Source organism: Syngnathus typhle, linkage group LG4 (assembly GCF_033458585.1).
Source record: "Syngnathus typhle isolate RoL2023-S1 ecotype Sweden linkage group LG4, RoL_Styp_1.0, whole genome shotgun sequence".
NCBI lineage: Eukaryota > Metazoa > Chordata > Actinopteri > Syngnathiformes > Syngnathidae > Syngnathus > Syngnathus typhle.
The window spans coordinates 5,747,612-5,891,790 of record NC_083741.1 but is presented as its reverse complement, the minus strand read 5'-3'; the positions used below and the strand labels follow the sequence as shown (position 1 = coordinate 5,891,790).

The 144,179-nt window shown below is 45.7% G+C and overlaps 3 protein-coding genes, 1 non-coding gene and 1 pseudogene across 7 annotated transcripts; 1 reads left to right on the top strand and 4 right to left on the bottom strand.

Annotated features, from left to right (window-relative positions):
* Positions 1–20,713: 20,713 nt before the first annotated feature.
* trnah-gug (transfer RNA histidin (anticodon GUG)) lies at positions 20,714–20,785 on the bottom strand. The gene has a single exon. It is a non-coding gene; the product is annotated as a tRNA-His (tRNA).
* Positions 20,786–41,519: 20,734 nt separating this feature from the next.
* On the bottom strand, positions 41,520–41,660 carry LOC133153337 (U1 spliceosomal RNA; annotated as a pseudogene).
* Positions 41,661–61,380: 19,720 nt separating this feature from the next.
* Positions 61,381–89,026, bottom strand: mrpl27 (mitochondrial ribosomal protein L27). Its single transcript, XM_061276308.1, has 4 exons — positions 88,934–89,026; positions 79,067–79,195; positions 63,187–63,254; positions 61,381–63,092 (listed from the first exon to the last, which is right to left on the bottom strand). The coding sequence occupies exons 1-4, from the start codon at positions 88,971–88,973 to the stop codon at positions 62,886–62,888; spliced, it is 444 nt and encodes a 147-aa protein (XP_061132292.1). The 5' UTR covers positions 88,974–89,026; the 3' UTR covers positions 61,381–62,885.
* A 23,445-nt stretch (positions 89,027–112,471) lies between these two features.
* On the bottom strand, positions 112,472–119,484 carry LOC133153034 (uncharacterized). Its single transcript, XM_061277056.1, has 2 exons — positions 119,423–119,484; positions 112,472–117,051 (listed from the first exon to the last, which is right to left on the bottom strand). Exon 2 carries the CDS (start codon positions 116,167–116,169, stop codon positions 114,859–114,861), a length of 1,311 nt encoding a protein of 436 aa, XP_061133040.1. The 5' UTR covers positions 116,170–117,051; positions 119,423–119,484; the 3' UTR covers positions 112,472–114,858.
* On the top strand, positions 117,831–128,268 carry LOC133153033 (uncharacterized). Of its 4 annotated transcripts, none has more exons than XR_009714239.1 (3): positions 117,831–117,983; positions 118,095–124,409; positions 125,429–128,268. XR_009714239.1 is itself a non-coding variant. In XM_061277054.1 (2 exons), exon 2 carries the CDS (start codon positions 118,280–118,282, stop codon positions 124,133–124,135), a length of 5,856 nt encoding a protein of 1,951 aa, XP_061133038.1. In that variant the 5' UTR covers positions 117,831–117,983; positions 118,095–118,279; the 3' UTR covers positions 124,136–124,821. The 4 variants fall into 4 exon arrangements, 2 of the variants coding, with proteins under 2 accessions (XP_061133038.1, XP_061133039.1); XR_009714238.1 differs by lacking the exon at positions 125,429–128,268 and adding an exon at positions 124,521–124,821; XM_061277054.1 differs by lacking the exon at positions 125,429–128,268 and having other exon boundaries at positions 118,095–124,821.
* Positions 128,269–144,179: the final 15,911 nt, after the last annotated feature.

Below are 144,179 nucleotides of genomic sequence, written 5' to 3'. Positions count from 1 at the left end.
GAACACGGTGCCGTGTTCCAAATTATTATGCGGGCTGGTGCTTGGGGCTGGCGTCCGCCTATAGTGGTTTAATTTCGGGAGGAAGATTCATTTTCGTCCCAAGCCCGCCGCTGGAGAAAATCTTAGGTACCAGGAGTGGATTTTTTTTGTCCACTCAGGAGGGGGACGTTGACTGGTTCGGTGTCCGGGGGAAAGTGCTCTTTTCTCGGCCAGGAGAAAGATGAGACTCCGAGCCCGCCGCTGGAGAAAATTTTAGGTACCAGGAGCGGATTTTTTTTTCTCCAGGGGCGTTCCGCCTAACATTTTACGCCCGATTACGCTTCCAGGGACGCGGCTAAGCATTTTTAACACGTTATGGAGCTTTTTGAGGACCTCCACACGGAGCTCCAGGGCCGGTCCGCCTCACTTTTTACGCCCGATTACGCTTCCAGGGACGCGGCTAAGCATTTTTGACCAATCATGGAGCTTTTTTGGGACTTCCAGCCGGTGCTTTGGGGGCCTTCCCCCTCACTTTCTACGCCCGATTGGGCTTCCAGGGACGCGGCTAAGCATTTTTAACAGAAATGGAGCTTTTTGCGGAGCTCCAGCCGGTGCCACCGGCAGGCCGTGCACGCGGACGAGATGACCGAAAGAAGCTCCAGGAGAGCGGATGGACGCTTTTTAAGCACCGAGGCGGAGATCGCGGAGCTTTAATAGACTTCCAGCGGGCCCAAAGCGGCCAGGCAGACGGCGCAGCGCGACCTGGTACCTCGCACGGGACGCATCGCCCCCCCCGCGCACAGTTCCAGGGGGCCGGGATGACGTTTCAAAGCTGCCGCTGCAGCTGCGGCGGGGAGTGGCCTCCCTCCGGTGGACACGACGAGTAAATGACACCGGCCGCTGACGCAAACCCACGCCCGGCAGGAGAGCTCGGAAGGCGGCTAAGATTTCAAGGAAGACCCCTCCTGCGCAGACCTCCACTAGGCCAGGATGACTTTTCAAAGCTGCCTCTGCAGCTGCGGGGGGAGTTGCCTCCCTCCGGTGGACACGACGAGTAAATACACCAGCACTTGCTCTTAGATTTGTTTCTTTTTTCTTTCTTTTAGCTTCCATAATGTTACCGGGCGCTGACGCAAACCCACGCCGGGCAGGAGAGCTCGGAAGGCGGCTAAGATTTCAAGGAAGACCCCCCCTGCGCAGACCTCCACTAGGCCGGGATGACTGTTCAGCTGTGGCGGGGAGTGGCCTCCCTCCGGTCGGCACGACGAGTAAATGACACCGGCCGCTGACGCAAACCCACGCCCGGCAGGAGAGCTCGGAAGGCGGCTAAGATTTCAAGGAAGACCCCCCCTGCGCAGACCTCCACTAGGCCGGGATGACTGTTCAGCTGTGGCGGGGAGTGGCCTCCCTCCGGTCGGCACGACGAGTAAATGACACCGGCCGCTGACGCAAACCCACGCCCGGCAGGAGAGCTCGGAAGGCGGCTAAGATTTCAAGGAAGACCCCCCCTGCGCAGACCTCCACTAGGCCGGGATGACTGTTCAGCTGTAGCGGGGAGTGGCCTCCCTCCGGTCGGCACGACGAGTAAATGACACCGGCCGCTGACGCAAACCCACGCCGGACAGGAGAGCTCAAAAGCCGGGTAACATTTCAAGGAAGACCCCCCCTGCGCAGACCTCCACTAGGCCGGGATGACTGTTCAGCTGTAGCGGGGAGTGGCCTCCCTCCGGTCGGCACGACGAGTAAATGACACCGGCCGCTGACGCAAACCCACGCCCGGCAGGAGAGCTCGGAAGGCGGCTAAGATTTCAAGGAAGACCCCCCCTGCGCAGACCTCCACTAGGCCGGGATGACTGTTCAGCTGTAGCGGGGAGTGGCCTCCCTCCGGTCGGCACGACGAGTAAATGACACCGGCCGCTGACGCAAACCCACGCCCGGCAGGAGAGCTCGGAAGGCGGCTAAGATTTCAAGGAAGACCCCCCCTGCGCAGACCTCCACTAGGCCGGGATGACTGTTCAGCTGTAGCGGGGAGTGGCCTCCCTCCGGTCGGCACGACGAGTAAATGACACCGGCCGCTGACGCAAACCCACGCCGGACAGGAGAGCTCAAAAGCCGGGTAACATTTCAAGGAAGACCCCCCCTGCGCAGACCTCCACTAGGCCGGGATGACTGTTCAGCTGTGGCGGGGAGTGGCCTCCCTCCGGTCGGCACGACGAGTAAATGACACCGGCCGCTGACGCAAACCCACGCCGGACAGGAGAGCTCAAAAGCCGGGTAACATTTCAAGGAAGACCCCCCCTGCGCAGACCTCCACTAGGCCGGGATGACTGTTCAGCTGTGGCGGGGAGTGGCCTCCCTCCGGTCGGCACGACGAGTAAATGACACCGGCCGCTGACGCAAACCCACGCCGGACAGGAGAGCTCAAAAGCCGGGTAACATTTCAAGGAAGACCCCCCCTGCGCAGACCTCCACTAGGCCGGGATGACTGTTCAGCTGTGGCGGGGAGTGGCCTCCCTCCGGTCGGCACGACGAGTAAATGACACCGGCCGCTGACGCAAACCCACGCCGGACAGGAGAGCTCAAAAGCCGGGTAACATTTCAAGGAAGACCCCCCCTGCGCAGACCTCCACTAGGCCGGGATGACTGTTCAGCTGTGGCGGGGAGTGGCCTCCCTCCGGTCGGCACGACGAGTAAATGACACCGGCCGCTGACGCAAACCCACGCCGGACAGGAGAGCTCAAAAGCCGGGTAACATTTCAAGGAAGACCCCCCCTGCGCAGACCTCCACTAGGCCGGGATGACTGTTCAGCTGTGGCGGGGAGTGGCCTCCCTCCGGTCGGCACGACGAGTAAATGACACCGGCCGCTGACGCAAACCCACGCCGGACAGGAGAGCTCAAAAGCCGGGTAACATTTCAAGGAAGACCCCCCCTGCGCAGACCTCCACTAGGCCGGGATGACTGTTCAGCTGTGGCGGGGAGTGGCCTCCCTCCGGTCGGCACGACGAGTAAATGACACCGGCCGCTGACGCAAACCCACGCCGGACAGGAGAGCTCAAAAGCCGGGTAACATTTCAAGGAAGACCCCCCCTGCGCAGACCTCCACTAGGCCGGGATGACTGTTCAGCTGTGGCGGGGAGTGGCCTCCCTCCGGTCGGCACGACGAGTAAATGACACCGGCCGCTGACGCAAACCCACGCCGGACAGGAGAGCTCAAAAGCCGGGTAACATTTCAAGGAAGACCCCCCCTGCGCAGACCTCCACTAGGCCGGGATGACTGTTCAGCTGTGGCGGGGAGTGGCCTCCCTCCGGTCGGCACGACGAGTAAATGACACCGGCCGCTGACGCAAACCCACGCCGGACAGGAGAGCTCAAAAGCCGGGTAACATTTCAAGGAAGACCCCCCCTGCGCAGACCTCCACTAGGCCGGGATGACTGTTCAGCTGTGGCGGGGAGTGGCCTCCCTCCGGTCGGCACGACGAGTAAATGACACCGGCCGCTGACGCAAACCCACGCCGGACAGGAGAGCTCAAAAGCCGGGTAACATTTCAAGGAAGACCCCCCCTGCGCAGACCTCCACTAGGCCGGGATGACTGTTCAGCTGTGGCGGGGAGTGGCCTCCCTCCGGTCGGCACGACGAGTAAATGACACCGGCCGCTGACGCAAACCCACGCCGGACAGGAGAGCTCAAAAGCCGGGTAACATTTCAAGGAACGAACCACCGCGGAGCCAAAGAGGGGGCGCGGACGCGAAACTCACGCCGGGCAGGAGAGCTTGAAAGCCGGGTAACATTTCAAGGAACCACCGCTGACTATTTTGGGAAAATCTGAGATAAATATCACTTGCATAATAATTTGGAACACGGTCCCGTGTTCCAAATTATTATGCAAAATGTATTTAGACACCAGCAATCGCACTTAGATTTGTTTCTTTTTTCTTTCTTTTAGCTTCCATAATGTTACCGGGCGCTGACGCAAACCCACGCCGGGCAGGAGAGCTCAAAAGCCGGGTAACATTTCAAGGAAGCTATTTAGGAAAATCTGAGATAAATATCCTTTGCATAATAATTTGGAACACGGTCCCGTGTTCCAAATTATTATGCAAAATGTATTTAAGTGTCATAAAGATTACATTTTTTGTTTTTCAAGTACTGAAATCACCCTCAGTCATGGTACAGTCCATGGTAGTCTGCCAGGTGAGCGCAATTGTAGTAATTAACAAGTCTATTTAAGTTCCGCGTTTTTAAGCGTTCGGCCATTTCGTTCAACCATGGGGAGGAAAAAGGATCTCTCTGCTGTCGAGAAGCGTGAAATCGTTCGATGCCTTGGACAAGGTATGCAGACATTCGATATTGCACGAAAGCTTAAGCGCGACCATCGAACTTTGAAGAAATTCGTCGCTGATTCGGAGCAAACGCGCGTTCGTGCAGACAAAGGCACGACAAGGAAGGTTTCTGCAAGACAAACAAATCGAATCAAGAGGGCGGCTGCAAGCATGCCACTAAAGACGAGCAAACAAATATTCGACGCTGCTGGTGCCAGTGAAGTCCCACGAACGACGAGGTGCAGGATCCTCCAGAGGCTTGCAGTTGTGCGGAAACCCTCCATTCGGCCACCCCTGAACAACGCGAACAAGCAGAAACGGCTGCAGTGGGCCCAGACTTACATGAAGACAAATTTTCAGACAGTCCTGTTCACCGACGAGTGCCGTGCAACCTTGGATGGGCCAGGTAGGGTTTTTTAAGTTTTTCCTTGCACTTTTGAGAGCTCAGGGGATGCTTTGAGAATAATTGTCAATTTCTGTCTATGTGAAGCCCTTTGAGACTGCTTGTGATTTAGGGCTATACAAATAAACTTGATTTGACTTGACTTTACAGATGGATGGAGTCGTGGATGGTTGGTGGACGGCCACGATAGCCCAACAAGGCTGCGGCGTCAGCAGGGAGGTGGCGGAGTGATGTTTTGGGCCGGAATCATGGGGAGAGAGCTGCTTGGCCCCTTTAGGGTCCCTGAAGGCGTCAAAATTACGTCTGTTAAATACGTGGAATTTCTGACTCAACACTTCTGTCCATGGTACAACAGGAAGAACCGTGCTTTCCGTCAAAAGATCATCTTCATGCATGACAATGCACCATCTCATGCTGCAAGAAATACGTCAACGTCTTTGGCATCTATGGGAATAAAGGGAGAGAAACTGATGGTGTGGCCCCCATGCTCCCCTGACCTCAATCCTATTGAAAACTTGTGGAGCATCGTCAAGCAGAAAATCTACGAAGGTGGGAGGCAGTTCAATTCCAAAGAGCAGCTCTGGCAGGCTATTCTTAGATCCTGCCAAGAAATTCAACCAGAAACTGTACAAAAACTCACAAGTTCAGTGGATGGAAGAATCGTGAAGCTGCTGTTGAACAAAGGGTCCTATGTTAAAATGTAACTTTGTTTTTTATTGAAATAAAGGGTCCTATGTTAAAATGTAACTTGTTTGTCTTTTCTTTGAAATAGCTTTTGATTTCAGTAAATATGACCTCCTAATGCTGTAAATTCTTAAGATGGGCATTTCAGTTCATAAAAACCTATAAAATGTTATAAAACTCTGTTGTGCGTAATAATGTGGAACAGTGCATTTTAAGTTTTTTATTTTTTAAAAATTCTGTGATCATTCGGAGGTTTGTTCAATAAAATTAGAATTCATCAAAATAATGGTTGATGACTTGAAAATTATGCTGACTCATTTTGCATCGACTATTTAGGAAAATCTGAGATAAATGTCACTTGCATAATAATTTGGAACACGGTGTAGGTTGCAGTGCAGTCATGCGTCAGGAGGGTGAAGAGCAGCGGACTGAGCACGCAGCCTTGGGGGGGCCCCGTGCTCAGCGTGATGCTGGTGGACATTTTGTCGCCAACACGTACTACCTGTGGCCTCTGACAGAGGAAGTCCAGTAGCCAGTTGCAGAGGTAGGTACTGAGGCCCAGCGCGTCAAGTTTGCTGATGAGGCGTTGTGGCACAATGGTGTTGAAGGCAGAACTGAAGTCCACAAACAACAATCTCACATACGAGTCCCTTCTCTGCAGGTGGGTGAGGGCCGAGTGGAGGGCAGAGCAGATGGCATCCTCAGAGAACCGTTTGGCTCGGTACGCAAACTGGAAGAGGTCAATGGTGGGGGGGAGAACGGATCGGATGTGCTCCATGACAAGCCGCTCAAAGCACTTCATGATGATGGGCGTAAGTGCCACGGGGAGGTAGTCATTGAAGCAGGACGGAGCGGGTTTCTTCGGCACAGGTACGATGGTGGCAGCTTTGAAACACGACGGGACGATGGCCTGCTGCATGGAAGTGTTAAAGATGTCTGTGAAGACATCCGTCAGCTCACCAGCGCAGTCCTTCAGCGCTCGACCCGGGATGTTGTCAGGGCCCGCCGCCTTACGGATGTTGATAGCGGCAAGCGCCCTCCTCACGCTGTCGGCGGAGAGGCACAGGGGCAGCTCGTGTGAAGGGGGAGTGGCCTTCAGCGGGCAAGTGCTGTTCTGAGGGTCGAAGCGAGCAAAGAAGCGGTTGAGGTCATTGAGCAGACGGACGTCGCCTTCACAGCTCTGCGGCGCGGGCTTGTAATCCGTGATGGTCTGAATGCCCTGCCAAAGGCTCCGTGCGTCCCTGCTGTCCTTGAAGTGGGCGGTAATTTTGCACGAGAACGCCCTCTTTGCATCTTTGATGCCCCGGGACAGGTCAGCCCTCGCAGTCCTCAAGCCAGCCTCATCCCCCGCTCTAAAGGCTTTGTCCCTGGCCCTCAGCAGCCTGAAGACAGCACCTGTCAGCCATGGCTTCCAGTTAGCCCGAGTGACGATGGATTTTGATAGAGTCACATCATCAATGCACTTCCTGATGTAGGAGGAAACAGAGTCAGTATACTCCTCAATGTCTGTCCGATCGTCGCAAGTGGCAGCCCTCCTAAAAATGTCCCAGTCAGTAGAGCCAAAGCAGTCACGCAGTGCATCAGAGGCACCCTCAGGCCACACCCGTACCTGCTTGCGAACTGGCCTGGACGCTCTCACCATTTGTCTGTATGCGGGCAAAAGCATACAGTGATGCAGTGATATGGTCAGAAAGTCCAAGATGGGGGAGGGGGGCAGCTTCTAAAGCTCCTTTATGCAAAGAGTAGACCAGGTCCAGGAAGCTGTCACCACGCGTAGGAATATTAACATGCTGGTGAAGCCTCGGAAAAACAGACTTCAGGTTAGCATGATTAAAATCCCCAGTGAAGATGGTGAAACCGTCAGGGTGCGCTGTCTCTTGTTCACTGACAGCCTGGTACAGTTCACTAAGAGCCGCGATCCTGTCGCCTTCGATGTTGGAAGACGGGATGTAAACCGCGACTAGCAGAATCGCGGTAAATTCCCTTGGCAGGTAAAAAGGACGGCACTTAACGATCACGAACTCCGCCAGTGGCGAGCAGTACTTGCATACCACTACAGAGTCCCGGCACCATTCGTCACGGATGTAGACGCATATTCCACCTCCACGAGATTTCCCCCCATGTACAATGGCCCGGTCCGCCCGATAGCACGCTAGCCGCTCCAGATGTACGGCAGAGTCCGGAATGTTGACAGTCAACCAAGTCTCAGTGAACACGAGCACACAGCAGTCCCGCACTGTCCGGTTTGTAGATCGCAGCAAGCGAATGTAATCCATTTTGTTGTCCAGCGATCGAACATTCGCCAGAAGAATGGAAGGCACGGCCGGGCGAGCAGGGTTGGCCGCCAGCCTGGCCTGGACGCCCCCGCGTTGCCCCTCTTCAGCCTCCTCGCACACCGCTTTCGACGCTTCCCAACCGGGGGAGGAATAGCAGACGAGCCCGGCGACGCTTCAGGACGTAGCAGTCCGAGCTCCTTTAATGTTCCCGCATCAAAGTCCAGAACTCGACTGTTGGAATAATTTAAGTAAAGCCTTGTCATTTATGAGTTTATGGCTTTCCTTTTCATCTAGGTTCTTTCTCTTTAGTGACAGGGATTCCTTTTGATCCCTGTGGATTGTATCCTTCCTGTCCTTATGTTATCTGTGTGTTTTTGTTCCTGTAAGAGGCCTTCAGTAACAATGAGCAGAGCTTATTTACATAGGCGAAATGTTCTTATTTGGTTGAAAGAAACTTCATTCCTTTTAGTTAATTGTAGGTTTGGTTCATAGATGGTTACAAGTTATCCCATATTTACTCAATGTTTGTTCAAGTGTTAATAAGTAAGTCACTCATTCTTATTGCGTGTTAATTTACTAAGTAGATAAAGTCTAGCAAAGGTCTAGTTGCATTGTTCCACAGGAAAGCGGCAACTGAAGTTATCTGATCTCATTCTCGGACAACCGAGCCAACAACTGGAGAAAAACAGATGGACAAACCCTGCGGGGGTCACGGGCCGACAAAGAAGTGCTAATTCACACCACACTACATTCTTTTGCTAATCAGCGTTGCTACAGACACAAGCTCCCCTCCCTTTAGTGTAGCAACGCCTCTGTAACCAGGGCAACCAAAACATTAAATAGAGGAGCACGTGGAGGGAGAACTCAGAATTGATGGAGATTGTAACCGAGTTTCCTCTCTCTATCGTTCTCCTCGCGAGTAAACCTGTTCTGGTTCTTTTCTCCTCTTCCTTCCAGCGTGTGGTTAAATGTCTGATGGTATTTAGACCTGACATTTATTTGGTCCTTCGAGCCGGATGCCAAAACACCTGAGGACTCCAGCGGGCAGCAGCGGAGATCCAGAAAGACTGCGCGTGGCAGGACCTCCCTAGGTGGGGTCCTAGAATCCTTTTCAAGGGCTGTCTGTCTGCTCCGCCAGCTGGAGTCCAAAGGTTGAAGGCAATCCGAGGTGCAGAGGTGAGGAGAACCAGAGGGTGAGTTTGTTTTGTTTTTTAAAAGAATGAGCGGCCGAGGGCTCGTCGTGCCCTATAAAAGTCCTAGGACAGAACAGAGAGGTCCGTTCTAAAGGTACCAAAACGGAAAGGTCCGTTTAAATAAAAGTTACTCAACGGAGAAGTAACTAAACGGAGAGGTCCGTTTAAATAAAAGGACAAAGGTGTCCGGCGGAGAAGTCCGTTTAAAAGGGTTAGCGTAGTCCGCGGGAAACAGGAAGTTAAACCGAAAGTCACGCAATACTGTATGATTGAGAGTGTGAATGGGAATACGTATCACTAGATATAGTATTCCATATTAAAGCAGTGGGGAACACATAACGTGGTTCTGTGGACGCAATAGGCAAGGATTCTCCACCAGAACGCTGGTAGAAGTGAGAATCACCACAGGATCTTTTCGTTATCCCACTGGAAACACCCGACTTTAGAAACCCCTATGGTTTTACAGTTGGGACCAAATTGATTAAAATGGGGAACGGGAAGAGTAAAACTAATATCCGAGATACTCTAAAATGTAACGATTGGAAAATAATTGAAAGGCAGGATCTCGACCAACTTAGAAATTTCGATAAATGGGTTAAAAAATATAAATTTGAGGGACAACTAAAAACAACTGAATTATTAGGACTTAGAGGTGCCATAAACGAAACAACAAAAAGAAATCTTAAAGAAATTAAAGAAGGCATCTGATGATGTAGGAGAGAGAGAGAGAGAGAGAGAGAGAGAGAGAGAGAGAGAGAGAGAGAGAGAGAGAGAGAGAGAGAGAGAGAGAGAGAGAGAGAGAGAGAGAGCTCAGAAAGCACTGTATTGCAGGTAGGAAGATGATGAGACTGGGCCTAACAGTAGGCAGGCAAGAGAAAACCAAAATTTACAGAGAGTTAGAGAAGAAGGGGGAGGTCTAGAGAAAGTAGAGAAGCATGTAGAGAAAACACATGCTACAAATTCAAAACTAAAGATCATAGCGGGAGGTATACATAAATCACACCCTCCATGCGGAAAGAGTAGTAATAGACAAACAAAAACGAAAACAAATGAAAGCTTCAAAAGACACTTTTCCGGTAGACCAATAGAATGCTGGAGTTGCGGGGAAAACGGTCACATGGCACGCGACTGCACAAATGAAGAAAGACAGTTATGACTAGGCCAAAATCAAATCAAATCAGATTTCCATGTAATGAAGTGGGAACCTGGCTGCCAAAATTAAAGAGAAATTAGCTTAAATATACAGGAGATATTTGTGTTAAAAGGATAAAGTAATATAAAGTAACCCTTAAGTTAAAATTTGCAAAATAAATGGAAAGGAATTACAAATAGTTTCTAAAAGTAAAATAGAGAATAAAGTAATACGAGCAAAAAGGTGTTCTTAGTGCGTTCTATGTGTGGTCTTATATGTTGTGCGTCATGCTTTTGTGCTGGTGTGTGTGTGCGTGTGCGCGCAGAGGATCCTCATGAATGGGTGTGCGTATGAGTGTGAGTGAGATGTGTGTTCTATGGAAGAAATCAGTCATGGAGAATGTTCTGGAGGCTGTTGAGCAATAATAGGGAAATTGAGAAGTGGATGATGGTGTGTTTAAGGTGGTTGGAGAAACTAAGATGAGCAGTGTGTGGAAGTAGAGAAAATAAGACATGTTTGGCAGAAAGTGACTAGAATGGTGGATTGATAGGACGAGAATAAAAGACAGCAAATGTTGTGTAGAAGACTGAAAGATGTTGAAGGTGAACATGATGAAGGGGGCAACAGCAAAGTTGGCCTGCCCTTTGAGAAGGTGAGACTGATAAGCGTGCCTGCGCTTGCGCGTAGCCGCGGGGCGGGGCTGTCCGCATGGGCCTGTGCTATGCTCGTGTGGGCGGTGGGCCGGCATCATGATTGTTGCAGGAAATGGCCAGCCTGTGACCAATCAACATTGATGCTGCGCCCCCCCTCGCACGAGGGGTGCTATGGCTGCGGACGAAGCAGAGAAAGTGTGCGTTTCTCAGAGAATGTTTAACTATTTGGAGCAGGGTGATGCTTAGGACAATGTTTGCATTAAGGATGAAAGGCACTGATGAAAAAAAAAAAAAAAAAGAGTATAACCAAAACGTCAGAGGAGGATGACGTTTGCGCAGCGTTGTTTGTTGGTATTGTTTGTGAGTTGTGTCTCTACTGTTTTTGTGTTGCCTGTGTGCTGTAGGTGTTATGTGTTAAAAGGGGGAAATTGGCTAATATAGGTGCAAAAAAGAATTTCCTACACTGTAGTCTATCTGACTTGCACCGCAAAACAAAAACGATTTTGTAAAAATAGGAAGTAAAAAAAAGCAAGCAATTAGTTTATGGGCAGAAACTATATTAATAAAACTTAACTAAAAACTAGCATTAAGGCTAGGAATTAATGCCTAGCCTTGATGAAACAAATTTTGAGAGATGGAAAGAACTTGCTTTCTGGAATTGGATGAAGAAAAATTATAAAATAATGACATTTCGAAGCTAAATTTAAAGGGAATAGTCAATTGGTTGTGTCAAGACTTTTAAGTTTTTACATTTGAGAATAAGAGAGCGATCGAGTTGAAGTTAAGAAACAACAACAATTAACTATTATACTAATTTACTGACGGTTATTTTGTTGATTTTTATTTTTTCCAATTAGTGGATTGGTTTGACACCTTGAGGAAGGAAAGATTAGGATGTGGAACACGGGTTGAGACAACCAGTTACACACGCAAAACATGTGTGCACTGGGACACTGAGAAGCATTATGAAAGGTGTGTCAAATTGAATGGCGATGAAATCATATGTAGTAATACAACACTTTACTACATATGGATTCCCTAAATTGTACTATTGAGTTACATAAAACATACATTTTGATTTTTATTCAAATTGCTAAGATTCTTGTGATAAACGATGAGAAAATGATTGAAAAGAAACTACAACTAAGCTAGTAGCAGTCCAATTGCCATGAAAAATAGCTACCGTTTTTTTCCGTGTATAGTGCGCCCCCATGTATAGTACGCACCCCTAAAAATGGCATGCTGATGCTGGAAAAAAGCTTGTACCCATGTATAATACGCACCGAATTTTTATGATTTTTTTTTAAAAAAAATTTTAATTTTTTTTTTTTTTTTTTTTTTTAAGTCCCAATGATCGTCACACACGCAGGGAGGCAATGGGTCCCATTTTTATAGTCTTTGGTATAGTCTTAACTAGGCTGGATGTAATTTTTTTTGTTGGCGTTGATTTTTCCGACTGCCCGTAAACGCACCACCGCGCTCCGTGCGCATGGAGCGTGTTTGAAGTGAACAGCAGAGAAGAAAGGAACAAGGCAAAGTGTTGTGAAATAAAATATTACCTGTAATACGGATTTAGGTAGAGAACTGAACTCTCGCTCTTTATATAGCTGACGTGTCTTGCTCATCCGTTCTGCGCATCTGTAATGGCGGCCTCCGTATGATATCCGGTTTGCGTGTGTGCGAGAGCGAGAGAGAGCGAGAGAGAGAGCGTGCGAGAGAACGCTCAACCGTAGCGCGCCGCCGACCGCCCAACTGCACCGGGCTGGCCGATTATTGTGACAGAGCCGTCGCTGAAATTTAGAAGATATTTTTAAAGTCCTGATGTACTTTCTAAAATTTAAGTGGACCTCAGTGCGCACTGCGCAGGGAGCTTAATTTGGTGCGGTCGCGCAACCGCAGCGCGCCGGACGCTCACTGTCGCATTGCTTAAAGAGCGCCTTTGTGTTTTAGGATGAACAGCAGAGACCAAAGGAACAAGGCAAAGTGTTGTGAAATAAAATATTACCTGTAATACGCATTTTGTTATTTGCTGATTGAAACTGCTAATTAAACTGTGAATTGAAACTAATAGGAAGAAAACAACTCTCGCTCTTTATATAGCTGACGTGTCTTGCGCATCCGTTCTGTGCATTTTATTTCACAACACTTTGCCTTTCTTCTCTGCTGTTCACTTCAAACACGCTCCATGCGACCGCAATGCTCTCGTATCAGACGCTTGCTCGATCACCTGCTCGTTTGCTGTCCCGTGCGCGCACGAAGCGCGGTGGTGCGTTTACGGGCAGTCGGAGAAATCAACGCCAACAAAAAAAATTACATCCAGCCTAGTTAAGACCATACCAAAGACTATAAAAATGGGACCCATTGCCTCCCTGCGTGTGTGACGATCATTGGGACTTAAAAAAAAAAAAAAAAAAAAAAATTAAAAAATAAAAAAGATTTTTTTTTTTTTTTTTTGTACCCATGTATAATGCGCACCCCGGATTTTAGGACAATAAATTAGTAAAATTTTGCGCACTATACACGGAAAAAAACGGTATATGCACGTGTGCAGGGCACACACGAGACTGATAAGGTGCCAAGACGTGACAAGCTTGCAGACGGAACTGCATAGCTGTAGTGCAAAAGACGCTTCAAATTTTACACACAGAAGAAGCAGATTAAATTACTGAAATATTTTTAAAGATGTGCAGCGACAAAATCCATCGACTGAAATTCAATTATGGACGAAAAGAGGAGCAAGAGTGGAGAATGGTATCTATAAATGACCAGAAGACTGACCTATCCTCCAAAAAACCTATACAAGCGGGCAGCAATATTGAGCCATGGTTGTGTGTCGCATGGCTCAAGAGGAGGGATAATGGGGCAGTTCAGTCAGCTTTATACATCATATGAATTTGATTCATATTCAAAACAGTTATAAAAATTTTTTTTGTAGAGCTTGTTTAACATGTGCTTAACACAATCCACAGGGTTATAATGCCTGGTCATAATAGATGCATTCTCAAAATTGATTGAATTGGCTTCAAAATAAACACTGAATGCCTTAACAGTGGCAAAAACGTTATGTAAAGAAATAATAGTTTGTCAACAACTGCTGTAGATGTTAAAGAATGGAATCAATAGCTCGAAAATGAATGTGGATAGTTTGTTTACTGATTGTGAAATGTGCGACAGAGTGTTCTATATAATATTCGTTGAATGGAAGAAAAAGAAAAGAAACCATTGCTTTTAGAGATTGTAGTCAACCAAAATTATATATGTACCGACATGCCAAGATCTGGGAAAAAGCTGGAAAAAAAAAAAACATAACGTCTTTAAATTTGAGAGGCGACGATAATCTGACTGAAATTGATGCAATTAGAGTCCCCAGAGGAGTTCCTGATTAATAAGAATTAATTGACCAAATTGAAGCGGGATGGGAGTCCTCCATTTGCTGCTGGTGTACGATGAACAAGAACGTTGACAGGATAAATTACATCCATTGCAACATGCAGAAATTGGGCAAACGGACACAAGCGGGACTTGAGGCAGTGCACGAACAGCTAGCCATGCCTTCCCTAATGTCAATCCAGAACCGCAATGCTCTTGTTATGTTGTTGTCTGGGAAAGGAAGGGTCTGCGCAATGTTCAGGGAACAATGCTGCACCTTCATCCAGAATGACACCGCCCCTGATGGGAGCCTGACGAAGGTGATTGCAATCTTGCAATCCCTCAACACGAAGATGAAAGAGCACAACAAGTGGATGACTGCTTTTGGGAAGTATAAAGCCCTTGTGTCCTCAATTACTGCTATACTCACCTTGTGTGGATGTTGTTGTATTCCATGTCTCCGTGCTCTGTTTAATCGTCTTATCACTACAGCAATCTCGCCCATGGACGACGAGATGGCCCGGGTATGCCTAATGTCTGAACGCCAGCATGTTGATGATAACGATGATGATGATGCATTTTTTGCACTTGAGTTTACAGACTTCTTCCCAGATCTGGGTGTTTCCGAATGATAATATGCAACATTTATCCTTCTTTGGTGTAAACTTATTTGTGCTCATACTAGTGATCCGACAGCCGAAAATCGAGAGAAGTGGTTGTTTTTGGTGATGTAAATATTGAGCAAATATGTGATAAACAGGAGGGAAATGTTGGAACAATTTAAGTAAAGCCTTGTCATTTATGAGTTTATGGCTTTCCTTTTCATCTAGGTTCTTTCTCTTTAGTGACAGGGATTCCTTTTGATCCCTGTGGATTGTATCCTTCCTGTCCTTATGTTATCTGTGTGTTTTTGTTCCTGTAAGAGGCCTTCAGTAACAATGAGCAGAGCTTATTTACATAGGCGAAATGTTCTTATTTGGTTGAAAGAAACTTCATTCCTTTTAGTTAACTGTAGGTTTGGTTCATAGATGGTTACAAGTTATCCCATATTTACTCAATGTTTGTTCAAGTGTTTAGGATAAGTCACTCATTCTTATTGCGTGTTAATTTACTAAGTAGATAAAGTTTAGCAAAGGTCTAGTTGCATTGTTCCACAGGAAAGCGGCAACTGAAGTTATCTGATCTCATTCTCGGACGACTCAGCCAACAACTGGAGAAGAACAGATGGACAAACCCTGCGGGGGTCACGGGCCGACAATGAAGTGCTAATTCACACCACACTACATTCTTTTGCTAATCAGCGTTGCTACAGACACAAGCTCCCCTCCCTTTAGTGTAGCAACGCCTCTGTAACCAGGGCAACCAAAACATCAAATAGAGGAGCACGTGGAGGGAGAACTCAAAATTGATGGAGATTGTAACCGAGTTTCCTCTCTCTATCGTTCTCCTCGCGAGTAAACCTGTTCTGGTTCTTTTCTCCTCTTCCTTCCAGCGTGTGGTTAAATGTCTGATGGTATTTAGACCTGACAAAACTCGCTTTGGCCGATGTCAAGCAGAACCTGCCTGCCGTACTTGTAGCACGACTCAGTACGACGAGACGAACAGAAAAACTGCCAGCCAAACACTCATTAGACGGACAAAACACCGTTTGGGCGGGACAGAGAGAGGTCGCTGCGTATGCACGCGCCGCCATCTTGAGATGTTTTCAAACTATGCGACTGTTTTAAAACCATGCACCCACGGTAAGAGGGGTTCACGTGGTTCAACGGTGACAGCACGAGAGCCTCACGCATTGATTATGTACTCACACGACTAAAACCTGTTTTCTTTTCGGATCACTTAATACTGTCTTGCACTCTGTCACTTCCCTCTGGCGTGACTATTTGCAGAGGGTCGTGGAAACTAAAGGTTCGTGCTCCCTGCTTGATGATGAGGCTTTGGTTGCTCACTACAGGGCGCTCTATAAGGACTGGCAGACCCTTCAGGACTTGTACAAATCCCGGGCACAGTGATGGGAAAAGATAAAGGTAAGAACTCAGATTTTCTTTAAAAGAGCAGGAAATGAAACGCATGTTAGGAAGGAAAAATTGACTACAGAGGTATTTTAACTTGCCACAAAAGGGAATAAACTTCAATGACAAAATCAAACACGGGAAAAATGAGCTGAGAAGCTTGGTGGTTATAAAAAGTAAAGGCATAATAATAAGAAGCAGGGAAAGAGAAATAAAAGGAGAAAATGCACCAGGTACTTATTTAAAAAAAAATTATGAACAAAGGAGTTTGAATGTCCAAATTGCAAAAATCGTTCGAATTCCGAATATATCCTGTAGTTAAGTAACAAAAAAGAAGGAATTAATTATAAATGTTAATTTATTAACAGTTATTAAACAAACTCTGTCAAACTGCTGGTGTTTCACCATTCAAACAAATATCAAACAAATATCAAACATCACAAACATAAAAAAACATTGACTCTAGTGTAGGAGAGCTTTCACAAGAAAGTACTGCTTCTACAAATGCGGCTTACAATCAATCAATCGATCGATCGATCGATCGATCGATCAATCAATCAATCAATCAATCAATCAATCAATCACACCAGAGATTAGCTTCGTGGGCAGAAACCTGGCAGAAACAGTTCTATTTTCTGATTGGCTGCTGCACAAGACCATGGGGCCCCTTTAGATTCAAGATTTTTTATTAGCCATGTTTGAGCATGCCAAACAAGGAATTTGACTTTGGTACATCTCAGCCTCTGTTCAACATTTAGGTAACTAACAACAGGACATGTGCGAAAATTGACAAATATTCTCAAACATCCCCTGATCTTAAACTCCCAGGAGGGCAAGGAAAAACTCAAAACTCCTACTAGGGGAAATGAGAAACCTTGAGAAGAGACCACAGATGGGAGGATCCCTCTTCTAGGATGACCATGCTGCAATGGATGCAAAGTGGACACAGTACACATAATACAGACAATTCAAAATAAAGCGTCGAGAGGAAGATGTTATTGCACAGCAATGTCTCTGAGACTCTAAGAGTGGTGTGAGTTCATTAGAGCGACAGCCAGGGGAACTAACCTGTCTCTGTGTCTGCTGGTTTTGACATACAGAGCTCTGTGACGCCGTCCGGAGGGGAGTAGTTCGAACAGGCTGCAACCTGGGTGAGAAGGGTCTGTAGAGATGTTCGTGGCACGTTTCCTGGTCCTGGACAGGTATAAGTCTTGGATAGATGGGAGGTTGATTCCAATGATCTTTTCTGCAGTCCTGATTGTCCGTTGCAGTCTGTGCTTGTCTTGTTTGGAGGCCGATCTAAACCAGACAGTGATGGAGGTGCAGAGGACAGACTGGATGATGGCAGTGTAGAAGGTCTTCAGAAGCTCTCGCAGCAGGTTGAACTTCTTGAGCTGTCTCAGGAAGTACAGCCTCTGCTGGGCCTTCTTCCGGACAGAGTCTATGTGGCCGGTCCATTTCAGGTCCCGAGAGATCGTGGTTCCCAGGAACTTGAAGGTGTCTGTGGAGAGAATAGTATCACTGCGGATAGTGAGGGGTAAAAGTGGTGAAGGGTCTCGCCTGAAATCCACTGTCATCTCCACGGTCTTGAGCGGGTTCAGCTCCAGATGGTTTTGGCTGCACCAGTGGACCAGCCGCTCCACCTCCTGTCTGTACGCAGTCTCATCACTGTCCTGGATCAGTCATGGTGTTGAACGCCGAGCTGAAGTCCACGAACAGGATCCTGGCGTACGTTCCTGGGGTGTCCAGGTGGTGCAGGATGTAGTGCAGTCCCATGTTGACCGCATCATCCACTGACCTGTTTGCCCGGTAGGCAAATTGGAGGGGGTCAAGCAGGGGGCCCATGACCTCCTTCAGGTGGTTCAGCACTAACCTCTCGAACGATTTCATGACCACAGATGTCAGTGCGACGGGTCTATAGTCATTCAAACCTGTGATGGCGGGCTTCTTGGCCACTGGAACGATGGTGGAGCTCTTGAAACACGAGGGCACCTCACACAGGTCCAGAGAACGGTTGAAGATCCGTGCAAAGGTGGGTGCCAGCTGCTCAGCGCAGACTTTCAAGCAGGAAGGTGACACGCCGTCTGGGCCCGATGCCTTCCTGGTCTTTTGTCTCCGTACCATCTGGCGCACTTCCTCCTCGCGGATCTGGAGTGCGGGCGCGGCCTCTGCAAGAGAGAGAGTGGGTGACAACGATGATAGAGGTGTGGACAGAGCAGTTGTGGGGAGAGGTGAGTATGTAGATTGTGCTGCAGGAAGTCCCGCTGTGTGGGAGGACCGATCAAACCTGCAGTAGAACTTTGACATGAAAGCAAATCCTTTTGTATCATAAAAGGACTTTTGACTTGTGATCTGGTGCCTGCGTGGGTTTTCAACCCACATCACAAAAACATGCTTGGTCAGCCGATTGAGTATTCCCAATTGCCCATAGGTGTGAGTGCAAGTGCGAATGATTGTTTGTCTCTGTGTGCCCCGCAATTGGCTGGCAACCAGTTACAACGTGTCACCCGCCTACTGCCCAATGAGTGCTGGGATAGGCTCCAGCACGCCCACGAACCCCCCCACCCCCCTCGGTACACGTAATGGATGTAATTCAATGGAGATCAGTTTAGGGCCTGAAGAGCAGCAATGTGTGCATACTCTTATTAGTTTATACAAAGTGATATACTTCATCATATCAATCAATGTGTAAATAATGTATCCAAACATAGTTGCTCAATCAGAGCACAGACACAGCACACAGAGCTTTTTTACTTTCACTTACACATAGGCAGAGAGCACAGACACGGCACACAGAGCTCAGTTAAGTTCCATGACACATAGTCACAAAACATTCAGTGGATAACAGGATATTCAAGTGATAACAGAGCAGATGTCTACCCTATAAGGACATGTTTTCCTGAGTTCATGAGTTCCTGCTTTTGGTCAGTATAAAGCCTTCTGATCTGGAGTGTGACATTGTTGTTACATTTGCTGAAGTGCCTTGTGCACTAACCGCCAGTAAACAACCCAAAATCTTGCAATTAAAGAACCACCTGTTACTCCACATCTTTGTTTTCCTTGCGCAACGACGGACATCTTTAACAAAATGCAACAGGCTGTTTTAGCTAAACCTCGGCCGAGGTTCAATTCCCCGACGCTGTGTCTATTTCTTTGTGTTAAAAAGAGTCAGCGGTAGTAAGCAGCAAAGATAATTTTTGCTGCATATGTTGGTTGCAGTTCTGGGTGACTGTAAGCTTAGGGCTGGGTGTTCTTGAGACACTAGGATTTTGCTGCTGATCTGACACAAAAAAAGGAACACTTCCCTTTCCGGTTGGTTATATTGCCCAGTTTTCAAAGCCACAGACATGTCAGGTTATTGTCAGACCACTCCATTACTCCGTTTTTCTCCTCTTATTTACTGGGTTATTTGTTTATTAACAAAAAGGGAGGGCGTATGGGTGGGGGGGGAGAGACAATAGGATATAGTTAATAACAGGACATCGGTCAGGAGTGCGAAGGAGATGGATGGAGGAGCAGGAGGGGCGGGAGCGGAGGTTGTTGAAGTTGGCAGTACGGGCCTTTCTACGGGAGGTGGGGGTGACGGGGGGTTGGTAGTCCAAAAAGAGGAGACGGGTGAGCCATCGGGGAAGTGCCGGTCCGGATGTAGCGACGACGGCGAAGGATCCCAGCCTCGTGTGGAGGCAGCAGTGGACCAGGTGGTGATGCCCGTCGACCTCGACTCCACCCGCTTGAACGGCAGGCCCCAACGCACCACGGCGGCACACAGCAGAGCCACGGTTGGCGAGCCCGCAGGGAGTGGAGCCCGTCGCTCGAGACTGCCGGACGGAAGGCCAGAGAGCCAGGCCAGAGCTGCCGTCGAGTCCACAGCAGGCGGCCACAGGCTCAGACTCGGGAGGCAGGAGGGTCCGGTGGTGGTTTTGGCCAGTTGGCTGTTGGCTAGCTGGCTAACGTAGCTGGTTGTCCGAGGGAGAGGAAACAGATAGGTGAGAGCGGAGCTGCAGGAATGCGAAGTGGACTGAAGACAACACGAGAAAAGTAAAAGAAGAGACGGGTGCACTGAAAACGGGAAAACGAAAAACAAGTAACAGACACGGTCCGGGACAGAAGCGGCAGTCAACAAATCTGACGCCAGCGTGCTCTATCCCGGAAGACAACAGACGGTGGGGGGAGCTAATTGATCAGACAGCAATAAGCTGCAGTCTTTTTAAACTGTGCATTTAAACTCCTGTATGCCAGCCTCCTTCCCCTCGAAGCTCCACCATCCTCCTCCGATACCAGCCCCAGGTGTCGAGCCTAAGTAAACACCTATAACCAGTGATGGTGTAGTATGTTTTTATTCTGGTCTTATTCCATGTATATTTCATTTGTAAGTCTAGGTTGTGACCAAGTTCAGGCACTGGTCGAGTTCATGCGGGATATTGGGGTCTGGCTTCAGATATGTAGATTTACTGGCAAGACTGTGTAGGGTCTGCTGGGCAGACTAGCGGTCTATATGTCAACCAGAAACCACAGTTATAAATTACAGGCAACATTATCTGAATCTGCCTTGGTGCACTATCCATTGACCCATTCACCCTCCAAGTTATGCCTATCGACTGTAGACAAGTGTGTGGAAAATTGTAATTGTCCAACGGAAGACAGTTCAACAACAGTGAACAACAGAGAAGTTCAGCAAGGTAATTTGGTATTGCCATGACCCGGATTCGAACCGGGGTTGCTGCGGCCACAACGCAGAGTACTAACCACTATACGATCATGGCCTACATGCAATAGCTTTAAATATGTTGGAAACGTTTAGGATCTTCAGCAAGTGCACATACGCAGACCATGAAAGAATATTGAAATGTTTGTGGAACTATCCGATGACTGTGCAGATCTGATGATCCCAAAGACCTGAGGTGAGACAACATTGACAAAATGTTTTTCTTTATTGACAGTGTCACTTCTTTTGTGGCTTACTTCTTTTTCGGTTCCCAGCTTGGCACAACGTCCATACTGTATCGTATCAACATAAAACATCAACGCACAGGTGAGGTGGCCGAGAGGTGAAGGTGATGCATTGCTAATCCGTTGTCCTTTTCACGCATGGGTCCACATCCCATCCTTGTTGAAGGGTGCCGTCAGATTGTTGAATCTAAAAACTCTTATTTGTTGCTGAAGCTTGCCTTCCGGACTACTTCCTCAACCGGCGCTCAATTCACTGACGGGCAGTTTATTACTTTGTGCGAAATAGCATTTAAGCAGGTTTTCGACCCAAGTGCGTTAACCTGTGTTTGCAGCAGCGTAATTGTATAGATGCATTCGTTGTGCATGCGTCTAAACCAGGGATGGGCAAACTTTTGACTTGCGTGCCGAATTGGGATCTAAATTTGGACCGGGAGGCCGAATCAGGAGCAGATGGATGTAGTTTTTGAGTGAAGATTCAAGATTCAAGAGTTTTTATTCGCCATGTTTGAGCTTGCCAAACAAGGAATTTGACTTCGGTAAAGTGAAGTAATATAAATGATATAAATATAAATGTAAATGATATAAATATAAATTTAAAGGTCATTGCATAAAAGGTTTTGGCATTTAGTAGGTAGTAATGCATGGATATTCGAAAAAAAAGCTTTTTGAAAACAAATGCATTTATTAATTAACAGCATTAAAAAGAATGTCATCAAAAAACTACTATCAGTGACTCTTATTAAACACGACACTGTTATTTTGAATAACCGTTTCCATCACTTCAGCAGCTGTAGGTCAGATTTTTGAAAGATGTTTATTTAGGCAAAATCACATAAAACGGCAAACATTCTGACCAAATACATCATCTTGAAGAATCAGTGAAAGAATACATCTAAATAAAGTACCGTATTTTTCAGACAATAAGTCACGTTTTTTTTCATGGTTTGGGTGGGGGGGGGTTACTTATACTCAGGAGTGACTTGTTTGTGAAATTATTCACAAATTTTCAAAATTCCAAAATCCGCGATGTAGTGAAACCGCGATGTAGCAAGGGATTATTGTAATTTGAACTGCAATTGACATCAGCGGCGCGGCGCACACGGCATTGTTTACATAAAGGACAAGGGATTCGATCACGGGATTTAATGACTTGGAGTGACAGAGATTGTTTGATAAAATTGTTGTTTATAATTATATGGGCCTGTGAAATAATTTTAACTGCAATTTATGACGAGTCCGACGTCAGCGGCGCAGCGCTCACGCGGCGTTGTTTACATAAAGGACGAAAATTTTGATCGATGAATTTAATGATTTGGAGTGACACAGATGTATACTTTATACTGTGTGCCGGAAATGGAGAGTAATTGGTCACACTTTTGAAGAGTGTAGTAATGGCAGAAAGTGCAATCTCTGTGGAGAAAGTGATCATCTCTACAGAAAGTGTCCAGTCTTTTGCCAACAAACTGAAGGCCGGGAGAAAAATGACACAGGTGAAGGAAAATGATGGTAAAGGGAAGGGGGAGGGGCATATGGTAAGCACACAAATGGAAAGTGACATTTCACAAGAAATAGCCACAGATGAGTTGAGTGCAGACACTTAGATTTTTGTGTGCAAAAAGCTAAAAGACTCGCATCTGAACGGTCCTCTGAATCGCTGTCGACGTCAGAGGAGAGAGGAAAGCCTGGGAGCCCAGATAGTGAGCTGGATGAGTCCAGAGTATTCCCTTCCGACTCACCAAATGAAATCTCCTTTTTAAATATATGCCTACAATCGACACCCAAAAGCCGCAATACCATGAATTTAAGGTTGAGGGAGAGAACGTCACCAGACGCAACCAGGAAAGGTCGCCGGCGGCCAAGTTCTGCCTGTGGTACCGCAATAAAGGCGTTACTGTCAAAAGAAATAACTTAACAAATATGAGACCCACTTCACTGGTTCTTTTATCTCAAACAAAAGAACCAGTGAAGTGATTAACAAGTAAAAACAAAATGAACTTAGTACAAAAAATATGAGACCCTCTATAGGAGTATTATACTAATGACACGAACCCTATTAACCATCAATGTTAGAAGTGTATAATCCAAGATTAGAGCACTCAGTGTCTTATCCTCCTTAAAAACCCTCAAGGCCCATATGATTTTAATTCAAGAATGCGGCATACCCTTTTTATTTAATATTATTTTATTATTAGTAATTAGAAATTACAGACAGTGGGAGGAGATGTTGCCCTATCCATCATTATGGAGTGGGTCAAATGAAAACCGCAATGATGGACTGACCATTTTAATAAATAACCCCCGGATTCTTTTAAACAGGAGCATAGTGTACTTTGAGCATTGATTATGTACTCACACGACTAAAACCTGTTTTCTTTTCGGATCACTTAATACTGTCTTGCACTCTGTCACTTCCCTCTGGCGTGACTACGTATTTGGAGGTTCGTGGAAACTAAAGGTTTGTGCTCCCTGCTTGATGATGAGGCTTTGGTTGCTCACTACAGGGCGCTCTATAAGAACTGGCAGACCCTTCAGGACTTGTACAAATCCCGGGCACAGTGATGGGAAAAGATAAAGGTAAGAATTCAGATTTTCTTTAAAAGAGCAGGAAATGAAACGCATGTTAGGAAGGAAAAATTGACTACAGAGGTATTTTAACTTGCCACAAAAGGGAATAAACTTCGATGACGAAATCAAACACGTGAAAAATGAGCTGAGAAGCTTGGTGGTTATAAAAAGTAAAGGCATAATAATAAGAAGCAGGGAAAGAGAATTAAAAGGAGAAAATGCACCAGGTACTTATTTTAAAAAAAAATCATGAACAAAGGAGTTGGAATGTCCAAATTGCAAAAAGAGAATGTAAAAATTACAGAGCAAAGTAGTGAAATACAGTGGAGCCTCGGTTTTCAACCACAATCCGTTCCAGAAGGCTGTTCGAGAAGTGAATCGTTTGAATTCCGAATCATGTTTTCCGATTACAAATTATGGAAAAAAATGTAATCCGTTCCACGCAAAAAAAAACGCCATTTTAAGTCATTTTTTCATTTGCGCATTTTTGTCCGAACGTGCAACCGTAGCGCGTCGCCGACCACGCAACTACACCGCGCTGCCCGCATTATTGTGACAGAGTCGTCGCTGAAATTTAGAAAATATTTTTAATGTCCTGATGTACTTTCCAAAATTTAAGTGGACCTCAGTTCGCAGGGAGCTTAATTTGGTCCAATCACGCAACCGCAGCGCTCCGGGCGCTCACTGTCACATTGCTTTACGAGCGTCTTTGTGTTTTAGGATGGCTCTACTGCTCCCACTTGCTTCCTTTGGAGGCATGATTAGAGTTGATGCAATCCTCAGAGTAACGAGAATGTAATAACAAACGGAGTCAGTTGGCATGCGGGTCCTCTCGGCTCATCTCGCGAGGTTCGACAACCGAAATTTCGTCCGACATCCGAAACAAAAAAATCTCGAATTTTTTGTTCGACTACCATTTTATTCGAGAACCGGGACGTTCGAAAACCGAGGCTCCACTGTAAATGAAACAGTAGAAAACTACTTTCAGAGATTGTATGATAGGGGAGACATACGCTGAGACAATGTCAGATGTATTCGATTTTATTGTAAAAACAGTTAAAGATAAAGAGCTACTAACAAAATATTTTACCCAAAAGGATATAAACAAATGTGTAAAACAATTTAAGAAAGCAAAAGCCCCAGGGGTGGATGGAATATGTTTGGAGTTTTACCTAACGTTTTGGGACATTTTACTTACTGTTTTTAATGAAATGGATCAAACAGAGCACCTACCAGACAGCTGGAGAGCAGGGATTGTGACATTATTACACAAAAAAGTAGATAAAACGGATCTTAGTAACTGGCGACCTATTGCGCTTTTAAATGTCGATTGCATCCATCCATCCATCCATCCATCCTCTTCCACTTATCCAGGGTCGTGTTGCGGGGGCAGCAGCTTTAGGAGGGACTCCCAGACTTCCCCCTCCTCAGCCACTTCATCCAGCTCATCCCGGGGGATCCCAAGGAGTTCCCAGGCCAGCCGAGAGACAATCTCTCCAGCGCATCCTGGGTCGTCCACGGGGTCTCCTACCAGTGGGACATGCCCAAAACACCTCCCCGTATCCTGTCTTAACAAAGTAGTAGAACAAAGTGCTAAGATTCTTTGAACTGATTGACCAGCTGCAGAGGAAGCAATCAAAGTTGTTCTGTTTACACATCGTAAAACGCCCCGCTATGATTTGACCAGAGCCCAGGGGTTCACCCCCATCCTGTGCATTCTCCCCCCCACTCTGTTTCTCTCAATAAATATGCTCTTGCAAGAGGCCCAAGTCAGACTTCGTTCGAGCATCGCTGTATGCACAGTGACGCATGACTTCTCCACTTGCAAGTGCTTAAAGGGCATACTCTCCCGTGTGGTTCTTGCAAACACTGACATTTTGGTGCCGTGACCTGGATTCCAACATACCCACTGCTGACCGACGGACGACGATGCACTGTACACCGTCGACGGGCCAGCGTCCATTAGCCAGACCTGGTAAAGAAAGACCTGGGAAGGAAATTTTTCACTGGGCCAGCATCTTAGGTCTGCCTTCGTCTGACAGCGGCGGATTGACGGGATCCGGCAGTGCAATGAACCAGGGGACAAGTAAGTTAAAGCCCTAAAGTTGTGTGATTGTGCTGTTGTGAAATGCGTAAAAGGTAGAAGTGCACAAGATACGACTTTGGTTTGTCCGAGCTATGAGATACGGCTTTGGTTTGTCCGGGCTATGAGATACGGCTTTGGGTTTTCCAAGCCAAGAAACAGCTGGGGTTCTAGTCCCAGTGGAAGGAAGAGGGCTAAGAAAAAACAGAGCTTCTTTTTCTTAATTGAAGGAGGACGTAGATTCTTTTTTTGTCCATTTTTCCAAGCTGTTTGCCTGAAGGTTGTGTGATTGAAAGTGTCAAAGTGGTAGGATAAATTGACTAAAAAAACAGTTCTAGCATTAATCCACGGAAATAACATAGGTTAGGAATTTGTTTGAGGTCAATTTAAACCTGCATTGAGAATCTTCAAAATAAAAAAATTGGAAAAGAAATATAAAAACCTAAAATACCAAATTAAGATGGGAAATAAAAACGGTAAATCTCTAGCTCTTGAAGGAGATGAGAAGTTCATGGCGAGTAGATTTCTTAATTGTATGCGATACATGCCGAAGTGGAAGACAAAGTATGGAGTAGAAGGGAAGTTGAAATGTGGAAGATAGTAGTTGAAGTTTAGGAGGAGAGTGTGGCTAGGATAACAAAGGGACAGAGAAAGGAAAGAAAAGAGAGAGAATTGAATTGCGCTAGAGTGTGGTTGAAAGCTTCACATGAGAGAAGAGAACAAATTCAAAAGACAAAAGATAGAAAGGTGAAAAGTGATGAGGCAGGTATGTTTGTCAGGCCGGAAAACAATGAGGCCATAGTGCGCAGGCGCGCTGTCCCTGCCATAGCTCAAGCCGCAGCTCAAGGCGCAGCTCAAGGCGCAGCTCAAGCAGAGGAGCAAGAGAAGTCGTCCGCTCCTATCCAAATTTAACAGACCTGCACCCTCCCCCATATAATAGCAAAAATGGTCAGGGTCATATTATTAGAACTCCTGTACAAACAAGAAGAAGATTTTCCCAAAATGTAGGCAATGTTGATGTGTGCCCAATGATACAGGTGCCAAACCCTATTGCAGGGGAAGGCTACCCTCCACATACGTATGTTTTTTGGCCCCGGACTTTGGAAGAGGCAAGAAAAGCAGTTGAAGGGGTTACCCCTGTTGCAGAAGACCCAGATAAATGGCCAGAAGACATGGCTGGAATCATACATTCCTACAGACTAAATGGGCATAAGGCAGGAGAAGCTGCAATGTCTTCTTTGGGAAAAGACTGGGCAAAGGTTAGAGGGAATTATACAGGTAGAAATAATCAAGGGCCTTTCCCCTATCCCGTTGAGGGAAATCAATTGATAGGGGAGTATGCAGCACAATGGAATGATCTTGTGCAAAGAGTGAGAACTATATTTCGAAGACGAGACGAATTATGGTCATTTGGCAGGAATTAAACAGAAGCCTGGAGAAGATACTGATGATTTTCACTTAAGATTTGAAAAATAATTCAGGGTGCATAGTGGCATCCCATTCAATGATGAAGCTGAGAGTGCTTATCAGCAACAGCTTAAAAATGCGCTCCTTACTAATTTCCGCCCTGAAATCGGCAACTGGGTATGGAAACATTTGGTGGAAGTAGATGTTGCCAGTGTTACAACAACTATGCAATGGGGCAGACATGCTGAAAAGGTGATCAAAAGAGGCAAAAGTTCTGATGTATTTCATGTAGACAACGATGATGATGATGACCTAGATGAAGATACAACAGTCTTCTTCCATGGGTCCCAGCGGGCCAGAGGAAGAGGTAGAGGCCAACAAGGTCGCCGGCCGCCATATAATTCAAAACCCCCATCAGATTCTGACAACTGTTGGAACTGTGGGAGACGAGGACACTTGGCAAGAGCGTGTCGTTTTGCAAAACAATACCAATCAAAGGGTGGAGGAGGAGGCAGAGGAAAAGCCAAATTTTCAGGTGTGTGCTGAGTGCGTGATAGCAAGTGAGATTACGGCTGGATGATGGAAGAATGAATGAGGACAGGCAGGGAATGCGTGTACGACATGGGATGTGCACGGCTGTAACTGAGGTCCGGTGGACTTCAATGTCTGCCTGCTCACGGCCATCATGAAGTTAAATGTTGTGGGACAGGGGTTGAGATGTGATGGTGAATGAATGGGTGCCTTTGTGTCTGTTAGTTTGTACATGTGTGCGCGCATATGAATGGCCTAGGTAGGTTGATGTGGAGGCGACGTGATCACAATTGAAGATAAGATCCCTCTCGCCTGTAAGTGTAGTACAAATTGAGATGAATAGGATTTGATGATTACTCAGGGGCACCATTGACGTCAAATGGTTCAATGGAGAAGGCCCGTTTCCTGTGGCTGGACAAGACAGGACCATCTAGTCCAGTCGCTCCCCAACGACGCTATTGACACAATACGTGAATGTGTCAAAACGGTGGGGGAGTAGAATGATTTAATCTACTGTAAGATTCAATGTTTTGTCAAATGTAATTGTTTTTGGAGTCTTAACAGGACACGTAAGAATTCAACACACAGTGATGAGGGGAGCAGAAGAAACATCTCGAATGAGCCCATCTCACGTGCCGTCCAACTGGCCGGCAAAGGAGATACGTGGTATCATCTGTCCCAGTGCGCCCCAGTGAAGGGTCTGCAACCTTTGCATTAGTCATTTGAGATGTTTCTTCTGCTCCTCTCATCACTGTTCTGGTTGCCCTGGTTACAGAGGCGTTGCTACACCAAAGGGAAGGAAGATTGTGTCTGTAGCAACGCTGATTAGCTAAGGAATGTAGTGTGGTGTGAATTAGCACTTCATTGTCGGCCCGTGACCCCTGCAGAATCTGTCCTCCTTCCTCAACCAGCTGTTCGTCTCTCATGGTTGGCTGACTCGTCCTCGAGTGTTATCAGATAACTTGAATTGCCGCTTTCCTGTGGAACAATGTAACTAAACCTTGGCTAGACTTTATCTACTTAGTAGATTAACACAAATTAACAATAAATAACTTCTCCTGAACACTAAAACAAATGTTAAGTAAATGTAAGGGAACTGGTATGCAGTTCTTCAAACAAACATTGAGGAAATAAAGGATAACTTGTACGTAACTACTTCAAACTGTGTTTAACACTTAACAAATAAAAACAGTTCTGATCAACAACAATCTATGAACCAAACCTACAGTTAACTAAAATGAATGAAGTTTCTTTCAACCAAATAAGAACATTTTGCCTATGCAAATAAGCTCTGCTCATTGTTAGTGAAGGCCTCTTACAGGAACAAAAACACACAGATAACATAAGGACAGGAAGGATACATATGGCTGACAGGGATCAAAAGACATCCCTGTCACTAAAGAGGAAGAACGTAGATAAAAGGAAAGCCCTAAACTCGTAAAGACAAGGCCTAAAGGTCTGGCAGGCCAACGCTTCACTTAAATTATTCCAACATTTCCCCCCTGTTTATCACACATATGCTCAATTTTTACATTACCAAAAACAACCACTTCTCTTGATTTTCAGTTGACGGATGACAAGTATGAGCACAAATATTTCCACCAAAAAGGATAAATGTTGCGACATCATCATCATCTTTATCATCAACATGCTGACGTTCAGACATTAGGCATACCCGGGCCATCTCGTCGTCCATGGGCGAGATTGCTGTAGTGACAGAGCACGGAGACATGGAATACAACAACATCCACACAAGGTGAGTATAGCAGTAAATGAGGACACAAGGGCTTTATACTTCCCAAAAGCAGTCATCCACTTGTTGTGCTCTTTCATCCTCGTGTTCAGGGATTGCAAGCTTGCAATCACCTTCGTCAGGCTCCCATCAGGGGCGGTGTCGTTCTGGCTGAAGGTGCAGCATGTTCCCTGAACATTGCGCAGACCCTCCCTTTCCCAGACAACAACATAACAAGAGCATTGCGGTTCTGGATTGACACTAGGGAAGGCGTGGCTAGCTGTTCGTGCACTGCCTCAAGTCCCGCTTGTGTCCGTTTGCCCAATTTCTGCATGTTGCAATGGATGTAATTTATCCTGTCAACGTTCTTGTTCATCGTACACCAGCAGCAAATGGAGGACTCCCATCCCGCTGCAATTTGGTCAATTATATCTTATTAATCAGGAACTCCTCTGGGGACTCTAATTGCGTCAATTTCAGTCAGATCATCGTCGCCTCTCAAATTTAAAGACATTATGATTTTGTTTTTTCCAGCTTTTTCCCAGATCTTGGCATGTCGGTACATATATCAAATTCATATGTTGTATATTAAAGCTGACTGAACTGCCCTTTCATCCCCCCTGTTGAGCCAGGTGCCAACACCACGTGACAACACCATGGCTCAATACAGCTGCCCATTTCTATCGTTTTTTGTTGTCCGATCACAATGTGAAAACCCAATCCACCAATCAAAAAAAAAAATCAACAAAATAACTGCCGGTAAAGTAATATAATAGTTATTGTTGTAGTTTCTTAACTTTAACTAACTCAATCGCTCTCTTATTCTCAAATTCTAAATTTAGCTTTGAAATGTCGTTATTTCATAATTGTTCATCATCCAATTCCAGAAAGCAAGTTCTTTCCATCTCTCAAGTTTTGTTTCATCAAGGCTAGGCATTAACGGAGCGTGGACCAGTTTCTGCCCGTAAACAAATTGCTCGCCTTTTTATTTTTTTATTTTTTTTCCTATCTTTACAAATTCGTTTTCGTTTAGCGGTGCAAATCAGACTAATAAATACTTTAGTGCACCTATATTAGCCAATTTCATCCTTTTAACACATATCACTTACAACACACAGACAACACAAAAACAGCAGAGACACAGCTCACAGACAATACTAACAAACAACGCTGCGCAAACGTCATCCTCTATTTTGACGTTTTGGTTATACTTTCTTTTTCTTTTTTTTTCTTTCCTCAGTGCCTTTTATCCTTCGTGCAACTATTGTCACATCTTCCCTAAGCATCACCCTGCTTCAATATCACTTGCTACCACGCCCTCAGCCCACCCCTGGAGTGGGTACAACCCCACTCCACGCGCAGCCACAGCAAGTGAAGCAAGAGGGGGGGGGGGGCGGCATTTCCATACTGATTTATCCCAGCCTGGCCAGTACTGGGACAATCAATGCCGTCATCCCCCACCCGCGCCAACCCAGCAAATAGCTACCCACAGAGTCCAGAGCCCCACACCTACATCAGTCTCCCCCACAATCAAATTACAATATCAATCACCACAGGAGCCGGCTCCTACACCCTTTTCATCGCCCATGCCTCACACCTTGACAAACCTGTTTGGGAGAATGTGTTCTTTACAACATATGATTCCATCATTTAATTTGACTTTCTTTCCAAAACTCTTCTCAATTTCCCAGTTCACACATCTTCTGCATGTGTTACTGGTTCTACAGTTTTTTCTCTAGTTAATTATTAATCCAAAAGCAACCTTTATTTTTCTTTTGTTTATTTATTTATTTTTTCTTTCTTAGCATTTAACTTACTCAAAATCACTCTTCCTTCAAAGTCGCTCAACTAATTTTCCATAGTAGTCTCCAACAACTTCAACCACTCAACCTGTATTTTCCTTTCAGTCAGGCATTCAGTCATCAATGCTCATTTGCATCTCACACACAGCCTCCAAAAAGGAGTCTTTCTATCACATTGGTCATCCAAGCTCTCCACACAACATTCATTTACCATTTTCAACTCAAGGTTCCTGATAGAACAATCCACCAATCCAAAAAAAAACTCAACACACAAAAAAAACTGCTGGCAAATTAATCAAATTAGCAAATAATTTAGTTTTTTCTTTGTTTTCAAATTTAAAGAACTCAATCTCTCAGATTTAGCTTTCATATAGAAGATCGTATAATCTTTCAACACAACCAATCAATAATTTCTATTAAATGTAGCATACAATGTCTCTGTATTAGCATGAGCGGTCAAAAAGGGGGGGGGGAGCTTGACATGTTGAAAATTTGGCTTTTCCTCTGTCTCTTCCTCCACCCTTTGATTGGTATTGTTTTACACGACGACACTCTTTTGACCAGTGTCCACGTTTCCCACAGTTCCAACAGTTGTCAGAACCTGATGGGGGTTTTGAATTATATGGCAGCTTGTGACCATGTTGGTCTCTAACTCTTCCTCTGGAGCTTTGGAAGAAGATCGTTGCATCTTCATTTAGATCATTATCATCATCTAGATGAAATACATCAGAACATTTGCTTTTCTCAATCGCCGCAACACAAGCAGTGTCTGGTTCCACCAAGTGTCTTCTCACCCAGTTGCCTAAGTCGGGGGGAACAGTGAGGAGCGCATTTGTAAGATGTTGCTAATAAGCACTCTTAGCTGCATCATCGAATGGGATGCCTTTGTGCACCCAGAATTCTTTTCCAAATCTTAATTGAATGGTGGTCTCATCACTTTTTATCTTTCCATTTTTTGTCTCTTGAATTTGTTCTCTTCTCTCTTGTGAAGCTTTCAACCACATTCTAGCACAATTCAACTCTCTCTCTTTCCTTTTCTTTTTCAGTCCCTTTGTCATCATATCTACACTCTCCTCCAAAACACCAACCACTATCTTCCACACTTCAACTTTCAACTTCCCTTCTACTCCATACTTTTTCTTCCACTTCGGCATGTATTGCATACAATTAAGACATTTACTCGCCATGAACTTCTCATCTCCTCCAAGAGCTAGGGATTTACCGGTTTTATTTCCCATCTTAATTTGGTATTTTAGGTTTATACAAGTTTTTATTTCTTTTTTCTTTTCTTTGAGGATCCTCAATGCAGGTTTAAATTGACCTTCCACCAAATTCTCTTTGCAGTCAATTTATCCTACCAGTCGCACACTCAACCACACAACTTTCATGCAAACAGCTTGGAAAAACTGACACCAAAAAAAAAGAATCTATGCCCTTCGTCAATTAGGAAAAATAAACTCCGTTTTTTCTTAGCCCGTTCCTTCCACTGGGACTAGAATCCCAGCTGTTTCATAGCTTGGAAAAACCAAAGCCGTATCTCATAGCCCGGACAAACCAAAGCCGTATCTCATAGCTCGGACAAACCAAAGCTGTATCTCATAGCTCGGACAAACCAAAGCCGTATCTCATAGCTCGGACAAACCAAAGCCGTATCTCATAGCTCGGACAAACCAAAGCCGTATCTCATAGCTAGGACAAACCAAAGCTGTATCTCATAGTTTGGACAAACCAAAGCCGTATCTCATAGCTAGGACAAACCAAAGCTGTATCTCATAGCTTGGACAAACCAAAGCTGTATCAGCGCTTTTTTCTATGACTTACTCGTCCCCTGGTCCGTTGCACTGCCGGATCCCGTCAATCCACCTCTGTCAGACGAAGGCAGACCTAAGATGCTGGCCCAGCAAAGAAATTCTCTTCCCAGGACTTTCTTTTCCAGGTCCTCCTAAAGGACGCTGGCTTGTCGACAATGCAGCACGTCCTCCTCCGTCAGCCAGATGGCGGGTATGAGGGATCCCGGGTTTCGGCACCAAAATGTTAGGGTGTTGCTCACTCTAACTTATTTTGCAAGAACCACACAGGAGACAGGCAAGTGATTTTAAACACCTGCAAGTGGAGAGTCCATTCATAGCTGTGCTTACAGCGATGGTCGAATGGAGGTCTGACTCTCGCTTCCCACAAGAGCATCTTTAGTAAGAGAAAAAGGGTGGTGGTGAAAGTGGACTGAATAAACAAGTTAAAGCTCTTGACCTCTAGATTAGCAGAGCAGGGGATGTTTTACGACATTGTATAGGATGGGACAAGCTAAGTTATTTATTACCGGTTACATACCAACATAAGCATAAAACTAATCTACCTAGGTTATTTATTACCGGTTACATACATTCCAACATAATCATAGATCAAGATAGTTTGGAAAACCCTGACATAGATGATGATGATAACCGAGATGAAGATCTTCTTCCAAGGGTCCCAGCGGGGCAGAGGAAGAGGTAGAGGCCAACAAGGTCGCAGGCCGCCATTCAATTCAAAATCCCCATCAGTTTTGGACAACTGTTGGAACTGTGGGAAACGAGGACACTTTGCAAGAGTGTGTTGTCAGGCAAAACAAGACCAATCAAGGGGTGGAGGAAGAGGCAGAGGAAAAGCCACATTTTCAGCATGACTGTCATGGAGCAGATTGAGCAGGGCGACCAAATGCAGCTTGGACCAGGGTTTATTCAGCAAAACAAACTAACAGATTCGGCAAACTGCCATGACTTAACAAAACAACAAACTGAGAGGGACACGAAACAAAAGACGTGAAGACATTACCACAACAGAAACCAAAAAGACATGAAGACAACAACAACACGTGCGATGATCCGGCAAGGCGTGAGGGGCAGACAGGACATATATACACGACAGGTAACAAGAGGCAGGTGAGAATAATCAAACTAATCATGGGCACACAGGAGGGGAGGGGCGAGCACACAGACAGAAACCAAGACAACAGACACATAGTGGAAAGGGTGTGGACAAGACGTGACAGTACCCCCCCACAAGGGACACCTCCCGACGTCCCGAAAACCGAAACCCCCACGTGGCGAACGGGGGGGGGCGTTGGCCGGTGGGGGGGAAGCGCACCAGTCCAAATGACCTCACCGGCCATGGCAAAGTCCTAACCCCGGCCGGCGGCAATTCTGGGGACATGAACCGCAATCGGCGGGAAAACTGGGGACACGAACCGCAATCGGCGGGAAAACTAGGGACATGAACCGCAATCGGGGGCAACTCTACGGACACGAACCGCAATCGGCGGCAATTCTAGGGACACGAACTGCAATCGGCGGCAACTCTTGGGACACGAACCGCAATCGGCGGCAACTCTAGGGACACGAACCGCAATTGGCGGGAACTCTAGGGACACAAACCGCAATCGGCGGGAACTCTAGGGACACGAACCGCAATCGGCGGCAACTCTGGAACACGAAGCGCAATTGGCGGCAACTCTGGAACACGAACCGCAATCGGCTGCAACTCTGGATCACGAACCGCATTCGGCGGTCACTCTGGAACACAAACCTCAATCGGCGGCAACTCTGGAACATGAACCGCAATCGGCGGCAACTCTGGAACACGAACCGCAATCGGTGGCAACTCTAGGGACACGAACCGCAATCGGCGGGATACGAAAAGTCAGAGCCGCAATGGGCGGCGTTTGGAAGTCCGGACCGGGAGGCCATTGAGATCCGCAAGCGGGGGCCCAGGACCATCAACAGGGACGAGGGAGCCTACATGCTCTCTACAACCTGGAACAGCATTCTGGGGAGGTGAACGGACAGCAGAGGGCGTGACTCGCCTGTCAAATCTGACAGGCGAGCCACGCCTTCATCCATCAGCTGATAAAGACGCGTCACAACCACATCAGTGACACTCTGATGAAGGCGGAAGTACACACCAAAACATGTCAGGTAATGCACCTAAAATAATTTGTTTGATATAAAATAATCAGTGAAGTGATTAAAAAGGGAAAACAAAATTAACTTAGTACAACTACACTTCTAAACACTTTGAAACCTAACCAGAACTTTTTCACAGTAATTGATTTAGCAATGCAGTTTTCTCAGTGCCAATTCACCCAGACTCAAAGTTTTGGTTTGCATTCACCTTTAAAGGACAAAGTTATACGTACACCAGATTGCCACAGGGATTTGCTGATAGTCCAACTATTTTCATTCAAGCTATTATGGCTTTTTTGGCTGATTTTCAGATGTCAAACAAAAGCCAACTTCTAGTTTATGTAGACGATCTCCTGATAGCCTCTGAAACTGAAGCTGCTTGCAAGGAAGACTACTTACCATTGTTACACTATCTCTGCAAAACAGGGAATAAAGTAAGCAAAAACAAACTGCAATGGGTCAGACAGGAAGTGGACTATTTAGGTCACACGTCAGCTGCTGGAAGACAGATACAGCAAACCAGAAAACAAATCATTGCAGATGCACCGAAACCTGAGACAAAAAAACAAATGATGTCATTTTTGGGGCTCTGCAATTACTGCAGAGCATGGATCCCACATTATGCAGAAAAGACGCAACCGCTGCTGAATATTGTGCATGGAGTCCCCCATGGCAGAATCATGGCAGTAAACTAAGACCAATTGCATTTTATTCAAAAAAATTGGATCCAGTGGCTCAATCCTTACCGGACTGTGTCCAAGCGGTATGCGCAGCAGCGCTTGCAGTGATCAAAATCTGCAGATGTGGTCCTCTTCCACAAAATGGAACTGCTAGTTCCACATGCTGTAGATGTGTTGCTACTGCAAAGCATGATTAACTTTTTGTCACCCGCCAGACACCTATCCTACACTGCTACACTTCTGTCACAACCGCATATTGTGATAAAGAGGAGCACAGCCACAACCCAGCAACATTGATCCCGTTGCCAGGGGATAGAACCCCACAGAACTGTTTCGATGCTGCAGAACATCTACAGCTGCCCAGACAAGATTTAAGCGACACACCACTTGATAAGGGGGAAAGGTGGTTTGTGTATGAGTCCTGTTCAAAGGATCCTAAAGGAAACAATCAAAGTGGCTATGCAATTGTGAAATTGCCAAACCAGATTGCTGAAGCAGAAAAGCTTCCATACAACAGGTTAGCGCAGGCTGCTGAGCTAATTGCAGTAACAAGAGCTTGTCAATTAGCAGAAAATAAAGAAGTCACTGTATACACAGACAGTCAGTATGCATTTTCTACTCTGTTCTATTTTGCAAAACAATGGGAGCGCAGAGGGATGACAACATCAACCGGTAAACCGGTTACCCATGCCTCCTTGTTGAAAGACTTGTTGCAGGCCATCCATTTACCTGCTAAGCTGTGTGTAAATGTGCTGCTCACACCACAGGCACAGATGAAGTCTCAAATAGAAACAGATTAGCAGACAGAATTGCTAAAGAAGCAGCAGCAGGGAAACATGGCCATGAATTTTTTTAATAGATTCAGACGACACACAACTCATTGATGAAACTATACTGACAGACATGCAAAACAATGCTCCAATGGTGGAAAAAGGAATGTGGACAACAAAAGGTGCAATAATGGATACAGATAATATCCATCGCATCAATGACAAACCTGTTTTACCAAAGTCACTTTTTAAGGCAGCAGCAATTGCGACATATGGGCATTGCCATGTGTCGACAGGAGGGATGAGGTCCATCATACAGCAGCAATTCACTACCTTTGGTTTAGATGCTTACTTAATAACATTTTGTGAAGCATGTCCTGTTTGTGTGAAACATAATCCACAAGGGAACATGAGACCTAAGAGAGGCTCATTTCCAAAACCGTCTTACCCATTTCAAATCATGCACATGGATTTTACAAAGTGGACCTCACAAATACTGCCTAGTGATGATTGATGCATTTTCCAAATAGGTGGAAATAGTTCCATCTAAACGGGCAGATGCCTTACCAGTGGCAAAAGCCATTTGCAAAACCATCATACCGGCTCATGGCATCCCCCAAATCATTTACAGTGACAATGGTACACACTTTGTGAACCAAGTTGTACAGAACATGGCTGTACACCTTGGGATAACGTTAAAAAACCACTGCGCTTGGCACGGTCAAAGTGCTGGCTTGGTTGAACGCCACTATCAAAAGCAGGTTGAAAAAAATGCATGGGAACAACAGGCAGATCTTGGCCAGAGTGTCTAGACCAGGGGTGTCCAAACTACGGCCGCGGACCAGTTTTTATTGGCCCGCAGCAAATTTTGAAAACATAATTGAATATGGCCTGCACAAGAAGCTTGAGCTCAACTCTGTTGCACTTCTCAGTTTCAACACTAGATGGAGCCCGCCACACAAATGAAATCAAGCGAAGAAAAACTTTTACTGCGAGTCCCCAGAAATGGCTGCACCGAAGAAACGCAAAATAGCAAGTGAGTGTCGAATATTTCAAATACGTTGGGAAAATGAGTATTTCTTCAAAGAAATCAACAGAAAGTGTGTCTGTTTGATTTGTAATGAAGATGTTGCTGTGATGAAAGAGTATAATGTCCGCGCATTTACTCCCGGGAGCCGTGTCAGAAAGCTCGGTGCACACTCACAAGTGTGTGTGCGTACTCAGTAGTAAGTAGTAATTTCATCTATCAGTGCCGAATTTCGAGTGTCGGCTGTGACGTCAATATTCTCGTAATTCGTGCGCTGAGTTTTCAGATACAGTTTTACGCTAATGCCACCCACAAACCTTCCCCTGGAATCCTTCCATTAAAATGAGTGGCCCGAAGAAAAGAAAGGTGCACACTGAGTGCCGAATGTTAAAAAAGAGTGGACAATTTGGCTCGACCTACGTGTGTGAGAAGACGTTCAGCCACATGAACGTCAACAAAGCCCGTCACAGATCTAGGTTAACGGACCGACACCTCGGCTCTATCCTAAGAATTACCACAAATTTTACTCCAGACTATGAGGCACTAGCAAAAAAGGGAAACCAACAATACTATTGATTTCTTTATTACTTTATTTAGATGTATTCTTTCACTGATTCTTCAAGATGATGAATTTGGTCAGAATGTTTGCCGTTGGATGTGATTTCGCCTCATTAGATAAACATATTTCATAAATCTGACCTGTAGGGGCTGAAGTGATGGAAAATGTTATTCATCATAACAGTGTCATATTTAATGAGAATCACTGATAGTAGTTTTTTGTTGAAATATTTTTTTAATGCTGTTAATAAATGCATTTGTTTTCAAAAAGCTTTTTTTAATATCCATGCTTTAGTATCTACTAAAAGTAAAAACTTTTTATGCAATGACCTTTACATGTCATTTATATTACTTCACACAAACACTACATCTATCTGCTCCTGGATCGGCCCCCCGGTCAAAATTTAGAACCCAAGTCAAAATGTTTGGCCACCCCGTCTTAACATAAAGAAAACCAATTTTATGATTTTTGGGAAACAACAAACCCCAGAAGACATAACTATTGAAGTATTGTGTGATAACACCAGATTAGAAAGAGTTTATGAAAACTCCTTTCTGGGAGTAATAATTGACTACAGTCTCCGGTGGAAACCGCAAGTCAAACGCATCTGTTCAATATTGGCAAAGACCGTGGGTATACTTGTAAAGTCAGATGGTTACTGAACCAGAAAACAATGTACACTTTATACTGCTTGCTTTTTCTTCCTTACATGTCCTACGGTGTTGAGGTGTGGGGTAATACCTACAAAACCACCCTAAGACGGTATGCACAATGCAGAAAAAGGCAATTAGAATTATCAACAATGATGGCTATTGTAAACACACAAATATTGTATTTATTAATTTACAAACATTAAAATTTATGGAATTGGTAGATTTCAAGATCACACAAACTATTTATAAAACTAAAAAAAAGTACTCCCTTATAATATACAAAAATGGCTCAAAGAAAGAGAAAGTGGTTACAATTTAAGAAGGCGAGGGAATCTTTTACAATCTAAGGTGCGCACCACCCTCAAAAGCATGTGCATATCTGTCAATGGGGTAAAGCTATGGAATAATTTAACTGTAACGATCAAAGAAAGTAAACACATTGTCCAATTCAAAGAACACTTTAAAAATGTTACACTAGAAAACTATAGTAATTGAAATCTTTTGCTTGTCTGTTTTCAGCTATATAGTCCATATCTTTATTTTTCTTTCCAGACTATCCATCCATCCATTTTCTGAACCGCTTAGTCCTCACGGGGGTCACGGGCGTGCTGGAACCTATCCCAGCCGTCATCGGGCAGTAGGCGGGGGACACCCTGAACTGGTTGCCAGCCAATCGCAGGGCACACAAAGACAAACAACCATTTTCACACACACTCATACCTAGGGACAATTTGGAGTCTTCAATCGGCCTACCAAGCATGTTTCTGGGATGTGGGAGGAAACCGGAGTGCCCGGAGAAAACCCACGCGGGCCCGGGGAGAACATGCAAACTCCACACGGGGAGGGCCGGAGGTGGAATCGAACCCGCACCCTCCTAACTGTGAGGCGGACGTGCTACCCAAGTGCGCCACCGAGCCGCCTTCTTTCCAGACTATTATTGTATAAACTGTTTTTCATTTCCAAAATTATCTTCCTCCGATAAATCAAGAGTTTCTCTACATCGAAAAAACTAATCAAGCAACCATGTTAAGAATTATGATGTATAAAATGGGAAGGAAAAAAACAAGGAATAGCTTCTTCCTTCTCCTTTTTTGAACATGTTGATTTATTTGTCTTCTTGGCATAACATGAAATAATTTGAAAAAATGATTTTGTGTTTGGTTGATCTCATGTTCAAAAATAAACTTCAACTACAACAGGCAATGCCGAAACGAAAATGCACGTTCACAGGGGAGTTAAATAAAAAAAAAAATCCTGTGCTTTCACTGCGGTCAAGCCAGCCGTCTATCGTTTTCTCGTAGTCAAGCTAGCCGCTCTTTAAAAACAAGTGTGCCCTTATTTCAGGCGTTGCGGTAAAAGAGTGTGATACGCCGTAAAAGACAGCAAATGGAAAGCATAGCAGTGCGATAGCATGTGACGACATCCGGTTATCAAAATAAAGGCTTTAAATTCCTACTATAAAAAGTCAAAGTCAAAGTTTGCTTTATTGTCAATCCCTTCATATGTCAAGACACACAAAGAAACCGAAATTCCGTTTCCTCTGTCCCACGGTGACGAGACATAGTACACGATAGACATACAAGTAGACAACACAAAATAAAAACAAGGCACAAACAATAAATATTAAATAAATAATATGAGTGATGAATAAACAATAAACAAATAACCCAATAAATAAGAGGAGCAAAACTGAGCCAGTGTGCATACAGCAGACAGTAAGCATAGCGCAAAGTACAGGACGCTACGCAGACAGGGGGAGCGAGTTCAGGATTCTAACAGCCTGGAGTATGAAGCTGTTGGTGAGTCTGGTGGTACGGGAGCGCAGGCTCCTGTACCTCTTCCCAGAGGGCAGAAGATCAAACAAAGAGTGAGCGGGGTGACTCACATCACTCACAATCGTGGTCGCCTTGCGGGTGAGATGGGTGGGGTAAATGTCTTTCAAGGAGGGGAGTGAAGCACCAATAATCTTACCAGCCGTGTTCACTATGCGCTGCAGGGCCTTCAAGTTGTAGTCAGTGCAGCTGCCTCCCCAAACAGCAATACAGCTGGAGAGGACGCTCTCAATGGTGCCGCGTTAAAATGCAGTCACGACGGCCGGAGGAGCGCTCGCTCGCCTGAGTTTCCGCAGGAAGTACAGGCGGCGCTAGGCCTTCTTCGCCAGTGATGCGGTGTTGGTGGACCAGGAGAGATCCTCACTGATGTGCACCCCCAGGAACCTGGCGCTGCTCACTCTCTCCACCACAGCACCGTCGATGGTCAGCGGCAGGTGTTGGGTGTGACCCTTCCGGAAGTCAACAACAATCTCCTTGGTCTTGTCGACGTTCAGCAGGAGGTTGTTGTCCCTGCACCACGTGGTCAGAAGGTCAACCTCCAGCCTGTATTGAGTCTCGTCTCCCTTGGGGATGAGACCCACCAGAGTCGTGTCATCAGCAAACTTCACCATGCGGTTGTCGCTGCAGGTTGCAGTGCAGTCATGCGTCAGGAGGGTGAAGAGCAGCGGACTGAGCACGCAGCCTTGGGGGGCCCCTGTGCTCAGCGTGATGCTGGCGGAGATTTTGTCGCCAACACGTACCACCTGTGGCCTCTGACAGAGGAAGTCCAGTAGCCAGTTGCAGAGGTAGGTACTGAGGCCCAGCTTGTCAAGTTTGCTGATGATATACCTCACCACGAGCGAACAAAAAGAAGAGCAGTGCGGTACGCCGTAAAAGAGAGCAAATGGAAGCATAGCAGTGCGATAGCATGTAAAGACATCCAGTTATCAAAATAAAGACTTTAAATTCCTAATATACCTCACCAGTTTGTAGTTTTCACAAATTACGCAGTCAAAGTTCCCGCATTTGGAGAATTCCCAGGGGTCAATGTGACCAACAGTGCAATGGGGACACTTCACCCTGGGTGAACCACCTTCGTGATCACGGTGTCATCCCTGCCAGGTAAGTATGACTTCTTATTCCTGGACACGCAACCACTTATTTTACATCCTCTCTGTTAGATGACGGGGCCATTTGTGAACTGGCGAATGGCGTGATGATACGACTCGGTTAAAATTGACTCACTGGCAATGTTCCCTCTAATTTTTCAAGTGTCTGTGCAAACACACAAGCTCCCTGTGCACACCGTGGACCTCTTTGTGCAACACGAGATTGATTGATAAGTACCGTTTTTTTCCGTGTATAGTGCGCAAAATTTAACTAATTTATTGTCCTAAAATCTGGGGTGCGTATTATACATGGGTACAAAAAAAAAATGTTAATTTTTTTTTTTAATTTTTTTTTTTTTAAAGAAAGTCATGGTACAACAAAACCAACAACAGGACTGACCGACAAAGTCGTAGAACAAAAAGACAGGGTGACATTACCAAAGACAGGAACAGAATGACAGTAACACATGCAATGATCCAACGGTGAGCGAGGGGCAGACAGGACTTAAATACAAAACACGTTACATCGATTGAGGTGACACAGGAAGAGAGGGGCGACGCGAACAGAAACTATGGCAACCTAGACACATAGCAAAACTGGGGACGAGACATGACAAATCTCCCCCGAAATAAAACTCACCTTTCTTCTTGTTTGTTGTCAATCGCGCATCGCATTCAGCCATCCTGCCCAACACACTTAGTCAAAAAAATCCATAATTGACGACACATCGTTTGATGCGATGGTGCAATCCTTGATGGTGTGTTATTGTCAAATATTGTTTGTTTTTAATCTCCATCGCGGACCGGACGTCATACGGAGGCCGCCATTACAGATGCGCAGAACGTATGCGCAAGACACGTCAGCTATATTAAGAGCGAGAAATGTTTTCTTCCTATTAGTTTCAATTCACAGTTTAATTAGCAGTTTCAATCAGCAAATAACAAAATGCGTATTACAGGTAATATTTTATTTCACAACACTTTGCCTTGTTCCTTTTGTCTCTGCTGTTCACTTCAAACACGCTCCATACGACTGCAATGCTCTTGTATCAGACGCTCGCTCGATCACCTGCTAGTTTGCTGTCTGTCACAATGTACCCTACACAAATCCGAAACATTTGTTGCGGCTCCGAGTCACGACGAGGGGCAAGTTTTGGTTTCCAAGGGTGTTTTTATTCCTCTTCAACGTCTCTCCCATACAGAGCCGCCTCTTTCCCGTGCGCGCACGGAGCGCGGTGGTGCGTTTACGGGCAGTCGGAGAAATCAACGCCAACAAAAAAAATTACATCCAGCCTAGTTAAGACCATACCAAAGACTATAAAAATGGGACCCATTGCCTCCCTGCGTGTGTGACGATCATTGGGACTTAAAAAAAAAAAGAAAAAAAATTAAAAAAAAATTTTAAAAAATTTCATAAAAATTGGGTGCGTATTATACATGGGTACAAGCTTTTTTCCAGCATCAGCATGCCATTCTTAGGGTGCGTACTATACATGGGGGCGCACTATACACGGAAAAAAACGGTAAGTAAGTAAGTAAATAAGTAAATAAGTAAATCCATCAATCAATCAATCAATCAAATATTGTCAATGAGAACTTTAACTTGCTCGGGGTCGGATTTTGTTTTGTGTGACAGCTCGTTCTTTTTCTGTCGGTCTTTTGCGCTCTCTCGCAATAATGTACCGATCCCCTGTGTCAGGTTTAATTTGCTGACTGAATAACTATTAAGAGAAGAGCAACAGCAAAGAAACCATAAATGAGACGGAATATTAATTATTTTCTCGCGAGGAGTGCAGTACAGATCGCTTAGAACAATCTCACTACACTAACTATCTGTATGCACTCCTGCTCTTTTTATTTGGATTTGCCCTACCCACAAAATGAGACAAGGCCCCTAAAGGGGAGGGGGAAAGCACGTGGGCTTTGTGTTGTAAGCAGAAAAATCACAAGGTGTTACATACTGATATGGAACAGTGTGATGAGGAGTATGAGTGATCAGCAACCATTCTTTGTGTCTGTGAAGATAACACGAACCATGAGTGATCAGTTGTAGGTTCATTGGGGGGTGCGAGATAGCGAGGAGGCATGTTGTTGATCAGATCAAAAGGGTCTTTGTTAAAAAGGAACTGTCTTGGTAGATGTCTTCATTTTGCTGAGTTGTCAGCTGCGACCTGTCTGACCCAGCAGTAACCTCTCTCTTCTGTGGTACATCATGAAAACAGCAAGATTCAAGAGTTTTTATTCGCTATGTTTGAGCGTGCCAAACAAGGAATTTGACTTCGGTAAATCACACCCTCTGTTCAACATTTAGGTGATTAACATCAAACACCCCTTGATCTTAAACTCCCAAACGGGCAAGGAAAAACTCAAAACTCCAGCTAGGGGAAATGAGAAACCTTGAGAAGAGACCACAGATGGGAAGGTCCCTCTTCCAGGATGACCAGGCTGCAATGGATGCAGAGAGGACACATAGTACAAACAGTGTAGACAAATTCAAAAAAGGTGTGGAGAGCAGGATGTTATTGCACAGTAATGACTCTGAGACTCTAAGAGTGGTGTGAGTTCATCAGAGCAACAGCTTGTGGGAAGAAGCTGTCTTTGTGTCTGCTGGTTTTGGCGTACCAAGCTCTATAACGCCGTCCGGAGGGGAGTAGTTCAAACAGACTGCAACCTGGGTGAGAAGGGTCTGTAGAGATGGTCCTTGCACGTTTCCTGGTCCTGGACAGGTACAAGTCTTGGATAGATGGGAGGTTGATTCCAATGATCTTTTCTGCAGTCCTGATTGTCCGTTGCAGTCTGTGCTTGTCTTGTTTGGAGGCCGATCTAAACCATACAGTGATGGAGGTGCAGAGGACAGACTGGATGATGGCAGTGTAGAAGGTCTTCAGAAGCTCTCGCAGCAGGTTGAACTTCTTGAGCTGTCTCAGGAAGTACAGCCTCTGCTGGGCCTTCTTCCGGACAGAGTCTATGTGGCCGGTCCATTTCAGGTCCCGAGAGATTGTGGTTCCCAGGAACTTGAAGGTGTCTGTGGAGAGAATAGTATTACTGCGGATAGTGAGGGGTAAAAGTGGTGAAGGGTCTCGCCTGAAATCCACTGTCATCTCCACGGTCTTGAGCGGGTTCAGCTCCAGATGGTTTTGGCTGCACGAGTGGACCAGGCGCTCCACCTCCTGTCTGTACGCAGTCTCCACACCGTCCTGGATCAGTCCGATGAGAGTGGTGTCGTCTGCATACTTCAGGAGCTTCACAGGAGAGTCACCTGAGGAGAAATCATTGGTGTAGAGAGAGAAGAGCAGTGGGGAGAGGACGCACCCCTGAGGGGCTCCAGTATCGGTGGTCTGGATGTCAGATGTGATGCCCCCCAGCCTCACACGCTGTCTCCTGTTGGTTAGGAAGTTGGTGATCCACTGACAGGTGGAGGCAGGCACCGCAAGCTGGATGAGCCTCTGTTGGAGGATGTCAGGAGTGATGGTGTTGAACGCCGAGCTGAAGTCCACGAACAGGATCCTGGCGTACGTTCCTGGGGTGTCCAGGTGGTGCAGGATGTAGTGCAGTCCCATGTTGACCGCATCATCCACTGACCTGTTTGCCCGGTAGGCAAACTGGAGGGGGTCAAGCAGGGGGCCCGTGACCTCCTTCAGGTGGTTCAGCACTAACCTCTCGAAAGATTTCATGACCACAGATGTCAGTGCGACGGGTCTATAGTCATTCAAACCTGTGATGGCGGGCTTCTTGGCCACTGGAACGATGGTGGAGCTCTTGAAGCACGAGGGCACCTCACACAGCTCCAGAGAACGGTTGAAGATCCGTGCAAAGGTGGGCGCCAGCTGCTCAGCGCAGACTTTCAAGCAGGAAGGTGACACGCCTTCTGGGCCCGGTGCCTTCCTGGTCTTTTGTCTCCGTAACATCTGGCGCACTTCCTCCTCGCGGACCTGGAATGCCGGCGCGGCCTCTACAAGAGAGAGAGTGGGTGACAGCGATGATAGAGGTGTGGACAGCGCAGTTGTGGGGAGAGGTGAGTATGTAGATTGTACTGCAGGAAGTCCCGTTGTGTGGGAGGACCGATCAAACCTGCAGTAGAACTTGTTTAGCTGGTTCGGGGGGTTCGTTTCTTGTAGCCCGTGATGCTCTGCAGACCTTTCCACACTGTTGAGGGATCAGGATTGGCAGAGAGGTGTCTCTTCAGGTTCTCCCCGTAACACCTCCTGGCTTTCCTGACCTCTCGGTTCAGTGTGTTTCTGGTCTGCCTGAACAGGTTGCGGTCGCCGCTCCTGTAGGCCTCCTCCTTGACTTTGCGCAGCCTCCTGAGGTTCGGTGTAAACCAAGGTTTGGCGTTGTTGTACCTGCAGAAGTTCTTAGTCTGCACACACAGATCCTCACAAAAACTGATGTATGATGTGACAGTGTCAGTGAGTTCATGCAAGTCTGAAGTTGCAGCTTCGAAAGCTCCCCAATCGGTGCAGTCAAAGAAGGCTTGGAGGTCCTGCCTTGACTCCACTGTCCACTTCCTCACAGTCCTCATCACAGGCTTAGAAGTTTTTAGTTTCTGCCTGTAGGCCGGGATCAGATGAACTAGACAGTGGTCCGAGAGTCCTAAAGCTGCACGAGCCGCAGAGTGGTATGCATCCTTGATCACGGTGTAGCAGTGGTCCAGAGTCTGTGCCCCTCTGATGGGACACGTTCGGGGAGTTCGGAAGAGGAAGCAAGCAACAATGAACTGGATTTCAAAATAAAGTCGCGTCTAATGTCCGAGGTCAAACACGGCGATATAAATCGATGTTTACCTTTAGCATCGATGCCAATAAATCGTAGAGCATAATATCGATTAATCGATGTGTATTGATGTATCGTTACACCCCTAATATATATACATTTTTCTAACAATTCCCTCCTGTTTATCATAAGTTCTCAGAGACCATCTTATCACCTAAAAGCGGCCACTTCAAAAAGATTTTCAGCAGTAGGATCACAAGTATGAGCACAAATAAGTTTACACCAAGAAAGGATAAACGTTGCGATATTATCATTCGGAAACACCCAGATCTGGGAAGAAGTCTGTAAACCCAAGTGCAAAAATTCCATCATCATCATCGTTATCATCAACATGCTGGCGTTCAGACATTAGGCATACCCCGGCCATCTTGTCTGCCATGGGCGATATTGCTGTAGTGATGAGATGATTAAACAGAGCACGGAGACATGGAATACAACAACAACCACACAAGGTGAGTATAGCAGTAATTGAGGACACAAGGGCTTTATATACTTCCCAAAAGCAGTCATCCACTTGTTGTGCTCTTTCATCCTCGTTTTGAGGGATTGCAAGCTTGCAATCGCCTTCGTCAGGCTCCCATCAGGGGCGGTGTCATTCTGGATGAAGGTGCAGCATTGTTCCCTGAACATTGCGCAGACCCTTCCTTTCTCAGACAACAACATGACAAGAGCATTGCGGTTCTGGATTGACATTAGGGAAGGCGTGGCTAGCTGTTCGTGCACTGCCTCAGTCCTGCTTGTGTCCGTTTGCCCAATTTCTGCATGTTGCAATGGTTGTAATTTATCATGTCGACGTTCTTGTTCATCGTACACCACCAGCAAATGGAAGACTCCCATCCTGCTACAATTTGGTCAATTAATTCTTATTACCGTTTTTTTCCATGTATAATGCGCCCCCATGTATAATACGCACCCTAAAAATGGCATGTTGATGCTGGAAAATAGCCTGTACCCATGTATAATACGCACCCAAATTTTGACTCCTACTTAAGTCGATTAACGTAAAATTATTTCAGAAAAAATATCTTTGGGAACAACCGGATGTTATTCTGCCGGTCAGTATCACTGCGCATGCGCTAGCAAACTCGATAGCGAAGAAATGTTTCGGATTTGTGTAGGGCACATTGTGACAACAAACAAGCAGATGATCGACCAAGCGTCTGATACGAGAGCATTGTGTTCGTATGGAGCGTGTTTGAACAGCAGAGAAGAAAGCACATCTGTAATGGCGGCCTCTGTATCATATCTGGATTAAAAAAAAAAAAAAAAAAAGGAAAAAAACGGTAATCAGGAACTCCAACAATTTCAGTCAGATCATCGTCGCCTCTCAAGTTTAAAGACATTTTGTTTGTTTTTCCAGCTTTTTCCCAGATCTTGGCATGTTGAAGAGGTACAGGAGCCTGCGCTCCAGCACCACCAGACTCACCAACAGCTTCATACTCCAGGCTGTTAGGATCCTGAACTCTCTCCCCCTTTCTGAGTAGCGTCCTGTACTTTGCGCTATCCTTACTGTCTGCTGTATGCACACTGGCTCAGTTTTGCTCCTCTTATTTATTGTGTTATTTGTTTATTATTTATTCATCACTCATATTATTTATTTATTATTTATTTATTGTTTGTGCCTTGTTTTTATTTTGTGTCGTCTACTTGTATGTCTATTGTGTACCATGTCTCGTCACCGTGGGATAGAGGAAACGGAATTTCGGTTTCTTTGTGTGTCTTGACATATGAAGAGATTGACAGTAAAGCAGACTTTGACTTTGACTTTTGATACATATACAATTTAGCTTGACTATATTCTCTGAAAGCAATGGCTTCTTTTTTCTTTTTTCAATGGATATTACTGTATAGAATGCTCTGTCACACATTTGACAATCAGTAGACAGATTTTACACAATCTTTGGTCAATCCGACACAGCAGATCATCCTGCAAAGGTCAAATATTCAAACATTCTCTGAGAAACTCACACTTTCCCTGCTTCGCCCGCAGCCATACCACCCCTCGTGTGAGGGGGGGGGGGGGCGGAGCATCAATGTTGATTGGTCACAGGCTGGCCATTTCCTGCAACAATCATGATGCCGGCCCACCGCCCACACGAGCATAGCACAGGCCCAAGCGCACAGCCCCGCCCCGCAACTACGCGCGAGCGCAGGCACGCTTATCAGTCTCGCCCTCTCAAAGGGCAGGCCAACTTTGCTGTTGCCCCAGTCATCATGTTCACATTCAACATCTTTCACTGTCTTCTACACAACATTTGCTGTCTCTTATTCTCGTCCTATCAAGCCACCGTTCTAGTCACTTTCTGCCACACACGTCTCATTTTCTCTACTGCCACACACTGCTCATTTTAGTTTCTCCAACCAACTCAAACACATCATTGTCCACTCCTTAATTTCCCTATTATCGCTCAAAAGCCTCCTGAACATTCTCCATTACTGATGTATTCCATAGGCAGGGCTCGAAGCTTATTTTTTGCCCAAGTTGCCCTCGGGCAAGTTCGAGAAAATTTTACTTGCCCGAAACAAAATTTTACTTGCCCGGATTTTTTTGGAGTGGATTTTTACTTGCCCGACACATTTTTGCAATAAAAAAGACAACACTATAAGTTTTGCCTTCATATGTTTTTATTCTATCATATTTTGCCTGCAGCCTGTTTTAATACAGTGTATTAGTATTTTTGCGCCAACCGGAAACAAGCTCTGCTGGTGCGCAGGCGCAGAAGAGCCAGGGACGGGACGGGTGAGGGAGCATGCATTTAATTACGAAGCGCTTTGCCGTTATCAATGTATTGCAGACTTACACGAGAAACTAACCGCTCCCTAGAAAACAAAATGTCGGACCAGAAGCGGCAGAAGTTGCGAGAAATTATGCACAAAATCGTCTTTTTACAGCTTGAAAACATGGTATTATGGCAGGGCAAGTTCGGGCAAGTGAGGAAAAATTCTACTTGCCCGTCTGCCATCGCTACTTGCCTCGGGCAATCGTTAGTTTCGAGCCCTGATAGGACACACATCTCAATCGCGCACACATGTACACACCCACTCATGAGGAACCTCTGCGCGCACACGCACACACACACACACACACACACACACACCAACACAAAAGGATGACGCACAACATACGTATAAGACCACATAGATCCCACTAAGAACACCTTTTTGCTCGTCTTACTTGTCAGATTTATTCTTTATTTTACTTTTAGAAGCTATTTGTAATTCTTTTCCATTTATTTAGCCAATTTTAACTTCAGTGTTTCTTTATCTTACTTTATCCTTTTAACACAAATATCTCCTGTATATTTAACCTAATTTCTCTTTAATTTTTGCAGCCAGGTTCCCACTTCATTACATGGAAACCTGATTTGATTTTGGCCTAGTCATAACTGTCTTTGTTAATTTGTGCAGTCACGTGACATGTGACCGTTTTCTCCGCAATTCCAACATTCTCGTTCACTATAAGGTACAAATCCTCTCCCGTGGCCCTTGGAGCCTCCTCTATTTGATCACCCTCGTTCTCTTTTGCTTTTCAACCCTCTGCCTGTATTTTGGTAAAAAGTGTTGCTATCCTGGTCTACCAAAAAAGTGTCTTTTGATTTCTTTCATTTGTTTTCGTTTTTGTTTGTCTATTACTACTTTTTCCGCATGGAGGGCATGATTTATGTATTCCGCCAAAGTTCCGGTGTTCATGCCTATATAACGTTTGATCACCCAGCCTTGTATTGCTGGTCTGGACCCTGCGTGGATGGCATTTTTTAATTGCTGTTGATAAGCACCTTGAGGCGCATTATCTTCCACCAGTCCACTGTGTGTTTTAAACACTTTTGTCATGCGCACTCGATACTCATCAAATGTTTCATTATCATTTTGCTTTGTTCTCCCTATTTCTGTATAATTTGCTCTGATTTCCTTTGACCAATCCATTTCTAGCGGGCTTTTCTGCCTAGTGGCTCTGTCCATCAACCCATAAGGAAATTCCTCAATTTTGTGTGTCTCATGTATTTGCGGATACAACTTCACTATGATCTTTAGTTTTGAATTCGTAGCATGTGTTTTCACTTCCCGCTCTTGTACTTCTTCTAGTTCTCCCTCAAATTTATATTTTTTAACCCATTTATCGAAAAAAATGTTTAAGTCGGTCGGGATCCTGCCTTTCAATTATTTTCCAATCTTTGCATTTTAGTTCATGTCGGGGTAGGGACTTTCTCTTACTATCTAAGTTTCCCATGGTTTATTTTTCTAAATGTTGGAGTTGGTAGTTTGAATGGCACCTACAGTGTCCTAAAACCAATTTTATTCACATGACAGTGGTTAAAAATTCGATGTGTGGTAAGTCTCCTTTCACCTCCCCGAAGGGAGCGGAGAGTTCTTGCCTCTGCACCCACACAAAGCCACTGTTTACAATCCTGTGTGTTTATATAGAGGAGCGCTCAACTGAGATCACTCAGTCAAACCGTACACAAGCACACCATACGCGTTTTTTAGGAATAACAGAGGAGTCCGCACTCCTGCTGCGGAATTTAACTAACCTGGAAGTTAGGGGGCTCCACACCGCCCCTGCGGAATCTAACTGTTTCTAATTGCACTTGATAGGGTCTAGAATTCTCAAGGTCTTTAAGTGACCTCTTGTCACTGCTCGTTTTAAGTGACCTCGTCACCGCTCATTCATTTTTTAAGTGACCTCTTGTCACTGCTCGTATTAAGTGACCTCTTGTCACAGCTCATTCATTCCTTTTTAGTATAATTAATATTCCTACTCACGGTCTGCTGATTCTCCTCCTCGGAAGATCTCGTCAACCCTCCCGGTGTCCAGCCGGACTGATCGAGACAGTCCCGTCAAAGGGCTTTTGTTTACCTCGGCCGAGGATTTTCACCTGCGTCGAAGAGTCCGCTGGACCCGTCAGGTGTGTAGAGATCCCGGACGAGCCCCCAATTTCTGTCAGGTTTAATTCGGTGACTGAATAACTATTAAGAGAAGGGCAACAGCAAAGAAACCACAAGTGAGACGGAATATTAATTCTTTTCTCGTGAGGAGTGCAGTACAGATCGCTTACAACAATCTCACTACACTAACTATCTGTATGCACTCCTGCTCTTTTTATTTGGATTTGCCCTACCCACAAAATGAGACAAGGCCCCTAAAGGGGAGGGGGAAAGCACGTGGGCTTTGTGTCGTAAGCAGAAAAATCACAAGGTGTTACATACTGATTTGGAACAGTGTGATGAGGAGTATGAGTGATCAGCAACTATTCTTTGTGTCTGTGATGAAATCAGGAAACATGAGTGATCAGTTGTAGGTTCATTGGGGGGTGCGAGATAGCGATGAGGCATGTTGTTGATCAGATCAAAAGGGTCTTTGTTAAAAAGGAACTGTCTTGGTAGATGTCTTCATTTTGCTGAGTTGTCAGCTGCGACCTGTCTGACCCAGCAGTAACCTCGCTCTTCTGTGGTACATCATAAAAACAGCAAGGCCAAACAGCAAGCATATATTGCAGTAATATTGCAGTAAAGCATTGATTAGAGAACGCATGATAACATATATATAGATACATTTTTCTAACACCCTGTCCCATCTTGAGTCTTTGTACAATTCCTACAGCTTTTAAATGACATTTCTGCTGAATGTGACGCTTGAGGTAGCCAAACTTCCATTCAGTCCATATTTTTCCCTCCGTAACCTCGCCTGCCACTTTGGCTTCACTGCATGTTTTAGACCTTTCTCTCTCGAAAAAGAGAAAGTCACACCGAGTTCCACCTTTTGTTCTTTTATTTGCACACACTCCGACAGCTATTCCATCTTAAAAGAACCGCCACACCTCTTATTTACTTTGGCTTGTCAATGAGAACTTTAACTTGCTCGGGGTCGGATTTCGTTTTGTGTGACAGCTCGTTCCTTTTCTGTCGGTCTTTTGCGCTCTCGCGCAATAATGTACCGATCCCCTGTCCCATCTTGAGTCTTTGTACAATTCCAACAGCTTTCAAATGACATTTCTGCTGAATGTGACGCTTGAGGTAGCCAAACTTCCATTCAGTCCATATTTTTCCCTCCGTAACCTCGCCTGCCACTTTGGCTTCACTGCATGTTTTGCATAGTAGACCTTTCTCACTCGAAAAAGAGATAGTCACACAGAGTTCCACCCTTTGTGGTTTTATTTGCACACACTCCGACAGCCATTCCATCTTAAAAGAACCGCCACACCTCTTATTTACTTTGGCTTGGCGAGTGGATGTATCGCTGCTCGTTCGTTTCGCCATGATAAGGGTTTAGCTCACTTAGCATTTGCATCTCTTGACTCCGCCGCACTGTTTTTAGCTAGCTAACCTGCACGGCACGAATTGGAAGAACACATTTTCAGGCACTGTCGATGCTATGATTGGTTATGTAGCTTAAGTGAACCAATGATATGCATTGGCTGGACATCACATCACTCACAATCATGGTCGCCTCGCGGGTGAGACGGGAGGTGTAAATGTCCGTCAGGGAGGGGAGTGAAGCACCGATAATCTTACCAGCCGTGTTCACTATGCACTGCAGGGCCTTCATGATGTATTCAGTGCAGCTACCACCCCAAACAGCGATACAACTGGTGAGAACGCTCTCAATGGTGCCACTGTAGAATGTAGTCATGACCGCCGGAGGAGCAGTTGCTCGCCTGAGTTTCCGCAGGAAGTACAGGCGGCGCTGAGCTTTCTTCGCCAGTGATGCGGTGTTGGTGGACCAGGAGAGATCCTCACTGATGTGCACCACCAGGAATCTGGTGCTGCTCACTCTCTCCACCACAGCACCGTCGATGGTCAGTGGCAGGTGTTGGGTGTGACCTTCCGGAACTCAACAACAATCTCCTTGGTCTTGTTGACGTTCAGCAGGAGGTTGTTGTCCCTGCATCACGTGGCCAGAAGGTCGACCTCCGGCCTGTACTGGGTCTCGTCGCCCCCGGTGATGAGACCCACCAGAGTCGTGTCGTCGGCATATTTCAGCATGCGGTTGCTACCGTAAGTTACAGTGCAGTCATGCATCAGCAGGGTGAAGAGCAGCAAACTGAGCACGCAGCCTTGGGGGGCCCCCGTGCTCAGCGTGATGCTGGCGGAGATTTTGTCACCAGCACGTACCACCTGAGGCCTCTGACCGAGGAAGTCCAGTCTGCAAGTCAAAGTCAAAGTCAGCTTTATTGTCAATCTCTCCACATGTCACAACACACAAAGAGACCGAAATTACGTTTTTCTCTATTCCACGGTGACGAGACACATAACACGATAGACATACATGTACGCGACACAATATAAAAACAAGAAGGCAAAAATTCAAACAATCAATAGTAAGAGTGATGAATAAATAATAAATAAACAGATAACACAATAAATAACGGAGCCAGCAAGCATAGCGCAAAAGTAAAAAACATCATAAACAAAAAGGCACAAACAATAAATAAGAGTAATAACAAATAATAAATAATAAGAGCCAGTGTGCATTCAGACAGTTCAGACAGTAAAAGTACAGGACGCTACGCAGAACGGGGGAGCGAGTTCAGGATCCTAAAAGCCTGGAGTATGAAGCTGTTTGAGAGTCTGGAGGTGCGGGAGCGCAGGCTTCTGTACCTCTTCCCAGAGGGCAGAAGCTCGAACAAAGAGTGAGCGGGGTGACTCGCATCACTCACAATCGTGGTCGCCTTGCGGGTGAGATGGGAGGTGTAAATGTCCTTCAAGGAGGGGAGCGAAGCACCAGCAATCTTACCAGCAGTGTTCACTATGCGCTGCAGGGCCTTCAAGTTGTAGTCAGTGCAGCCGCCACCCCAAACAGCAATACAGCTGGAGAGGACGCTCTCAATGGTGCCGCGGTAAAATGCAGTCATGACGGCCGGAGGAGCGCTCGCTCGCCTGAGTTTCCGCAGGAAGTACAGGCTTTCTTTGCCAGTGACGCGGTGTTGGTGGACCAGGAGAGATCCTCACTGATGTGCACCCCCAGGAACTTGGCGCTGCTCACTCGCTCCACCACAGCACCGTCGATGGTCAGCGGCGGGTGGTGGTTGTGACCCTTCCGGAAGTCCACAACAATCTCCTTGGTCTTGTCGACGTTCAGCAGGAGGTTGTTGTCCCTGCACCACGTGGTCAGAAGGTCAACCTCCAGCCTGTATTGAGTCTCGTCTCCCTTGGTGATGAGACCCACCAGAGTCGTGTCGTCAGCAAACTTCACGATACGGTTGTCGCTGTAGGTTGCAGTGCAGTCATGCGTCAGGAGGGTGAAGAGCAGCGGACTGAGCACGCAGCCTTGGGGGGCCCCCGTGCTCAGCGTGATGCTGGCGGAGATTTTGTCGCCAACACGTACTACCTGTGGCCTCTGACAGAGGAAGTCCAGTAGCCAGTTGCAGAGGTAGGTACTGAGGCCCAGCGCGTCGAGTTTGCAGATGAGTCGCTGTGGTACAATGGTGTTGAATGCAGAACTGAAGTCCACAAACAGCAATCTCACGAGTCCCTTCTCTCCAGGTGGGTGAGGGCTGAGTGGAGGGGAGAGCAGATGGCATCCTCAGAGGACCGTTTGGCTCGGTACGCAAACTGGAAGGGGTCTATGGTGGGGGGGACAATGGATCTGATGTGCTCCGTGACAAGCCGCTCAAAGCACTTCATGATGATGGGTGTCAGTGCCACGGGGCGGTAGTCATTGAAGCAGGACGGAGCAGGTTTCTTCGGCACAGGTACAACGGTGGCAGCCTTGAAACACCAAGGGACGATGGCCTGTAGCTCGCCCGGCCGTGCCTTCCTTTCTTCTGGCGAACGTTCGATCGCTGGGCATCAACATGCCTGCTGAGATCTACGAACCGGACAGTGCGTAACTGCTGTGCATCTGGAGCGGCTAGCGTGCTATCGGGCGGACCGGGCCATTGTACGAGGGCAAACATCGCGAGGAGGTGGAATGCGCGTCTACATCCGTGACGAATGGTGCCGGTACTCTGTGGTGGGATGCAAGCACTGCTCGCCTCTGGCGAAGTTTTTGATCTCCAGGCTTTTGGGGTCTTGAACTCTCTCCCCCGTTGTTTACTTGTATTTTACTCGTGTACTGTGTCTCGTCATCGTGGGATGGAGGAAACGTAATTTTGATTTCTTTGTGTCTTGGCATGAAGGAATTGACAATAAAGCTGACTCTGACTCTCTGCTGCATGGAAATGTTAAAGATGTCCGTGAAGACACCCATCACCTCCCCAGCGCAGTCCTTCAGCGCTTGACCTGTGATGTTGTCAGGGCCCGCCGCCTTACGGGTGTTGATAGCGCCAAGCGTCCTCCTCACACTATTGTCAGAGAGGCACAGGGGCTGCTCGTGTGGAGGGGGAGGGGTCTTCAGCAGGCAAGTGCTGTTCTGAGCGTCGAAGCGAGCAAAGAAGCAGTTCAGATCGTTGAGCCGACGGATGTTGCCCTCACAGCTCTGCGGCGCGGGCTTGTAGTCCATGATGGTCTGAATGCCCTGCCATAGGCTCCGTGCGTCCCTGCTGTCCTTGAAGTGGGCGGTAATCTTGCAAGAGAATGCCTTCTTTAATTAATTAATTTACTATTTTAGGTCAATCTGACTTTGGCACCATCTTCTGGTGAAATTTGAAACGGGAATGGAGGTTGACTGGTTCAACCAACAAACTCCCCTTTACCAGTTTAACAATACTTAATTTTGAAGAACTAACTTTTAAGTAACCCTTACTCAGGCCCCCTCCTTCAGGTCTACCATGTCAAGCTTTGTCACCATCTAGAGCAGGGATGGGCAAACCTTTTGACTCGCGGGCCGAACTGGGTTCTAAATTTGGACCGGAGGGCCGAACCAGGAGCAGATGGACGTAGTGTTTGTGTGAAGTAATATAAGCGACCTGTAAAGGTCATTGCATAAAAGATTTTGGCCTTTAGTAGGTAGTAAAGCATGGATATTCCAAACAAGTTTTTTGAAAACAAATGCATTTACTAACAGCATTAAAACAAATTTAAAAAAATCACTAAAAAACTGCTATCAGTGATTCTCATAAAATACGACACTGTTATTATGAATTACAGTCTCCATCACTTCAGTGCCTGCAGGTCAGATTAACGAAAGATGTTTATCTTATGAGATCACATCAAACGGCAAACATTCTGACCAAATATATCATCTTGAAGAATCGGTGAAAGCATACATCCAAATAAAGTAATCAAAACGGCAACACGGTGAGGGGTATCTGAAAATCAGAGCAGAGTTTTAACTCACAAACACCTGGTAACAGAGGTGAGGAAACGGCAAACACTTCCTTAAAGTAAGCCTTAAGAACTTTACAGGTTAAGATTAGTCGCAAACAGGTGGTGCATGAATGTCCTTGAGCATCCTGCATTGTTTGAAGATGAGAATAGTCGCTAGTTTCAATCCCTGCTATGTGTACAAATCATATTCAAAATGCATTTTTTTACAACAAACGAGAGCCTCCCCTTCATTTTCAGTGGGAACAGTGTTGTTGGTCTCCTTTTTTTGCTAGTGCGTCATAGTCTGGAGTAAAATTTGTTGTGGCAATTCTTAGGAGAGATCCGAGGTGTTGGTCCGTTTACCTCGATCTGTGACGGGTTGATGTTGATGTGGCTGAACGTCACGTCGCGTACGTCGAGCCAAATTGGCCACTCTTTTTTAACATTCGGCACTCACTTTTTTTCTTCGGCCCACTCATTTTAATGGAAGGATTCCAGGGGAAAGTTTGTGGCTTACAATTACAAGAATGCTGTCGTCACAGCCCATGCTCTAAATTCGGGACTGATACAAATAGAGCGCGAGTCCCCCATGTCCGTACTACTGAGTACGTACACGCATTTGTGAGTGTGCACCGAGCTTTCTGACACGGCTTCCGGTAGTAAATGCGCAGGCGAGCGGTTCCCCATCTACTGGGGAAACGCAGTCATTGCAGGCAATATGACCAAAAGAAAATTTTAATAATACAATTTATTCAGGGTTGGCGGGCCGGATTAAACGGTCCCGTGGGCCGGATGTGGCCCGCGGGCCGTAGTTTGCCCACCCCTGATCTGGAGGAATAATTCGATGAATTTGTGGACGGGGACTTGTAAATATCCACATTATTGTTTGAACAACGTTGTTATTGTGCATACTTTATATTTTCTATGATATGTCATATTAGTTGACTGGTTCTTTAATCATTGTATCTTTTATTTATTGTCTGTGATAAAAGATATAAGTGAAGACAAAATGAACTTAGTACAATTATGTCATATTGTACAGAAAGTTTGCTGTATATAAAGTTTGACTGAATACATCATTGACTGGTTTGACATTCCCTTTAGCACAGCTCTATCTAGTGGATGCATAACGGAACCCTAGTCAACCCCAGTTAATGCAGTAGCTTCTTTTCTATGCGCCTTTTAATCAGGTGCGCCCTATTTATGAAAATACAGTGCCTTGCGAAAGTACAGTGCCTTGCGAAAGTATTCGGCCCCCTTGAACCTTTCAACATTTCGCCACATTTCAGGCTTCATACATAAAGATATAAAATTGGAATTTTTTGTCAAGAATCAACAAGTGGGACACAATTGTGAAGTGGAACGAAATTGATTGGATAATTTAAACTTTTTTAACAAATAAAAAACTGAAAAGTGGGGCGTGCAATATTATTCGGACCCTTTACTTTCAGTGCAGCAAACTCACTCCAGAAGTTCAGTGAGGATCTTTGAATGATCCAATGTTGTCCTAAATGACTGATGATGATAAATAGAATGCACCTGTGTGTAATCAAGTCTCCGTATAAATGCACCTGCTCTTTGATAGTCTCAGGGTTCTGTTTAAAGCGCTGAGAGAACCATGAAAACAAAGGAACACACCAGGCAGGTCCAAGATACTGTTGTGGAGAAGTTTAAAGCCGGATTTGGATACAAAAAGATTTCCCAAGCTTTAAACATCTCAAGGAGCACTGTGCAAGCAATTATATTGAAATGGAAGGAGTATGAGACCACTGCAAATCTACCAAGACCCGGCCGTCCCTCCAAACTTTCATCTCAAACAAAGAGAAGACTGATCAGAGATACAGCCAAGAGGCCCATGATCACTCTGGATGAACTGCAGATAACTACAGCTGAGGTGGGAGAGTTTGTCCATAGGACAACAATCAGTCGTGCACTGCACAAATCTGGCCTTTGTGGAAGAGTGGCAAGAAGAAAGCCATTTCTCAAAGATATCCATAAAAAGTCTCGTTTAAAGTTTGCCACAAGCTACCTGGGAGACACCAAACATGTGGAAGAAGGTGCTCTGGTCAGATGAAACCAAAATCGAACTTTTTGGCCACAATGCAAAACGATATGTTTGGCGTAAAAGCAATACAGCTCATCACCCTGAACACACCATCCCCACTGTCAAACATGGTGGTGGCAGCATCATGGTTTGGGCTTGCTTTTCTTCAGCAGGGCCAGAGAAGATGGCTAAAATTGATGGAAAGATGGATGGAGCCAAATACAGGACCATTATGGAAGAAAACCTGTTGGAGTCTGCAAAAGACCTGAGACTGGGACGGAGATTTATCTTCCAACAGGACAATGATCCAAAACATAAAGCCAAATCTACAAAGGAATGGTTCACAAATAGACGTATCCAGGTGTTAGAATGGCCAAGTCAAAGTCCAGACCTGAATCCAATCGAGAATCTGTGGAAAGAGCTGAAGGGGCAAGAATTCCAGTCTCTCGGTGTGCAAAACTCATAGAGACATACCCCAAGCGACTTGCAGCTGTAATTGCAGCAAAAGGTGGCGCTACAAAGTATTAGCGCAAGGGGGCCGAATATTGCACGCCCCACTTTTCAGTTTTTTATTTGTTAAAAAGGCTTAAATTATCCAATTAATTACGATTGTGTCGCACTTGTTGATTCTTGACAAAAATATATATATATATATCTTTATGTTTGAAGCCTAAAATGTGGCGAAATGTTGAAAGGTTCAAGGGGGCCGAATACAAGGCACTCATCATCATCATCCGCTTTCCAGGCGCCGCTGGGTTGGACTGGGTTCTCGATATGGCCTTCTTCCACCGGGAACGGTCCATGGCCATCTCGTGGTTGAAGCACTGTATTTCTAAAATAAGATATTGAATGAGTGCACCTCATAGGGCCGAAAATACTGTACATGTTTTATGCTGTTACAATTATTTATTGCTTTGGGTCATCTCTTGAACAGGTGGGTAATTCCATAGCATAGAATAGAATACAATAACTTTATTTTCATTGTACAACAGCGATACACAAAATTGGGAGAAATCCCACAGAAAGCCTTTGTTGCTTTAAACTTAGTCGAGGACCATCATTTTTAAACTTGTATTGATAAACGTGAAGAAATTAGAAATTAAATTAGGTTCCTTCTGAAAGAACACATGCTTTCGTTTGGAGTCAAATAGGGCTCTTCCACACTTTTATCTGATTTTTTTCATCTTACTTTTTCATACTATAAATGCTACTTCTTCCAGTCTTTAAATATTGGACTCTACCATGCTTTATTGAGGTTGATTACAAACTGAAGAACCAGGACGCATCATTGTAACTTGGAGTCTTGGGTGGGACAGCTTTCCCTCGAAACGAGGAGGCAGTGTCATTGGTAGACTTTTATTAACACTCTTGGGTGGGACAGCCTTCCCTCGAAACGAGGAGGCAGTGTCATTGGTAGATTTTCATTAACAAACCCGTTCTTGGATTACTACCCTTTTACATTTGTACATTACTTTCACAGAGAAGCATGGCCTTTTATGACCTGAGATCCAGTGATGAGCTGTTGATCATTGTTCCTTTTTCATCCATCCATCTTTTCCTTTTCCATCCATCCATCCCTTTTCCATCCATCCATCCATCCATCCATCCATCCATCCATCCATCCCTTTTCCATCCACCCATCCATTCCTTTTCCATCCATCCATCCATCCATCCATCCATCCATCCATCCATCCATCCATCCATTCCTTTTCCATCCATCCATCCATCCATCCATTCCTTTTCCATCCATCCATTCCTTTTCCATCCATCCATTCCTTTTCCATCCATCCATTCCTTTTCCATCCATCCATCCATCCGTCCATCCGTCCATCCATCCATCCATCCATCCATCTTCTTTCTCTCCCTCCACCGGAGTCAGGTTGTGGCTACACAAGCTTCAATAAAAAAGCCGAGAATTCCCTCTCCGCAGCCAGTTCGACCAGCTCATCCCAAATAAAACCAAGGCGTTCCCTGGCCAGCCGGGCGACATAGTCTCTCCAACGTGTCAGGGTCATCCCCAGCGTCTTCTTCCGGTGGGACATGTCTGGAACACTTAACAAGGGAAGCGTCCAGGAGGAATCATAATCAAATGCCCGAGCCACCTCATGTGGCTCCTCTCTCCCGGACGACTGAGCTTCTCACCCTATCGCTAAGTGAGAATCCAGACACTCTGCGAAGACAATTCATTTCAGCCGCTTGTATCTGGGATTGTGTTCTTTTGGTAATGAGCTATGGGTAGTGACCGCAAGAACAAGGTGAGGGTAGGAACATAGAACGACGGGTAAAATCGACTGGTATATCGAGAGCTTTGCCTTTCGGCTCTGCTCTTTCTTCACCATGACTGATTGCTACAGACCAGTCAGTTGTGCAATGTCTGTTGTGATGCGAACTGCCGACGCTGCACCAATCCGCCAATCTCCCACTCCATCCCAACCCTCACTCGTGAACAAGATACTTGAAGTCCACTTGGGGCAGGATCTCATCCCCGACCTGAAAGCATTCAAATATTTTCCGATGGAGGACCATGGTTTCAGATTTGGAGGTGCTGATTTTCATTCCAGCCGCTTCACACTCGGCTGCGAATGACTCAAGTGAGAGATGGAGATCACGGCTTGAAGAAGCCACCAGCACCACATCATTATTATTATCAATTACCGTTTATTTCCTTGTATAATGCGCAAAATTTAACTAATTTATTGTCCTAAAATCTGGGGTGCGCATTATACATGGGTACAAAAATTAAAATTTAAATTTTTTTTATTAATTATTATTATTATTTTTTTTAAGAAAGTCATGGTACAACAAAACCAACAACAGGACTGACCGACAAAGACGTGGAACAAAAAGACTGGGTGACATTACCAAAGACAGGAACAGAAACCAAACAGACATCATGACAGTAACACATCCAATGATCCGACGGTGAGCGAGGCGCAGACAGGACTTAAATACAAAACACGTTACATTGATTGAGGTGACACAGAAAGAGAGGGACGACGCCAACAGAAACTATGGCAACCTAGACACATAGCAAAACTGGGGAAGAGACATGACAAATCTCCCTCGAAATAAAACTTGAAATCACCTTTCTTCTTGTTTGTTGTCAATCGCGCATCGCATTCAGCCATCCTGCCCAACACACTTACTCAGTAAAATTCATAATTGACGACACATCGTTTGATGCGATGGTGCAATCCTTGATGGTGTGTTATTGTCAAATTTTGTTTGTTTTTAAATCTCCATCGCGGACCGGACGTCATACGGAGGCAGTATGACTGCGCATGCGCACTATGGATCCCATGCGCAGAACGGATGCGCAAGACACGTCAGCTATATAAAGAGCGAGAGTTGCTTTCTTCCTATTAGTTTCAATTCACAGATTAATTAGCAGTAGCAATCAGCAAATAACAAAGTGCGTATTACAGGTAATATTTTATTTCACAACACTTTGCCTTGTTCCTTTCGTCTCTGCTGTTCACTTCAAACACGCTCCATACGACCGCAATGCTCTCGTATCAGACGCTTGCTCGATCACCTGCTCGTTTGCTGTCACAATGTACCCTACACAAATCCGAAACATTTGTTGCGGCTCCGAGTCACGATGAGGGGCAAGTTTTGGTTTCCAAGGGCGTTTTTATTCCTCTTCAACATCTCTCCCATACAGAGCCGCCTTTTTCACATGTCCGCGCGCCACTTTCCTCTCTTTTCATCTGATCGCGGTGGTGCCTTTACGGGCAGTCGGAGAAATCAACGCCAACAAAAAAAATTACATCCAGCCTAGTTAGGACCATACCAAAGACTATAAAAATGGGACCCATTGCCTCCCTGCGTGTGTGACGATCATTGGGACTTCAAAAAAAAAAAAAAAAAAAAAAATTAACATTTTGTTTTTTAATTTTTTTTTTAAAAATTGGGTGCGTATTATACATGGGTATAGGCTTTTTTCCAGCATCAACATGTCCTTTTTAGGGTGCGTATTATACATGGGGGTGCATTATACACGGAAAAAAACGGTATTATTATTATCATTGCTATTATTACTATTATTATGGATATTATTATTAACTGGATGCAAAACATCAATCCAAGTTAAATGCTCAGTGAGCTGGAGTGTGACGTCTTTTCTGAAAATTTGGTTCATCTTTAACAGTACATGTTTTTGGAGGCAATGTAAAATGTGAATTCAGTTTTGAGGCATTTAATCAGAAGCTATTGTTTTTTGTCCTCACATGAGGGTTTAGAGTTTAGACCATGCTAACCAGTTTGAAGGTGGGTTCTTGCTTGACTGGAATAATGTTGATGAATGTTTTGTAAAGCAAAGATCCATTGGCAAGCTTGGTGATTATCTGGCTCGTCTCCATACTGCGAGGGTGGGGGATGTAGACCTCCTTGGTGAATTTGATGCAACCATCTTCAAGCGCATATAGAGTGTTATTGGTTCCCATCCCAACCTTCAAATCAGAATGACATATGCAGTGACTGTTAGTGTAATTACCAGTTAAACATCAAACTACAATGACAGGAAAACAATAAAAGTGCACTTACATGCGCTCCTGGGTGGTACCTCAGTAGCCTTTGTGTTGCCAGGATGTTGCCAGCATGGACAAAGTTTCCTTGCAATAACAAAAAATATAAGATGACAATTTCATAAAATTACAGTGACACCTGAGAATTTCTTGAAACACTAGATGCAATATCACCATAATCTGAGATCAAAATAGGTTTCATGGATTAAAAGCAGGCGACACATTTAGGCATTGGTTTGCACATTACGCCTGATAGTTCAGATGTGCAGGTCGTGATTTTTGCTCCAGCTTTTCTGTGTGGAGTTTGCATGTTCTCGCCGTGCCTGAGTGGGTTGGATAGATTTTCGTTTAGTGACGGTGTGCATGTGGATGGTTGTTTGTTTCTATACGTGCCCCGTGACTGGCTGGCGACCAGTTCAGGGTGTACCATTTTTTTCCGTGTATAGTGCGCAAAATTTAACTAATTTATTGTCCTAAAATCTGGGGTGCGCATTATACATGGGTACAAAAAAATTGTAAATTTTTTTTTTTTTTTTTTTTTTAAAAGAAAGTCATGGTACAACAAAACCAACAACAGGACTGACCGACAAAGTCATGGAACAAAAAGACAGGGTGACATTACCAAAGACAGGAACAGAAACCACATCATGACAGTAACACATGCAATGATCCGACGGTGAGCGAGGGGCAGACAGGACCTAAATACAAAACACGTTACATCGATTGAGGTGACACAGGAAGAGAGGTTCTCCAACAAGGTTAAGAACCACTGTTCTATACAATGCCTTTGTGTCTTATGTGTTAACCCACACTTCCCACACAGTAGTTGCTATATGGCAATACCAGTAATACAATATACACATTGCCTTGTAATCTAACACATATTTTACCTCATTTAATATAAAAATACTTTTAGACATTTTTTCCGTACATGAGCAATATGAGATTTCAATTCAGAGCATCATCTAGTACAGGGGTGGGCAAACTTTTCGACTCGCGGGCCGAACTGGGTTCTAAATTTGGACCGGAGGGCCGAACCAGGAGCAGATGGACGTAGTGTTTGTGTGAAGTAATATAAGCGACCTGTAAAGGTCATTGCATAAAAGATTTTGGCCTTTAGTAGGTAGTAAAGCATGGATATTCCAAACAAGTTTTTTGAAAACAAATGCATTTTATTAACAGCATTAAAAAAAAAAAAATCACTAAAAAACTGCTATCAGTGATTCTCATAAAATACGACACTGTTATTATAATAACAGTCTCCATCACTTCAGTGCCTGCAGGTCAGATTAATGAAAGATGTTTATTAGCTTATGAGATCACATCAAACGGCAAACATTCTGACCAAATATATCATCTTGAAGAATCGGTGAAAGCATACGTACATTCAAATAAAGTAATCAAAACGGCAACACGGTGAGGGGTATCTGAACATCAGAGCAGAGTTTTAACTCAAACACCTGGTAACAGAGGTGAGGAAACGGGAAATACTTCCTTAAAGTAAGCCTTAAGAACTTTACAGTCAAAATCAAAGTCAAGGTCAAAGTCAGCTTTATTGTCAATCTCTCCACATGTCACAACACACAAAGAGACCGAAATTACGTTTTTCTCTATCCCACGGTGACGAGACACATAACACGATAGACATACATGTACGCGACACAATATAAAAACAAGAAGGCAAAAATTCAAACAATCAATAGTAAGAGTGATGAATAAATAATAAATAAACAGATAACACAATAAATAACGGAGCCAGCAAGCATAGCGCAAAAGTAAAAAACATCATAAACAAAAAGGCACAAACAATAAATAAGAGTAATAACAAATAATAAATAAGAGCCAGTGTGCATTCAGACAGTTCAGACAGTGAAAGTACAGGACGCTACGCAGAACGGGGGAGCGAGTTCAGGATCCTAACAGCCTGGAGTATGAAGCTGTTTGAGAGTCTGGAGGTGCGGGAGCGCAGGCTTCTGTACCTCTTCCCAGAGGGCAGAAGCTCGAACAAAGAGTGAGCGGGGTGACTCGCATCACTCACAATCGTGGTCGCCTTGCGGGTGAGATGGGAGGTGTAAATGTCCTTCAAGGAGGGGAGCGAAGCACCAGCAATCTTACCAGCAGTGTTCACTATGCGCTGCAGGGCCTTCAAGTTGTAGTCAGTGCAGCCGCCACCCCAAACAGCAATACAGCTGGAGAGGACGCTCTCAATGGTGCCGCGGTAAAATGCAGTCATGACGGCCGGAGGAGCGCTCGCTCGCCTAAGTTTCCGCAGGAAGTACAGGCGGCGCTGGGCTTTCTTTGCCAGTGATGCGGTGTTGGTGGACCAGGAGAGATCCTCACTGATGTGCACCCCCAGGAACTTGGCGCTGCTCACTCGCTCCACCACAGCACCGTCGATGGTCAGCGGCAGGTGTTGGGTGTGACCCTTCCGGAAGTCCACAACAATCTCCTTGGTCTTGTCGACGTTCAGCAGGAGGTTGTTGTCCCTGCACCACGTGGTCAGAAGGTCAACCTCCAGCCTGTATTGAGTCTCGTCTCCCTTGGTGATGAGACCCACCAGAGTCGTGTCGTCAGCAAACTTCACGATACGGTTGTCGCTGTAGGTTGCAGTGCAGTCATGCGTCAGGAGGGTGAAGAGCAGCGGACTGAGCACGCAGCCTTGGGGGGCTCCCGTGCTCAGCGTGATGCTGGCGGAGATTTTGTCGCCAACACGTACTACCTGTGGCCTCTGACAGAGGAAGTCCAGTAGCCAGTTGCAGAGGTAGGTACTGAGGCCCAGCGCGTCAAGTTTGCTGATGAGGCGTTGTGGCACAATGGTGTTGAAGGCAGAACTGAAGTCCACAAACAGCAATCTCACATACGAGTCCCTCCTCTCCAGGTGGGTGAGGGCCGAGTGGAGGGCAGAGCAGATGGCATCCTCAGAAGACCGCTTGGCTCGGTACGCAAACTGGAAGGGGTCAGCGGTGGGGGGGAGAACGGATCGGATGTGCTCCATGACAAGCCGCTCAAAGCACTTCATGATGATGGGCGTAAGTGCCACGGGGCGGTAGTCATTGAAGCAGGACGGAGCGGGTTTCTTCGGCACAGGTACGATGGTGGCAGGTTGAGATTACCGTTTTTTTTCCATGTATAATGCGCAAAATTTAACTAATTTATTGTCCTAAAATCTGGGGTGCGGATTATACATGGGTACAATTTTTTTTTTTTTTTTAAGAAAATCTTGTCACGGATGGAGTGTGGAAAGGAGCAGGGCGACCAAGTGGAGCTTGGACCAGGGTTCATTGGAAGAACTCAAAACACAGACTTGGTAAACTAACATAACTCTCTAACAAAACCAACAACAGGACTGACCGACAAAGACGTGGAACAAAAAGACAGGGTGACATTACCAAAGACAGGAAACCTGTGTTATTGTCAAATATTGTTTGTTTTTTAATCTCCATCGCGGACTGGACGTCATACAGAGGCAGTATCACTGCGCATGCGCACTATGGATCCGATGCGAATGGTCCTCTTCTCTTCTTGACTGACAATGAATGTGATAGTTTAATACAATCCGCAAATAACAAAATGCGTATTACAGGTAATATTTTATTTCACAACACTTTGCCTTGTTCCTTTCGTCTCTGCTGTTCACTTCAAACACGCTCCATACGAACGCAATGCTCTCGTATCAGACGCTTGCTCAATCACCTGCTCGTTTGCTGTCACAATGTACCCTACACAAATCCGAAACATTTGTTGCGCCTCCGAGTCACGACGAGGGGCAAGTTTTGGTTTCCAAGGGTGTTTTTATTCCTCTTCAACTTCTCTCCCATACAGAGCCGCCTTTTTCACATGTCCGCACACCTTTTTCACATGTCCGCACTTTTCATTTCATAACCTAACTGATCGGAGAAATCAACGGCAACAAAAAAAATACATCCAGCCTAGTTAAGACCATACCAAAGACTATAAAAATGGGACCCATTGCCTCCCTGCTTGGCACTCAGTATTAAGGGTTGGAATTGGGGGGTTAGATCACCAAATGATTCCCGAGCGCGGCGCCGCTGCTGCTCACTGCTGCTCACTGCTGCTCACTGCTCCCCTCTCCCCCAGGGAATGGATCAAAATCACACGGAGATGGGTCAAATGCAGAAGACAAATTTCAAGACACCCAGATGCGTGTGTGACGATCATTGGGACTTAAAAAAAAATAATAATAATAACAATTGGGTGCGTATTATACATGGGTACAGGCTTTTTTCCAGCATTGACATGCCATTTTTAGGGTGCGTATTATACATGGGGCGCATTATACATGGAAAAAAACAGTCGCAAACAGGTGGTGCATCAATGTCCTTGAGCATCCTGCATTGTTTGAAGATGAGGTGGTCGCTAGTTTCAATCCCTGCTATGTGTACAAATCACATTCAAAATGCATTTTTTTACAACAAACCTGAGAGCCTCCCCTTCATTTTCAGTGGGAACAGTGTTGTTGGTCTCCCTTTTTTGCTAGTGCGTCATAGTCTGGAGTAAAATTTGTTGTGGCAATTCTTAGGAGAGATCCGAGGTGTTGGTCCGTTTAACTCAATCTGTGACGGATTGATGTTGATGTGGCTGAACGTCACGTCGCGTACGTCGAGCCAAATTGGCCACTCTTTTTTTAAACACTCGGCACTGTGTCCACCTTGCTTTTCCTTGGGTGACTCATTTTAATAGAAGGATTCCAGCGGAAGGTTTGTGGGTGGCTTTAGCGTAAAACTGTATCTGAAAGCTCAGCGCGCGAATTACAAGAATGCTGTCGTCACAGCCCACGCTCTAAATTCGGGACTGATACAAATAGAGCGCGAGTGCGCCATGTCCGTTCTACTGAGTACGTACACGCACTTGTGAGTGTGCACCGAGCTTTCTGACGCGGCTTCCGGTAGTAAATGCGCAGGCGAGCGGTTCCCCATCTACTGGGGAAACGCAGTCATTGCATGCAAAATGACCCAAAAAATGTTTCATAATATAATTTATTCAGGGTTGGCGGGCCGGATTAAACGGTCCCGCGGGCCGTAGTTTGCCCACCCCTGATCTAGTATCACTCCTAAAGATCTAGGTTCAGACAATCTTATTCGTATTTCGTTTAAAAATCCTCCGATAGATACGAACGCTGATCTACCGATTAGACTCAAACTCGGTTTTATGAATATTAGGTCACTTCATTCGAAAGCAGTACTTGTTAATGACCTCATCACAGAACATAATGTTAACATTTTTGGTCTCTGCGAGACCTGGTTAAAACCTAATGAACTACTACCGCTTAATGAAGCTTCGCCTCCAAATTTTGTGAGCTCACATGTGGCGCGTCCTGGAAAAAAGGGTAGGGGTGTCGCCCTCATCTCTAATTCCGATCTTAGATTTAGGCCTCGTTCGATTTACATATATAAAACATTTTAAGTTCTCACTGTCCGATCCACAGCTTTAACGTAATTTTATCTTGCTGTTATTTACCGCTTACTCTGGCTTCCTGGATGAATTTTCAGAAGTTGTGGCTGATCTAGTGATAAATGCGGATAATGTAATAATTATGGGTGATTTCAATATCCACATGAATTTACTGTCAGAGCCACTTACTTTGGCGTTTCAGACTTTAACTGATACGTTATGGTTTTACGCAAGCCATACAGGCAGCAAAGCATAAGAATGGAAATACCTTAGATCTGGTATTATCCCGAGGACTGGCAACCTCAAATATAACAGTACTGCCATACACTACAGTTATGTCTGATCACTACTTAATAAAATTTTAAATTTTAGTTCTTTGTCAAAGACAAGAGCTCAATCATAATTACAGCAGCCGTAATTTTAACTCCGTAACTGCGACTGCCCTATCTGAGTTACTGCCGCCGGCAACTGCCATATTTCCCGGATATATCGGCTCTATTGATAATATTAGAAATGAATTCAACGAGACATTGTTAAATGCCACCGACTCTGTAGCGTCACTACGTCTGAAAACTCGCCGTAGTAAGACCACTCCATGGTTCACAGATGAAACACGTACTCTTCAGCAATTATGAAGGAAGCATGAGCGCAAATGGTGTTTAATCAAACTTGAGGTTTTCCATCAGGCAAGGCATGACAGCCTCCTGAAATACAAAGATGCGCTTATCTTAGCAAAAACTAATTATTTCTCGCAAATTATTAATCTCAATAAAAACAATCCTAAATACTTATTTGATACAGTGGCAAAGCTAACACTACGACAGCCGGCCTCCGATAGCTCCTTCCACTCAACTAACGAGTTCATGAAATTTTTCGCTCGAAAGATTTAATCCATTAGGGATGAGATCAAGATGGCCGTTCCAATCGCTCCTGCACCACCAGACTCACCGACAGCTTCATACACCAGGCTGTTAGGATCCTGAACTCTCTCCCACCTCCTGCGTAACGTCCTGTACTTTTGCGCTATATTCTGACTGTCTGCACACTTGCTCCATTTTTGCTCCTCTTATTTATTACCGTAATTTTCGGACTATAAGTAGCTCGAGAGGATAAGTCGCACCAGCCATAAAATGCCCAAAAATGTGAAAAAAAACATATACAAGTCGCTCCGGAGTAGAGATGCACCGATCCGACTTTTTCAGTTTCGATACCGATACCGATGCCGTGACTTTGCGTATCGGTCGATACCCGATACCGATCCGATATTATGGTTGATTTAACAAGCTACATAACTCTACATGTGGAACAGAAAAGACCAAAGGCAATGGCATCAGGCAGACTACACAGTTCTTTGCTCTAAATTAGGGGTGTCCAAACTAACGGTCCAGTTTTTATTGGCCCGCAGCAAATTCTGAAAACATAATTGAATATGGCCCGCACAAGAAGCTCGAGCTCAGCTTCTCAGTTTCCACACTAGATGGAGCCCGCCACACAAAGCGTTTAACGTCCCATTAACACCCCCCCCCGGAAGAGAAGCGAACACGCAGCGTTTGACATCCGATTAGCCTCCCCCCCCCCATTCGGGAGAGAAGCGAACGTGCAGCCTTTGACGTCCCATTAGCAACCCGAAGAGAAGCGAACGCGCAGGATTTGACGTCCGCTTAGCAACCCGGGGAAGAGAAGCGAACGTTCGCTCCATGTTTGCGTTTGTTTAGAAAACTCTCGTGGCATGCGGCACACGTGCTGCTGACGTATGACGTAGCCCGCGTCCTAATAGATTAAGGAAAGTATCGGCTCACAGATCGGCTGCATTTTCCGATACCCGATCCATCTATTTTGTTGATATCGGGCCCGATATCCGATCCAGATATCGGATCGGTGCATCTCTACTCCGGAGTATAAGTCTCATTTTGGGGGGCAATTTATTTGACAAAATCATACACCAAGAACAGACATGAACGAGCGGGCCTGACGTAACATTCAGTTATTTAAAAAAACAATTACCGTTTTTTTCCATGTATAATGTGCCCCCATGTATAATACCCACCCTAAAAATGGCATGTCGATGCTGGAAAAAAGCCTGTACCCATATATAATACGCACCCAAATTTTGACTCCTACTTAAGTCCGTAAACATAAAATTATTTTAGAAATAAGATCATCTTTGGGAACAACCGGTTATTATTCTGCCGGTCAGTATCACTGCGCATGCGGTAGCAAACTCGATAGCGAAGAAATGTTTTGGATTTGTGTCGGGTACATTGTGACAGCAAACGAGCAGGTGATCGAGTGAGCGTCTGATACGAGAGCATTGTGTTCGTATGGAGCGTGTTTGAAGTGAACAGCAGAGAAGAAAGGAACAAGGCAAAGTGTTGTGAAATAAAATATTACCTGTAATACACATTTAGGTAGAGAACTGAACTCTCGCTGTTTATATAGCTGACGTGTCAAAAAAAAAAATATATATATATTGTACCCATGTATAATGCGCACCGCAGATTTTAGGACAATAAATTAGTTAAATTCTGCGCATTATACATAGAAAAAAACGGTACATAAATAACACGTTTATAAAACCATCTGTGTCACTCCAATTCATTAAATCCATCGATCGTCCTTTGTCAACAATGCCGTGTGCCGCGCCGCAGTTCAAATTATTCCACAGGCCCATACAACGATATATAAACTATATTTTAAATAACTATCACATAAACAACAATATTATCAAACCATTTGTGTCACTCCAAATCATTAAATCTATCGATCAAATTTCTCGTCCTTTATGTCATCCTGGCGAATTACTTTATTTGATTTTTTCTCTCTATTTTTCATGTTTTGAATATGTTCAAGATAAAGATATCAAAACATGTGAAGTGATCAACTATACTAAAAATAACATGTGAAGTGGTCAAGTATACTATATAAGTGATGTGTTAATGATCAAGTAAAAATTTGTGAAAAAAAAACATATATACAAGTCGCTCCTGAGTATAAGTCGCCCCCCCACCCAAACTATGAAAAAAAAAACGCGACTTATAGTACGAAAATTACGGTATGTTATTTGATTATTTATTTATTCATCGCTCTTATTTATTCATTGTTTGTGCCTTCTTGTTTTTACTTTTTGTGTTGTTTACTTGTATGTATATTGTGTACTCTGTCTTGTCACCGTGGGATATTGAGAAACGTAATTTCCATCTCTTTGTATGTCTTGGCATGTTAAGATATTGACAATAAAGCAAACTTTGACTTTGACTTTTGAAATTTTAAAAGCGTGTCCATTGAATGGCTTACACAATTGGTTAGTGCAGGTAAACAAACATGTTCACTCAACCCGTTTCCAATTACGGTATGTTATTTGATTATTTATTATTTATTCATCGCTCTTATTTATTCATTGTTTGTGCCTTCTTGTTTTTACTTTTTGTGTTGTTTACTTGTATGTATATTGTGTACAAACATGTTTACTCGACCTGCTTCCAGCCAAACTATTTAAAGAATTATTTCAAATTTTAGGACCGTCCGTTTTAAATATAATTAATCTGTCTGTCTCCTCTGGTACAGTGCCAACAGCCTTTAAAACCGCTATCATTAAACCGTTACTTAAGCGACCAAATCTCGACCCGGACTGTCTCAGTAATTATAGGCCAGTTTCAAATCTCCCATTCATAGCAAAACTTATAGGGTAGGGCAGCAGCTTATTGATTACATGGTCGCCAATAACCGATATGAATCTTTTCAGTCTGATTTTAGAGCTAATCATTCCACCGAGACAGCACTTGATTACTCGATCTTAGTGCTGCCTTCGACACTGTACGTAGACTTCAATATTGTATTAGAGCGCCTTAAAAGCTGTGTTGGTATTCCAGGGTCAGCACTACGCTGGTTCTATTCCTATCTCAGACAGGACGCACCAAGTGGTCCATGGCAATGCAACCTCTGAGCTCTGTAACGTTATGTGTGGTGTCCCGCAGGGATCTGTACTCGGACCAATTATATTTAATATTTATGATTCCACTTGGGGGACATAATATGTAAATATAATATTAGTTTTCAGTGTTACGTGGATGATACTCAACTATATATGCCATTATCAATGACAAATCTGCGGGACTGTTGTAATCTTGAGGTGTGCCTTGCGGAGATCAAGCAATGGATGTCTCTCAATTTCCTTCGTCTTAACCCAGATAAAACTGAGATGTTGATAATAGGTCCAGCTCGTTATCACCATTTATTTAAGTAAACCACTATAACTATGGATAACCGTACTATCACTCAGAGCGATACTGTAACTAATCTCGGGGTAATATTTGACCAAATAGCTCTCCTTTCAAAAGTACATTAAGAACATAACTAGACTTGCGTTTTTTCACCTCCGTAATATTGCTAAGATTCGTCCGATCCTCTCGACCAGTGATGCGGAAACTATTATACCCTGTGTTAATTACATTGCGCCTGGACCACTGTAACGCATTATTCTCTGGTCCTCCTAAGTCCAGTATCAAAAGTCTACAGTTAGTGCAAAATGCTGCTGCAAGGCTGCACACGGACAAGAAGATTTTATCACATTACCCCAATATTAGCCAACTTACATTGGCTTCCAGTCCATTTAAGATGTGACTTCAAGGTTCTTCTATTAACCTATAAATCATTGCATGGCTTAGCGCAGTGCTTCTCAATTATTTTCTGTTACGCCCCCCCTAGCAAGAAGAAATCTATTCGCGCCCCCCCCTCCCCACCATGACTATCCTAACTTGTCTTGTAAGTCGTAAAATGTTGCACTGTCGCAACGTGACAGAAGTAACAATGAGAGCGCCACTGCCCCCTGCTGTAGTAAACGCGCAATTACACTTTATTCTAGTACTGCCAAAAAAAGCCTGTTCCCCAGGGTCACACGCGCCCCCCCAGGGGGGCGCGCCCCACTATTTGAGAAGCACTGGCTTAGCGCCTTTATATCTCGTCGACTTAGTTGTTCCTTACGTTCCGTCTCGTAACCTCCGCTCGCAAAACACTTGTCTTTTAGTCACCCCGAGGGCCAAGAAAATGTCTGCAGGGTCTAGAGCAGTGGTGGCCAACCCGCGGCTCACGAGCCGCATGCGGCTCTTTGGCTGGTTTCATGCGGCTCTTTTACGTTCATATCATATTTGTGTTTATTTTTCGTGCGTATTTGCTTCGCTTGAGTTCAATATGGTATTTTGGTCAAAAGCGCATGCGCGTGAGGTGAAATTCCGCAAAGGAGGAGGGACAACCAGAGCGATTGGTTTTGCTGGCTTTTTAATGAATGGCGACTGTGACTACGGGGGCCCATTAGGTCCAGAAAAGCTGACAAGACGCTTGCCAAAATGGCAAGGAGAAAATGCACAGCTAAACGAATATATGACGATGAACACAGGACGTTTTTAACAGAGTTAGTTGTTTTTTGTTGAACGCTATGGCAAGCAATTCTGCCCGATATGTCAGACGTCATTAGCGCATTTAAAAGCTGCAAATGGTCAGCGCCACTTCAGCTCACTTCATGCCAATATCGATAAGGACTTTGCAAAAGTTACTCGTGTACTGTGTCTCGTCACCGTGGGATGGAGGAAACGTCATTTCGATTTCTTTGTGTGTCTTGGCATGAAGGAATTGACAATAAAGCTGACTCTGACTCTGACTCTGAAAAGGGACTGAATTTGGCAAATACAAGTTTGGATACTTTGAAAAGTCAGGGAGAAAAGTAGGTACAGTTTATCAAAAAAATTACGAAGCACTCAGAGACTGTCACACTTGCATTGTTTCAACTGGCTTGGAACATTGCACGGGCTAAAAAGCCATACAATGAAGTGGAGTTCGTTAAAAAATGCCTCAGTGACGTTATTGAAATCTTGTCTCCTGAAAACGACAAACTAAAACGAATGGTCTGGCCCACACATAGTAAGTGAAAAACTTGTGTTTTTGTTTGTGGAATTTGTTGAACTTAGACTTAGACAAACTTTATTGTCATTTTGTAAACACTGGGTGCACACAAAACGAAATTTCGTTGCATACGGCTTTCAACAATGTAGTGATATTTTGGCTGAATAAAAAAAGTGAAATTTCTATATAAAAATATGAAATAAGATAAGTATAAAGTGCATCAGTGATAAAGTATGTAAACAGTGTAGGAAACAAAACAGTATTTACAAAATGTGCAGAGGACTGCTAAGTTGAATGTTCAACAGTGACGACAGCAGGGAAAAAGCTATTGCAGAACCTGGTGGACCTGCAGCGGATGCTACGGAACCTCTTCCCAGAGGGCAGCAGGGAGAACAGGCCATGGTGAGGGTGTGATGGGTCACTGATAATATTTCGGGCTCGGGACACGCAGCGCTGGGATGATAAGTCCTTAATGGAAGGAAGAGGTGCCCCGATGATCCTCTCTGCTGTCCGCACCACTCTCCTCACGTTCTTCCAATGGGAGGCGCTGCAACCTCCACACCACACCGAGAGACAGCTTGTCAGGATGCTCTCTATGGTGCTTCGGTAGAACGTCCTCATGATGGGTGGGGGCAGGTGGGCTCTCCTCATCCTCCGCAGGAAGTACAAGCGCTTCTGTGCCCTCTTGACCGTTCTTCCAATCGGAGGCGCTGCAACCTCCACACCACACCGAGAGACAGCTTGTCAGAATGCTCTCTATGGTGCTTCGGTAGAACGTCCTCATGATGGGTGGGGGCAGGTGGGCTCTCCTCATCCTCCGCAGGAAGTACAAGCGCTTCTGTGCCCTCTTGACCAGTGTCGTGGTGTTCACAGTCCAGGTGAGGTCGTCTGTGATGTGGACCCCCAGGAATTTAATGCTGCTGACCACCTCCACAGCTGAGTTGTTGATGATCAGTGGAGCGTGGTGAGGCTGGTTCTTCCTGAAGTCGACGATGATCTCCTTCGTCTTCTCCACATTCAGGATCAGGCTATTGTCTCTGCACCAGCCCACCAACTGCTCCACCTCCTCTCTGTAGTCCAGGTCGTCGTTGTCACTGATGAGGCGCACCACCGTTGTGTCGTCTGCAAACTTCCCGATGTGATTGGTGGTGAACCTGGGGACGCAGTCGTGTGTCATCAGGGTGAACAGCAGGGGGCTCAGGACGCAGCCCTGAGGGGAGCCTGTGCTGAGGGTGATGACATCTGAGGTGTTCTGTCCGACCCGGACTGACTGAGGTCTGTTGGTGAGGAAGTCTAGCAGCCAGTTTCGAAGGGGGGTGCTGAAGCCCAGGCGTTCCAGTTTTCCCACCAGATGCTGTGGAATGATGGTGTTAAACGCTGAACTGAAGTCCAGGAACAGCCACCGCACGTGGGTGTTCCTCTCCTCCAGGTGAGCCAGGCTCAGGTGGAGAACGGAGGAGATGGCATCCTCAGTAGAGCGGTTCTGCCGGTAGGCAAACTGGAACGGGTCGGATGTTGGAGGGAGTCTGGAGACGATGTGTTCTTTGAGCAGCCTTTCGAAGCACTTCATCATGATGGGAGTCAGTGCCACAGGTCTGTAGTCATTAAATGAGGTGATTTGAGGTTTCTTCGGCACCGGAATGATGGAGGCAGCCTTGAAGCATACAGGCACTGTGGCTTGGCCCAGCGAGATGTTAAAAATGTCTGTGATAACGCCAGCCAGCTGACCTGCACATTCCTTGAACACCCGCCCAGGTATGTTTTCGAGGCCTGGGGCCTTACGTGGGTTGACTCTTCAACACGTCGGCTGAGTCAAGGCAGAGTGCCTCCTCTTCCTGATGGGGAACAGATTTAACTGCATGAGTGCTGTTTAGTGCCTCAAACCGCCCAAAGAAGTTATTTAGACCATTTAGGAAGTCAGCATCCACCTCACCCACCAGGGGGGAAGGGTAAGTTGTAGTCAGTGATCGCCCGTATGCCTTGCCACATACTCCTGGTGTTATTGGCGTCGTGGAAAGAATCCTGAATTTTTCGACCGTGGCTTCGCTTCGCTAACCTGATGGCACGGTTCAAGTTGGCTCTCGCTGTCCTCAGTGGCTCCTTGTCCCCAGACTTGAAGGCTGAGTTCCGTGCTCGTAGCGTATGACGTACCTCCTCAGTCATCCAGGGTCGTTGGTTGGCTCGGGTGATAATGTTTTTAGTGGTGCTGACGTCCTCGGTGCATTTGTTGATGTAGGCTGACACAGTCATGGCGTACTCATCAATGTCGATCTGATTGTCATATGTTGCTGCTGATCTGAACATGTCCCAGTCAGAGCACTCAAAGCAGTACTGGAGTGCCTCCATGCCCCCCTCAGACCACACCCTCACCTGCTTCACTGTGGGTTTTGCTCTGATCCGCAGGGGCCTGTATCCAGGGATTAGCATAACAGATAGGTGGTCTGAAGAGTTAGGTGGGGGCGGGGGGCCGCTCTGAATGCATCTTTTATATTGGTGTAAACCAAGTCCAGAGTGTTCTCTCCCCGAGTTGGAAAATCCACGTGTTGGTAAAAGTGAGGGAGAATAGAGAGTTTGTCTGTGTGAGACAATGCACACAATGTTCATTGTTGGAAATGTGGTCTTTGGTCTGTGTTTTTAGTACTGTAGGAGTCAATCTGTCATTATCATGTTGGTGCGTGACATAATAATGTCGCAAAATAAATTTGGCTGAGCAGAGGGGTGTGTGTGTGTGTGTGCGTGTGTGTGCGCGTGCATGCGTGTGTGCGTGTTTGTGTGTGTGGGGGGTGTGTGGCGGGGTGTTCTTGTGTGCTCATGTGTATAATGTGGCTCTTTGCGATGACACAGTAACAAATGTGGCTCTTAGTCTCTGACTGGTTGGCCACCCCTGGTCTAGAGCATTTTCTATTCGGGCTCCAGCGCTTTGGAATGCCCTACCAATGGATATTAGAACTGCTACCTCAGTAGAAACATTTAAGAAACGTTTAAAGACACGTCTATGATATGGCCTTTAATTAACCTGTAGTGGCAGATTCGGCTGGAGTTTGTGTTTTCGCTCCCTCCCAAAAATCACAGAACCCAGAAGTTTTCAGGAGAGCATTTGGATGATCCAGAAGAGGATTGGGAGAATGTCATATGAAATGTCAAACTTCAGAGGCAGGGGACACGTCTGACACTGCAGGATTTGGTAGGGCATTGCCCCTGGCAACGTAGAGTGTTACTGTTGGTAGTCTTTGTTACTTTGGTGCCAATTCTCTGCAGGTCATTCATTATGTCCCCCTGTGTGGTTTTGGGATTTTTGTTCACCATTCTTGTGATTGTTTTGACCCCACGGGGTGAGATCTTGCGTGGAGCCCCAGATCGAGGCCATTATTGACCAAATACTTATTTTCCACCATAATTTGCAAATAAATTCTTTAATAATCAGACAATGTGATTTTCTGTATTTTTTTTTTTTTTTATTGTATCTCTCATAGTTGAAGTCTACCTATGATGAAAATTACAGGCATCTTTCAAGTGAGAGAACTTGTACAATTGGTTGCTGACTAAATACTTTTTTGCCCCACTGTATGTTTATCTTTTGAGCACTCTGACTCGACTCAAATGATAAATAATTAAACTTTTTTTTTTTTATGGCCAACTCGCTATGCCCATCAGTGACAGAATTGTCCATCCACTCGTCTTTGACGGATGTATCACGTCTTATTTCCCGCTCCTCGCCGTTTCCTTGTGTGTCAGTGTTCGTTGTCATGGTTTTTGTTCGCGTCTGTGCACTCGCCCCTTCCTGCCATTGTCTACCCGTAATCAGTGTACTCGCCCTCACCTGCTCCTCGTTACCTGTCTTGTATTCAAGTCCTGTCTGCGTGTCACTCCCTTTTGGATCGTTCTGTCAGTCTGTTTCTGTTAAACCGCTATTAGTTTGTTTCTTTAGCCTGTCCTGTTTGCCAGTCCTGTTGTTCTCCCTGTTTGCCCGTCCTGTAAGTTCCTGTTTATTCCTGCCGGTTAGTCCTACCATGCTCTCCTGCTTGTTTGTTCCCCCCATCCTCTCCTCCACCACCCTTTTCCCTTCAATAAACCATGGTCCAAGCTGCATTTGGTTGCCCTGCTCCATTCCACGTGACAGGATGTCCATTTTCCGAATGAAGGACAAAAAAAAGGACGGACTGAGAATGGACACAAGTGGGTTTTCGCCCGTTTGTGTAATAGTCACTAACCAGGTCAAGTGCTGACAGACCTGTTGTGTGTTATGTGTCTGTTGTAGTTTTTTCACCTGTGACGCAAAAGGAATTGTGGCGTAGGGTCCTTTGCACAAGTTTGATCGCTGATGTTCACTTGCTTGTGCGAGTGTTACATGTATCAGAGAAGAGGTCAGCCATTACTCATTTAAATAACGTCAAAAGAACCACTTTCATTTCCTAAGCGACAATGGACAAGTACTGCTTTATTCTTGTTGTATCTTATGTCCTGCCATCTTTGGGACTATCAAGGAGCACACAACTGCTCAAGAATTTAGCAGCTCTTGGGAGGGATTATTGAGGCTTGAAATTATTCAATAGACCAGTTTCATAAAGATGTTTAATAAAACAGATTATTACCATCTTGCTTCTTGATGCCGTATCTTTTGCCAGCACTCTTCCCACCACGGTTCTTGCTGCTCCCACCAGCCTTCTTGGATGCAAACCTCAGCGAAGACAGGCGAAAGAACTGACCAGGATCTAAAAGACCTGAAATCAATATGATTGAAAACTGAGTGAGTAAGCAATCACCTATAAACGCTAATACTGCCTAGCTGCATAGTGCATAAGTGCAGTCACTTTTGTTGTTTTTTATTTTGCTTCTTTGTTTATGTTCAATATTGAAGAAATCTGGGTGTTAGATAAAGAGAAACATTTGACTAAAGTTTGAAATCATTTAAATCAATCTTAGGGGTAAAAGCATAAGAAATTTAATTTGAATGAAAACTGTGGGTGCTTAAAATGACTACAGTGAAATAGTCAAGTCAAGTCCCAGCGGTGGGCAAACTACGGCCCGCGGGCCACATCCAGCCCACGGGACTGTTTAATCCGGCCCGCCAACCCTGAATAAACTGTATTCTTAAACATTTTTTTTGTCATTTTGCCTGCAATGACTGCGTTTCCCCAGTAGATGGGAACCGCTCGCCTGTCCATTTACTACCGGAAGCCGTGTCAGAAAGCTCGGTGCACACTCACAAGTGACGTACTCAGTAGTACGGACATGGCGCACTCACGCTCGATTTGTATCAGTCCCGAATTTAGAGCGTGGGCTGTGACGACAGCATTCTTGTAATTTGCGCGCTGAGCTTTCAGATCCAGTTTTACGCTAAAGCCACCCACAAACCTTCCCCTGGAATCCTTCTATTAAAATTAGTCGCCCAAGGAAAAGCAAGTTGGACACAGTGCCGAGTGTTTAAAAAAAGAGTGGCCAATTTGGCTCGACATACGCGACGTTCAGCCACATCAACATCAACCCGTCACAGATCGAGGTAAAGGGACCAACACCTCTGATCTCTCCTAAGAATTGCCACAACAAATTTTACTCCAGACTATGACGCACTAGCAAAAAAGGGAGACCAACAACACTGTTCCCCCTGAAAATGAAGGGGAGGCTCTCAAGTTTGTTGTAAAAAAAATGCATTTTGAATATGATTTGTACACATAGCAGGAATTGAAACTAGCGACCATTCTCATTTTCAGGATGCTCAAGGACATTGATGTACCACCTGTTTGCGACTAATCTTAACCTTAAAAGTTCTTGAGGCTTACTTTAAGGAAGTGTTTCCCGTTTCCTCACCTCTGTTACCAGGTGTTTGTGAGTTAAAACTCTGCTCTGATTTTCAGATACCCCTCACCGTGTTGCCGTTTTGATTACTTTATTTGAATGTACGTATGCTTTCACCGATTCTTCAAGATGATATATTTGGTCAGAATGTTTGCCGTTTGATGTGATCTCATAAGATAAACATCTTTCATTAATCTGACCTGCTGGCACTGAAGTGATGGAGACTGTTATTCATAATAACAGTCGTATTTTATGAGAATCACTGATAGTTTTTTAGTGAATTTCTTTTTTTTTTTAATACTGTTCATAAATGCATTTTTTTTCAAAAAACTTGTTTGGAATATCCATGCTTTACTACCTACTAAAGGCCAAAATCTTTTATGCAATGACCTTTACAGGTCGCTTATATTACTTCACACAAACACTACGTCCATCTGCTCCTGGTTCAGCCCTCCGGTCCAAATTTAGAACCCAGTTCGGACTGCGAGTCAAAAAGTTTGCCCATCCCTGGTATAGCCCTAAATCACAAGCAGTCTCAAAGGGCTTCACATGAACAAAATTTGACAGGGAGAGGGAGAGAAAACAAACTCCAGCCGAATCGGCCACTACAGGTTGGTTAAAGGCCAGATCATAGAAATGTGTCTTTAAACGCGTCTTAAATGTTTCTACTGAGGTAGCAGTTCTAATATCCATTGGTAGGGCATTCCAAAGCTCTGGAGCCCGAATAGAAAATGCTCTAAACCCTGCAGACATTTTCTTGGCTCTCGGTGTCGCTAAAAGAGTAGCGTTTTGCGAACGAAGGTTACGAGACAGAACATAAGGAACAACTAGGTCGACGAGATATGAAGGCGCTAAGTCATGCAGTGATTTATAGATTAATGGAAGAACCTTAAAGTCACATTTTAAATGGATCGGGAGCCAATGTAAGTTGGCTAATATTGGGGTAATGTGATCAAATTTTCTTGTCCGTGAGACCAGCCTTGCAGCAGCATTTTGTACTAATTGTAGACTTTTGATGCGGGACTTAGGAAGACCAGAGAATAATACATTACAGTAGTCCAGGCGCGACGTGACGAACGCATGTATAATAGTTTCAGCATCACCGGTCGAGAGGATCGGACAAATCTTTGCAATATTACGAAGGTGAAAATACGCAATTCTGGTTATATTCTTAATGTGATTTTGAAAGGAGAGTGTTTGGTCAAATATTACCCCGAGATTAGTTACAGTATCACTCTGAGTGATAGTACGGTTGTCTATAGTTATAGTGGTTTCCTTAAATAAGTGTTGATAATGAGTTGGACCAATTATCAACATCTCAATTTTATCTGGGTTAAGACGAAGGAAGTTGAGAGACATCCATTGCTTGATCTCCGCAAGGCACGCCTCAAGATTACAACAATCCTGCGGATCTGTCATCGATAACGGCATATATAATTGAAAACTAATATTATATTTACGTATTATGTCCCCAAGCGGAATCATATAAATATTAAATAGAATTGGTCCGAGTACCGATCCCTGTGGGACACCACACGTAACATTATAGAGCTCCGAGGACGTATTGCCATGGACCACTCGGTGCGTCCTGTCTGATAGATAGGAATGGAACCAGCCTAGTGCTGACCCTGAAATACCAACACAACTTTTCTACAGTGTCGAAGGCAGCACTAAGATCGAGTAGTAACAGTACAGATGAAGTGTTTGAATCCATAGCTATGAGGAGATCGTTAGTCACTTTAGCAAGTGCTGTCTCAGTGGAATGATTAGCTCTAAAACCAGACTGAAAAGAGTCATCGATTATTGGCGACCATGTAATCAATAAGGTGCTGCGCTACTACTTTTTCAAGAAGTTTTGCTATGAATGGGAGGTTTGAAACTGGCCTATAATTACTGAGACAGTCCGGGTCAAGATTTGGTTGCTTAACTAACGGTTTAATGATAGCGGTTTTAAAGGCTGTTGGCACTATTCCAGAGGAGACAGACAGATTGATTATATTTAAGATGGACGGGCCTAAAACTTGAAATAATAATAAGTAGTTTGGCTGGAAGAGGGTCGAGTAAACATGTTGTTTGTTTAGCCGCACTAACCAATTGTGTAAGCCTTTCAAGGGACACGCTTTTAAAATTTGAGAGGGTTATTGTATGATCATCAGCGCTGGTAAACGGCGGTCTCAACTGAGTGATTGGAATGGTATTGTATTCTTGATCTCGTCCCTAATGGATTCAATTTTCTGAGCAAAAAATTTCATGAACTCGTCAGCTGAGTGGAAGGAACTATCGGGGGTCAGCTGGCATACAGTCAGCTTTGCCACTGTATCAAATAGGTGTTTAGGATTGGACACCATTAAAACCAACAAGCAGCTCGGGGACTACCGCTTTGAAGGAATATTTTATTTTGCACCAAAGGAAGATAGGGTAAATGATTATCAAAGTTAGCTGGGAAATAATTCAGTCAAAATAATAAATCAATATTATTTTTAAAAATGTTACAATTATTTACCATTACCAATTTCGTCGACCACCTACAATACCGGCACAAACGACTAGAGCAGGGGTGGCCAACCAGTCAGAGACTAAGAGCCACATTTTTTACCGTGTCATCGCAAAGAGCCACATCATACACATGAGCACGCACGCACACGCGCACACGCGCAGACGCGCAGAGACGCAGAGACGCAGAGACGCAGAGACGCAGAGACGCAGAGACGCAGAGACGCAGAGACGCAGACGCAGACGCAGACGCAGACGCAGACACACAGACACACAGACACACAGACACACAGACACACAGACACACAGACACACAGACACACAGACACACAGACACACAGACACACAGACACAGACACAGACACAGACACAGACACACAGACACACAGACACACAGACACACACAGACACACACAGACACACACAGACACACACAGACACACACAGACACACACACACACACACACACACACACAACCCTCTGCTCAGCCAAATTTATTGTGACATTATTATGTCACGCATCAACATGATAATGACAAATTGACTCCTACAGTACTAGAACCACAGACCAAAGACCACATTTTCAACAATGAGTGTCGATTGTGTGCATTGTCTCACACAGACAAACTCTCAGTTCAACAAATTCCACAAACAAAAACATAATAAGTTTTTTCACTTACTATGTGTGGCGGGACAGACCATTCGTTTTAGTTTGTCGTTTTCAGGAGACAAGATTTCAATAACGTCACTGAGCCATTTTTTAACGAACTCCACTTCATTGTATGGCTTTTTAGCCCGTGCAATGTTCCAAGCCAGTTGAAACAATGCAAGTGTGACAGTCTCTGAGTGCTTCGTAATTTTTTTGATAAACTGTACCTACTTTTCTCCCTGACTTTTTAAAGTGTCCAAACTTGTGCTTGCGGAATTCAGTCCCTTTTGCAAAGTCCTTATCGATATTGGCATGAAGTGAGCTGAAGTGGCGCTGACCATTTGCAGCTTTTAAATGCGCTAATGACGTCCGACACATCAGGCAGAATGGCTTGCCATAGCGTTCAACAAAAAACAACTAACTCTGTTAAAAACGTCCTGTGTTCATCGTCATATATTCGTTTAGCTGTGCATTTTTTCCTTGCCATTTTGGCCGGGTTGACCACCCCTGGGTTAGCGTCTTGTTAGCTTTTCTGGACCTAATGGGCCCCCGTAGTCACAGTCGCCATTCATTAAAAAGCCAGCAAAACCAATCGCTCTGCCCTGTGTTCATCGTCATATATTAGTTTAGCTGTGCATTTTTTCCTTGCCATTTTGAGAGCGAAATTGACACTCCTCAAATGGGTTTGTCCCTCCTCCTTTGCGGGATTTCATTTCACGCGCATGCGCGTTTGACCAAAATACCATATTGAACTCAAGCGAAGCAAATACGCAGGAAAAATAAACTCCAATGTTGATATGAACGTGAAAGAGCCGCATGAAACCAGCCAAAGAGCCGCATGCGGCTCGCGATCCGCGGGTTGGCCACCGCTGGACTAGAGGGCTGTGGACCACCGGTTGACAATCTCTGAATTAGAGAATATAATTTCAGGAGAGATTTTGTGTGAAGGCTGAAAAGAATTGAGAAAAATTGTGGAATTATTTAAAATGATTTTGAATGATTTAGATATATACTTGAAATGAGGAGAACATGTGGAACATGTTATGGCTTAAATCAGACGGAAAATGAACATATTAGAGGAAAGAAGAAGAAAATCCTAACTTCTGTCTTTTATTTTGGGAATAATGGAAAATGTAGGTACACGAATAAGATACACAGAAATAATGTGTTCCCCTGATATATCGCAGTTGAACTACCACAGCCTTTGTTTCGCATCTTTTTTTGGGCGTGGTCAGCGAATTATGCTTTTTTTAAATGTATGAATGGTAAATGGTGACCACTTGTACAGTGGTTGCTGCCGCTCCGGCCCGAAGCATGTTAGCACTGTTGACCACAGTCGAAAATGTATAAAAAATCTATTTTAGATTTCACCAGAGTGTGGCAGCAGACCTGTGGGCATGCTTTCGGAAACACTAAGCTCGGATGCGCTCTGCCTCTCCTAAGTCAAAGCACACCATTTTCAAAATTGTGTGCTCTGACAAAAATGTTTCAATACGACAGAAAAAAACTACAAAGCCGTGCTGCCTGTAGCATTATGGTAGCATGGATTAAAGCAAAAAAAAAAAAGCTCTTGACAAAGTTTTTTCGGGTCAAATTATATTCCTCAATTCATTTAAGTGCGTTGAAACACATTGACAGCAGTTCCATTTTTTGCCGCACAATTGCTTCTCTAAGTTGTACTAGGTTCATCTTGTTTTTTCTTTTTCAATTACTTCTCTGGTTCTTCTATATCAAACAAATTTGTTTTAGGTTCATTTACCTGACATGTTTCGGCGGAATCTTCCGCCTTCATCAGATGAAGGCGGAAGATTCCGCCGAAACATGTCAGGTAAATGAACCTAAAACAAATTTGCTTCTCTAAGGTTTTCATGTTAAAAGGAGTATAGTTTGTACATGCTCTTAGCCCAATAGACCTAGTTTTCTAATACAAAAATCCCTCGCTATATCGCAGTTCATTTATCGCGGCTTCAGTACATTGCGGATCCCCCCCCTCCCAAAAAAAAGGGAGTGCCCACACAACACAGTACGTACACTTTTACCTTGTTATAAAAAAGTTGTTACAATAATGAATTCTAAAAACATTTACATTAATGCACCTTGTTATACAGTTTTTTTCCGTGTATAGTGCGCAAAATTTAACTTATTTATTGTCCTAAAATCTGGGGTGCGCATTATACATGGGTACAAAAGATTAATATTTTTTTTTTTTTTTTAAAGAAAGTCATGGTACAACAAAACCAACAACAGGACTGACCGACAAAGTCGTGGAACAAAAAGACAGGGTGACATTACCAAAGACAGGAACAGAAACCAAACAGACATCATGACAGTAACACATGAAATGATCCGACGGTGAGCGAGGGGCAGACAGGACTTAAATACAAAACATGTTACACCGATTGAGGTGACACAGGAAGAGAGGGGCGACGCGAACAGAAACTATGGCAACCTAGACACATAGCAAAACTGGGGACGAGACATGACAAATCTCCCTCGAAATAAAACTTGAAATCACCTTTCTTCTTCTTTGTTGTCAATCGCGCATCGCATTCAGCCATCCTGCCCAACACACTTAGTAAAATTCATAATTGACGACACTTCGTTTGATGCGATGGTGCAATCCTTGATGGTGTGTTATTGTCAAATATTGTTTGTTTTCTAATCTCCATCGCGGACCGGACGTCATACGGAGGCCGCCATTACAGATGCGCAGAACGAATGTGCAAGACACGTCAGCTATATAAAGAGCGAGAGCTCAGTTCTCCACCTATTAGTTTCAATTCACAGTTTAATTAGCAGTTTCAATCAGCAAATAACAAAATGCGTATTACAGGTAATATTTTATTTCACAACACTGCCTTGTTCCTTTCGTCTCTGCTGTTCACTTCAAACACGCTCCATACGACCGCAATGCTCTCGTATCAGACGCTTGCTCGATCACCTGCTCGTTTGCTGTCTGTCACAATGTACCCTACACAAATCCGAAACATTTGTTGCGGCTCCGAGTCACGACGAGGGGCAAGTTTTGGTTTCCAAGGGTGTTTTTATTCCTCTTCAACGTCTCTCCCATACAGAGCCGCCTTTTTCACGTCCGCACGCCTTTTTCACATGCGCGCACGGAGCGCGGTGGTGCGTTTACGGGCAGTCGGAGAAATCAACCCCAACAAAAAAAATTACATCCAGCCTAGTTAAGACCATACCAAAGACTATAAAAATGAGACCCATTGCCTCCCTGCGTGTGTGACGATAATTGGGACTTAAAAAAAAAATTAAAAAAAATTAAAAAAATTCATAGAAATTGGGTGCGTATTATACATGGGTACAGGCTTTTTTCCAGCATCAGCATGCCATTTTTAGGGTGCTTATTATACATGGGGGCGCACTATACACGGAAAAAAAACGGTAATTTTTTTTATAATACAAGCGTTCTAAAAACATGTTTACAGTATGTACACTTGTAACTTGTTATAAAAAAAGTTGTTAGAATGATAAGAGTTCTAAAAACATATTTACAGAATGTATACTTTAGCTACATCTACATGTTACACACACGCACACAAACAAACACACACACACACACACGCACACGGTTACATTGTTACAGGTTCATAACATCAGCGTATTCACATGGCCACTTCGTAGCTTGCTTTAGTAACATTTACTTTTGACTCGCAGCCCCGCGTGAAGAATCGCTGTTGTGATGCCAGTTCAGCACGGTCACTCCCTGTTAGCTTGTCATACTATGTGTTAGCATGTTTAGTCTGACAGTGTCTCTTTAGGTTGAAATCCTTAAACATGACAACCATCTCTTTACAAATTAGACAAACACAGTTTCCTTGATTTTCACTTAAGTATTGTAATTCCCATTTCTCTTGTAAGCGATGGCCCTCAATGTCAACTTTACTTGTTTTCTTTGCAGTCGCGATGGCAGAAATCAGCGGAGAGGGGTGGTGCTGCCACCAATTTGGAGGAATTACAGTTTCAAGTTTCATGATTTTTTTTTTATTCAGTTTGACAGTGCAGGCAGGCCATAAATAATACATTACAAGACTGAAGCTGCAGGCTGTATGAAAATTGACCGGGGACCGGATTTGGCCTGCGGGTCCATACTTTGTGTACAGCATTCAAATACTAAAAAGGTTTCAATCCAAACCATATTAATATCCGAGACCATTTGTAAAAGAAGAGTAATGTTGAACAGATTTCTATTACAGTTTGCTCTTACGCAATTTCAATGTTTTCAATCGATTCAATAAAACAATTATTTTGGCAAAACTTGATTGTATTATGATCCTACAAATAAACATCTCCATAAGTTTAAATTCAATGTTATTTTTTTGACATTACATGAGCTTGTTATAGTTTAGTTTTAGTTTAGTTTATTGTTTAGCACATATTATATCAATAACTGTGCAAGGAGGAAGACGAAGCCTAGGGCTTGTAAAGAGCTCCACTCCTTCTAACCCCCAATTCCAACCCTTAATGCTGAGTCCCAAGCAGGGAAGCAATGGGTCCCATTTTTACAGTCTTTGGTATGACCCGGCCAGGGTTTGAACCCACAACCTTCCAGTCTCAGGGCGGACACTCTAACCACTAGGCCACTGAGCTGGTTAGAACTTGGCCAGCCGAGAGACAGTCTCTCCACCGCGTCCTGGGTTGTCCACGAGGTCTCCTACCGGTGTGACATCCCCGGGACATGTCCCCAGGGAGGCGGCCAGGAGGCATCCTGATGAAATGCCCGAGCCACCTCATCTGGCTCCTCTCAACGTGGAGGACAACTTTGCATTACTTATAACTCTTGTTTGAAATGTTTATGAGGCAAAAATATTTGTAAATGTAAATTTAAGGTATTTCATACAGTTTGTTCAATGTTATCTGACTCTTCAGATATGAATGAAAGGCAGAATTTGTGTTTTTGGAGTTGTTCACATCAGCCTGAGTGGCTTATATTTGGTTATTTTGTCATTTAAAAGATAAAGACAATCGCAAAAATAAAATTTGTTTTATAGCAGTGTGTTAGCATGAAATTCTGGTACTTAAAAAAGATCCGAAAAAACTATTGGCCCCCAGGCCCCTTCACTTTATCAAATCTGGCCCACCTTGCAAAATGTTTGGACACCCCTCCCCTAGGTGAACGACATGGCTGACCACAGAGGTTATTTTCTAACATAATTTTCATACAAAGTCGTCCATTAATTAAATGTGTTGCTTTTATTTACAAGGTGGCGAACGACGCTCGCTGTCGGACCACAGTATTAAGAATCAAGGTTACCGCTGGTTTAATTTCGTCAGTCTGGAAACTTCTAGTATAAACCCTCTCTGGTCTTACGTAAATATATATTTTTTACATTTACACAAATATCTTACTAAACGTTTGATACAGATCATAAATTAATCACAAAGTCAATGATTGCAATACTACATTAAAGTTCATCCAAAGTACTATGACGGAAAACGATGTATTCATGGCTGTATTTTAACAGGTAACAAAGTAAAGTGAAAATAGTAAAACATCCGTTACCAGCAATGTATCTGGGCAAGCAGTGTCGCAGCATTGCCATATGAAAAGCTTCAGTTATGTCCGATGAAGATATTGTCAAGACGCGATCTGGTCTGATCAGCTCGGGGGGCAGCGCCTACTGATGATGTCACGCTACGGCAAGTCCAATTAGACGAACTACACTAAACCGCATTTATCATGGAAATGCCACTTTTTTTGCTTCTAAAATTATTTTATTTTGAACTTGGAGCCACCAATGATGAAAAGTGCAATATATCCCTCCAGGTATTGCAGAGATAATTCATGATCTGTTTATGGTCTATTTTTTTCTCTTTTATTTAGTGTTGTTTTTTGTTGTTCTCACACGCACACACAGCACGCCACGCGAAACACACACACGCACGCGCACACTCCCATTGTCATGTGTGGGAATCGAACTCACGGTGTCGGGACACAGGACCGATAAGTGAACACTGTACACCTTCACCAAGGGTGTCCAAACTTTTTTCAAAGCGGGCCAGATTTGGTGAGATGAAAATGTATAGGGGCCGACCATTCGCACCTACTATCCTCGAACCATTACCATTGTAAATGAATAGGGGTGTAAATCGCGGGTTTTGGCACGATACGATATTTGCCGATATCTTTAAGCCTGCTGTGATTCATTCACGATACATCATGATATAGTGCTCTACGATCGATATAGAACAATATCCTGATTTATAACAATTCATACGCAAAATCAACAAGGTACTGCAAACTCTTTATTTAGGAAATTACAAAGTGCTTCCAAACGAATGACTTGAAGCCCAAAGGGGAGCGAATTTCCACGTCTTCTTGGACACTAGCCATAGCACCAGCCCAGGAGCCGCGTAGTTGTCGGCTCCCCTTTCACGTGCCTGCTCTGCTCACAACACAACACGCCGCGCACTGCTCCCGGAAAGAGGAAGCAAGCAACAATGAACTGGATTTCAAAATAAAGTCGCGTCTAATGTCCGTGGTCAAAAACGGGCGATATAGATCGATGTTTACGTTTTCCATCGATGCCAACAAATCGTAGAGCATTATATCGATCAATCGATGTGTATCGATGAATCGTTACACCCCTATAAATGAACTTGTAAATATGTAACTTCAGGACTGTCTCAGAAAATTTGAATACTGCGATAAAGTTCTTTATTTTCTGTAATGCAATTACAAAAAAAACTGTCATACATTCTAGATTCATTACAACCCAACTGAAATATTGCAAGCTTTTTATTATTATTTATTTATTAATATTGCTGATTATGGCATACAGCTTAAGAAAACTCAAATATCCTATCTCAAAATATTAGAATATCATGAAAAAGTATACTAGTAGGGTATTCAACTAATCACTTGAATGGTCTAATTAACTCGAAACACCTGCAAGGGTTTCCTGAGCCTTGAAAACACTCAGCTTGGTTCAGTAAACTAAATCACAAGTATGGGGAAGACTGCTGATCTGACTGCTGTCCAGAGGACCATCATTGACACTCTCCATCAGGAGGGTAAGACACAAAAAGAGCAAGCTGTTCACAGACTGCAGTTTCAAAGCACATCCACAAAAAGTCTGTTAGAAGGGGGAAATGTGGCAGGAAACGCTGCACAACTAAGAGAGATGACCACAGCCTTAACAGCATTGTGAAGAAGAGTCGCTTCCAGAATTTGGGGGCGCTTCAAAGACAGTGGGCCAAAGCTGGAATCCAGGTATCAAAAGTCACTGTTCACATACCTGTCCGAGAAATGGTGCTACAATAGCCCATGGTCAGGGCACTTCTGAACTCAAGACAACGGAAGAAACGTCCGACTTGGGCTATGGAAAAGAAGCACTGGACAATTCCAGAGTGGTCCAAAGTCCTCTTTTCAGACAAAAGCAAGTTTTGTATTTCATTTAAAAGTCAAGACGGAGAGTCTGGAGAAAGGCTGGAGAGAAGCAAAATCCAAGTTGCTTGAAATCCAGTGTGAAGTTCCCAGAGTCACCGATGGTTTGGGGAGCCATGTCAGCTGCCGGTGTTGGTCCACTGTGTTTCATCAAGTCCAGAGTAAATGCAGCTGTGTACCAAGAGATTTTAGAGCACTACATGCTTCCGTCTGCTGAAAAGCTCTATGGAGATGATGATTTCATTTTCCAGCATTGTCTGGCACTTGCCCACAGTGCCAAAATCACCAGTAAATGGTGTACTGACCATGGCATTACTGTCCTTGATTGGCCTGCCAATTCCCCTGACCTGAACCCCATAGAGGTATTGTGAAGAAGAAGCTGAAAGACACCAGACCCAACTATGCAAATGAGCTAAATGCTGCTATTGAAGCATCCTGGGCATCCATAACACCTCAGCAATGCCACAGGCTGATTGCCTCCATGCCACGCCGCATTGATGTAGTAATCCGTGCAAAAGGATTCCCAACCAAGTACTGAGTGCATTAATGGACATTTTCAAATGTTTGATTTTGTTTTGCTGTTTTAAATCTTTTTTTTTTACTTGGTCTGAGGAAATATTCTCATTTTTTTAGATAGGACTTTTGAGTTTTCTTAAGGTATAAGCCATACTCAGCCATATTAAAATAATAAAAGGCTTGCAATATTTCAGTTAATTTGTAATGAGTCCAGAATGTATGACATTTTTGTTTTTTAAATTGCATTTCAGAAAATAAAGAACTTTATCACAATATTCTAATTTTCTGAGACAGTCTTGTATATCCTTTTCTGTCTGCAGATAGGTTGATATTGCAAATGAGAATATGTGGTCAATTGCACTACCAGAATAGTTAAAGATTATGATAATAATAATAAATTAAATACAAATGAACAATGGCTGGGCGCCTGCACATTGGGGTTCACCCCGGTGAGCGAGAGGGTAGCCTCCCTCCGCCTTCGGGTGGGGGGACGGGTCCTGACTTTTGTTTGTGTCTATGCACCAAACGGCAGCTCAGAGTACCCACCCTTCTTGGAGTCCCTGGAGGAAGTGCTGGAGAGCGCTCCTTCTGGGGACTCCATCGTTCTACTGGGTGACTTCAATGCTCACGTGGGCAATGACAGTGAGACCTGGAAGGGCGTGATTGGGAGGAACAGCCCCCCCCGATCTGAACCCGAGCGGTGTTCTATTGTTGGACTTCTGTGCTCGACACGGATTTTCTATAATGAACACCATGTTCAAACATAAGGGTGTCCATGTGTGCACTTGGCACCAGGACACCCTAGGCCGCAGTTCGATGATCGACTTTGTAGTCGTGTCATCGGATTTGCGGCCGCATGTTTTGGACACTCGGGCGAAGAGAGGGGCGGAGCTGTCAACTGATCACCACCTGGTGGTGGGTTGGCTCCGATGGTGGGGGAAGATGCCGGTCCGACCTGGCAGACCCAAACGCTCTGTGAGGGTCTGCTGGGAACGTCTGGTGGAATCCCCTGTCAGGAAGAGCTTCAACTCCCACCTCCGGCAGAGCTATTCACACGTCCCGGGGGAGGCGGGGGACATTGAGTCCGAGTGGACCTTGTTCCGCGCCTCCATTGTTGAGGCGGCCGACCGGAGCTGTGGCCGTAAGGTCATTGGTGCCTGTCGTGGCGGCAATCCCCGAACCCGCTGGTGGACACCGGCGGGAAGGGATGCCGTCAAGCTGAAGAAGGAGTCCTATCGGGCCGTTTTGGCGTGCGGGACTCCGGAGGCAGCTGACAGGTACCGGATGGCCAAGTGGAACGCGGCTTCGGCGGTTGCTGAGGCAAAAACACAGACGTGGGAGGAGTTTGGCGAGGCCATGGAGAAGGACTTCCGGACGGCTTCAAGGAAATTCTGGTCCACCATCCGGCGTCTCAGGAGGGGGAAGCAGTGCAACGTCAACACTGTTTACAGTGGAGATGGCGTGCTGCTGACCTCGACTCGGGACGTCGTGTGTCGGTGGGGAGAATACTTTGAAGACCTCCTCAATTCCACTGACACGCCTTCCATTGTGGAAGCGGGGCCTGGGGACTCTGAGGCGGACTCTCCAATCTCTGGGGTCGAAGTCACCGAGGTAGTTAAAAAACTCCTCGGTGGCAGGGCCCCGGGGGTGGATGCGATCCGCCCGGATTTCTTAAGGGCTCTGGATGTTGTGGGGCTGTCATGGCTGACACGTCTCTACAACATCGCGTGGACATCGGGGACAGTGCCTCTGGATTGGCAGACTGGGGTGGTGGTTCCCCTCTTTAAGAAGGGGGACCGGAGGGTGTGTTCCAATTACAGGGGAATTACACTCCTCAGCCTCCCTGGTAAGGTCTATTCAGGGGTGCTGGAGAGGAGGGTCCGTCGGGAGGTCGAACCCCGGATTCAGGAGGAACAGTGTGGTTTTCGTCCTGGCCGTGGAACAGTGGACCAGCTCTTCACCCTCAGCAGGATCCTCGAGGGTGCATGGGAGTTCGCCCAACCAGTCCACATGTGTTTTGTGGACTTGGAGAAGGCGTTCGACCGTGTCCCTCGGGAGGTTCTGTGGGGGGTGCTTCGGGAGTACGGGGTACCGAGCCAACATCTCATCAGGATGCCTCCTGGACGCCTCCCTAGGGAGGTGTTCCGGGCATGTCCCACCGGTAGGAGACCCTGGGGACGACCCAGGACGCGCTGGAGAGACTATGTCTCTCAGCTGGCTTGGGAACGCCTTGGGATCCCCGGGATGAGCTAGATGAAGTGGCTGGGAGAGGGAAGTCTGGGAGTCCCTCCTGAAGCTGCTGCCCCCGCGACCCGACCCCGGATAAGCGGAAGAAGATCTTCCCTCTCCCAGCCACTTCATCTAGCTCATCCCGGGGATCCCAAGGCGTTCCCAGGCCAGCTGAGAGACATAGTCTCTCCAGCGCGTCCTGGGTCGTCCCCGGGGTCTCCTACCGGTGGGACATGCCCGGAACATCTCCCCAGGGAGGCGTCGGGGAGGCATCCTGATGAGATGCCCGAGCCACCTCATCTGGCTCCTCTCAACGTGGAGGAGCAGCGACTCTACTCCGAGTCTCTCCCGGATGACCGAACTTCTCACCCTATCTCTAAGGGAGAGCCCGGACATCCTGCGGAGAAAACTCATTTCGGCCGCTTGTATCCGGGATCTCGTTCTTTCGGTCACGACCCATAGCTCGTGACCATAGGTGAGGGTAGGAGCGTAAATCGACCGGTAAATTGAGAGCTTTGCCTTTTGGCTCAGCTCTCTCTTTACCACGACGGACCGGTACAAAGTCCGCATTACTGCCGACGCTGCACCGATCCGCCTGTCGATCTCGCGCTCCATCCTCCCCTCACTCGTGAACAAGACCCCAAGATACTTAAACTCCTCCACTTGGGGCAGGATCTCGTCCCCGATCCGGAGAGGGCATTCCACCCTTTTCCGATCGAGGACCATGGACTCGGATTTGGAGGTGCTGACCCTCATCCCGACCGCTTCACACTCGGCTGCGAACCGCTCCAGTGAGAGCTGGAGATCACGGCCTGAAGAAGCCAACAGCACCACGTCGTCTGCAAAAAGCAGAGACACGATGCTGAGGTCCCCAAACCGGACACCCTCAACGCCTCGGCTGCGCCTAGAAATTCGGTCCATAAAAATTATAAACAGAATCGGTGACAAAGGGCAGCCTTGGCGGAGTCCCACCCTCACTGGAAACGAATCCGACTTACTGCCGGAAATGCGGACCAAACTCTGGCATTGGTGATACAGGGACCGAACCGCCCTTATCAGTTGGCTCGGTACCCCGTACTCCCGAAGCACCCCCCACAGAACCTCCCGAGGGACACGGTCGAACGCCTTCTCCAAGTCCACAAAACACATGTGGACTGGTTGGGCGAACTCCCATGCACCCTCGAGGATCCTGCTGAGGGTGAAGAGCTGGTCCACTGTTCCACGGCCAGGACGAAAGCCACACTGTTCCTCCTGAATCCGGGGTTCGACCTCCCTACGGACCCTCCTCTCCAGCACCCCTGAATAGACCTTACCAGGGAGGCTGAGGAGTGTAATTCCCCTGTAATTGGAACACACCCTCCGGTCCCCCTTCTTAAAGAGGGGAACCACCACCCCAGTCTGCCAATCCAGAGGCACTGTCCCCGATGTCCACGCGATGCTGTAGAGACGTGTCAGCCATGACAGCCCCACAACATCCAGAGCCTTTAAGAAATCCGGGCGGATCTCATCCACCCCCGGGGCCTTGCCACCGAGGAGTTTTTTCACTACCTCAGTGACTTCAACCCCAGAGATTGGAGAGTCCGCCTCAGAGTCCCCAGGCCCTGCCTCCACAATGGAAGGCGTGTCGGTGGAATTGAGGAGGTCTTCGAAGTATTCTCCCCACCGACACACGACGTCCCGAGTCGAGGTCAACAGCACGCCATCTCCACTGTAAACAGTGTTGACGTTGCACTGCTTCCCCCTCCTGAGACGCCGGATGGTGGACCAGAATTTCCTCGAAGCCGTCCGGAAGTCATTCTCCATGGCCTCGCCAAACTCCTCCCACGCCCGAGTTTTTGCCTCAGCAACCGCCGAAGCCGCGTTCCGCTTGGCCATCTGGTACCTGTCAGCTGCCTCGGGAGTCCCGCAGGCCAAAACGGCCCGATAGGACTCCTTCTTCAGCTTGACGGCATCCCTTACCGCTGGTGTCCACCAGCGGGTTCGGGGATTGCCGCCACGACAGGCACCAATGACCTTACGGCCGCAGCTCCGGTCGGCCGCCTCGACAATGGAGGCGCGGAACAAGGTCCACTCGGACTCGATGTCCCCCGCCTCCCCCGGGACCTGGGAAAAGTTTTGCCGGAGGTGGGAGTTGAAGCTCTTCCTGACAGGGGATTCCGGCAGACGTTCCCAGCAGACCCTCACAGAACGTTTGGGTCTGCCAGGTCGGACCGGCATCTTCCCCCACCATCGGAGCCAACCCACCACCAGGTGGTGATCAGTTGACAGCTCCGCCCCTCTCTTCGCCCCAGTGTCCAAAACATGCGGCCGCAAATCCGATGACACGACTACAAAGTCGATCATCGAACTGCGGCCTAGGGTGTCCTGGTGCCAAGTGCACACATGGACACCCTTATGTTTGAACATGGTGTTCATTATAGACAATCCGTGTCGAGCACAGAAGTCCAATAATAGAACACCGCTCGGGTTCAGATCGGGGGGGCCGTTCCTCCCAATCACGCCCTTCCAGGTCTCACTGTCATTGCCCACGTGAGCATTGAAGTCACCCAGTAGAACGATGGAGTCCCCAGAAGGAGCGCTCTCCAGCACCTCCTCCAGGGACCCCAAAAAGGGTGGGTACTCTAAACTGCCGTTTGGTGCATAGACACAAACAACAGTCAGGACCCGTCCCCCCACCCGAAGGCGGAGGGAGGCTACCCTCTCGTTCACCGGGGTGAACCCCAATGTGCAGGCGCCCAGCCGGGGGGCAATAAGTATACCCACACCTGCTCGACGCCTCTCACCGTGGGCAACTCCAGAGTGGAAGAGAGTCCAGCCCCTCTCGAGAGGGCTTGTACCGGAACCCAAACTGTGCGTGGAGGCAAGTCCGACTATATCTAGTCGGAACTTTTCTGCCTCGCACACCAGCTCGGGTTCCTTTCCAGCCAGAGAGGTGACATTCCATGTCCCAAGAGCCAGCTTCTGCAGCCGGGGATCAGACCGCCAAGGTCCCTGCCTTTGGCCGCCGCCCAGCTTGCACTGCACCCGACCCCTTTGGCCCCTCCCACAGGTGGTGAGCCCATGGGAAGGGGGACCCACGTTTCCTTTTCGGGCTGTGCCCGGCCGGGCCCCATGGGCGAAGGCCCGGCCACCAGACGCTCGCCTTCGAGCCCCGCCTCCAGGCCTGGCTCCAGAGGGGGGCCCCGGTGACCCGCGTCCGGGCGAGGGAAATCTGTGTCCATATATAGTATTCATCATAAGGGGCTTTTTGAGCCGTGCTTTGTCTGGCCCCTCACCTAGGACCCGTTTGCCATGGGTGACCCTACCAGGGGCATGAAGCCCCAGACAACATGGCTCCTAGGATCATAGGGGCACGCAAACCCCTCCACCACGATAAGGTGACGACTCATGGAGGGGATTTTTTTTTTTAATAAAAAATATAGAACAATATCCTGATTTATAACAATTCATACGCAAAATCAACAAGGTACTGCAAACTCTTTATTTAGGAAATTACAAGTATTGTAGTATACAAAGTGCTTATTTTAACACTGAACTTTGATGTCGTGTTTTTTCTTTAAATGTGCGGCGAGATTTGTGCTCCCTGAATATTTGATCACCGCATGGCAGGATTTACAAACTGCACGTGTCTTGTCCGTTGAGCCATCTTTTCTTTGGAATCCAAAGTGCTTCCAAACGAATGACTTGAAGCCTAAAGGGGAGCAAATTTCCTCGTCTTTTTGGACACTAGCCATAGCACCAGCCCAGGAGCCGGGTACTAGTTGTCGACTCCCCTTTCACGTGCCTGCTCTGCTCACAACACAACAACGCCGCGCACTGCTCCCTGCTCCCGGAAAGAGGAAGCAAGCAACAATGAACTGGATTTCAAAATAGAGTCGCGTCTAATGTCCGGGGTCAAACACGGCGATATAAATCAATGTTTACGTTTAGCATCGATGCCAATAAATCGTAGCGCATTATATCGATTAATCGATGTGTATCGATGAATCGTTACACCCCTATTTATTATTGTTATTGTTGTATTAATAAGTGTTTGTGACTGCAGTAAACAGGCCAGGTTACATCATGTCAGATTTTTAATCCGAATTAAATCATTTTCCATTTGATCTTTTTTAATTCAACTTCATACGCAACAAATTACTTCATAATCACAAAATGATTATTATTTTATTTATTATTTAGTCTTTTTGTTGTTTGCGATCACTGTGAGTGGGCGGGGCGGACGCGTAGTCGTGTGTCGAGTTAGTACGAAGTAGACAGCTCTCACTAGTAGTCCTGTTGTGCTCGATTTGGTTCCCCGGTGAGGATTTGTTCCCCCTGTCGGGGAGCGCGCACGCCTTGTTTGGAAAGCGAAAAAAACGATACGGCGTCGTACGGCGTCAGCACTAGGTTGTTTTCAATACAAACATGAACACACGTTTGCGTCAGTTAATTTTAATTTTTAGAAAGGATTATTCTCATTTGATGTCTTTAAGTTCATTCGCGTTCTGCCGTTGAAGGGGGTGCATTCAAAGACCAGTCGTACAGACGGAACACTCAATCACTTCACCAAAAAGCAACGATATAATTACGTGAGCTCTTTGCATAAACCTCGATGCAAAGGAACTCCTCTTTTTGCGTACCATTACATGCTACAAGGAGTATATATTACAAAGGAGACTTTATACTTAATTGTGATCATCATTCACCCGTCCATCTTATTACTCAGGTATTTCAAAGCAAATTAATATTGATGCATTTATTAATTTGCTTTGAAATTTAAGAAAAAGCCACACACGTTTTGTGATCAAATCTTTCATAACGAGAATGATTTGAGTGAATTGATTTGAATGAATAATTGAGAAGAAATTTCAGTTCAGAAGGATCCTTTTGTCCCAAGCAAAGTGATGGTGGTGGGAAGGGGGGATAAAAATTGTAACAGAAACTCTATAAAAAATGTCAACTTGTGACAATTTGTGAACCCCCCCTCCTCATTTTGAGAACGATGAGTGTTGGACTCCAACTGGCTTTTTTTCTGTCTTCCTGGGGGTCTGTTCAGGTAGTGTGGCAAATTTGAACAGATTCTCTCATTCCTAGGCCAAATTACAGGGGGGGAACATATCCTCACGGCGGCCCCGTAAGGATATGTTTCCCCTTTGACAAATTACAACGAAAGACGTGGGTTTGGTAAACGGCTCTTTATTTAACAAAACAAGAGTTCAATGAGCCAACAACTACTGAACTGTAACGATAAAAACATATACAAGTTGCTACACGAAATAAAATATATCAAATAAGTATAACAAATAGTTCACCGCCACACGCCTGGAACTTGACGCCGGTGCTTGGGGCCGTGTGGCGTGGACTTCCATCCCCAGAGGTGGCACTTCCAGCCACGGAAGTGGAAGAGAGCTCCATGGAACAGGACCGGGCATGCGTAAAAGTCATGCCTGAGCCCTATCCACCGTCCCCGGACAGCCACCCGGCCGAGTGCCGGCCCCCGACTTCCATCCACGGAGGTGAAAGAGAGCTCTGTAGAGTAGGATCGGGCGTGCATAAAAGCCATGTCCGAGCCCCATCCACCGTCCTCGGACAGCCACCCGGCCAAGTGCAGGCCCCCGACTTCCATTCACGGAGGTGAAAGAGAGCTCCGTAGAGTAGGACCGGGCGTGCGTAAAATCCATAATAGTTTTTCAAACCTTCTGTGTCACTCCAAATCATTAAATCCTTCAAACTCTTCATCCTCCGTGTCACTTACAAACAAAGCCGCTAATGATGCCGGTAGTACGTGGGGCCCCACGTAAACAACCGCCGCACCGTGCCGCTGACGTCACTTGAAATTCAAATTAGAGTAATCCCTTGCTACATCGCGGTTCGTTTAGCACGGTTTCACTTTTGTTTTTTGTTTTTTTGAATTTTGAAAATTTGTCAAAAATTCACATATAAGTCGCCCTCACCCAAACTATGGAAAAAACCCGCGATTTATATTTAAAGAAAATACGCTACCGTTTTTTTCCGTGTATAGTGCGCCCCCATGTATAATACGCACCCTAAAAATGGCATGCTGATGCTGGAAAAAAGCCTGTACCCATGTATAATACGCACCCAATTTTTATGAATTTTTTTTTTTAATTTTTTTTTTTTTTTAAGTCCCAATGATCGTCACACACGCAGGGAGGCAATGGGTCCCATTTTTATAGTCTTTGGTATGGTCTTAACTAGGCTGGATGTAATTTTTTTTGTTGGCGTTGATTTCTCCGACTGCCCATAAACGCACCACCGCGCTCCGTGTGCGCACGGGAAAGAGGCGTGCGGACGTGAAAAAGGCGGCTCTGTATGGGAGAGACGTTGAAGAGGAATAAAAACACCCTTGGAAACCAAAACTTGGTGATTTCAAGTTTCATTTCGAGGGACATTTGTCACGTCTCGTCCCCAGGTTTGCTATGTGTCTAGGTTGCCATAGTTTCTGTTCGCGTCGCCCCTCTCTTCCTGTGTCACCTCAATCGATGTAACGTGTTTTGTATTTAAGTCCTGTCTGCCCCTCGCTCACCGTCGGATCATTGCATGTGTTACTGTCATGATGTCTGTTTGCTTTCTGTTCCTGTCTTTGGTAATGTCACCCTGTCTTTTTGTTCCACGACTTTGTCGGTCAGTCCTGTTGTTGGTTTTGTTTTCTAAAAAAAAAAAAAAAAATTAAAAAAAGAAAAAATTACATTTTTTTTGTACCCATGTATAATGCGCACCCCAGATTTTAGGACAATAAATTCGTTACATTTTGCGCACTATACACGGAAAAAAACGGTAATTACTCTATAAGACAAATAATTGACTCATAAAATGTTGAATGCAATATATATTACGCACCTCGCTATGAAGGGAATTGTTGAATTTGTTGAGTGCAACTCAAGCTAATGTTTTTTTTTCAAGTAACTATTTGTAGATCTATTGAGTGAATATTTCATAATAGGGGTGTAACGATTCATCGATACACATCGATTAATCGATATAATGCTCTACGATTTATTGGCATCGATGCTAAATGTAAACATCGATTTATATCGCCGTGTTTGACTTCGGACATTAGACGCAACTTTATTTTGAAATCCAGTTCATTGTTGCTTGCTTCCTCTTTCCGGGAGCAGGGAGCGGCGTGTTGTGTTGTAAGCAGAGCAGGCACGTGAAAGGGGAGTCGACAACTAGTACGCGGCTCCTGGGCTGGTGCTATGGCTAGTGTCCAAAAAGACGAGGAAATTTGCTCCCCTTTAGGCTTCAAGTCATTCGTTTGGAAGCACTTTGGATTCCAAAGAAAAGATGGCTCAACGGACAAGACACGTGCAGTTTGTAAATCCTGCCATGCGGTGATCAAATATTCAGGGAGCACAAATCTCTATATTTATATTTAAAGAAAAAACACGACATCAAAGTTCAGTGTTAAAATAAGCACTTTGTATACTACAATACTCTTGTAATTTCTTAAATAAAGAGTTTGCAGTACCTTGTTGATTTTGCGTATGAATTGTTATAAATCAGGATATTGTTCTATATTTTTTAATTTAAAAAAAATATATCGATCGTAGAGCACTATATCGCGATATATCGTGAATGAATCGCAGCAGGCTTTAAGATATCGGATAATATTGTATCGAGATTCTTTGTATCGATATGATATTGTATCGTGACAAAACCCGCGATTTACACCCCTATTTCATAAGTTATCAAACTAAAGTAACATATTTGGTTGTAGACCTATTGAGTGAACATTTGATACATTATGAAACGAATGTTTTTTTTCCAAGTAGCAAATTTGCTTTTAGGTGTATTGAGTGAGAACTTAATAAGTTCTCCCAAGTATGGTGCTAATTCAACATTTTATTTTTCCTTCTGCTCAGGAGGGGAGCTGTATTATTGCCGCCAAAAAGGCACAGACCAGTGGTGTTGAAGAGGCAAATTAAATTTTCGAGAGTTTTCATGCCAGCCCGGTAGGGGCACACGCCGGGCAAAATAAAACAAGACACAGCATCTCTCTGCGATATTACTGGCCAGCGATGTCTGTTGACATTAATGAGTGGGTATGTAAACAATACAAAACGAGTATACTGTTTGTTCATTTTTTAAGCCTGCAAACATAATGAATGAAACTATTCCTTTGTATGTTCTGCAAACAATTCAAAATGATTATCTAACATCTTGCCCTTCTTTTTGCATGCTTTTATTAACAATGACTACTTTTCCACAAAACTTGCCATTGTCAGGTGTCCCAGTGCACCGAATGTCAGGGAGCCGGCATATCAATAAAAAGCCCAACAGAAATCATGCCCATACAGCTCAGTTAATCCAAATAATGTTCTCTATTTTGACCCAAGGTCTATATAGTATTTTGTATGTGGCATATTTTATATAACTATTTTTCTCAGCCACATCAGTTTAACACAATATTTTTTTTATAAACATTTATTTATTAGGTGTCTCAGCCATTTGAGCTATTGGGGATGGACCTCATTGGCAAATTGGCTCAGACAAAAGATGGATACCAATACAGTATTTGCGTGATGGTGGATTATTTTACAAAGTGGCCTCAAGCCTATCCATTGAGGTCGAAGTCTGCTGCTGACGTTACCGCCTGTATCTTAAAATTCGTCTACCAATTTGAGTCGCAGAAAAGGATCTTGCCAGATCAGAGCAAAGAATTTGTCAATGCAGTAAGTACTACAGTGTTTGGCAGAAATTGTCTTCATCATTGCTGTCAAATACAAGTCCCTGAGGGCATATCCGGCCTGCTATTTTAATTTGTGTGGCCAATGAAAGCAATGAAAGTATATTGAACTTCATAAAATAGCTGGAGTAAAATAAAAAACACGTTTCTTACTGTTCATTATATTGTGTCTATGTTTTGTGACTGTTGCAGTTGTGGGTGCTGTATTTTCCTTCTTTGTATTTGTGATGCAAAGCCTGTTTAGTGATGATGTTAAGGTCACCTTCTCAAACACTATTTCACTGCAAAGTTAATAAAGTCAATTACTTATTCTTTCCCCTGGCAACTGCAGATCAACAAGCGAGTATGTGAAATGCTTGACATCAAAAAAGCCTTTGCTCACCATACCACCCCCAAACTAATGGGTTGGTGGAAAAATTAAATCGGACAATTCTAAGATGAGTATCAAAGTCAAAGTCTGCTTTATTGTCAATTTCTTCACATGCCAAGACACACAAAGAGATCGAAATTACGTTTCCACTATCCCGCGGTGACAAGACATAGGACACAATATACATACAAGTAAACAACACAAAAACTAAAAACAAGAAGGCACAAACAATGAATAAATAAGAGTGATGAATAAATAATAAATAAACAAATGACATAATAAATAAGAGGAGCAAAAATGGAGCAAGTGTGCATACAGCAGACAGTCAGAATATAGCGCAAAAGTACAGGACGCTAGAGAGTTCAGGATCCTAACAGCCTGGAGTATGAAGCTGTTGGTGAGTCTGGTGGTGCGGGAGCGCAGACTCCTGTACCTCTTCCCAGAGGGCAGAAGATCACACAAAGACAAACAAATCACTCACAATCGTGGTCGCCTTGCTGGTGAGATGGGAGGTGTAAATGTCTTTCAGGGAGGAGAGTGAAGCACCAATAATCTTACCAGCTGTGTTCACTATGCGCTGCAGGGTCTTCATGTTGTATTCAGTGCAGCTACCACCCCAAACAGCAATACAACTGGAGAGGACGCTCTCAATGGTGCCACGGTAGAATGTAGTCATGACGGCCGGAGGAGCACTTGCTCGCCTGAGTTTCCGCAGGAAGTACAGGCGGTGCTGAGCTTTCTTCAAAGTCAAAGTCAAAGTCAGCTTTATTGTCAATCCCTTCATATGTCAAGACACACAAAGAAACCGAAATTCCGTTTCCTCTATCCCACGGTGACGAGACATAGTACACGATAGACATACAAGTAGACGACACAAAATAAAAACAAGAAGGCACAAACAATAAATAATAAATAATAAATAAATAATATCAGTGATGAATAAATAATAAACAAATAACCCAATAAATAAGAGGAGCAAAACTGAGCCAGTGTGCATACAGCAAAGAGTAAGCATAGCGCAAAGTACAGGACGCTATGCAGAAAGGGGGAGCGAGTTCAGGATCCTAACAGCCTGGAGTATGAAGCTGTTGTTGAGTCTGGTGGTGCGGGAGCGCAGGCTCCTGTACCTCTTCCCAGAGGGCAGAAGATCAAACAAAGAGTGAGCGGGGTGACTCACATCACTCACAATTGTGGTCACCTTGCGGGTGAGATGGGAGGTGTAAATGTCCTTCAAGGAGGGGAGTGAAGCACCAATAATCTTACCAGCCGTGTTCACTATGCGCTGCAGGGCCTTCAAGTTGTAGTCAGTGCAGCTGCCACCCCAAACAGCAATACAGCTGGAGAGGACGCTCTCAATGGTGCCGCGGTAAAATGTAGTCATGACGGCCGGAGGAGCGCTCGCTCGCCTGAGTTTCCGCAGGAAGTACAGGCGGCGCTGGGCCTTCTTTGCCAGTGATGCGGTGTTGGTGGACCAGGAGAGGTCCTCACTGATGTTCACCCCCAGGAATCTGGTGCTGCTCACTCTCTCCACCACAGCACCGTCAATGGTCAGTGGCAGGTCTTTGGTGTGACCCTTCCGTAAGTCAACAACAATCTCCTTGGTCTTGTTGACGTTCAGCAGGAGGTTGTTGTCCCTGCACCACGTGGTCAATAGGTCAACCTGTAGGTTGCAGTGCAGTCATGCGTGAGCAGGGTGAAGAGCAGCGGACTGAGCACCCAGCCTTGGGGGGCCCCCGTGCCTAGCGTGATGCTGAAGGAGATTTTGTCGCCAACACGTACCACCTGAGGCCTCTGACAGAGGAAGTCCAGTACCCAGTTGCAGAGGTAGGTACTGAGGCCCAGCTTGTCGAGTTTGCAGATGAGTCGTTGTGGCACAATGGTGTTGAATGCAGAACTGAAGTCCACAAACAGCGATCTCACATACGAGTCCCTTCTCTCCAGGTGGGTGAGGGCTGAGTGGAGGGCAGAGCAGATGGCATCCTCAGAGGACCGTTTGGCTCGGGACGCAAACTGGAAGTGGTCTATGGTGGGCGGGGACAATCAATCTGATGTGCTCCATGACAAGCCGCTCAAAGCACTTCATGATGATGGGCGTCAGTGCCACGGGGCGGTAGTCATTGAAGCAAGACGGAGCAGGTTTCTTCGGCACAGGTACGATGGTGGCAGCCTTGAAACACAAAGGGACGATGGCCTGCTGAAGGGAAATGTTAAAGATGTCCGTGAAGACACCCATCAGCTCCCCAGCGCAGTCCTTCAGCACTCGACCTGGGATGTTGTCAGGGCGCGACGCCTTACGGGTGTTGATAGCGGCAAGCGCCCTCCGCACGCTATCGGCAGAGAGACACAGGGGCTGCTCGTGTGGAGGGTGAGGGGTCTTCAGCGGCCAAGTGCTGTTCCGAGCGTCGAAGCGAGCAAAGAAGCGGTTCAGATCGTTGAGCAGACGGATGTCGCCCTCACAGCTCTGCGGCGCGGGCTTGTAGTCCGTGATGGTCTGAATGCCCTGTCATAGGCTCCGTGCATCTCTGCTGTCCTTGAAGTGGGCGGTAATCTTGCAAGAGAATGCCCTTTTCGCTTCCTTGATGCTCCGGGACAGGTCGGCCCTCGCTGTTCTCAAGCCAGCCACATCCCCTGCTCTGAAGGCTTTGTCCCTGGCCCTCAGCAGCCTGAGGACAGCCCCTGTCAGCCATGGCTTCCAGTTAGCCCGAGTGACGATGAATTTTGTGTGGGTCACATCATCAATGCACTTCGTGATGTGCTTTGTTTACCCAAATTAATCTTTGACAATTTATTGTTATGATGATGCTCATGAGTTTGTTTTTGTTTTTGTTTTCGAGGCACTTTCAAAGTGAAACAACATGCACTATAAAAACAGAAAAACACATTTTGGTTTAAAAATGGTCATTTGGAGTCATTTTTATACAATTCTCTAAAATTAATTACAAAAAAAAGACACTGTCACCAGTGCAATTTTAAAACTGATTTTGTTTTTTAGAGCTCTGAGCAAAGTGGTTTGTCAGCATCCAGAAAGCTGTGATGAATATTTGGATGCAGTTATGTTTGGTCTTCAGACCAAGGAACAAATGACGACAAAGTACTCGCCTTACTTTCTGATGTTCGGCAGAGAGGGACGCTATCCCATTCAGGTGCCAGAACACTACGAGGTAAGATTTTGGCACATCAAGATCCATGATCCATTACAAGGATTTACAGTATCATGGAGAAGTTTTTAAACAATCAAGGACAATTTGCTTGTGAAGTTGTTTTGTTACATCTTAATTGTGAAACACAATTATAAAACTAAAACTTGTTGACACTTTAATCATTACAGCAAATTGTTGCTTTTTCTAAAAGTTGATAGCACTGTGGAGGATGCGGTGGGGATATGGCACAAGACCATAACAAACAAGACCAACTATTTGAGAAAGTTAAAGAGCATATTAGAAAGGCGCAGGAAAAACCAAGGCACCCTGTCACGACTCGTCCCCGATCATGTCTGTGTGCTCGCCCCTCCCCTCCTGTGTGCCCTTGGTTAGTGTGATCATTCTTGTTACCTGTCTTGCATTTAAGTCCTGTCTGTGTGTCACTCCCTGTCGGATCATTGTTGTGTGCGTGTCTGTTGTTGTATGCGTCCGTGCGTCTTGTGTGTTAGTGTCACGATGTCTTCTTGGTTCCTGTTGCTGTCGTCATGTCCTGCTGTCTTCTTGTTTCACGTCCTGGTCAGTCCTGTTGTTGGTTTCGTTAGTGAGTTGTGTTAGTTTACCGAGTCTGTATTTTGAGTTCTGTCAATAAACCCTGGTACAAGCTGCACTTGGTCGCCCTGCTCCATTTCCACACTCCGAAACCTGACAGAATGATCCGACCAATTCAGCGACCAGCACTTGGACCAACCGTTGCCCGCTCCCGCAAATGTTGCATGGTCGCCACAGAGCTGGGCTCCAGTGGCGCAAGACGCACGACCGCCCCCCGACACAGTTCCGACGGCGCGGATGCTGCGGCAGCCACCAGTTCCGGCATCGCGGATCCAGCGGCCGTTACCCAGTCGGCCTTCGGCGGCGTGTGACGAGTGGCCACCACCTGACCCAGTACCAGCGACGCAAGATGCACAGTTGCCCCTCAACCCAGATCCGACGGTGCGGATGCTGCGGCTGCCACCAGTTTCGGCGGCGCGGACCCAGCGGCCATCACCCAGTCGGCCTTCAACAGCGCATGACGCACGGCCGCCCCCCGACCCGGTCCCGACGGCGTGGATGCTGCAGTAGCCACCAGTTCCGGCGGCGTGGATCCAGTGGCCGTCACCCAGTCGGCCTTCGGCGGCGTGTGACGTGCAGCCGCCACCCTGACCCAGTTCTGACGGCGCTGATGCTGCGGCTGCCACCAGTTCCAGCGGTGCAGATCCAGCGGCCGTCACCCAGTCTGCTTTCAGCGGCGCAAGACGCACGGCCGCCCCCCGACCGAGTCCCGACGGCACGGATGCTGCGGCCGCCACCAGTTCCGGCGGCACGGATCCAGCGACCGTCACCCAGTTGGCCTTCGGCGGCGTGTAACGTGCGGCCGCCACCTTGACCCAGTTCCGACGGCGTGGATGCCACCCACTCTGGTTTCAGCGGCGCAAGTCGCACGGCCGACCCCCGACCCAGTTCCGACGGCGCGGATGCTGCGCCCGTCACCAGTTCCGGCGGCGCAGATCCAGCGGCCGTCACCCAGTCGGTCTTCGGCGGCGTGTGAAGTGTGGCCGCCTCCCCATTCCCTCCCGCCCCTTGTTGGACAGTTTTGGATTTCGGGAGCCATCCCTTGAGGGGGGGGGGGTTCTGCCACGACTCGTCCCGATCATGTCTGTGGGCTCGCCCCTCCCCTCCTGTGTGCCCATTATTAGTGTGATCATTCTTACCCGCCTCTGGTTACCTGTCTTGTATTTAAGTCCTGTCTGTGTGTCACTCCCTGTCGGATCGTTGTTGTGTGTCACGATGTCTTCTTGGTTCCTGTTGCTGTCGTCATGTCCTGCTCCTTTTCCACACTCCGAATCCTGACACACCCAAAAACAATCTCAGGTACCACACCGACTCTACACACCGGAGATCTTGTCCTAGGACAAAATATCAGGTCTCAAAGAAAGGGAGGAAAATTGGACCCCAATTTTATGGGGCCATACAAAATTGTTGCGATTGAGGGCAAGACAGCTGACCTCCAGGATGAGAATGGAGCCTTGGTCCCCAAAGTAAACATCGACCACATAAAACCATACATAGAAAATAAACAAAGAGTGGCTCACAGGTATGAAAAAAAGCACCCTCCTGGGTGACACAGTCACCATCCCCACCAGCCTCAGCTCCTACAGCCACTGCCCCCTCTGCCACTGCTCCTCCAGCCACAGCTCCTCCAACCACCGCTCCCTCTCCCACTACTCCAGCCGCATGCTCCTCCAGGCACCGCTCCCTCTCCCACTGCTCCTCCAGCCGGAGCTCCTCCAGTCACCGCCCCCTCTGCCACTGCTTCTCCAGTCGCAGCTCCTCCAGTCACCGCCCCCTCTGCCGCTGCTCCTCCAGCTACATCTCATCTAGTCACCGCCCCTTCTGCCACTGCTCCTCCAGCCACAGCTCCTCCAGGTACCGCCCCCTCTCCCACTGCTCCTCCAGCCGCAGCTCCTCCAGTCACCACCCCGTCTGCCACTGCTCCTACAGCTACAGTTCCTCCAGTCACCGCCCCCTCTCCCACTGCTCCTTCAGCCACAGCTCCTCCAGCTACAGCTCCCTTTTCCCCTGCTCTTAATACCGCAACTGTCATGATTCGTCCCCGGTCACGTCCATGTTGTCATTGTTTTGTTCGTGTGTCTGTGTGCTCATGTCCTTGGATCATGTCAGTGTGCTTCTGTAATGTCTTGTCCCCAGTTTTGCTAGGTTGCCATGGTTTCTGTTCGCGTCGCCCCACCCTTCCTGTGTCACCTCAATCAATGTAACCGCATTCACCTGCCTCGTGTTTTGTGTTTTGTATTTAAGATCATTGCTTGTCGGTTGTTGCAGGCAATCGCTGCTGTCACGGTAACGTCACCACGTCCATTTGTTTCACGTCTTGTTAGGTCAGTCCTGTTGTTAGTGTGGTAGTTAAGTTATGTCTACCAAGTTCGTGTTTTGAGTTTGTTTCAATAAACCCTGGTCCAAGCTGCACATGGTCGCCCTGCTCCATTTCCTCATCCGAAGCTTGACAGCAACACCACCACAACTGTCTTTGACCTTTAGACAAACGAGGTAAAATGTAGACAAATGCAAGATGTATTCATGATAAAACTGTAAATATGTTAAGACATACATTATATGTGGCACAGGTCTTGTGTTTTATAAATGCCACTTGCTGCTATGGAATGAAACATATTGACACTGACTTATTTTTGGCAGACGTTCAAGATGCCTGGAACGGAAAGCACCTCCATGTTCTCCTATCAAAAATCGGGGCGTACAAATTGTTCTTTTGGGACATTATAAAAGTTGGACCCAATTCTGGGCTGGAATCAGAGGTAAAACCAGCTCAGTGGCGTAGTGGTAGAGTGTCTGCCCTGAGACTGGAAGGTTGTGTGTTCAAACCCCGGCCGGGTCATACCAAAGACTATAAGAATGGGACCCATTGCCTCCCTGCTTGGCACTCAGCATTAAGGGTTGGAATTGGGGGGTTAGATCACCAAATGATTCCTGAGCGCGGCACCGCTGCTGCTCACTGCTCCCCTCTCCCCCAGGGGATGGATTATAATCACACGGGGATGGGTTAAATGCAGAGGACGAATTTCACCACACCCAGAGGTGTGTGTGACGATCATTGGGACTTTAACTTTAACTTTAAATGATAGTTTCATATCTAAAATTTAGGTTTCTCGGTTTGACAGTTTTGTTTCAAGTCTTAATTGGCAGCACTGTATTTTTTGGGAAGGGAAAAATATTTTCTGTTTCAATTTGTTTGCCGTTTCAATTACAGGTTATGAACGCGTACTTCCTGTTGTTGGTGAACAAACACAACTAAATCAGTGTGGAAAAGGTTTCCTACACTGACTCATTTGCAATGACTAATTTATGGAATGGGAAGAGCCAGAGACTCAAGTTCTGTCTGTATTAGTACTGTTTATTGAATTAGTGGCCCACCAACATTATTAAGACATTATAACAATTTTATTAAAAAACTCAATTGGCATTAATTTTCTTCTTTAAACAGTGAAAGAATGGGTTCGAAATATAAAAAGTCCTGCCTAGCTACAAAAACTGATATGCTCAAACCTCATTGAATAAAGTACATAAGCAGACAAGTATATTCACATTAAAGCAATAAAAGAAATATTTTAAGCATATAATTATACCTACACATCAAATCAATACAATCAAGACATAACTAGACATTTTTGATCAGTGGTAATGACAAAGGTTTTTGTAACTTTGCAAGAATGGAGGAGAATGTTTACAGGAAGGTCACTTGGAGATAAAACCAGCAGGTGCCAGAGGGAGACAGCCAAGAACCCGGCCATAGATGATCGTCAAGGCTGAAAGACGGAAAGGAAAACAACAGCCCACACACACATCGAATCGCTCATAATCAGCACCCAACCCCATGGAACCAGCTCGCACCGAACCAGCACCCACTCCCCTTGAATCAAACTCTACTGCAAACTTGCCCCACCCAAAAGACTCATCACTCATCAAACTCGGCCCACACCGGCATGTGCAACTGAATATAAGCTGACCAAAGAACCTTGAACGTTGCCTTTTCTGAATGGAGACTTTCTGCTCTTGAGCATGGTCGCACGAAAGGCCCAGCGCTGTATTGTACTTTCCTGAAAACAGAGCTTTCTTAACAAGAATTGTGATTGAACTCAACCAACCTGTGTAAGTCTAATTTCTGCTTCAGTGTCATAGCATTTTCCTAAATCCGAAGAAATCAAACGAGCACGCAGTGAGTACCGTCATTTTTGGACTAAAAGTCGCACTGGAGTATAAGTCGCACCAGCCATAAAATGCCCAAAAAAACATATATAAGTCGCTCCGGAGTATAAGTCACACTAGATGATCGCTTTAGCTGGTTGATTACGTGCAGACCTGTCCACCATCTTGAACCGGGAGTCACGGGAAATGGTCATGCTGACGTCAACAGCTCGGCGGTTGTTTACATAAAGGACAAAGATCGACTCGTCCAGGCACGGTGGATGAGGCTCGGACAATGTTTTACGCACGCCCGGTCCTACTCTACCGAGCTGTCTTTCACCACACGCCTGTAAGTTTGTTTTGTTAAATAAAGAGCCGTTTACCAAACCCACGTCTTTCCTTGAACTTTGTTAACGCTACAATATAGTTATATAGGAGATCTGTGGAATAACGACGAGGCTGACGTCAGGGCGCACGCGCGGCGATGTTGACAAAGGACGAGGAATTTGATCGATGGATTTAATGATTTAGAGTGCACAGATGGTTTGATAACATTATTGCTTATATAATATTTATTTGATATATAAATTATATATCGTTATATGGGCCTGTGGAATATTTTGAAGTGCAAGAGCCGTCAGCGGCGCGCACGCATTGTTGACAAAGGACCATTGATGGATTTAATGAATTGGAGTGACGCAGATGGTTTTATTAACGTGTTATTTATGTAATAGTTTTTTGAATAACTCTGAATTTTACGTCAGGGCCGTTCTCAGCTCTTAGTTTGTGTTTATGTCACGTTAGCATACCTATCGTTTAGCCTGTTGTAGCTCACGTGTTGTTGTGACGCTGCGACAGCACCACGGCGGTTGTTTACATAAAGGACAAAGATTGACTCGACGAGCTGCTGCTGACGAGCTGCTGCTGACGCGACGTTGCGCTGCTGTCGTCACTTGAAATTCAAATTACAGTAATCCCTTGCTACATTGCGGTTCGTTTATCGCGGTTTCAATTTTTGGGGGGAAAATCTTTGAAAAAAAAACATATATAAGTCGCTCCTGAGTATAAGTCGCCCCCCCCACCCAAACTATGAAAAAGAACGCGACTTATAGTCCGAAAATTACGGTAAATTGGATAACAGGTGATTGACAATGGCTTTTGCCGTGAGGCGCTGATAGCGCGCTCCCTTAATTGTGAACAAAATCCAACATTTTATTGAAATTATTGACAGATCTATTTTTTTCTTCTGTTTATTTTTAGATTGGTGGAATACAAGCTTATTGTTGGCATTGTCAATGAGCATAATTGTCATGGATCGGAATGGAGCAGGGCGACCAAATGCAGCTTGGACCAGGGTTTATTGAGGGAAAAGGTAGTTGATAGGGAGGATGAGGGGAACAAACCAACAGACAGGAACCAAGAAACCAGAAACAAGAACGACATCAAACGTGAAGACATCAATGATCCAACAGGGAGTGAGGGGCAGACAGGACTTAAATACAAAACAGGTAACAAGAGGCAGGTGACTGTGGTTACATTGATTGAGGTAACACAGGAGGGGAGGGACGACACAAACAGAAACCATGGTAACAGATGTATTAATGCACCCAGGGTACGAATTGTGACAATAATCATTGGAAGCTGGCGGTAAAGAAATGTTTTAAATGCCACAAGAGGGAGTAACATTACAGCAACAAATATATAGTTATGTGCAAAATGTTTAATAATTCATGCATATGAGTAATAAAACCTCATATTTTGTGTATAAAATATAGGCAATCATGCCAGGAGTAAAAAGGTCCTTACTACTTGATCCTCTTGGTGAGTCTCAAATGGACATAAAAAAATGCCTGGAATCAACCCGGTAAGCACAGCTTCTAAAAGCCAGAGTACTATTGCGATATCAACATTTAACTGAAGATGTGCGCTTTTTTTTTTTAAAGTGGACTATGTTTTTGTCAAGTCAAGTCAAGTTTATTTGTATAGCCCTAAATCACAAGCAGTCTCAAAGGGCTTCACATAGACAGAAATTGACAATTATTCTCAAAGCATCCCCTGATCTTAAGCTCCCAAAAGGGCAAGGAAAAACTTAAAAACCCCTACCGGGGAAAAATGAGAAACCTTGAGAAGGGACCACAGATGGAAGGATCCCCCTTTCAGGATCACCAGGTTGAAATGGATGCAGAGAGGGCACAAATGATACAACATGAAAATCAGTTAAATAAAAAGTGGATGTCCATGTCATAGCAGAGGGCTGCCGAAGGAGCCCTCAATTGTCCTGGCAGTGTCTTCGAGGAGGTTGAGCTGCAGTTCCCCCATCCTGAATTGGCCCACGAGAATCCAGATAGCCGCTGTCAGCATGGGTGCCACCTAACCATCTCCCCGGCCGGGGAGGGGGGAGGGAGGGGGTGGAGAGGGAGAGAAAACAAACTCCAGCCGAATCGGCCACTACAGGTTAGTTAAAGGCCATGTCATAGAAATGTGTCTTTAAACGTGTCTTAAATGTTTCTACTGAGGTAGCAGTCCTAATATCCATTGGTAGGGCATTCCAAAGCTCTGGAGCCCGAATAGAAAATGCTCTAGAGCCTGCAGACATTTTCTTGGCCCTCGGTGTCGCTAAAAGGGTAGCGTTCTGCGAACGAAGGTTACGAGATGGAACATAAGGAACAACTAGGTCGACGAGATATGAAGGCGCTAAGCCATGCAGCGATTTATAGGTTAATAGAAGAACCTTGAAGTCACATCTTAAATGGACCGGGAGCCAATGTAAGTTGGCTAGTATTGGGGTAATGTGATCAAATTTTCTTGTCCGAGAGAGCAGCCTTGCAGCAGCATTTTGTACTAACTGTAGACTTTAGATGCGGGACTTAGGAAGACCCGAAAATAGTACATTACAGTAGTCCAGGCGCGACGTGACGAACGCATGTATAATAGTTTCCGCATCACCGGTCGAGAGGATCGGATGAATCTTTGCAATATTACGAAGGTGAAAAAACGCAATTCTGGTTATATTCTTAATGTGCTTTTGAAAGGAGAGAGTTTGGTCAAATAGTACCCCGAGATTAGTTACAGTATCGCTTTGAGTGATAGTACGGTTATCTATAGTTATAGCGGTTTCCTTGAATAAGTGTTGATAACGAGTTGGACCAATTATCAACATCTCAGTTTTATCTGGGTTAAGACGAAGGAAGTTGAGAGACATCCATTGCTTGATCTCCGCAAGGCACGCCTCAAGATTACAACAATCCCGCGGATCTGTCATCGATAACGGCATATATAATTGGGTGTCATCCGCATAGCATTGAAAACTAGTATTATATTTACGTATTATGTCCCCAAGCGGAATCATATAAATATTAAAAAGAATTGGTCCGAGAACCGATCCCTGTGGGACACCACATGTAACATTATAGAGCTCCGAGGACGCATTACCATGGACCACTCGGTGCGTCCTGTTTGATAGATAGGAATGAAACCAGCCTAGTGCTGACCATGAAATACCAACACAACTTTTAAGACGCCCTAATAAAATATCGAAGTCTACAGTGTCGAAGGCAGCACTAAGATCGAGTAGTAACAGTACAGACGAAGTGTTTGAATCCATAGCTATGACCAGATCGTTAGTCACTTTAGCAAGTGCTGTCTCAGTGGAATGATTAGCTCTAAAACCAGACTGAAAAGTGTCATATCGATTATTGGCGACCATGTAATCAATAAGCTGCTGCGCTACTACTTTTTCAAGAAGTTTTGCTATGAATGGGAGGTTTGAAACTGGCCTATAATTACTGAGACAGTCCGGGTCAAGATTTGGTCGCTTAAGTAACAGTTTAATGATAGCGGTTTTAATGGCTGTTGGCACTATTCCAGAGGAGACAGACAGATTGATTATATTTAAGAGGGACGGGCCTAAAACTTGAAATAATAATAAGTAGTTTGGCTGGAAGAGGGTCGAGTAAACATGTTGTTTGTTTAGCCGCACTAACCAATTGTGTAAGCCTTTCAAGAGACGCGCTTTTAAAAGTTGAGAGGGGTGTTGCATGATCATCAGCGTTGGTAAACGGCGGGCTCGACCGAGCGATTGGAATGGTATTATTGATCTCGTCCCTAATGGATTCAATCTTTTGAGCAAAAAATTTTATGAACTCGTCAGCTGAGTGGAAGTAACTATCGGGGGTCGGCTGGCGCTGAGTCAGCTTTGCCACTGTATCAAATAGGTGTTTCGGATTGTTTTCATTGAGATTAATAACTTGCGAAAAATACCGAGTTTTTGCTAAGATAAGCGCATCTTTATATTTCAGGAGGCTATCCTGCCATGCCTGATGGAAAACCTCAAGTTTGGTTAGACGCCATCTGCGCTCATGCTTTCTACATAATTGCTTAAGCGTACGCGTTTCATCTGTGAACCACGGAGACGCGCTTTTAAAAGTTGAGAGTTACGGCGAGTTTTCAGATGTAACGGCGCCACAGAGTCAATGGCATTTAATAATGTCGCATTGAATTCATTTGTAAGATTATCAATAGAGCCGGCGTATGTGAGAAATATAGCGGTTGCCGGCGACAGTATCTCAGATAGCGCAGTTGCAGTCATGGAGTTGAAATGACGGCTCCTATAATGCTGATTGCTCTCTTGTCTTTGACAAGGAACTAGAATTTCAAACTTTATTAAGTAATGATCAGACAAAACAGTAGTGTATGACAGTACTGCTATATTTGAGGTTGCAAGTCCTCGGGATAATACCAGATCTATGGTATTTCCATTCTTGTGCGTTGCTGCCTGTACAGCTTGCGTAAAACCAAAGGTATCAGTTAAAGTCTGAAACGCCGAAGTAAGTGGCTCTGACGGTAAATTCATGTGGATGTTGAAATCACCCATGATAATTATATTGTCCGCATTGGTTACTAGATCAGCCACAAATTCTGAAAATGTATCCAGGAAGCCAGAGTAAGCCCCGGGTGGACAGTAAATAACAGCAAGATAAAATGACGGTAAAGCGGTGGATCGGACAATGAGAACCTCAAATGTTTTAAATACGTTGATCGAACGAGGCCTAAAACTAAGCTCGGAATTTGAGATGAGGGCGACACCCCCACCCTTTTTTCGAGGACGCGCCACATGCGAGCTCACAAAATTTGGAGGCGAGGCCTCATTAAGCGGCATCAGTTCATTAGGTTTTAACCAGGTCTCGCAGAGACCAAAAGCGTTTAGATTATGTTCTGTGATGAGATTATTAACGAGAATGGCTTTCGTATGAAGCGATCTAATATTCATAAAACCAAGTTTAAGTGTAATTGGTCGATCCGGGTGCGTATCTATCGAAGGATATTTATACGAAATGCGAGTAAGATTGTGTTCTCTAGGCCTGACATCACCTCTCAAATGTTTGTTAGCGCGGTGGGATGATACGACCGTGGGAATCTGATAGTAAATATTTGTTACACGTGTAGAATTATCCGAAACCGGCACCGTTTCCTCAGCAAAACCGGTCGGGGTGGAGTGAATGGATTTGTCTACTACCCCAGTAGAAAGTGCGTTTATGTGTATTGTAGCACTATTCATACTATCACGCTCTAGTCTACACAAGGAGCTATGTGCATGCTGGGAGTCGAGCCTAGCGCTAGTTAACTTTATCTTAACAGACTCCAAACCCATCCTGACAGGTGGTCTAATCACCTGTGACCCAGCCTGCTCTAAAGTGACCTGTCATGTGTGGCTCAAACAGTAATCTATATTCCTAGAAAGAGTGAAGGCGCCTTCACGGTTAGGGTGAAGGCCGTCCTTCCTCAGCAGGTCGGGGCGGCCCCAGAAGGAAGGCCAGTTATCTATAAAATACAGTCCCTGCTTCTTACAGAACCCAGCCATCCATCGATTAAGGGAGACTAATCTACTAAACCTCTCATCAGCGCCTCTCCCAGGCAGGGGGCCAGAGACAAATACTCGATGCCGACTCATCTTTCTAGCGAGATCACAAGTCCTCGCTATGTTTCTCTTTGTGATCTCCGACTGCCTCATCCTAACATCATTGGAGCCGACGTGTATCACTATGTCCGAGTAGCTAGTGTTGATGGAACTACGCTGTTGACTAGACCTATTGCGAGTCAGCTCCCTAAGATTAGCTTCTATGTCGGGTGCTCTGCCCCCAGGAATACACATTACCGTGGCTGGATTTTTAAGCGTAATATTTCGGGTAATGGAGTCACCTATGACCAAAGTGCGAGGGCCAGTAGACCGAGATGACTTTGGACGGCTATGCGTCTTACCTGGCTCATGGCGATTAGCAAGCCGCTTGGGGCTAATGCTAACTGGGCTAGCGGGCTGACTACAGCCCGCGTCTGTATCCGCCACATCTACAGTTATCGCGCAATTCTGCTCTAACTGGCGGACACGTCCCTCTAGCAGGGACAACCTCTCTAAGAGAAGGGTGCAGTTGGTGCACGAAGCCACACAAACCTCTCAATCCGCAGCCATAATTTGTGTCCGATGATCGACGGCAGACAAACGGCCACGAAGCCTCCGCTCTCCCAGGCACTCCAACTGTGGAAAAAATAAAATAAAAGAAAGTGGACTATGGTTTTGTTTTTATCAATACAAATTATGTAATTGACGGATAAAACTTGAAATTTGTGTTGCTATGTACCGGCTCTTATATTTCAGGGCGTTCATGCACAAAAAAGGGTGCAATGTTTTCAGGTGGACTTGTGGCACTTTCCCCCATCCCAGGCAACAAGATTCAACCTCTTGCGGTGTCTTTGCTTTGAAATTATGCATTTGATTTACAGACTAGATTTACCGAACTCATATTACTCAATTATGCAAAAACTTAATCAAACATTACTCAAAACTAAAAAAAACAAATTTAGAGCTCATACAACAAAGGACTAAAACAAATTATTGTCTGACAGCAGAAACCTTTGTATGATATATAGGCTAAAGATGGCAAACATTTAAAGTCAAAGTCAAAGCATTCTTTATGCACTGTAAACATCTGACATTGTCTTTTTCAGTTCTCATCTTCTTTCAAATGAAGAAATATATTTCTCAGCCAAGGCACGTGATATAAATACGTACAGGCTGCTTCTATTAGAGACTGGTAAATAATATACAACGAAGAGACAACGAAGAGATGTTATTGCTACCCAAAGAATGGTCGTGACTGTGCTATCAATGCTATATACGTACATGTCACGTCTCGTCTCCAGTTTTGCTATGTGTCAAGGTTGCCTTAGTTTCTGTTTGCGTCGCCCCTTTTGTCCTGTGTTCTGCCCCGAAACTTGTCTGTTTGACTGTATTATATTGGTTTATATTGCGTTTGACAGATAGACTTTTATTTTGAAGGCGATGTCTAGCAGGAAGTCGGCCGTCGGCCATTTTTGTCGTAATCACAACAAGCCGTGTGCAGCTAGTGCTAGTTAAGTGTTCATCCATGGTCATCCTTGTTTCTGTTTGTGCCTTCGACATCATCGTCTGTAAGTTTCCATTTATACTTTAAAGCTCTATCATATTTTCGTATTATTTATGAGGAGTCTTTATTGTAAGTATGAATGTTTATGTCGTATTTTTTCCGTATCGCTTTTCAGTTTTACTCCATGTTTTGGGAGAACACTGCAATAAAAAGGAGCTTTGGAAGCTATACCCTGACTCAGTGTCTACCTTAGCAGGAGTTAGGCTTACTGCTGAATTGGTGTTAGAAACACACACAAGGAGAGCAGGAAAGTAAAAAGACGATACGCAGCTGGCAACACAATACACAGCAGCAGACTACATGAACATGGACAACGATCAGAAGAAAAATACTACAACAAAAGGCTTCAAGTCATCTCAAAGTGGATTGTCGGTCAGTCGTAAAAGCTTTAGCTCAACCAAATCATCAGTCAGCGCTGCTGCTGCAAAGGCAAGAGCCAAAGCAGAGGCTGCTCGTGCACGTGCAGCATTTGCAGAGCGTGAAATCAGTATCAAGGTGAACAAAGCAAGACTAGAAGCCAGCCTCGATGCCTTGCAGTTGGAAAGAGAAGCTGCAGCTGCTAATGCCCAGGCAGAAGCTTTAGAGGCAGCAGCGGAGATTGAGGAAGAGGAGCTCCGTAGCAAAAGGAGCTTCCCTGTCGTGGAGCAAGACACACAAGAACGCGTAAGCGAATATGTTCGTGACCAAACTACACATTTTGACAAGCTCCCTGAACCTGTAGTCTTCCCAGAGACCGCAGAGCGATCTATTGAGCCTCACCTTAACGCGCCAACACCATATGTTCACAAAGAAGAAGAATATATTATGAAAGATTCTTGGCCAGCCCCACCTCAACTTCAACAGAGACCAACATCACTTCAGAGTTCTCAGGCAATACATGAATCCAAATCATCAGTCCAACCGCACACCCAAGAGAATTTCCAAGTCAAAAGAGAGAAAGACACTTACAACACCAATCCCACATCCAAGCTAACTTTCCCAAAGTACTCTGACACATCTCACATGTACCGAACCAGTCCAGAGTCTTCAGTTATGTTGGACATGGCAAAGTACCTGGCACGCAAAGAACTTGTTTGCACGGGCCTATCAAACTTCGATGATCGTCCTGAATCGTACAGAGCATGGAAGTCCTCCTTCTTCAACACGATCAAAGATTTGGATCTGACAGCTAGTGAACAGTTGGATCTGCTTTCAAAATGGCTTGGAAAAGAATCATCTGAACACGTGAGACGTCTGAGAGCAGTTAACATTGGCAACCCAAATGCAGCTCTACGAACAGCTTGGGAAAGACTTGATGAATGTTTTGGCGCTCCAGAAGTAATTGAAAATGCGCTTTTCGCAAAGCTCGACAACTTTCCTAGAATCTCGAATAAGGACAGCCAAAAATTAAGGGAACTTGGAGACCTTTTAAAAGAGTTATTGTCAGCAAAAGAAGATGGATACCTGTCAGGCTTGGCATTCTTGGACACTGCTCGTGGCATAAAACCAATCGTGGAAAAATTGCCATTCAACCTGCAAGAGAGATGGCTTTCTCAGGGATCAATGTACAAGCAAGATCACAAGGTCAGTTACCCGCCTTTTTCTTACTTCACCTCTTTTATCTGCTACCAAGCTAAAACAAGGAATGATCCCAGCTTTACCCTTTCTGGAAACAACCTAACATTTGAAAGAGCAATGCCGAAACATAAAGCTCCTAGAACAGTGGTTTCAGTGCACAAGACAAAAGTTTCTACTGATGTTACACAAGATGAAACAGCTTCCGAAGAGGACGTGTCGAAGCAATGTCCAATCCATAAAAGGCCTCACCCTTTAAAGAAATGTCGGGGCTTCAGGCTAAAAACTCTTGCAGACAGAAAAGCATACTTAAAGGAACAAGGCATTTGTTTCAAATGTTGCTCATCATCCTCCCACCCAGCTCGTGATTGCAAAGCACGACTGAAATGTGACGAGTGTGACAGTGAAAATCATATAACGGCTCTTCACCCTGGTCCACCACCATGGGCAGCTAGAGTCTCAAATTCCCCGAAGAATGATGGCGGGGAGTCAGAGTTGGAGGAAACCACGAGAACTCCAGTCGTAAGTCCTCTGTGCACCAAAGTGTGCGGGGATCATCTCAAAGCAAAGTCGTGCTCAAAGATCTGCCTCGTTAAAGTATATCCAGACAATCAACCAGAGAAAGCCGAAAAAATGTATGCCATGCTCGATGACCAGAGCAACAGATCTCTAGCTCGGTCACAGTTTTTTGACATCTTCAAAATCGAGACAGACGCATACCCTTACACCCTCAAAACATGTGCTGGCTTAGCCACAGTCTCTGGCAGGAAAGCAACCGGCTACCATATCGAAGCAGTTAATGGTGGCGTTAACTTGTCGCTGCCAGAACTCACAGAATGTGACGATTTACCAGACAATCGTGACGAAATACCAACTCCAGAGGCTGCTCTCCACCACCCCCATCTAAAAAGTATTGCCAACGAAATCCCAGCCTTGGACGACAATGCCCAGATCCTTCTTCTGCTGGGTAGGGACATTCTTCGCATTCATAAAGTGAGGCAGCAGATTAATGGTCCTGGAGATACTCCTTTTGCGCAAAGACTTGATCTTGGATGGGTGCTGGTGGGCGACGTGTGTTTGGGAAAAGTCCACAAGCCTATCATTCACAGCTACAAAACGAATGTACTAGAAGATGGAAGACCTTCGCTGTTCAGGCCATGCACGAGCCACATCAATCTCAAGCAAGCGACCAGTCCCAGTTTCGTCAATGGTCTTTCTCACAGTTCACCAGATGACTCGCTTGGCCTTACAGTTTTTGCAAGGACTGACAATGACGACAAGCGAGCCTTCTCCATCGAAGATGAACAGTTCATCAAAATAATGAATGATCAAGTTTTCCAAGATGAGTGTAACAGCTGGGTGGCACCTCTCCCTTTCAAGACACCCAGACCTCCCTTATCAAACAACCGAGAGCAAGCTATGACCCGCCTTTCATCTCTGAAACGCACTCTGGAACGGAAGCCAAAGATGAAAGAACAGTTTGTCACCTTTATGCAAAAAATCTTTGACAACAACCATGCTGAACCAGCCCCTCCGCTACAAAAGGGAAGAGAATGTTGGTACTTACCAATGTTCGGAGTCTACCATCCCAGAAAACCTGGACAAATCAGAGTTGTGTTTGATTCTAGTGCACAATCCAATGGCCTCTCACTCAACAATGTCCTGCTCACCGGGCCAGACCTGAATAACAGTCTCATTGGAGTTCTCATTCGCTTCAGGAGGGAGAAAATAGCTGTTATGGCAGACATCGAACAGATGTTCCATTGTTTTGTCGTAAGAGAGGACCACCGAGATTACTTGCGCTTCCTCTGGTTCCGAGAGAACGACCCCAGCAAAGACATTGTCGAATACCGGATGAGGGTACATGTATTTGGCAATAGCCTTTCCCCAGCCGTGGCCACCTACTGTCTCAGAAGAGCAGCCCAGCAGGGAGAACAGCAATACGGGTCAGACACCAGACACTTTGTGGAGCGAGATTTTTATGTCGACGATGGCCTGGTCTCAACACCCACCGAAGAGGAAGCAATTGCTCTGCTGCAAAAGACTCAAGCTTCTCTGTCGGAGTCAAACTTGAGACTCCACAAGATCACGTCTAACAGTGTTAGAGTCCTGACAGCATTTCCAGCAGGGGACCATGCTAAGGACATTAAAGATCTCTATCTCGGAACAGAAACGGCGCCCACCCAAAGAAGTCTTGGTTTGAGCTGGGAAATCAAAATAGACACTTTCACCTTCCAAGTGTCAGTCAATGACAAGCCATTCACACGTCGTGGGATTCTTTCTACAATAAACAGTCTTTTCGACCCGCTTGGCTTTGTTGCTCCTGTGACCATTCAAGGAAAGTCACTATTGAGAGAGCTTACTCTTGAAGGAACTGAATGGGACGTTCTTCTTCCCCAAGAAAAACTTAAAGTGTGGGAAACATGGAGAGATTCTCTTCAGGAATTGCAACATCTTCACATTCCTCGTGCTTATACCACCACTTCTCCTTCCAAGGCAAAGCAAAAGGAGATCTGCATCTTCTCTGATGCCTCTACAAAGGCTGCTGTCGCATACCTCAGAACAACTAACGAGGATGGCCAGATCCACGTGGGCTTCATCTTAGGAAAAGCCAAACTTTCTCCTCCCAGCGAACCCACCATTCCCAGACTGGAACTTTGTGCGGCAGTGCTAGCTGCAGAAATGGCTGAACTCATCGTTCAAGAGATTGATCTTCCACTTGACGCAGTCACCTTTTATTGTGACAGTAAAGTGGTGCTGGGATATATACATAATCAGTCAAAACGTTTCTATGTGTATGTCCACAACAGAGTTCAAAGGATCCGGCAATCCACAGACCCAAAGCAATGGCGGTACGTGCCTACGGAACACAACCCAGCTGACCATGCCTCCAGATCGGTTCAAGCTTCCATCCTCACACAAACCAACTGGTTCACAGGTCCAGCCTTTCTATACAAACCACAAGCAGCCACTGAGCATCAACAGTCATTTGAAATCATCGATCCAGACTCAGATGTGGAGATCCGACCACAAGTAACAAGTTGCGTGACGGGCCAAAGAGACAAGCGCTTGGATCCAAAGAGATTTGAAAGATTCTCATCTTGGAAGTCCTTGCAAAGAGCAGTGGCAACTCTTTTCCATGTAACTCGTTCTTTTAAGTCAACAAACCAGGATGTCACCGTATGTTCTGGATGGCACCTGTGTTCAAAGCCTCACAGTGTCGATGAGTTGTCAAAATCATCTGAAGTCATCCTCCGTGCTGTACAAAGAGCCTGCTTTTCTGAAGAATACGACTCCCTCTCCAAGGGGCAAGACGTTAACAAGAAAAGTTCATTGTCAAAACTAAATCCTGTTATAGCCCCAGATGGCTTGTTGAGGATTGGAGGGAGACTGAAGCTGGCAGATCTCAGCGATCCTGAAAAACATCCAATCATTCTGCCAGGTAAACATCATGTGTCCACATTGCTCATAAGGCATCATCACGAACGGGTTGAACACCAAGGCCGAAGTTTCACAGAGGGCGCTGTACGAGCCGCTGGCATTTGGTTGATTGGTGGTAAGAGACGCATAAGCAGTATTTTACATGGATGTGTCACCTGTCTTAAACTTCGTGGAAGAAGAGAGAGGCAGAAAATGTCGGACCTTCCCCAAGAACGGTTGAGCACTTCACCTCCCTTTACATACACTGGTGTGGATGTCTTCGGTCCCTGGTTTGTGACAGCAAGGCGCACAAGAGGAGGCTTAGCTCAAAGTAAACGATGGGCTGTTCTGTTCACATGCTTGAGTACCCGCGCCGTCCATATAGAGGTGATTGAGTCCATGGATACTTCCTCCTTCATCAACTCCCTGAGAAGGTTCTTTGCAATCCGTGGCCCTTCTCAACAGCTACACTCAGACCGTGGAACCAACTTCATTGGTGCTTGTAAAGAGCTGGAGTTTGAGAAGGTTCTGAAGGAATCAGTGGTCCAAACATACACCAACAGTCAAGATTGTTCATGGCACTTCAATCCACCACACTCCTCGCACATGGGTGGTGCGTGGGAACGCATGATCGGAGTCGCAAGGAGGATTTTGGATTCAATGCTGATGCGTACTCACTCCTCAAGTTTGACCCATGAAGTCCTGTGCACTTTTATGGCAGAGGCGACAGCCATTATCAACTCTAGACCGCTTGTTTCTATTTCATCTGATCCAGATGCTCCTCAGATACTCACACCGGCAATGCTCCTTACTAACAAACAAAGTATTCTACCTCCATCTGGGAAGTTCACCGACAAAGACTTGTTCAAGCAGCAGTGGCGCCAGGTACAAAGGTTGGCTGATCAATTCTGGAGTCGCTGGAAGCGCGAATACCTGCACACTCTGCAAGTTCGACACAAATGGCAGGAATCGAGACCTAACATTGAAGATGGGGACGTCGTTATGTTGAAGGACAGTAAAACGTGTCGTAACGACTGGCCCATGGCCCTTGTGACTAAGACCTTTCCTGGACGTGATGGAAGAGTTCGCAAGGTCGAGATCAGAGTTGTTAAAGATGGATCCATGAAGAAGTTCTTTAGACCAGTTACAGAGATTATTCTGCTTCTGAAAAGGCAGGACTGAAACATTTAACTGTAGGTTGTTTTAGTTCAATGTGTGGCATCTTGTCAGATACCAGGCGGGGAGTGTTCTGCCCCGAAACTTGTCTGTTTGACTGTATTATATCGGTTTATATTGCGTTTGACAGATAGACTTTTATTTTGAAGGCGATGTCTAGCAGGAAGTCGGCCGTCGGCCATTTTTGTCGTAATCACAACAAGCCGTGTGCAGCTAGTGCTAGTTAAGTGTTCATCCATGGTCATCCTTGTTTCTGTTTGTGCCTTCGACATCATCGTCTGTAAGTTTCCATTTATACTTTAAAGCTCTATCATATTTTCGTATTATTTATGAGGAGTCTTTATTGTAAGTATGAATGTTTATGTCGTATTTTTTCCGTATCGCTTTTCAGTTTTACTCCATGTTTTGGGAGAACACTGCAATAAAAAGGAGCTTTGGAAGCTATACCCTGACTCAGTGTCTACCTTAGCAGGAGTTAGGCTTACTGCTGAATTGGTGTTAGAAACACACACAAGGAGAGCAGGAAATCCTGTGTCACCTCAATCAATGTAATCGCGGTCACCTGCCTCGTGTTTCGTGTTTTGTATTTAAGTCCTGTCTGCGCCTCACTCCCGGTCGCATCATTGTGTTGTTGTTGTCGTACTGTCTTGCTGTCGTCATGTCCTGCTGTCTTTTTGTTTCACGTCCCGGTCAGTCAGTCAAGTTATTGTTTGTTAAGTCATGTCAGTTTGCCTTTCGAGTTCCCTTCAATAAACCCTGGTCCAAGCTGCATTTGGTCACCCTGCTCCATCCGTTCCATGACAATACAACTCAGTTAAGCTTTACACAGGGAAGTACTATAGCACTGCTTCTATCTTTGTTTTCACAGATGATTTATCTAACTTGTGCTTTTATTGTGGGGAAGCTACACATAACACACAACAGATAGGTAATTATATCAGGTCTTGTTAACTAATGCATGTGATAATTAAGATATATATTGAGTTACACATTCATTGTAAATTATTGTCTGTTCTTCTTTGTTATCTTCAGTGCGCGTTTTGAACTTCCTAAAGTGTAATACCGTTTTGGCCCGAATATAAGACGAAGTTCTTTGCATTGAAATAAGACAGAAAAAGTGGGGGTCGTCTTGTATTCGGGGTCTAGACATTATACCAATTTACACTTGTGCGCAGCGGTAAATTAAAGGTTGCTGGTATCGACTGAGTGTTTCTGTGATCGTGTGCGTCTTTGACACAAAGTGAGCATATACATTTCATTGTTACTACTGTCTACCGATACAAGCGTCCTTCTCCGCAGGATGTCTGGGCTCTCCCTTAGAGATAGGGTGAGAAGCTCGGTCATCTGGGAGAGACTCGGAGTAGAGTCGCTACTCCTCCACGTTGAGAAGAGCCAGATGAGGTGGCTTGGGCATCTCATCAGGATGCCTCCTGGACGCCTCCCTGGGGAGGTGTTCGGGGCATGTCCCACCGGTAGGAGACCCCGGGGACGATCCAGGACGCGCTGGAGAGACTATGTCTCTCAGATGGCCTGGGAACGCCTTGGGATCCCCCAGGATGAGCTGGATGAAGTGCCTGGGGAGAGGGAAGTCTGGGAGTCCCTCCCAAAGCTGATGCCCCCGCGACCCGACCCCGGATAAGCGGAAGAAGATGGATGGATGGATGGATACTGTCCACTGTTGTGCCATTTGTCCGATCGCGGTTTGCTTCATGTGTGCGCCGTTTGATTGACAGCTCCGGCGCGCTCCTTTAAGTTTGCTCTCGCATCGTACGAGTAGCCGTTACGCAGCGGCACGGCGACAAACGGTTGTCAGCAAATGTATTTTGTTGTCTCGATCGATGACTTATGTTTGGTGTGTTGCCGAAAGTATTTCATTTATGGTTATTTTTTATTAACTTTTTTGCCAATTTTCTGTGTTCTGACCAACACCCGGGGGCGAAAAGAGCATAACCATTCGAGCCAATCCCCTATACCAGGGGTCAGCAACCCGCGGCTCCAGAGCCGCATGCGGCTCTTTAGCATATTTTTAAATATGTTTTTTAGATGGTAATCATGAGACAAACATTCGTATGCTGTAGAAAATGTATGTAGTTGTAAATACACTGCTCAAAAAATTTAAAGGAACAGTCTTTTATCAGGTTATGGCATGAATTCAATTAGACTTTTCTGATAAGGTTTTGGCCAGGTACGTGGCAGAGGGGGTTGTTAATCAGTTTCAGCTGCATTGGTGTTGATGGAATTAACAACAGGTGCACTAGAGGGGCAACAACGAGATGGTCCCCAAAACAGGACTGATTTTGCAGGTGGAGGCCATTTCAAGTTCCTCCCTCTTGATCTTTTTTAACTGGTTTTCCACAAGTGTTGGCTTTAACTAGAGTCATTATCACGACTGGGAGCATGAGGCGATTTCTTAACCCTCCTGAAGTTGTGCAGACTGTCCAACTCCTCCAGGATGGCACAGCCATGCGTGCTGTTGCAAGAAGATTTGATCGCTCCCAGTACAATCTCCAGAGCATGGAGGAGATTCCAGGAGACAGGCAGTTACTCTAAGAGAGCTGGACAGGGCCGTAGACGATCCTCATTCCATCAGCAGGACCGGTATCTGCTGCTTTGTGCTAGGAAGAACAGGTTGAGCACTGCCCGAGCCCTACAGAATGACCTCGAGCAGGCTACTGGTGTGAATGTCTCTGCCCAAACAGTCAGAAACAGACTTCACGAGGGTGGCCTCAGGGCACGACGTCCTGTAGTGTTTCCTGTGCTCATTGCTCAGCACCATGGAGCTCGATTGGCATTTGCTATAGAACACCGGAATTGGCAAGTCCGCCACTGGCGCCCTGTGCTTTTCACAGATGAGAGCAGGTTTACCCTGAGCACCTGTGATAGACGTGAAAGGGTCTGGGGAAGCCAAGGAGAGCGCTATGCTGCCTGCAACATCATTTAGCATGACCGGTTTGGTGGTGGGTCAGTGATGGTCTGGGGAAGCATTTCCATGGAGGGACGAACAGATCTCTACAGGCTAGAGAACGACAGTCTAACTGCCATTAGGTATCAGGATGAAATCCTTGCACCCATGGTCAGACCCTACGTCGGTGCAGTAGGTCCTGGGTTCCTCCTGATCCACAACAATGCCCGGCCTGTTGTGGCAAGAGTATGCAGACAGTATCTGAAGGATTAAGGAATTGACACAATTGAATGGCCCTCATGATCACCTGATCTAAACCCGATAGAACACCTCTGGGACATAATGTTTCCGTCCATCATACGCCGCCAGGTTGCTCCTCAGACTTTACAGGAGCTCACTGATGCCCTTAGACAGATCTGGGAGGACATCTCACAAAACACCATCCGTCGTCTCATTAGGAGCATGCCGCGACGTTGTCAAGCATGCATACAAGCTCGTGGGGGCCACACAAGATATTGAAAATAATTTTGAGTTGCAGAAATTGAATTTAGGCAAAAAGGACGAGCCTGCTGTATCATTTTTTCACTTTGATTTTGGGGTGTCTACTATACTGAGCCCTCTGTAGGCTGAAAATCTTTATTTCCTTCAAAAGATGTGGCATCCTTTTGTTCCTGAGACATTAAACTGTCCATATCAGTATAGATATCCCCCAAAACAATTTGCCATTGAAACCTGATGACCCCTCCGTGAGTCATCACCTTATCATGGTGGAAGGGTTTGCACGTCCCAATGATCCTAGGAGGCATGTTGTCTGGGGCTTCATGCCCCTGGTAGGGTCACCCATGGCAAACGGGTCCTAGGTGAGCGGCCAGACAAAGCACGGCTCACATTAGCCCCTTATGATGAAAAAAATAATTGGATCTCATTTTCCCTCAGCCGGACGCGGGTCACCGGGGCCCCCCTCTGGAGCCAGGCCTGGAGGCGGGGCTCGAAGGCGAGTGTCTGGTGGCCGGGCCTTCGCCCATGGGGCCCGGCCGGGCACAGCCCGAAAAGGAAACATGGGTCCCCCTTCCCATGGGCTCACCACCTGTGGGAGGGGCCAAAGGGGTCGGGTGCAGTGTAAGCTGGGCGGCGGCCAAAGGCAGGGACCTTGGCGGTCTGATCCCCGGCTGCAGAAGCTGGCTCTTGGGACATGGAATGTCACCTCTCTGGCTGGAAAGGAGCCCGAGCTGGTGTGCGAGGCGGAAAAGTTCAGACTAGATATAGTCGGACTTGCCTCCACGCACAGTTTGGGTTCTGGTACAAGCCCTCTCGAGAGGGGCTGGACTCTCTTCCACTCTGGAGTTGCCCAAAGTGAGAGGCGTCGAGCAGCTGTGGGTATACTTATCGCCCCCCGGCTGGGTGCCTGCACTTTGGGGTTCACCCCGGTGAACGAGAGGGTAGCCTCCCGCCGCCTTCGGGTGGGGGGACGGGTCCTGACTGTTGTGTGTCTATGCACCAAACGGCAGCTCAGAGTACCCACCCTTCTTGGAGTCCCTGGAGGAAGTGCTGGAGAGCGCTGCTTCTGGGGACTCCATCGTTCTACTGGGTGACTTCAATGCTCACGTGGGCAATAACAGTGAGACCTGGAAGGGCGTGATTCGGAGGAACGGCTCCCCCGATCTGAACCCGAGCGGTGTTCTATTATTGGACTTCTGTGCTCGACACCGATTTTCTATAATGAACACCATGTTCAAACATAAGGGTGTCCATGTGTGCACTTGGCACCAGGACACCCTAGGCCGGAGTTCGATGATCGACTTTGTTGTCGTGTCATCGGATTGGCGGCCGCATGTTTTGGACACTCGGGCGAAGAGAGGGGCGGAGCTGTCAACTGATCACCACCTGGTGGTGGGTTGGCTCCGATGGTGGGGGAAGATGCCGGTCCGACCTGGCAGACCCAAACGCTCTGTGAGGGTCTGCTAGGAACGTCTGGCAGAATCCCCTGTCAGGAAGAGCTTCAACTCCCACCTCCGGCAGAGCTTTTCCCACGTCCCGGGGGAGGCGGGGGACATTGAGTCTGAGTGGACCTTGTTCTGCGCCTCCATTGTTGAGGCGGCCGACCGGAGCTGTGGCCGTAAGGTCATTGGTGCCTGTCGTGGAGGCAATCCCCAAACCCGCTGGTGGACACCGGCGGTAAGGGATGCCGTCAAGCTGAAGGAGTCCTATCCTCCTATTTATTGTGTTATCTGTTTATTTATTATTTATTCATCACTCTTATTATTTATTGTTTGTGCCTTCTTGTTTTTATATTGTGTCGTTTACTTGTATGTCTATTGTGTAATATGTCTCGTCACCGTGGGATAGAGAAAACGTAATTTCGGTTTCTTTGTGTGTCTTGACATGTGAAGAGATTGACAATAAAGCTGACTTTGACTTTGACTATCGGGCCGTTTTGGCCTGCGGGACTCCGGCATGTCCCACCGGTAGGAGACCCCGCGGACGACCCAGGACGCGCTGGAGAGACTATGTCTCTTAGCTGGCCTGGGAACGCCTTGGGATCCCCCGGGATGAGCTTGATGAAGTGGCTGGGGAGAGGGAAGTCTGGGAGTCCCTCCTGAAGCTGCTGCCCCCGCGACCTGACCCCGGATAAGCGGAAGAAGATGGATGGATGGATGGATAAAATCTGATGTGTTTTCAAAGTGTTCCTTTAAATTTTTTGAGCAGTGTATATTAAAAATACAGAATTTCAGAGTGGCGCAAAATTGCGTCATAGCAAGAAACACAGCACAGGCGAGTTGTAAACAAACAGGTGAGTGACGGGCCATGGCTTCAAAAGGCAAAAAGAGAAAGATTGCTGATGAGAACAGAGGGTTTAAGAAAGAATGGACTCAACTATTTGCTTTCTTTGCCAATGCTGAAGCATTGCCTGAATGTTTGATTTGCAATGAAAAGTTGTCAAATATAACAAGAAGAGAAATTTGGAACGACATTTTCAGCTAAAGCATGCTAAATTTTTTGCCAATAACCCAGTTGGAACTGAGAGGAAAGGTGCAATTTGAGGGACGAAAAAACAGTTTCAAGAAGTGGATTGCATCTCCAAACTCTACTACTGCTGCAAGTTTTGTTGCAGCCCCGGAGATAATAAAGCGCGGAAAACCATTCACCGATGGCGAGTACATGAAGGATTCATTCGTTAAAATATCAGAGTGCCTATTTTCTGACTTCAAAAACAAAACCGAGATCATTCCGAAAATTAAAGACATGCCTCTCTCCACAAAAACAGTGAAAGAAATGGTCATTTGAATGGCAAACAATATCACCGATCAGCAAATCAAGGACATCAATTCAGCTCTAGGTTTCTGAATTGCCTGTGATGGATGAGTCGTGTGACGTGACCGATATCGAACAGAAAGCTCTGCTATGCAGGTACGTGAACTCTACTGGGCCGCAAGAAGAAATTGATACCACTAAAAGGCTAAACACGGGGGGAGGACATCTGCGAGGCTGTGCTGCAGTGTTTAAATGACAGAGAGATACACTGGCCGACTGATTTCAGTCGCTACAGACGGCGCACCGAGTATGAGAGGGTCGCAAAAGTTAGTGACTTTACGACAGAAAGCATTGGATCGAAATTTGCTTGCATTCCATTGCATATTGCAGAGGCGCTGTGTGCGTAAACATTCCCACTGGAGTGTATGGAGGTAATGAACCTTGTCATCCATATTGTGAACAAAATAATCGCAAAAGCATTAAACTACCGCGAACACTCTACCACTAGGCCGCTGAGCTGATAACTGTATTCTTGAAACAAATCTGAATAAGGAAAAATATTGCAATAAAATAATGCAAACTGCTACAGCTATTTTTATTTTCCTTCTTTGTGACAGGCGTTCGCTTTGGCCTGAGGAGTTAAGTTCAGCATTCGCTTTGTAGATATCTGGCGCCATCAAGGGTTGTGAATGGGTATGATGTCTAGACCCTGAATGTAAGACGACCCCCACTTTTTCAGTCTTATTTCAATGCAAAGAAACACTGTCTTATATTCGGGCCAATACAGTAATTCTTTAACGAGTTTGGCTGGAAGCGGGTCAAGTAAACACGTTTGTTTAGCCGCATTAACCAATTGTGTAAGCCTTTCAAGGGACACGCTTTTAAAATTTGAAAGGGGTATTGTATGATTGTCAGCTCCCGTAATCGGCGGTCTTGACTGAGTGATTGGAACGTTCATCGTGATTTCATCCCTAATGGACTGAATCTTTCAAGTGAAAATTTCATGAACTCGTCGACTGAGTGGAAGAAGCTCAGGGAGGTCGGCTGGCGTAGTGTTAGCTTTGCTATCGAATAAGTATTTAGGATAGCATTTATTGAGATTAATGATTTGCGAGAAGGGCGGCTCGGTGGCGCACTGGGTAGCACGTCCGCCTCACAGTTAGGAGGGTGCGGGTTCGATTCCACCTCCGGCCCTCCCTGTGTGGAGTTTGCATGTTCTCCCTGGGCCCGCCTGGGTTTTCTCCGGGCACTCCGGTTTCCTCCCACATCCCAAAAACATGCTTGGTAGGCCGATTGAAGACTCCAAATTGTCCCTAGGTGTGAGTGCGAGTGCAAATGGTTGTTTGTCTCTGTGTGCCCTGTGATTGGCTGGCAACCGGTTCAGGGTGTCGCCCGATGACGGCTGGAATAGGCTCCACCACTCCCGCCATTTGCGCTCAAGCTTTCTACATAATTGCTTAAGCGTACATGTTTCACGTTCATTCTTTACGTCTGTGGGCCTTGGCATGCGCTCAATGGCACGGTCTATATTCAGTCCATTTCCTGTCAGCTGTTCAATTTAACGTTCTTTTGTTTGCACCTGTCCGGAATCTCAATTTCTCATCATGATCTTGTATCGCCACTTCTTGAGTCTCACCTTGGTCCGTAATAAGTGCATCGTCAGCAATGACGTACAGTCCTGGCAACCAGTGATGTGCCGATCAACATTTTAGGCCTCTGATCCCGATCCGATCTTTTAACCTTAAATCCGATCCTGAGCCAATATTTTGCCTTTAGTATTGAAATGTATAGAAGTGAAATATATTTTGAGCAAGTAACTCAACCTTTTATAAGACTAAAGTTCATCAATAAGCATTACTATTATTATTGTAAATCCCACAAAATGAAAATCTTACTGAGAATCAAAGGTCAGCTTCAATTGAATATTTTGGACGAACTTAAAAAGTAAAACTCTGACTTGGTAGGGTATTATAAAAAAGAAAGTGCTGTCCAGGTGCTACTGATATGGGCTGGTTCTCAAGGGCAATACATTCGACCAAGCTTTCTGTGATCTTCTTTGCCCTCTTGTTTTTGTTGGACTATTTGTCTCTTGGTCATAACGTCCAGCATTTGTTGCTTAGCTTTAGCAACCTTTCCATCTGCAGCTTTGCAAAACGTTTTATGCACATTGTCATGTTTTGTCCTCAAATGACAAATCAAGTTTGTGGTGTTAAATGTAGCTCTGCTGCTACCTCTTCTTGAAATTGCCATGTTGCAGACATTGCAAGTAGCTTTAGGACAGTCTTCACTCTTGAATATAAAACATTTCCACACTTCTGACGTGCTCGCTTTGCACCGCCACGGAGGTTTATATTGTACAGCTACCATCAACCGTAACTAGCGGGTACTTTACGGCAGTTTCCGTAAGACAGACAATTCCAGGGACATATTAAAAAGCCGTGAGATGGGGGCAGAAATAATGGGAGCAGCAATTTTAAAAAATCTTGGGCCCAACCTGTCATGAAATTTAAATAACCTGCTGACTTATTAGTGTCCGGCCATAAGAAAATCATTGGTAACAACAGTGTGACCAAAAGTCATAGCACTGGGAAATAGGGGAGGTGTCAGTTTATTTTCCATGGATTCGACTGTTTTCCAAAATGTTTTGGCATCAGAGGAACAGGATGCAAATTTATCCAGAAAATAGGTGACTTTGGTTTTTCTGATTGCCTGTGTACATTTGTTTCTACATTGCTGAAAAGCAAGCCAATCACTTGGAGACTGGGAGGAACGGACGTTCCGCCATAAGGTGTTCTTTTGACGGATTAACACAGCCAGATCTTGGGAAAACCAGGGACTGCAGCGGTCTTTAATTCGCAGTTTAATGAGCGGAGCGTGTTTATTGATGATCGGTCCAAAAGTCGATTTGAAGTAGGACCTTGCAGCGTCTACAGCAGAAAAAGTGTTAATTTCTTCCCAGCACACTGCAGCAATGTCCTGGAGAAAGGCGTCGAGGTTAATTTTTTTCAGGGAGCGTTTATAGACCATCATGCGTGGGTGTTTAACCGCAGAACCAGAGCGCATGCAAGCAATAGCACCATGATCACTCAGATCTTGGCTCAGTGGTCTAGTGGTAGAGTGTCCACCCTGAGACTGGAAGGTTGTGGCTTCAAACCCCGGCCGGGTCATACCAAAGACTATAAAAATGGGACCCATTGCCTCCCTGCTTGGCACTCAGCATTAAGGGTTGGAATTGGGGGGTTAGATCACGCATTGATTCCCGTGCGCGGCACCGCTGCTGCTCACTCCTCCCCTCTCCCCCAGGGGATGCATCAAAATCACACGGGGATGGGTTAAATGCAGAGGACAAATTTCACCACACCCAGATGTATGTGTGATGACGATCATTGGGACTTTGAAAAACACCAGATTTATAATTAGAGGGAGCGTTTGTAAGGATAACATCTAGCAGTGTGGCAGAAGAAGGAGATTTCAGGTTATGTCTAGTGGGTTCAGATATAATTTGCAAGAGGTTTAGGGCATCAAATTGTTGCACAACCAGTTCCGGTGGGTTAGTCATATCCCAATTTAGATCACCTAAAAGAATGAACTTAGGAGATATGTGGGGCCAAGAGTTCACTGAGGGTAGTTAAAGATGAGACAGGGGCAGAATGTGGTCTGTAGCAGACAATATCATTACTTTCCTGGATTCCAAGCAGATTTGTGTTGCTGCCTTCATCGACCTGACTAAAGCCTTTGACTCCGTCATCCATTCCTCCTGCAGATTATTGGCCTGTCATCACACACATGGGATTGGTTTGCCAGCTACCTAAATAATCGACTCCAGCAAATTAAATTGGAAAATATTCTTTCTGACCCTCTCACCATCTCCAAAGGGGTTCCTCAAGGCTCGATCCTAGGCCCATTGCTGTTCTCCATTTACATTAATGGTGTAGTCAAGTATGTCGGCAGTTCAAAGATCCACCTTTATGCTGATGATACTATCCTGTACTCTGAAGGTCCTTCTCTCCATTCTGTAGCATCCTCATTACAATTTAGCTTCACCTCCGTTGAACAATATTTCCATAATCTCCATCTCCTTTGTAACCCTATGAAAACCAAATGCATAATTTTTAACCGGTCTCGTGCTCCCAACAATACCCCTAAAATATTTTGTGCAGATGGCACTGAACTCGAGTTTGTAAATTGTTACAAATATCTTGGTTTATGGTTGGACTCGTCCCTCTCCTTCACTACCCACATAAAACACCTACAGTCAAAAGTCAAATCTCGTCTTAGCTTCGCAGTAAGGCCTCATTCACCCGTGCAGCTAGACACTCTTTTGTCAAAATGACCATCCTGCCCATTTTTGATTATGGCGACACCATCTATAGGATGGCATCCCACTCCACTCTCAATAAGATGGACCCTCTTCACCACTCCGCTATCCGCTTCGCCACAGGTGCGCAATTCTCCACTCACCACTGTGATTTGTATAAATTAATTGATTGGACATCACTCCTCACCCGATGACTTCACAATTGGTTTCACCTCATTGACAAATCCATACTCGGGATGTCACCTCCCTATCCCTCCTCCCTCCTGCACTGTCATCATTGTTCCCTCAATCTAAGGTCCAGTAATCTTATTAAATTCACCATACCCAAAGTATGTACAATTTTTGGTCGAAACTCCTTCCATTTCTCTGCAGCTTATGATTGGAATACTATGCAAAATACCCTTAAATTCACTGTCATCAAATCATTTACAGTTTTCAAACAAAGATTGCAACAAGTTTTAACCGTTGTTAGTTTAAATATGTTGTTATATTGTATAGTTTTATTGTTCCTGGTTGTTGTTCTTTATTTTTGATTGTGTATTTATATAACCTTGTTTTATGTATTTATTTATTTTTTAGCACTCCATCCTCCACCCCCCTCAAAGTGCCATTGTTCTTTGGGTCAGCCCGCAGTTGTAAATAAGAACTTGTTCTTAATTGTTTGCCTGGGTAAATAAAGGTTAAATAAATAAAAAAAACTTAAAAATATCTACAGTATTGTACCTTGTTATAAAAAATCGTTATAATAATAAAATAGTTCTAAAAACATATTTACAGTATGTACACTTGTACCTTGTTATAAAAGTTTTTATAATAATGAAAGACTTCTAAAACATATTTACAGTATGTATACCCCTCTTTACTGAAAAATTAAAAAAATTAATTCAAATTCAAGACATACATTTCTTTTACTGGTGCACAAAATGAGCCGTGCATGAAAATCACTTTGTTCAAAGTGCAAAACTGTCATGAACCGGAATGGAGCAGGGCGACCAAATGCAGCTTGGACCAGGGTTTATTGAGGAAACTCAAAAGGCAAACTAGATACTCAACTAGGGACATGAATAACGGAACAGAAAGACAAAACAAGACTAGAACAGAAAAGACTGGAGACTAGAAACAAGGAGACGAGGGACAAGAGATGAGAACAATGCGTCAGGGGTGTGACACGCAGACAGGACTTATATATGCGACAGGTAACGAGAGACAGGTGACTGTGATTAATTAGTACATAGATTGAGAGTAGACACAGGAAGGGAGGGGCGAGCACACAGACACTGACAGAACTAATGACAACCTACACATAATGGACTGACCGGTGGTGAGTCGTGACAAAAACAAACACAATGCATGAATTCAAAACAAATTACATATCCGCAAATCAGTGTGACTTCTGCTGTTGCCTTTAAGATAAGATAAGATAAGAGGAACTTTATTAATCTCACGTGTGAGAAACTGCATGTAACAACAGCCCGATTAACAGGAAGGTACAAGTAGGGGGATAAAGGTGCAAAAAGAGACTTCTGGACCGTAGTCCTCCGGCATAAAAAATAGAATACAATATAAAAAGAAAAATATGGAAAAATAACAACAATTGTAGTAAAACTAAAAATATAAGCTATGAATATTTACAAAAAGAAGAAGATAAAAAAGTAGTGGTAAAGTGTCGTAAAGTGTATGAAGTGTATGAGTTTAGTAATGCTAATAAAAGAAATAAAAGAAATAGTGCACGGGTTATGGAAGTGAAATAGATCTAGGCATTGTGTGGCAGAGGATATTGCACATTGGAAGAATTGCACGTTATGGGGAAAGTATTGCACAGAAGGATGTGTTTACAGGTTGTCATTGTACAGCCTGATTGCGGTGGGGATGAAGGAGCTGCGGTAGCGTTCCTTCTTACACGGGGGGAGTCTGAGTCTCTGACTGAAGGAGCTGCTCAAGTTCTCCAAGGTCAGATGCAGTGGGTGAGAGGGGTTGTTCCTGATGGATGCTAGCCTGGCTAGCACCCTCCTCTCGCCCACCTCCTCAACAGTGTCTAGAGGGCAGCCCACCACAGAGCTGGCCCTCTTAACCAGTTTGTTGAGCCTCTTCCTATCCCTCTCTGTGCTGCTCGGAGCCCAACAGACCACAGCGTAGAGGATAGCAGAGGCTACCACTGAGTCATAGAAGGTTTTCAGCAGAGGCCTGCTCACTCCAAAGGAGCTGAGTCTCCTCAGGAGATGGAGGCGGCTCTGTCCCTTCTTGTAGACGGCGTTCATGTGATCCGTCCAGTTCAGTTTATTGTTGAGGTGAACACCCAGGTACCTGAAACTGTCCACGACCTCAATGTCCTGACCCTGGATGTTCACCGGTGAGTGGGGAGGTGCTCCTCTCCTAAAGTCAATCACCAGCTCCTTCGTCTTACTGGTGTTCAAGCACAGGTGATTGTGCTCACACCAGTCCACAAAGGCGCTGATGGCCGACAGGTACTCCAGCTCGCCCCCCTTAGACATACAGCCAACTATAGTTGAGTCATCGGAGAACTTCTGGAGATGACAGATGTCAGTGTTATGCGTGAAGTCCGAGGTGTACAGTGTGAAAAGAAATGGGGACAGGACTGTGCCCTGAGGTGCTCCAGTGCTGCAGACTACCACCTCTGATCGGCAGCCATGCAGTTGCACGTACTGGGGCCGGTTAGTGAGGTAGTCAATGGTCCAGTCAGTGAGGTGATGGTCCACTCCAGTGTCTAGCAGCTTCACTCGTAGCAGGGCCGGCGAGATGGTGTTGAAGGCACTGGAGAAGTCAAAGAACATGACCCTCACAGCGCTGCCGGCGGACTCCAGGTGGGTGAGCGTCCGCTGCAGCAGGTAGATGACGGCGTCTTCCACCCCAATGCCGATCTTGTAGGCAAACTGCAGCGGATCCAGAGTGGGGCTCACCACGGAGCGGAGGTGGCTGAGGACCAGGCGTTCCATCACCTTCATGATGTGGGAAGTGAGGGCGACGGGTCTGAAGTGGGCCGGTTCCTTGGCGTGCGGTGTTTTGGGAACTGGGACGATGGAGGATGTCTTCCATGCGCTAGGCACCTTCGCCAGGCTGAGGCTCAGGTTGAGGAGGTGGCATAGAACATGGCAGAGATCATCAGCACATGTCCGTAGCAGCCTGGGGGAGATGCCATCCGGACCCGGGGCCTTTCTCTGTTTCAGCCTCCCCAGCTCTCTCCTCACCTTTACGAGACCAGTTCAGATATGCCTCATCATAAATTTACATGATAAATATGGTGTGTTCGGCCCTCCGCAGTGGAGGCTCTGCCAAACCCCTGAGACCGACTCACCGAACCCCTAGGGTTCGATCGAACCCAGGTTAAGAACCACTGCTCTATCTCCAAGGTCTTGACGCTCCTTCTTCAATGGCTTCAACATGATGACGGGCTTTGGTAGTTGTACTGGTTCTGTAGTTTTGTCCACTTCCATTATGTGCTCCCCTTCCAGACAACCAGCCCCTGAGAACACATCTGCAAAGTCGGGGCGGAGTCCCCTCAGCAGTCACTTACTTGAGCCGCCATCACCCTGGGAAGAAGGGCATCATCCACTGGGCTGCAGCTGAATGACTGAGCAGGGAGAGACCGGGGAGCAGAAGGGGATGGGGGGAGTGAGGGTGATGGTGAGCAGGAGTAGTTAAATCTGTTGAAGTAGTCATTCAGCTGGTTCGCGCTCTTGTCCGGTGGCACCCTGCTTTGGGCCGCAGGCGGTGATCAACCTCATCCCATCACCTCCTTCATGCTGCTTCTCTGCACCTTTTGCTCCAACTTCTTTCAATAAAGCAATTTCGCCACCTTAAACTGGGCCCTGAGCTCTTTCTGCATTTGCTTATCACCTTCCTTGAAGGCCCTCTTCTTGCAATTCAGGAGGCCCTTAAACCTGCTCATAATCCAAGGCTTGTTTTTGGCATACCAGTGCACTGCTCTCACTGGAATGCATCTTTTATCCACGCCCCTTTTTCTTGTCTTCCGGGTTAGAGCAACGCTGGCGTCTGGACTGTTGACTGCCGCTTCTACCCCGAAAACCGTGTCCGCTATTTGTTTGTCCCCCGTCTGTTTTGTGTTTTCACGTTTTAAGTGTGCTCGTTTCTTGTTTTCTTTTATTTTCTCGCCTTTTCTCCTGCCCACCGCGTATCTCTGGAGCTCTGCTCGCACTTCTTCGATCCCGCTCCCTCTGACTACGAGCTACGCTAGCCAGCTAGCCAACCCACCACCGGACCCTACTACCTCCCGGCTCTGAGCCTGTAACTGCTTGCTCTTGGCTCGGCAAGCGGCTCCAACCCAACTTGCTGGCCACTTGGCCGGCGTCCTCGGGGGGAGCACCCGCTCGCTGCGAGCTCGCCGGTCGTGGCTCGGCTGTGGGCCGCCATGACACACTGGGGCGTGCCGTTTGCACGGGTACAGTCGGGATTGACCAACACCACCACCCACTCCACCAACATCACGACTCGGTCCACTGCTGCTTCCATGCATTTCACTGCCTACAAACTTCTAGTTAACCAGCTACTAGCCATTTCTACCATTTTATCTGGATTATTCCCTGCTGCTTTCACGTCTCATCTCCTGCATGAACTATCACTTCTGCTTCTCCGGCCTTCCATTCCACTAACTTCTCGTCCATTTGTCTACACTGCTGCTGATCTTCATCATTTCAACAATAATCACCGTCTGCCTGCTGCTGCTGCCTCAGCTGCCAGCAAGGCTGGGATCCTCCGCCGTCGCCGCTACATCCACCGTAGCTCCGGACTATCTTTTAAACGACATTTCCCTGATGGCTCACCCATCCCCTCTTTCTGGACTAACTCTCACCCCCCCGTCACCCCCACCTTCCGTACTGTGAACTTCAACAATCTCCGCTCCCCCACCCCCGCTCCTTCATCCATCTCCCTTGCACTGCTGAACTGTCGCTCCCTCTCCAACAAATCACTAGTTATTTTCGAACTAATATTGGACAATAATTTGGATCTGCTCCTTCTCTGTGAAACATGGCAACAGCCTCTGGACTATTTTTCTCTCAACCAAGCCACTCCGTCTAACTACAGCTACATCGCCAAACCCCGCCTCTCTGGGCGAGGAGGTGGTATCGCTGTCTTCCATAAGCGGTCCCTATCAATCACTGAATTGGACCTCAACCTCCCATCTATTTCATCCTTTGAATATCTCGCTTTTTCCCTCCCCAACTCTACTACTGCCGTTCTTATCTACCGCCCCCCCAAGTCACATCCGTCTTTTCTCTCTGAACTCTCTGAACTTCTCACCATCGTATCCTCAGTCTCCTACCGCCTCCTACTAATCGGTGATTTCAACATCCACATCGACCAGCCAACTGCTCCACTGACATCTGACTTCATCTCCGTTCTGGAATGCTTTCATCTCACCCAGCACATCACCTTCCCCACCCACACCAAAGGGCACACCCTGGATATAGTATGCTCCTCCTTTCCACTCACATCCAGCCCCCGTCCTCTCACCTTTCCACTGTCAGATCATCTCTGCATCCTCTTCTCCGCCCCTCTACCCTCGCCTCATAAATCCACAAAGCGCACCATCTCCTACCGCAACATCAAGACTGTAAACCCAATCACGCTTTGCCAGCTCTTATCCTCTGCTCTTCCCTCCGACCCCACTTCTTCCTCCCCTGATGACCTTGCCACCACGCTCAACAACATCCTTTCTGACTCCCTTGATTCCCTAGCCCCCTGGAAAACTTCCTCTGTTACATTCACTAACTCTGCCCCTTGGTACACACCGGAACTCCGCACCATGAAACAAACTGGCCGTCAACTGGAACGCCTCTACAAAAAAACCCGCCTCACCGTCCATGCCGAAACCTTTGAACAACACATCTCCTCCTACCGTGACGCTCTTCTTGCTGCCAAATCTGCTTACTTCTCATCTCTCATTAATAACACCAACCGAAACCCCCGCATACTCTTCTCCACCATCAACAAATTGCTCCAGCCACCGGTCACCAAGCCACTCTCCTCACCCGCCCTCTGTAACTCCTTCCTTGTCAACTTCAACAACAAAATCGCCCAAATCAACAGTTCTCTGACCGACATCATCAATAACTCCTCCTCCCCTGCCCTCCTGCCCCCACTTCCTGACCGCCCGCCCTTTCCCTCTCTCACTGCCTTCTCCCTTGTTGACTCCTCCACTATCCTAGACATCATTACCTCATCCAAGACAACCACCTGCTCTCTTGACCCTCTTCCAACGACCTTAACTAAGGCCTGCCTCCCTGTCCTCCTCCCCCACCTCACCACCCTTTTTAATCAGTCTTTATCCCTTGGTCACTTTCCCGCTGTCTATAAACTTGCAGCCATCACCCCCATTCTCAAAAAGCCCACCTTGGACCCACTCAACCTCTCCAACTACCGTCCCATCTCCAACCTTTCATTCCTTTCCAAAACCCTTGAACGCATTGTCTCCGCCCAACTCCACACCCATCTCCAGTCCAACAACCTCTATGAACCCTTCCAGTCCGGATTCCGCCCACTTCACAGCACTGAAACAGCTCTAGTTAAAGTCACCAACGATCTCCTCATTTCTGCAGACTCTGGTGCCCTCAACATCCTACTACTACTTGACCTTAGCGCAGCCTTTGACACTGTGAACCATTCCATCCTCCTCCAAAGGCTGCGCCAACTAGGTGTTGAGGGCACTGCACTCGACTGGCTCACCTCCTACCTCACCAACAGAAACCATTTCATCTCTCTCTCCGGTCACACATCCATCCTCTCCCCAGTTACACAAGGGGTCCCCCAAGGCTCAGTTCTTGGCCCCCTCCTATTCATCTGCTACCTCTTTCCCCTTGGTACCGTCATCCGCAAACTCAATCTGGACTTCCACTGCTACGCTGATGACACCCAGATCTATATACGTACGACACCAACCCGTAACCCTTCCCTCACTCATTTTGAAACCTGCATCTCTACAATAAAAGCATGGCTGACCCACAACTTTCTCAAACTCAACAGTGACAAAACAGAGCTCCTCCTCATAGGCACTAAATCCTCCCTTAATAAAATTGGATCCATCACACTCACCATTGACTCCTCAAACATCACTCCTTCCCCTCTGGCACGCAATCTTGGCATTATTTTTGACCCCACACTGTCCTTTCAACCTCATGTTAGCTCAGTTGTCAAGACCTCCTACTTCCACCTCCGACGCATCGCTAAAATCCGGCACTGCCTTTCTCTCCCTGCCGCTGAATCTCTCATCCACGCCTTCATCTCATCCCGGCTTGACTACTGCAACTCCCTTCTCACTGGAATCACTGCTCACTCACTCCATAGACTTCAACTAGTCCAAAACTCTGCTGCCCGCCTCCTTACCCACACCCGGTCCCGTGAACACATCACTCCTGTTCTCCACTCTCTTCACTGGCTCCCCATGAAGGAGCGTATCATCTTCAAGATACTCCTCCTCACCTTCAAAGCCCTTCACCACCTGGCTCCCACTTACCTATCCGACCTCCTTGTCCCCTACTGCCCCAACCGTCCCCTCCGATCCTCCAATACTTCACGTTTGACAGTCCCAAAATCCAAACTCAAATCCTTCGGTGACAGAGCCTTCTCCTGCACATCACCCCGACTCTGGAACTCTCTCCCCCAGTCTGTCTGTGACTCACCCACACTTCCCATATTTAAGTCCCGTCTAAAAACATACCTCTTCTCCCAAGCTTATGACCTCCCCTACCCATAACTGCTTTCCTCCTCTTAAGTTTATCCGATTGTTTCCTCCTCCCCCCCCCCCATGTATGTCTTTGCATTGTTCCCTGTAAGCGTCTTTGGGTTCTTGAAAAGCGCTATACAAATATAATGAATTATTATTATTATTACTGGAATCACATCCATGTAGAAGTCAATGTACTCACTCAACAGGTGAGTGGTCGTAGTGGTCTGTGGAAGTCTCCTCATTTTTGGCATGTAACATAGCTGAAGCAGGACCAAGTTGTGATCTCCCTTCCCAAGTGCAGGTAGAGGGGTGGCATTGTATGCATCCTCCACGTTTGCATACAGCAGGTCAATCGTCTTATTTCCCTGAGTGCAGGGGTGGCCAACCAATCAGAGACTAATAGCCACATTTTTTACTGTTATCGCAATGAGCCACATCATACACATGAGCACGCATGAAAGTTCGATGTCTCTGCAGCAGATGGAAGTCTTGATGTCATGTCCAGGGTGGCACCACCTAACATTCACATACATTGGCAGTGTGTATCAGTGGTGGAGTGTTCACTTCTTAATTCTAAGGTTGTCGGATCTATCCTCAACCCTGGTGACCAATGTTCCCTCTAATTTTTGAAGTGTCTGTGCAAACACACAAGCTCCCTGTACACAGTGTTGGACCACTGTGTGCAACACGAGATGAAATAAACAAAAAAATATTGTCAATGAGAACTTTAACTTGCTCTGGGTCGGATTTTGTTTTGTGTGACAGCTCGTTCTTTTGCACTCTCCCGCAATAATGTACCGATCCCCTGTCCCATCTTCAGTCTTTGTACAATTCCAACAGCTTTCAAATGACATTTTTGCTGAATGTGACGCTTGAGTTAGGCAAACTACCATTCAGTCCATATTTTTCCCTCCGTAAACTCGCCCACCACTTTGGCTTCACTGCATAGTAGACATTTCTCACTCGAAAAAGAGAAAACCACAACCAATTTTACTGTTTGCTCTTTTATTTGAACACACGCCGACAGCCATTCCATCTTAAAATAACCGCCGCATCTCTGATTTACTTTGGCTCGGCGAGTGGATGCGTCGCTGCTCGTTCGTTTCGCCATGATAAGGGGTTAGCTAACTTGGCATTTGCATCTCTTGACTCCACTGCACTGTTGTTAGCTAGCTAACATGCGTGGCACGGATGGGCAGGAGACATTTTCAGGCACTTTCAATGCTATGCTTTTCAGTGCTATGTAGCGTAAGTGAACCATATCATATCATTGGCTGGATGCCTGTCAATCACTGATTTACAGTATAAAAAAGCACAGAAAGAAAATCATTCGTCCACTTAGTTATAATAATTGACAGATTACGTCTAACATTAGATATTAATCAATCAATTTATGCTGAATTTTATTTTGTGTGCCACATAGAATTTCTTGTGCGCAATCTGCTCCCAGTGTGGACTTGGCAGCGCCCATTGGTGTATGAATGTGTGTGTGAATGGGTGAATGTGAGGCATTGTAAAGCGCTTTGGGCACCATGTGGTGTAGATAAAAAATATATAAGTGCAGGCCAGTTACATACAGAGTGATACCAGTGCCTTTATTCTTCCCACAGGCTTTCATGCTGAAGCCAGGTAGCTCAATGCTGGCATCCGGTATGCTCGCCATTAGCCACGCTCACAGAAGCACTGTAAAATGCACTCTCTGTAGGACTTCATAGGACTTGTTCTGCATTGAGTTGACGTTCGCCAGGATCATGGACGGTACAGGAGGTTTAAAACACCACTTCTCAGCGAGCCACTTAGTCTTTATCTTAGTGCATCCACAATCACTCATCACTCATTATCCTTTGCCACAGTCATTCCAACATAAAGTTGAAAC

Excerpts from the sequence above, each read along its gene's own strand:
- LOC133153033 (XM_061277054.1), top strand. The coding sequence starts at position 118,280 with ATGAACATGGACAACGATCAGAAGAAAAATACTACAACAAAAGGCTTC.
- LOC133153034 (XM_061277056.1), bottom strand. The coding sequence starts at position 116,169 with ATGGGTTTGGAGTCTGTTAAGATAAAGTTAACTAGCGCTAGGCTCGAC.
- mrpl27 (XM_061276308.1), bottom strand. The coding sequence starts at position 88,973 with ATGGCAATGCTGCGACACTGCTTGCCCAGATACATTGCTG. Across the intron at positions 63,255-79,066 it reads CGGCATCAAGAAGCAAGATG|GAAACTTTGTCCATGCTGGC; the intron begins GTAATAATCTGT and ends TGTTATTGCAAG. Across the intron at positions 63,093-63,186 it reads GGTACCACCCAGGAGCGCAT|GTTGGGATGGGAACCAATAA; the intron begins GTAAGTGCACTT and ends TCTGATTTGAAG.